At 42.2% G+C, this 144,179-nt stretch overlaps 1 protein-coding gene across 4 annotated transcripts; it reads right to left on the bottom strand.

Moving 5' to 3' along the window:
- Positions 1 to 42,389: 42,389 nt before the first annotated feature.
- PIK3R1 (phosphoinositide-3-kinase regulatory subunit 1) lies at positions 42,390 to 123,789 on the bottom strand. 4 transcript variants are annotated; one of them, XM_081090009.1, is made up of 16 exons: positions 123,574 to 123,787; positions 113,300 to 114,005; positions 68,125 to 68,217; positions 67,624 to 67,698; positions 62,287 to 62,418; positions 61,243 to 61,444; positions 60,974 to 61,053; positions 49,245 to 49,347; positions 48,405 to 48,503; positions 48,121 to 48,301; positions 47,738 to 47,863; positions 46,970 to 47,112; positions 46,557 to 46,733; positions 46,391 to 46,459; positions 45,600 to 45,770; positions 42,390 to 44,519 (listed from the first exon to the last, which is right to left on the bottom strand). In XM_081090009.1, exons 2-16 carry the CDS (start codon positions 113,631 to 113,633, stop codon positions 44,330 to 44,332), a joined length of 2,175 nt encoding a protein of 724 aa, XP_080946135.1. In that variant the 5' UTR covers positions 113,634 to 114,005; positions 123,574 to 123,787; the 3' UTR covers positions 42,390 to 44,329. The 4 variants fall into 4 exon arrangements, with proteins under 4 accessions (XP_080946135.1, XP_080946136.1, XP_080946138.1 ...); XM_081090010.1 differs by lacking the exon at positions 113,300 to 114,005 and having other exon boundaries at positions 123,574 to 123,789; XM_081090012.1 differs by lacking the exons at positions 60,974 to 61,053; positions 61,243 to 61,444; positions 62,287 to 62,418; ... (2 more) ...; positions 113,300 to 114,005; positions 123,574 to 123,787 and adding an exon at positions 52,850 to 53,568.
- Between the last annotated feature and the right edge of the window lie 20,390 nt (positions 123,790 to 144,179).

The following is a 144,179-nucleotide window of genomic DNA, read 5'->3' as shown; positions in this document are numbered from 1 at the left end:
AAACTTGGGAATTCAGCAAGATCTGTAGGAGGGATAGCATTTCACTGTGCCTAGGAGGTCAGGTTCAAGTTTCCAAAAAGCCCATTAATATATTTTATTTAGCAAGAGAACATATATGCACATTCCTGTGTGAATATGTATTACTGACCTGCAAATTATTATTAGAAGATTGGGACTCTCACTTCTTAGCCAAGATGGCTCCTGGTGGAGAATGTTCAGGCAGTTTTCCCCATCCTACTCACCAAAGCCACATTAACACATATTTTGGAAGGATTTATTTCTCCATTGTAAGTGTTACTATTTTGGGGTCATGGCTAAATAGTTCCTAACTTGGATGAAAAGGGGTTGGACGCTATTTACAGTATTTCCTTAAATTACACTTCCATTACTCTTGATAATTATAATGTTAATAGCATAACAAACTTACTGATTGCAAAAGTGTGAAAGCCCCTATGAAGTTTTACTTAGAGAATCATAGACTTTCGTATGTGAAGGGGTTACCTAACATACATTCTCAAACCTTCTCTGCAAATTCTCTACAAAGAGTCTTTCCTGCTTGAATGCCACCGCTTCTAGGGGAAGTCTGTGGTAAATATCGCTGGAGCCCTGCCACATCACCCACCAACCTCCGATTTTAGCCACAGCCCCGACCAGACTTACCTTGAGCTGATGGAGTCTCGCCTCCAATAGGTGCTCCACATATTTCAACATCTGCTCATGACCTTATCCCAGGCCACTTACTGTGCAAATGCAGCTCGAAAGCTGGGTGGTGCTGAAGCCATGGGGGAAACCCTCAGTCAGTGGGGGGGACCTTGGGTCAGAGTTGCAGCTGACCCTCCTTTAGGGGGGTGACTGGGAAGGCTTTCTGCAAGACTCTCAGAGGTTTCTGGATCATGCTCACTTACAGCAGCTCTTATTCCTTCCCTCTCTCATTATCCCCACCCCTTCTGTCTTTTCTGTTACCTGGGATCATCTCCCAAGTCAATGGCTTACATTCAAGCCCTTGCCCCAGGCTCTAATTTTGAGGGAAACTAACTAGAATGTGGCCTATTCTACTGCAGTGGGTAAGAATATGAACTTTAGAAATATACTGCCTGACACTACCTATGTGAGCAGGTATCTCCACCTTCTGTGCCTTAGTTTTTTTCATCTGTAAAGTGGAAACGATACTATTACCTACACCCTGGGATTATTATCGGGATTAAATATTTTGAAAGCTCTTAAGAGTGTCGGGCCCATCGTGAGTGCTACATGAGCATTGTTGGTATGTACAGGTTCCCGTACGTGAAACAGCTGTCATTGTTTAAGAGCTTTTTCCTACGGTGAGCAGAATCTCTCACCCTGTACATTTCATCCTTTAGACAAAAAGGGCCAAGAGTTTCAGGTCCCAGTAGCTCAGATTTACAAATGAGAAGGCAGGCAAGTGAGTTCAGTTTACGGGGATTCCTAAATCCCCTGGCAAGTCGTTTCTCTGGCTTTGTCCTAGGCACTAAAGCCATTAACAACAACAAATTCTATAGTGATAAGGCAAACATATTATTTTAATAGATCTGTAAATGGATAGCTGTTCATTGTTACAAAAATACTAATGAAAACGCTATTAAATGCAGTAATTTTCACCTCCTCGATGTTTTTCATTTTAGAAGCAGGGTCATAAATAGTAGAATGCAATATCTAGCCTCCTGACAGCCTGAGTTTATTACCGTAAATGTTCTTCTGCTGATAACGCCCGCCTCCCTTTGATACAGAGCCTCACACTATGTTTGGATTTAATTTGCAAGTATAAAAAGTACATTTCAAGGAAGTGATAAAAATCAGAGATTGTGAAACCACAATGGGTATTTGCTGGGGTCACCGAGTGGCAGACTGTGTGTGTGACCAGGAATACAGGCAAAAAATACTGAATTGTAATTGCAGGCTCCAATGAGCCCTTTCCACTCCCACTCCTTTGCAAACCTATCTGCTCAGTTTCCACGGCCTCTTTGCTCAAAGTCTGGTGCATGGACCAGCAGCATCAACACCACCGGGGAGCTCAGTAGACCCACAGAATCTCAGGTCCCGCCCAGACCTCCTGAACCAGAATCTGCATTTCAGCAAGATCCCAAGTGCTCCCAATGTGCATGAAAGCCTCAGAGGCTCTAAGGAAGGAGGGTCATTTGCTTGCTTAGCCAGTTACCACGTCCCAATTTTTTCTGATATTTGCTCACATCTTCCCAGAATCATTGCCCTAGAATGATTGATGGCAGATGGAGAGTAGAGCAGACTGCTTTCTCATGGGGGGAGTGGGACAAGGACTGGCTCAATGAAGGGCAGTAGGACTGAGTGACAGGCAGGGCGATGAGCAGTGGGACTTGGGGAGAGAGGTGTGTAAGGTGAATCTTAGGAAGTTGGGGCTATGATTTGTTTCATTCCTACTTTTCAGCTTCCTAAAGAGACTTTCAATGAAACCTTTTTTTTTTTTTTAACCTAGAAAAAAATAATAGAAAACTGTGAAGGATAATACTGTCAATATTTATGCACTCCCCACCTACAATCTATAAAGGTTAATAATCTTGCATGTTTATCCTAGATTTTTTTTAAATTAAAGCGTTGTTGATAAAATTTAAGACCCCTATGTCTTCCCTGGTCCCATTCCCCAATCTACCTACAGGCAACCACTATCATGATTTATATACTTTTACCACATGCACATTTCTGAAGAATATAAGGCATTGTTTTGTGGTTTTAAAATTTGCGTAATTGTTATATTGCACAAACTATAACATTTTAAGAGTTATAATTTTGAAATATATCAAAAAATATAGATCTAGCTCATTCCTTTTTCGAATTTTACTTCTTATTGTGGTAAAGTATACATGGTACAATTTACCGCTTTTAAGGGTACATCAGTGGCATTAAGTATATCCACAAATCGTGTGACCATCACCACTACCCATTTCCAGAACTTTTTCATCATTCCAGACAGAAACTCTGGAGCCGTTAAACAATAACTGCCTATTACCCCCTTCCCTAGCCCCTGGTGACCCTATTTTACTTTTTATCTTAGCCCATTTGCTTTTTAAAAAAAAAACAAAAACAAAAACATTACTCATTTTCTTTTAGTAGCTACACCACATTTCCTCAATACATGCACATTATGTATTCCTCTTTGGGCTAAATCACTGTATTAGTTTTCCATTGCTGCTCTAACAAAATCACCACTTTAGTGGCTTAGAACAACACAACTTTCTTATCTTACAGTCTCAATAGTTCTGAAGTCTGACACAGGTCTCCCTGGGCTAAAATTGAGGTGTTGATGGGCTGCAATATTTTCTGGAGGCTCTAGGAAAAAACTGTTTTCTTGTCTTTTCCCATTTCTGGAGGCTGTTCTCATTCCTTGCCTTGTGGTTCCTTTCTCCACCTTCGAAGCCAACAACCCAGCATCGCTCTGACTCTGCTGCCATTGTCACATCTTCTTCTATGACTCACCTCTTTCGCTTCCCTTTTTTACTCTTCAGGACCCTTGTGACTACATTGAGCCCACCCAGAGAATCCAGAATACTCTTCCTGTGTTAAAGTTATTTGACTAGTCACCTTAATTCCATCTGTAAGCATGTTTCTCCTTTGCCAAGTGACCTAGCATACCCACAGCAGATTAGGACATGGACATCTTTTGCTAGGGGCGTTATTGTGCTGGCCACAATGACTACAACAAACAATGTTGCACTGTGCTCACTTGTGAGAGTTCTCAGAGCAGTACATTTACAGTAAAATTTCCTCTTCCTCCTTCATTCTTTAAGGTCATTGTAGAATCAGACTTGGCTTTATTTTGGATACAATCTTTGCTGAGACTGACCCCAAGGGGCCAGCTTTACTCAGGCTGCCCATGAGTGGAGGAGTTGACCTTCACCTCTCAGATCTGGTCTTGTGCTTACTCCCTTATAAGGTCCTACTCTGGAAGCTTTAAGGTCAGAGTGGTAACTGAGGGAAGCTAGCAAGTACCACAGAAGTCTGCGGAGGAGTCTGTGGCAGAAGGGTCTGGGACATGTGCTGCCAAATAGAGCTGTCGCTGAGATAAGGGAAATTGGAACCAAGAAGAAGAGTTGGCGGGGGCAAGGCAAGGAGACGGTCCTGGCGGCTGGCTCACAGTAAGACTGGGCTCCCCCGCACCAGGTGGAAGTGCATCAGATGCATAGTAGGCACGTGCGTCCAGAGGGCTTTCCCCTTCGGACTCAGCAAATGCATCACTCATATTACAGAGATGCTGCTGTTGATCGAAATGCTTTTAGAATTTCATTAAAACCGAAAGCACATTCTTCTGACCATCATCGAAGAAGGGAAGTCGTCATTCTTTCCAGAAAAGGCTTATTTCCGTTGATAACAAAAGCTCATCACAAGTTGTCTTGTGGAAAAGGAAGCTCTCAGCTGAGTAAGAACAGTTTTGGTCAAACAATGACTAACATTGATTTTCTGACGTGGCTCTAGAGCAGCGGTTCTCAACCTGTGGGTCGCGACCCCTTTGGGGGTCGAACGACCCTTTCACAGGGGTCGCCTAAGACCATCGCAAAACACATATATAATTACATATTGTTTTTGTGATTAATCACTATGCTTTAATTATGTTCAATTTGTAACAATGAAAATACATCCTGCATATCAGATATTTACATTACGATTCATAACAGCAGCAAAATTACAGCTATGAAGTAGCAATGAAAATAATTTTATGGTTGGGGGTCACCACAACATGAGGAACTGTATTCAAGGGTCGCGGCATTAGGAAGGTTGAGAACCACTGCTCTAGAGCCAAGTGATCACCCATCTTAGTTGCCCAAGACTGGGATTTTGCCCATTATCCCAACTTGATTATTAAGAGTACCCACGGTCCCTCCAGTGTGTGTGATAAATTATGACATCCTGCCTTGAATGCAATTTCAAAAAAGGAAGTGAATGTGTAAGCCATGGCAGGCTTGGGGATTGAGGGCCCTAATTTCCCAGTGTGACTGCTTTTAAGGACACATTGACATAAATGTATAAGTTCTGATAGGTTTGCTTGAAAAACGAACACACAAACAAGCCACCCTCTACATTTTTCTTGACTTTTTAATAAAATCCTGCGCATCCAGTTCGCAGGCAAATAAGTTGTGGTGTGGCAGTGATTGGCAGCAAACCTCTGTCCTCCCCTTTCACACAGCATCAAGAACTTATATGACTTCTCTGCTTGCAGATTACCTTTGGTATTATTTACTGAAACTAGACTTCCCCTCAGTCATAACGTTGGGAGAAAATGAAGGCGCTCATGTAGTATCCTGCAGTCCCACAGGAATGTCCTTGGAGACATGGTCTTCTCTGGAGGCCAAGATAAAACCAGGAGTGGCTGACCCATGTCACTGTAAGGGGGTTGTGAGAACTGTTGCTAATGAGGGCAGCTTATCCCCGTTGCATTGACAACAACCTAATTCCATACACACTTTATCTTCCTTCTCATACTGGGGAAAGATATACTTCCCCAATCACTTCATAAACATGACCTTACTCATTATCATAATACACTTTCCCAAAAGCTGGAGAGGGCCAAAATACCTCCTGGTGGCTTGTGACTATTGATGTAACATCATCAAGTTCTATTAGAAACATGAAGACATAATACTGACACTTCAGACTATTTTGGGCTAAGGAATGTAAATAGACAATGTTTCAAATAGAAACATCCCCAACCTTCTGATATCAAAAATAACAACTTTGCAACAGGCTATATATCTGGAGTCTGGCAACAAAGAATTTCAGAGTGGGATCACAAAACCATAGTGATGAAATACAGAATCAAAATAACACAGTGTGCACTATTTTTGGAACTCTTTTCTCCCAAAGAAGTCAACATAATGAAGATGCTTGATCATTTTCCCGAGTGAGGCTCCCCCCCGAGAAGGCAGGACTGGTTCAGAGGAGGGACGGGAAAATCAACAGTTAATTGATGAGCAAATATTTATTGAGTGACTATTGTGTGCAGGGCATAGCACAGTGGTTAAGTACATAGGCATTAAATCTACCTGCTCCACCACTTCCTAACCTCAGATGACTTACTTTACCTCCTCTGTCCCAGTTCTCTAGTGTGGGGCTAAGAACAGGATCTGCCTCCTAGATTTATTGTGAAAATTAACAATTCATTTTAGGCATTTATAAATTATAATTAGGCGTTTATTAACTAAGTGGCATAGAGCAAGCACTGAAACATTATAGTTAGGGGAAACTATATCTGCAGATACAAATACAACTGCCAAGAAATGGGCAGCATAGAATAAATATGGAAGGGTAGATCTCTGTGAATTAGAGTGGAGGAATTCTAAACGGAGGAAGTGGGGTTCTACCCAAGTCTTGACATGTAGGTGGGAGGGGAGGTGGTCCTGGGCACATCTCAGCAAGGCCAGGATACAGGTGTACCATGTGCAGATGAGAAGGAGATCACATACATAGGCCTTTCTAGCCGGAGCAGAGGGTTGATGCAGGGGACAAGTGGAAGGAAAGGTAGTAGAGATAATTCAGGCTTAGTTTGGAAGAAACTTAGATTTTAGCTAATTAAGGTTTTTATGGACAAGCTCATGCCCTGGTGCATGTGGCGATGTTGGGAGCATCATGGGCAGAGCTGGCTGGCCAGCCTGGAGGAAAGACGACCTGTAGCATGGGGATCAATGGCCTGAGGCTTTGGTGGTACAATAGGGGTCAAGTGTAAGGGCCTGGACTGGGGTAAGGCAGCACAAGAGCAACACTCCTGTGGATTCAGACAGGAGGGGCCTCTGCTTCACTTACACTAACTGACCCCAAGGGCCTTCTGGTGCCCAGGGGAGGTCAAAGGACAAGGTCCAGCCTGGGTTGCTAGAAAGGTGAGGTCTTCATAAAATAACTGGTGCCTGAATTTTCTTTTTTTGTGTTGGACAAGAATGTCCAGCAAGAATGAGCAATTCTTATTAATCATAAAACAATATTGGGGACCTACTTGTGCTAGAGACATTAAGAAGAAATACAAATCCAGTTCTCTGAGGTCCCTCAGGGTCTCACAGCCAGGACAGGGGAAGGGAGAAGAGGTGTTTGGGGAGAGGCATTTGTCAGAAAGGCCAGATATGTGGCCGCCAGTTGTTCAATAAATATTGTGAGTAATGTGGGTAACATGTGCTTCTGAAGGTCAAAAGAGATTCCCACAGGCCACCGTAGTTAGAGAAGGCCGATCCAATGATTTATTTTATTATGAATCAAGATATTTCTAATTTTAGAGAGGGGAAAAAACAATCTTGTTTTGGTAAAGTGGAGACCAAATTAGAAAAATAAAATGAAATTTGATAATATTATTTATCTTTTTGCTCTCATGTAAAATTCCAGCTGGGCCATAGACTTGAATGCTCAAAGATATTTAATAATAATAGCTAACAAGTATAGAACACTTACTTTATGTCAGGTACTATGTTACACCACTTACATATGAGCTCATTTAATCCTCACGAACTTTATTATTATGTTCATTTTACAAATGCGGAAAGGGAGGCTTAGAAAATGTTGAATTGGTTCCCCCAAAAGTTATGCTTGGCTGAAAGTATAATTATCCCCATGATTAGACTCTGGCCTGTCATTTCTTTTGTTTTAGGGGTTTTCTTTGTCACCGTTTCCACCACTCTTCTGAGACTAATAACTTTATATTTAGGTAGTGTCCCCTGCAGACACCCTTCAGTTCTGGCTGAGGCAGAGTCATGGCTGTAGGATTGGTGGTGGTTACCCCATAACACCTGCCCCAGATTCAAGTCTACAGACGTTGTATGAGCATGTGTAACAGCCACTGCTGCTAGCACCTCCCTGCATTGCCTCCAGTCTGTTGACCTGCTCTGCCTGGTTAGGAAGCCAAGGGGTAGAAGTTGGTGAGGCACTTGGGGTCTGCTTGGGTCTTCTGCCTTCCTTGGACCCTTGACCGTTGTTGAATGGGCTGGCAGCTCATCATATTTCAGTCATGTCCAGCTCCTCAGCTTAGCTGTGTGATCTGGGTAAGTTCAATACTCTAACCATCAGTTTCCCTACCTATCACATCAGGACCATCATAGTACCTACCTCTTAGGGTTGGTGTTTAAATAAGTAACTGTAAAACACTTATAATAATGCTCTGCATAGTAAGAGCTCAGTCAATGTTTATTTTTGTTTCTGGATCCTCTAAGACAGTGGTTCTGAACCTTCCTAATGCCACAACCCTTGAATACAGTTCCTCATGTTGTGGTGACCCCCAACCATAAAATTATTTTCATTGCTACTTCATAACTGTAATTTTGCCACTGTTATGAATCGTAATGTAAATATCTGATATGCAGGATGTATTTTCATTGTTACAAATTGAACATAATTAAAGCATAGTGATTAATCACAAAAACAATATGTAATTATATATGTGTTTTGTGATGGTCTTAGGCGACCCCTGTGAAAGGGTCGTTTGACCCCCAAAGGGGTCGCAACCCACAGGTTGAGAACTGCTGCTCTAAGAGTTCATTGAGGATATTGGGTGGGTTCAGGCGCTAGAATCAAATCACAACTTAGGAATTGTAGATCATTGTATACGAGAACAAGTTGTAACATGATTACAGAACAAGACTGACAAGGAACTACTTTACAAGTAAAGTACATTAGGCTGTAACTTAAGTTTCTTTATCAATTGGGGAGCAAAGGGAGGGGGGCCGCGTTGCCAGAAGAGAGCCCAGCACCCTTGGTTTGCACGCGCCAAGGGCTGTCCTATGTGCTGATCAGAGTGAAGTCTGAGGGCCTCTTGCCCGGTAATCTCATGGATCCTGCTGATTCAGAAGCCCTGGAATGTCTGTTTTTCCTTCTCTCTTTCTCTCTCTTTTTAAAAACAAGTATCCTAGGTGATTGTGGGCCACTTGAACATTTGGTTACCATTCACCGAAGGACCGAGTGTTCTGCCAGGATCAAGGTGGACTTGCAGCTGGATAGAAGCAAGTCTGAGCCATGAGGTTTGACAAAATGATCCCAATTCCTAGGCCTTCGGGACATCAATTGACCAGAGAGATAATTACCACCTGGCCTTGTGGGGCACTTGTTGAGTAAAGAGCACTGATCACACTCTTGCCTGATGCCAGCTCCGTAGGACACCCGGGATCAAGGACATGGGGCTTAGCAACAGCAGAGTGACAAAGCCCCCCACTCCCCTCTCAGAACTCATCCCCTTACTTACAAGAATTACAGGAATCAGCAACACTGCCCTCCGTGGGGCTAGAAGCCAACTAAAGCCCTAAAACATAAGCTACGAAGACAAAAAGCAGATGGAAGATTGGTAAGTGACTTAGCAAAAGAGTACAAGGCCAGAACTGAAGGTTTACAGAGAAAAAAAGTAAATTAAGCCACTTTGCCTACAAACCTCTGGAAAGACATCAAAACTGGAACACCAAAAAGTGTAAAATATGAGAAGAGATTGGGTGAAGGTGCCTGAAAAACTGAGTGGGGTGATTGATTAAAAGCTACCTTAAAGTTATCTGGACCCCCGGATTCAAATAACCACCCTACCCACTTTTTAAGGAAACTTTTGAAGGGTGTACTGACCAAAACAGGGTACAAACTAAGGAAGAAGACAGGGATGTTAGGAAACAAGAGATCCACACAGGAAGGAAGGGAAGGGAATTCCCAGGAAGATGACAAAGGGAACTCCCGGAACAGCTGTGCAGCAGGAATAGAGGCCACCCAGCCCGAAGGGGAGCGGGGGCAGGGGACTCTGGGGGGAATGTCTCCAGAGAGAGAAATGGGAGTTTTCAGTTATTTGATGGGTTTAAAATGGGAAACATTGTATTGAAAGCCGTGATTCAAGCTATAGAAAGATATGGGAAGATTTTGCCATTGATTTAAAGCACCCTAAGTAAATAAAAAATTAGGAAATAATTGCAAGAAAAACAAAACGTTATACAATATAGGAATGTAAATAATGTGTACATTACTTGGCGTAAAAGTGAGTAGTAGTCAACAATAATGAAAATATCAAATATAAATTAAACCAAAAATTATGATTACAATTATATTAAAGGCATATAATTAAAGGCTAAAATGCTCATCTACCATAAAAATTAAGTAGATTATGCAAAAATTACAAACCAAGAGATACAAGTATATGAATATTATTTAGCACCACAGTGATAAATACACAAAAACACAGGAGTGGGACAGTGAGGAGAGGGAGGGAGAGAGAGAATATGTGTGTGTTTAGGAATCTGCTACCTTTTAATTTTAAAACTCTAAATTCATCTTGTACTACAAACTTTTTGTAGCAGGATAATGTAATATTGAATGTGTTGGTTCTGGAGGAAAGCTGTCGGGGTTCAAATTCTAGTGTCACTACTTAGTCACATTGTGACCTTGGGAAAGTTACGGGTGGTTCATGTGCCTCGGTTTTAACATCAGTACAATGGGGATGACTCATGAGTTGTGTTGAGAATTAAGTGAGATAATTCTAACAAAACACCTACGATGGCAGTGGTTCTCAACCTTCTGGCCCTTTAAATACAGTTCCTCATGTTGTGACCCAACCATAACATTATTTTCGTTGCTACTTCATAACTGTCATGTTGCTACTGTTATGAATCGTAATGTAAGTATCTGATATGCAGGATGGTCTAAGGCGACCCCTGTGAAAGGGTCGGTCGAACACCAAAGGGGTCGAAACCCACAGGTTGAGAACCGCTGTATGGTGTCTGGCACATAGGAAGCATTCAATAAATCCTTTTTCACTTTTAAACGTATATTCATGTGTGACTTCGAAAGAACAAAATGATACGTTTTTTAGAAAGCAGATGGGACAATCAGAAATCCCTATGAAGGGAGCTTTTGAGAGGTTTTCTGTCCACACCCACCCGAAACTGCATCCTGGTTTAGCAGGCCCCGAAAAGGAAACTGAGAGAGAGAGAATGAAGCTATTGATTAATGTGTATATTTAAAAACAAGTTTGTGTCACTAACATTTTATCGTTAGCCTTCCTCTCTAAGTCTTCACATCTGTAGACAAAGTTCCCTTTCTAGGCCTGGTTTTAGAAAGTAGGCAGGAGGGAAGTCTGGGTATTTCTCCTGCTGAGTTAGCTCAGGTGCTGGCATAGCCTGCTATCGCCTCGCCTCGTGGGCCGAGCACATAATTCACAGGTGGGGTCAGTGGGCTTCATGCAGCCCTGTCTCTCCACCTGTCTTGCTGGGGGAACTGACAAGTTAAGATTGGAAACAGCTGAGCTGGGCTGCTTTTCCTGACTGCTGGTAAATCAAAGCAGCTAATCGGTACCTTTTCCAGCTCACTCTTCAGTGGTTCTCAACCCTCTGGCCCTTTAAATACAGTTCCTCATGTTGTGACCCAACCATAAAATTATTTTCGTTGCTACTTCATAACTGTCATGTTGCTACTGTTATGAATTATAATGTAAATATCTGATATGAAGGATGGTCTTAGGTGACCCCTGTGAAAGGGTCGTTCGACCCCCAAAGGGGTCGCGACCCACAGTTTGAGAACCGCTGGTCTAGGTGCATTTGGCTGACAATCAACCATAGCAGCTGATACAAATGGAACTTGATTTTGTTTCTCCTGGAGATGTTTGTCTGCAGGGCTCCTATGAGGAGCAAATAGCGTCTGCTGATTCACTCTACTCAGGCTTTCAGGGCAGCGTCCGCCACAAGCCCTACTCCTGGGGACCCACTGCAGGTGTCAGAGCGCAGCTTCTCTTACTACCCCCTGCCAGGAGGTCCACTGATGGCCCTGCCCCTTTGGAAAGCTTTTCCCAGCACTGGCCACTGGAACTGACTTCTCACTCCTTCCTGCCTGGACTTGGAAACTGTGAGTCATTCCTCCCCAACTCCCCACCCCAGTTAACCAGCCATCTACCCTTTATGCACTTACCCTTGCCCTTAATGGGTCAATTCTTTCTTGTCTATTCACTGTCTATGTTTAGGTTAGCTTGTCTGCTTCTCCCTCTCTCTCCCTCCCTCCCTCCCTCCCTTTCTCACCTTCTTTCCTTCCTTCCTTCCTTCCTTCCTTCCTTCCTTCCTTCCTTCCATCAGAGTCCTAGATGAATCAGGATGGCTTGCGGTTAACTGAGTCCTGTTGTCCTGAGGAAGTTTCTTTGAACAATTCACTGATCCATACCCTTCTCTGGAGTAAGGCAGGGATGAGTCTCATTCACTCTATTTTATGGATGTGGCATCTAAGGCTGAGTTCAAGTGCCCAGAGTTACTTGGCAAGTTGGTGTTAAGACTTGGTCACTACCCACAAATGCCTCTAGGGCTTTTCAACATAAGCCATTCATTCGGGCTTGCTTGCTCCACTCTCCTCCCGGCAGGACATGCTGCTGAGGTGGGTGGAAGTGTTCAAGCCTGGAGTGTGAGTCACAGAAGTGGGCAGGGAAGAATGGGTCTCTGCATTCTTCCAGGCCAGAGCCCACAGTGCACCTGGGGGCCATCCAGCAGTCCTGCGGAGGAGGGTGTGGGGAATGCTGAGGCCAGAGGCAGGGCGTGGGGAAACCCCAGGGTCCGCGGGTGGGCCAGCCCTGTGCCGCTTTACAGAGAGCCCGGTATTGGTGGGCAGCCCAAGGATTCCACTGCCATCAGTCTTGTGTGTTTCCTTCTTCCCTTCCTTGCTCCTCAGAACGCTGACCTAGGGCCACCTTCTCAGGGTGGTTAGGACGATAAGGGCTTTTCAGCGGCACAGGGAGTCAAATGCCACATGGTGGCCGGTTCTCCTTTTCTTTTCCTCGTGTTCATTTTGTCTACCGCCCTCCTCCCACCTGCTGGCTGCTTCCTTGGAAGCCTGCCATGGCCCCTCTTCTCCCCGTGGCCTGACCTGGCGCTCTCGGAATGTGGCCAGAGGAGCTTGTGATAACCGCTCCACTCTGAGCAGCAGACCCTTCTCCATCACGAGTCTTTACTGCCCGGCAGACATGCTTTTGCGTGTGTTTCCTCTCAATGGCTGACATTTACTGGGCATTCTTTGCCTGCCAGGCACTGAGCTAAGTCCTTTATACCAGCGGTCGCCAACCGGTTGTCCTCAGACCACTGGTGGTCCATGAGGTCCGAAAGGTGGCGACTGCTGCTTTATACAGTTTTTGCTCCTCGTTTAATCTTCCTCACACCCTATGAAACAGGTAGTATTATTGTACCCGTTGTCTAGATAAAGAAACTGAGTCACAGACAGGCTAAGAGAGAGTCTGTAGTAAATATGTTACGTTTCAGAATGCTCTAGCTGATTCCCATGGAGGGGGCCCAAGGGGAGGTTACTCTCAAACCCCCAAACTGAACTTCAGGTACAGGGATGGCAGGAGAGGAACTGTTCTGAGTGATCTGTTAGCAGGTGAGCAGGTTATGTGATGTGTGGGGAAAGAGCACATGTCACGGAACTACAGCCTGGCTGTCCTCGGGCTGCAGGGTCCTTCTCGCTATCCCTAGTGCTTGGTCTCTTCATCTGTAAACTGCAGTGGTTGAGCTATATTACCGCCAAGAATGTTTTTAACTGTGAACACCTGGAAGTACACAAAGTAATGTTTTAGAAAAGCAGAAGTCCCGTTTGACCCTTGACACCTGCTCCCCTTCTGTGCTTGTGGACGTGGAGCAAGGCTTCGTGTTGGACAAGTGGCCCAAACAGGGGCTGTGACCTGAGGGGGCCCAGAGGCTTGGGCTGGACAGTGCCTGCCATGATGGGAGAATTCAACTGCGGGGGGCAGAGTGGGGAAGGGGGGCTGAAGTGGTTTGCTAGCATCCATGTTCCAAATAAATTCCTGTTTCATTGTCCTGCTTATAGGGGCCACTTCAAGCTCTTCTCTCTGCTTCTCCTCTCCTTGCTGTGGTCTGTGTAGGGATTTATAATGGGTGGGCCTGATCCAGCGGCTAGAGGGAATTTCCTCTCTCCTGAAACCAAAGATCTTCTGGAAAAGGAGGTGGTATTAGAAAGAAGTTATGATGAGAATGTGGAAAGAGAAGTCATGGGAAACATGGGGGTTTCTTCTCTACCCAAAACTGTACTCTAAATAGCTGGGAAGCTCTTGGGCCATGTGAGAATGGCATGCCACTAATGTCATTGTGAGCTAGAACCAAGATCTGGGGTCATCATCTTCCCATTGTGACTTCAAAACCCTCTTTGGAGAGAAACAAAGATGGCCAGAGGGAGAATGAGCTTGAAGTGGGGGAAGGAAAAGACATTCAGTTTAGGAAGATCACGTGCATCTCCCTCACCCAGCTCAGACTGCATAGCTCCGGACAGAGGTTGCCCACGGCAATATGGTGATTACCTTTGATCCCAGTGAGAGGCCGGATATCCAAGCTGGTGTCCACTTGAATATAACGCGGCCTTGTGGGGCCAGGAAGGAAATGAGGACTCTGGGGTCACTTTCCTTAAGCTATATCCCCTGGTAGAGCAGAGAGCCAAGATAAAAACATGCCAAACTAGACATCAGATGAGCAGGGTCCTTGGTCAGACCCTCCATGTATGAGCAATGAGACCCTGGCCCTGCTGCCTAACCTCTCCGAGCCTGTGTGCTCTCATCTAAAAATCATAGATTGTTATACCTGTTCTTCCTACCTCAGACTGAGCGGTTGTGAGGAGCATCTGAGATAAGAAATATGAGACAATGAGTATATCAGTGTATTAAAATTAATGGCTTCCAAAAACAATAAAATGCGCTATCTCACACGGTTGCAGTCGGGCAGGCTTTTGGGGCCAGTTAGCTGAGTGGCTCAGATGTGAGGACGCTCAGGAGGTTGCAGTCAAGACAGCTGCCGGGGCTGTGTCATCGAAGGAGCTTGAGAACCTGCCCCTCAGACAGTGCACTCACATGCTGGTGAGGCGATGCTGGCGTCGGGCAGGAGGTCTGAGGTCTTCAGCGCGCAGACTCCTCGGTAGGGCTGCCTCCGTGTTCTTGTGACATCAGCAGGCTCCCCCCCGAGGGGACCTTCCCCGGCTACATAGGTCTGCCCTGGCCAGCGTGGAAGGACCTCATAGGAGCATGCCTGACAGGGCCAGGAAGGAACCATCTCAGAGGCCATTTGTAAGCTGGCTACTGCAGGTATCATCGGATTTATTGTTCTACCTGAGGACACTGCTGTAACTTGGAACTACTCTTAGCTTAAGGGGACTTTGGCCACAATTCAGTCTCTCAGACCAGCAGCTCTTCTGTTCTCTGAGCTTGTGACGCCAAAAGGCAATTTTTTTTCCAAAGGACATTTGGGAGAGGAGGGTGGGTAGGAAGGTAGTGCCGATGATAGGAAAGAGGAGGCAAGTGTCATGGATATTTAAAAAGAGCAGTGAGTGCCCAGCTAGTGTTGCTCAGTGGTTGAGTGTCGACCTATGAACCAGAAGGTCATGGTTTGATTCCGGTCCGGGCAGATGCCCAGGTTGTGGGCTCGAATCCCAACGTGGGGTGTGCAGGAGGCAAATGATCAATGATTTCCTCTCATCCTTGGTGTTTTGATCCTTCTCTCCCTCTTCCTCTCTGAAATCAATAAAAATACATTTTTTTAGAAAAAAGGAGCAGAGAGTAAGGATCGGTGAGGCAGCTCAGAAGAGGGTGGGAAACACGGAGCGATGCGTGCCTCGGCCCTCATGGTGCCGGCACAAGACAGAAGCAGGGACAGAGTCAAAGCTAACCAGTCGTTTCAAATTTCCACCAAAAGCAAATGTGAGCTTGACTTCCTGTGCTGTTTCCTGCTCAGCCTGTGAGGGGTCAGCCGGCACGGAAATGTCAGGAAGGTGGCCAAACAGAGAGCGGGAAGCTCAGCAACCCCCCTGTGCTCTGAGCGTGGCATCCCCCCACAGCAGAGGATACACTCAAATCGTGGCAAAACTTCCCCAAGGTTTTCTTTCGCTTTTTTGGTCGCAGGGAAACGTAAGAGTTTATGAAACAAAATGTCAAAAAGAACGTTCCTTTTATTTCTAGGTAGTTTATCCCTAATAAATTCAATCGTACAGGCATGTATACACTACCAACAATGGGCACGTTATCTTTGCAAGACAATGGTGAGAGTGGGGAGGGGCACAGTGTCGAGAACCATGTGGTCTTTGCCTGTGACTAAGGACTTTTCTTTAAAGAGCCACAGGGCAGACGCTATTGCCTGGCAGCCCCAGCAGCCTTCTCAGTACCTTCTCCTGTCCACCTCCCACCACAGGTGCAGAAGTGAGGCACTCGCTTTCTTGGCCTCACTGGAAACTAGGGTGGCCCCATAACCTAGGCTTGGCCACAGCAGTGTGAAGTCTGCTGCAGGCATTTGGGAATGTTTTCTTTCCTTAGAAAAGGGACAGTTGTGAGAAGAGAGTGCGTTGGCACTGCCCCTTCCTCTCCTTCCTCCCTTGGATGTGAATGTGATGGCTGGAGTAGGGCAGTTTTCCTGTGACCATGAAGCAACAAACACGAGGCCAAAAACCCATATGCAGAGCACAGCATGCAAGGAAGCTTAGTCATAGATGGTATAGTTGCCTTACCAAACCAATTCCAGCAGCTGCCTGCCTGCAGACTTCCAGTAACATTCATTCTGTCATTTCCAGGTGGTTTTCCTTTTATTTGCAGATTAGTCCTGACATGAAAGATACAACTTAGGGCCAAAAGAGAGTGTTAGAGAGTAAATGGCCTGAAAGATCAGTGAGAGGTGGATTCAGTGAGAATGGAGAGGTAAGGGAGGGCTGGTTAGAGAAACCAGGGACCATGGCTAGGTGGAAATGTCGCAGATGGGATGAAGAATGACATTATAGAGTGGATGCACCAAGAATCTCTGTTCACTGCTGCTGCGGAAGCTGTATTTCTAAAGATAAGGTTGTGGGTCCTGTTCCCTGAGATGTAGCACATGGCTGAAGACATCTGGTGTGACTGGAGGCGGTACAGGGTAGTGTGTGTGAGCTGGGGCTCTGGCGTTAGATGGATCTGGGCCAGGGTCCCAGCTCTGCTACAAATTAGCTGCATGACTTGGAGCACTTTGCATAGCCTTATTAAAGCTCCAGCTTCCTCATCTGTAAACTGGGGGCAAAAACAATTTTTTAGTAAGATAATGTGTAAAGCATGGTTCCCACGCTTTTTAGGGGGACAATTGAGAATGAGTTATTAAAAGTAAATCTTTCTTATGCTTCTAGGGGCCTCATATCTATAATAATAAAAGCGTAATATGTAATTAGGCCAGACAGCCGAACAACCTTCCAGACAAAGCTGGGGCTGCGAGGGCCAAGCCCCTTGCACGAATTTCGTGCAGTGGGCTTCTAGTACAGTATATAAATATATATTGTAACATATCTATGCATTTCAGTTCTCGATTATATGTTTTGAAACTTTATTTGCTATTTTTTCATATCACTTCATATTTTTTTTTAACAATTTCTTAGTGATTTCTTCCTCAGTACTTCAACTGTCCTTTTGTTCTTTTATTTTTCTCTGTCATGGATGCCATGTTTTTTGGAAGTTTGTTTAGACCAAGTTAATGGCCTTTTAGGCTTCCTTCATGTGAATAGGAGTTCATTTTTTTGAATAATAAGAATTATATGTCACGGGGGTGGGGGGGCATCAGGATTTTAGAGATGCTTAGGTGGGGCATAGCCAAAAACATTGGGAACCTCTGGTGTAAAGCATGAAAACAGTTCTCAATACATAACATTCAATCACATGAGTGACAGCTATTATCATTATTATTGTGACCAGGTATTAATTATTTTGTCCATGTTTGCTTGCCACCATAAGGATGCTTTCTTAACCTTCTAGAATCCAATTGTCTCACCTATCAAATGGGAATGTCATCTCTCAAATGTGTATTAAATGTTAATGAGGGTCCTTGTGAAATTGTTTTTCTTTGAAGCAAATTTGCCTGGAATGTGTAAATAGCATTTTGTCATTTTTAAGCCCTTAATACTTTTGAGCTATAAATCACTATGTGACTTTTTCCCAGCAGAAAATACAAGAATTATGTAAGGCAGGAATATAAAAACTCTAAACAATGACCTTTAAACCCAGTGAAGCTTTCAGAGTTGCCATAGTATAAACTGGCTTATATTTTGACAATTTTTAAAGAAGTTTGGACCTCAAGGCATGCCCTGGAAAATTCAAGGTCATTCTCTTTTAGTAAGACTTTCTTGTTAAACAGTCTTCATTGGTCAACAAAGGAAGGGAGATAGATGGGAAGATTGAGAGAAGGACAAGATGAAGTGTCATAAACCTGGAAACTGCCATCTGCATGGTGCTTTAAAATTCTAGAAAATTCCCTACAGTTATCCAGGTGGTGGTTCTTCAAGTAAGTGGACCATATGAGCATGCACATGAACATACACATATTCATTCATTCTCATTCTCTCTCTCTCTCTCTCTCTCTCTCTCACACACACACACACACTTATATGCATTTCTTCAGTTTGGATGCCTTTCAAAACTTTTCCCTCCCTATTCACGATATCTCTTAAATGCCTTTCTAACACTCCCAATCAAAACTTACCACTCCTGTATTCCCTTAGATATCTACTTTTAACTTTTAAAATTTTTGTAGGTATTTCATGCTCACTGAGGAAGAGAGAGAGAGAGAGAGAGAGAGAGAGAGAGAGAGAGAGAGAGAGAGAGAGAACGAACACCAAGGGCATGACCCATGAAGGAAAGGGTAGACTTCTGCTCTGCAAAAGACAGCATCAAGGGAATAAAAAGACAGGCCACAGACTGGAAGAAAATATTTGTTGAAGACACATTTGATAGATGACTGTTATCTAAAATATACAAGAACTCCTAAAACTCAACAGCAAGAAAAAGACAACCTGATTAAAAATTAAGCCAAAAACCTTAACAGACACTCACCCAGAAGATATACAGATGACAAATAAGCATATGAAAAGATGTCACTAGAGAAATGCAAATTAGAACCACAATGAGATACCACTACACACCTCTTAGAACAGCCAAAATCTACAACACCATCAACACCAAATGCTGGCCAGAGATTTGGAGCAACAGAAACTCATTCATTGCTGGTGGGAATGCAAAATGGTACAGCCACTTTGGAAGACACTTGGGCTGTTTCTTACAAAATTAAACATGCTCTTCCCATATCATTCAGCAAATGCACTCCTTGGTATTTACATAACGTTGTTGAAAACTGATGTTCACACAAAAACCTTCACTCAGATGTTTATAGCAGCCAAACCGGTTTGGCTCTGTGGATAGAGCGTCGGCCTGCGGACTGAAAGGTCCCAGGTTCGATTCCGGTCAAGGGCATGTACCTTGGTTGCGGGCACATCCCCAGTAGGAGGTGTGCAGGAGGCAGCTGGTTGATGTTTCTCTCTCATCGAAGTTTCTAGCTCTCTATCCCTCTCCCTTCCTCTCTGTAAAAAATCAATAAAATATATTTTTTAAAAAAAGATGTTTATAGCAATTTTATTCTTAATTGCAAAACTGGATGCAACCAAGATGTGCTTGAGTAGGTGAATAGCTAAATACCTGTGACACATCTGACAATGGAATTTACTCGGTGGGAAAAGGAAATGAGCTACAAGCCGTGAAAAGACATGGAGGAATCTTCAATGCATATTACTTAGTGAACGAAACCAATCTGAAAAGGCTTTTGCATATTATGTGATTCCAACTATATGATACAGTGTTCTGGAAAAGGCAAAATTATGGAGGCAGGGAAAAGATCAGTGGTGGCCAGGGGTTAGTAGGGAGGGAGGAATCAATAAAAAGAACATGGAACAATTATGCTGTTATTTATTCAGCAAATTGTTCACTTAGATTAACTCCAACATTTATTATTAAAAGAAATCTATCAATATGCATGTTTGCTTATACTCATACACACACCTGTTCAATTGTCCATTACCTCCCCAATCCTCAGGATTATTGGAACAACTTCACCTTTTTGATCCAAACAACTGTTCTTTCAAATCTCAATTTTTTTTACATTATACATATTCTCATTCAATAGTTTTTTGTCATTTTCATATATTTTAACAACAACTGTTTGAATATTAACTGTTTTTACTGCTGTCACTATTCTCCGCCATTAAAAAAAATTTCCCATATTTATGTTCTTTCTCTTGATTTACTTTTCATTTGGCTGGAGGATTTTTTGAGTAACTTGTTCAGAAAAGGTAAATAGTATCATTTTTAGACGTTACATGTCTTAAATTTCTCTTGCCTTAGAACATGATCAATTATTTGGCGGTCAGATAGCTGTTTTGTCACGATTGATTTTCCTCAGACACTGTACATGTTCTTCCGCTATCTTCTGCCACTGAGTGCTGTGAAGGAAAGGCATTATCAACTTTATTTTCAAAAACTATTTTATTAATAACATTTTGTTTTTGTTTGGTTATTTGTAAAAAAAAATTTTTTTCTCATATGCTAAGAGGAGTTACCTTCAATTTGAGGCTCTTAATTATTTTTCATGCTACACCAGGGTTCCTTTATATACATAGGCTCAATCCTTACTCATCTCGAGGAAATCTTTTCTACCCATTCTTTCATGAGTACTTTTCTGCCTACTTTGCTCTCCCGCAGTCCCTAGTGTATGTATTAAATCTCCCCAATCTACTGGCTAGGTCTTCAATTTTCACTTATTAGGTCATCTCTTTTCTCTGTATTCTGAGAGGATACCTTGAATTGTTCTACTAATTCACTAGTTTAAGTTTCTGTAGTACCCAATGTGGGGTTTTTTACCAACAAAATTTCATTTTACACTTTGCTAATAGTGTTTTTCATCTGCTAGCCATTAGACCTGAGCTCAAATTGTTTCCTTTTCGTTATAATGCAAGGTTCTCTCAAATTTTATTGAGCAAATTGATTCTGTTTGTTTGTTTGTTTGTTTCCTGGAGTTAGTTGGTTATACGTAGGAGACATTTTCCCTAACCTTCCAGGCATGTCCCCTTTGGTTTAAATACTAAAGTTTTCCACAGGCCCAGTGGTTGACTGTGAAATTTCTGCAGCATGGAGACTATGTGGCTTAGTGCTAAGAGCACATAGAAATTCTACCTGAAATCAACAGGGGGTGGGAGGAGTTAAGTAAATGTTTTTGATAATTTAAGGTTTTAATTAATAAATAATTATTAACATTTTAATCTAAAAAGTTCAATTTTTCTAGATGAGGGGATCACTGTTCTGCAACAAAATAAGTCAGAACTGTTGACTAGTCATTGTCCCAAGTGGCTTTCTGTCTTTCCGTGTTATTGTGATAGCCCTAAATTAGACAAGAAACCATCTGCTTTTTCTAATTGAAATTATTAGGAACCTGGTATGGGGCTACTTCTGCTCTTCTTAGCAGTCATTCTTCCATCCCAAAGTTGGTTGTGAGGTCCACATGTTTGTATGTCAAGACCCATGCATCTCCCAGAGTTGTTAAAGTTAAGATTCAGCCCTTTGCGACTGCCAACTTAGAAATCAACTTGCTACATTTTCATGTATTTTGTGAGATGGTTGTTATACACAGCTATTCTTGAAAATTAAATGACACAAACTTAAAATCAAATAAATTATCACAGGTCTCAGTAAGAATTAAATCATATACACTTACAATCAAACAAATTTCAAAACTCATCATTTCTTAATTATTGTATTACTAGAGGCCCGGTGCATGAAATTCATGCATGGGGGTAGAGGGTTTCCTCACCTCAGCCTGCTCTCTCTCCAATCGGGGACCCCTTGGGGATGTCTGACTGCCGGTTTAGGCCTAATTCCAGCAGTTGGACATCCCTCTCACAATCTGGGACCGCTGGCTCCTAAGCGCTCACATACCTGCCTGCCTGATTGCCCCTAACCACTCTGCCTGCCTGCCTGATTGTCCCTAACTGCCCTCCCCTACAGGCCTGATCTCACCCCCAACTGCCCTCCCTTGTAGGCCTGATCTTGCCCCCAACTGCCCTCCCCTGCAGGTCTGATCTCGCCCCCAACTGCCTTCCCCTGCTGACCTGATCTCGCCCCCAACTGCCTTTCCCTGCCGGCCTGATTGCCCCTAACCCCCTGCCGGCCTGATCTCGCCCCTAACTGCCCTCCCCTGCTGGCCTGATTGCCCCTAACTGCCTCTGCATTGGCCCCCACCACCATGGCTTTGTCCGGAAGGAAGTTAGATGTCTGGAAGATGGCTGGCCGACCTGGTCTAATTAGCATATTACACTTTTATTAGTATAGATAGATTATATAGGATAGAATTTTTTAAATGGGCGGGGGGGAGAGGAGTCTTTTTCAGCAGGAGGAGATGCTGTTAGCAGACAAAAATACATAATCCCTATATCTGCACTGATAGCCAGCCATATGCACCATACTGCCAAACCAGTCATTAAAACATTTAACCACTTTTTTACACCTTACACAAAACAGCTGTTGCCCTTAAAACCCCTCCTCAGCCCCTGCCTTCGCAGTTCACCCAGATTAGGTTCTGATTGGTTGGTTTCTATGCCAGTCAACATCAAAAGCTCTGCCTCCTAGGTAGCCATTGGCTCCTTGCAGTTCACCCAGATTTGGTTCTGGTTGGTTGGTTTCTATGCCAGTCAGTGTCTCCGGACCTATCTCCGGACCTGATCTGCAGCCTCCATGGCAGCTGCTGATCAGGCCTTGCCTCTCTCTCTCCGGGCCTCACCAGTAACCGTGGCAGCTGCTAATCAGGCCCCTCCTCTTTTTCTCTCTGGGCCTGGCCAGCAGCCATGGTGGCTGCTGATCAGACGCCGCCTCGCTCTCTCTCTGGCCTCTCCAACAGCTGTGGCAGCTGCAGATCAGGCTCTGCCTCTCTCTCCAGGCCTCTCTCTCCAGGCCTCTCTCTGGGCCTGATCTGCAGCCGCCCACCTCGCCCTGCTGCCCCACCTGCCCACTAGCCGCCAGCCTTACTGTGATAGGAGCCTATAGGCCCTGGGAAAGGGACCGAGAGGTGCTCCATGCACTTCCTGGTGACCGGTCGTCCGTCTGGTTGTTTAGGTCATGACTGCTCCTGGCCTTTTATAATGTAGATTATATGTGCTCTTGAGGGTATTTCATCCATCCCATCTGCATCAGTGACATGTGGGAGAGCGACTGGTTGAACATTTCCCAGCACACCCCTGATGACCCATCCTAACTCCAGTGTCAATGTTTCTGAACTTGGGGAAGGAGAAGGTTATGCCATGGAGTTCTGCTGAGGAGTTAGAGCCACTTACACCCAGGGACACCTTCCCTTCTAATGCCTTTAATCCTAGACTGGTCAGAATCTTCTTCCATCCTATCCTATGCTCCCACATTTTTGCAGAAATTTCTGTGTATCGATGGCAACTCTCCCCTCAAGAAAAGACCAGGAAACTTGTACTTCCAAAGATTGACAGATGTTATTTAGCTAAAATGTATCTTTGAGAGATGAACTTTAAAAAGGGCAACCAGTAAAAATGAACTGGAACTAGCATGTCCCGTGGAAGAGTGATGGACAGAATGTAGTACCTCGTAAAGTTGGGCTCCAGACCTGACCAAACTCATGTCTGGAAAAGAGCACAGTGTCCAATTCTCCATAGCTTGAGATTTGGCACCCCCAGAGATGTCCCAGGACTTCTTGAAATGTTACATTCATTTATATCTTGCATTAACTTTTATTATGCACATGCCAAAACTACCATTCAGTAGCAAAAGAGATTTACCACTGAGCTTCTGGCCTGGAACTGTTTAGCATGTGAACTGTGGTCTGTGATTGTCTTTCTGAGGAACTTGCAGCTTTGTCAGGTCTGTTGAAGTGCAGCCCGAAGCATGCTAGGAAATGGACACGTTGCACCATGAACAGGGTTTTAGAGCCAAGCCACACAATCTCCTTTCTAGAACAATATCCAGCTTCTGACATAGGTTGAGTAAGAAAGCACAATGGGGGGAGTATTTCTAAAATAATTTTTAAAAATCAAGAACATTGTATGAGAGGCACCATCATTTACAAAGACCCCTTTGACAGATTCCACTCAAGTATGAGGGCGAGGGAAACGTTTTTCTCACAATGAACTAACAAGTTCCTCCTATTGGAGCATTAGGACTATGGAACTATTGTGTGGTCCTTTTCTTGCCTGGCTGGTAGGAAGCTCTGTTTTCCTTCAATTATTGGAACTTTCCTTAGACATGATTTGGTTTTATTTTCAATAATTTTTCCCTTCCCCTCCTCTACTACTTGTTTTGCACTTATGTTGATCTTTAAAAAAAAAACAAAAAAAAACAAAAAAACAAAAAAAAAACATCTTATACTTGTGTTTAACAAAATATCATACAATTTTTTTTCAGAAGAACTACATAAATAGAACAGCCAAATATTCAGGAATCAGTGATTTTAGTGTGTTGGATTATGAGAAATCCAATTTTGTGTACCTAAGTTCCAATAAAAGTAAAATAATAAAATATTTTGTTGGTAAAGGTATAAATAAATATTTTAGAAGTAGGTACATTTTGAGTGGGTCTACCATATGTCCAGCCCTATGCTAAGAACTACAATAAATCAAATGTTGTAGTTTCTTGAGAAACTAATTGTACTGGATAGGAAAGCCTTACCATCAGCCATAAATATTGGCTTCCATTCATTCCTTGCCAGCCATGTTCCAGGGCCAGGCTACACATTATCTTATTTAATCCTCACCCCCAAGATTCCACATGCGATAGGTCAGTTTTGCTATTAAATTGCTACCCAGGTGACTCTAATGTACATCCAGGGTGGAGAATTTCCAATCCAGTTCTAAGATAAATATGCATTAGGGATGTAAAGTACAACATGATGAGTGTAGTTAACACTGTGTAGCATATTCGAAAGTTCAGAAAGTAAATCCTAAGAATCCTCATCACAAGGAAACAAAAATGTTCTTCTTGTGTCTACATGAGATGATGAATGTTAACTAAACTTATTGTGGTCATCCTTTCACAATATATGCGAGTCACATCATTACGCTGTACATCTTAAACGTATACAGTGCTGTATGGCAATTACATCTCAGTACAACTTAAAAAAAATTAAAGAATCCTGTAGTGATATCTTGTGTGAATAGATTAAATGATTGTTGGCTACACAAATTTCCGATAATATTTTCAAAAGATAGCACTTGGTTATCTCCAGCTTGGTATTGATGTCATAAATCAGCTCAACAGAAACTGCCGAGATGCTTTTGGAGAGAAAAAAAAAAAAAAAAAAAAAAGATAGATGACTAACCACCAACATGCTTATCTGCTTTTGCTTTCCAGAAGGAAATTCAGAAATTCCCCACTCTCTATAGCACTCAATCACAAGTGTCTGAAGCATGACCTCGGGCTTAACTTGTTGTTAAATAAAAAATCCTAATGCTTTACCTCTCTTCACACATGTAAAGTTTTGGCCTGTAATACAAGAACAGGACAGTCGACTTCCAGCCATCACCACTCATCACATTAACAGCGGAGTTCCAGGGAAGTGCCATTCATCACCAGGACTGCTCATTAGAATTGTGGTTTTGACTGGAAAGCATGCCACACGTTCTATGCCTAACCTACTGGAACCAATTTATTTATGGAGCTCTCATTTCAGAGCCCAATGATTTATAGCCCAAACCTTCGCAAACCAAGAAAATACGGATAACTTCATCGCCATGGAGAAAACGTGCTGGTCACTTGCTATCACAGTTACTGTCATCTTAAGAGAGGCCCTGTGGCACATGGTCTAACAATCAGACAGGTAGCTGCCTTCAGAGACCTCAGCCTGGCGGTGAAGGCAAGCTCTGAACCACCTCCCGTCATGAGAGATACAGTAGAGAGGAATGGACAGTAAGCCTCAGAAGGCTAGAGGGAGGGGAAGTTAGGCTGAGCTTCAGAAAGGAGCCAGATCAAACTGTTACTTAGTTTAGAAAAACCGGCCCTATGCCTGGTTGCTCCTTCTTAGTCAGCTCCAGCTGCCATCACAAAATACCGTAGGCCTGGCAGCTTATAAACACCAGAAAAACAGAAATGTATCTTTCTCACCATTCTGGAGGCTGGGAAGTTCAAGATCACAGTGCTGGCAAGGTAGGCTTCTCCCTGAAGTTTCTTCTCTGGGCGTGTAGGCGGTACTTTCTGCTGAACACTCTGTGCCCTCTTCTGCGTGCCTACATGGGTGCATGGAGGGGACAGCACTCGGGTGTCTCTTCTTCCAAGGGCACTAACCCCACCCGGACTCCCACCTTGTTACTTTATCGAGCCCTAATTACCTCTCAAAGGCTCCTTCCCAAGTACCATCACATTGAGGGGTAGGGCTTTAGCTTATGAACTGCCATGGGGAGGGAGAAAGTGGGGGGCAAATATTTAGCCCATAACACTCCTCCCACCTCTGGTAACCACAAATCTGATATCTTTTTCTATGAGTTTTGGGTTTTTGATTTTTTTTTTATTTTTTTTTTTTTAGATTCCTCATATGAGATCATACAGGGTTTGTCTTTCTCTGTCTGACTTATTTCACTTAGCATAATACCCTCAAGTTTCATTCATGTTGTTGCAAATTACAGGATTTCCTTCTTTGTATGGCTGAGTAATATTTCATTGCATTGTGTGTGTGTGTGTGTGTGTGTGTGTGTATACATATATATGTGTGTGTATATATCTCTATATATACTATTTTCTTTATCCATTAACCCTTCAATGGACACTTAGGTTGTTTCCATGTTTGGGCCATTGTAGATAATGCTGCTATGAACATGGAAGTGTAAATATGTCTTTGACATAAAGTTTTGTTTCCTTTGGATATATTTACAGAAGTAGATTTCTAGGATCATATGGTAGTTCTATTTCTACTTTTTTGAGGAGCTCTCCACACTGTTTTCCATAGTGGTTGTACCAATTTACATTCCCACAAACAATGCATCAGAGTTCTCTTTTCCACACATCCTCCCAGCATGTGTTTCCGCTTGTCTTTTTTATAATAGCCATTCTTTCCCCCACAGTTTTATTGAGATATAATTGACATACATCACTATATAAGTTTAAGGTGTAGAGCATAATGGTTTGACTCATATATATTGTGAAATTACTACATTTAGCTCATAAGACTCCCCACACCTCTGGTAACCACAAATCTGGTATCTTTTTCTATGAGTTTTTATTTGTTTTTTATTCCTCATATGAGATCCTACAGAACTAAATCATAAGTTTAGTTAGTATCCATCCTTTCATGCAGATACAATAAAAGAATATGCAAAAATGATTTTCCTTGTGATGAGAACTCTTAGGATTTACTCAGTAACTTTCATACCTATCATACCGTAATGTTTACTGTAGTCATCATGTTCTATATTACATCCCTAATACTTGCTCACCTTATAACTGGAAATTTGTACCTTTGACACCTTCCCAATTCCCCCTTCCTTGACTCCCCACGTCTAGTCTGATCTTTTCTATGAGTTTGGTGTTTGTTTGTTCTTTAAATTCTACATATAAGTGAGGTTATATAATATTTGTCTTTTACTTCACTCAGCATAATGCCCTCACAGTCCATCCATGTTGTTACAAATGGCAGGATTTCCTTCTATATTGCTAAATAATAGCCTACCTAATAAAATGGTAATATGCAAATTAACTCACTCCGTCACAAAGATGGCGGTGCCCATAGCCACAAGATGGCGGCACCCAGTCCCCTCAGCCCTGCTGCTGGAATATCTGGTCCTATCAGCCCTGCCAGGGGGAGCGGCGGCTGAGCAGAGGGAAGGAGGGAGGAAGGGAGGGAGGGTGGGAGGGTGGGAGGGAGGGAGGGAGGGTGGGCGGGCGGGTGGGCCTCTGGCCAGAGGCCGGCCAGGACACATGGGACACTGGGGAAGCGTCACCCTGGCAACGGGCCCCAGCATCCTGCACACTCCAGCCCATGGAGGGAGGGAGGGCGGGCCTCTGGCCAGAGATGGGCCAGGGCACGGAATGCTGGCATCATTGCAGGCTGGGCTGAGGGACACACTCCCGCCCCCCTTCCCCCCCCCCCCGGCCCCACTGCATGAATTTCATGCACCGGCCCTCTAGTTTTTATATATATAAACCATCAGAAAGGGAAATTAAGAAAACAATATATATATGCTAAAGGCCTGGTGCATGAAATTTGTGCACTCTTCGGGGGGGAGGGTCTTCCAACCTGGCCTGTGCCCTCTCACAGTATAGAAGCCCCGCGATCGATCACCCCAAAGAGGTAGGCCCTGCCCACCCATCCAGGGTTCCTTGATGGATTTCCCCAAAGAGGTAAGCTGGAGCCGTGGGCCCTGCCTCCACACCGCATGGAGCCGCGGGACCCCCAGACCTCACCGCGCGGAGCCATGGGACCTGCCTCCTCACCGTGCATGCAGCATCAAGCCCTGCCCACCAGCGTGCGCCTGCTGTGCACCTGGTGATGGTTGTTGCAGCATGAGGGCATCACAGCATGAGGGTGTGATGACCACATAGGCTTTTATTAATAGGATGTATATATATGGATATATATATATATATGCCACAACTTTTTTATCCATTCATCTGTCAGTGAACACAAGTTATTTCCATGTCTTGGCTATTGTAAATTATGCTACTATGAATATGAGGGTGAAATCAATGGACACTTAGGTTGCTTCCATATTTAAGCTATTGTAAATAATGCTGCAATAGGCATATGGATGCATATGTCATTTTGATTGAGTCTGCAACCCAGGCATATGCCCAGACTGGAATCGAACTGTGACCTTATGGTTCATAGGTCGATGTTCAACCTCTGAGACACGATGGCTGGGCATAGCACTTTTTTTTTTTTTCACAATTGTAAATGGGATTGTTTTCTTAATTTCCCTTTCTGATTGTTTATTATTAGTGTACTAGAGGCCTGGTGCATGAAAATTCATGCACTGGAGGAGTGGTCCTTCAGCCCGGCCTGCCCCCTCTCACAGTCCGGGAGCCCTCAGGGGTATACCCGGAGGTGACTCAGCGATCAGGGGAAGGCGACACTCCATCACACCTCTGCCGGCAGTGCAAGCCTTGGCCGGCTGTGGTTACCTGAGCCTTGGGCAGCCCTTGGTGTCTGGGCAGCCCTGGGCGGCTGGGAAGCTGCCATCCGAGGCTTGCCTGAGCCTTGGAATGGCCCTGGGCAGCTGTGGGGCTGAGGAGACTGGGGGACTCTGGAGGCAGGCGCGCGGAGTGGCCGGGCCTGCCTGGGGGGCAGGCCCAGCCTTTCTGCATGCCTGCCGCCTGGCAGGCTGAGGGAACTGGGCGTTGCCATCTTGTGGCTGTGGGTGCTGCCATCTTTGAGAGAGTGGCAGTCAATTGCATATTCCCTCTTTATTGGCTGTGGGTGCCGCCATTTTTGAGGACAGGACAGTCAATTAGCATGTTCCCTCCTTATTGGCTGTGGGCGTCGCCATCTTTGCAACAGCATGAGGGCAAATTAGCATATTCCTTCTTTATTAGATAGGATAGAAATGAGCAAGTTTTTGTGTATTGATTTTGTATCCTACAAATCTGGGTATTAGTTCTAACAGTCTTTAGGGTTTTCTGTTTATAATATTACTTCTTCCTCTCTAACTTAGATGCCTTTTATTTCTTTTCCTTGCCTAATTGCTCTGACTCAAAAACTAACTATATATATAAAAGCCTAAGCGACCGAATGACCAAACAACTGAACAACTGGTTGACCAGTTGCTATGACATGCCCTGACCACCAGGGGGCAGACACACAATTCAGGAGCTGCCCCCTGGTGCTCAGTGTTCTCCCATAGCCAACCTCCCTGGCCAGCCAACCTCCTGCAGTCCCTCCTCCAGGCTGACCAACCTCCCACGGTCTCTACCCTTGGCTGGCCGGCCCCAATTACCCCTGATTGGGACTGGGAGAGATGGCCCTGATCGGCCCTGATCGCCAGTCAGGCCGAGGGACTCCACCCATGTACAAATTTGTGCACCGGGCCTCTAGTCCTATATAATAAAAGCCTAATATCAAATCGACTGAATGGCAGAATTACCAGTCACTGGGGGACAGGGCCAATTAGCGGGTAGCATCAGGCCAGCCAAGGCAGGTGCCAGTGGCAGAGGGAGGGGACAGCAATCGGGGGGTGGTGGTGGGGGGTGATTGGGGGACGGGACCAGCCACTCATTGGCTGGTGCAGTCCCCCAATCAGCCAGCCAGTTGCCTCATGCAGAGGGAGGCCGCCACCACTTTCCTCCCGCAGAAGGGGACCAGAGAGGAGCGGGCCTAAGCCATCAGTTGGAAATCCCCCAAGGGCTCCCAGACTGCGAGAGGATGCAGGCTGGGCTGAGGGACCCCCTGAGTACACGGAATTTCATGCACCAGGCCTTTAGTGTTGAATAAAGGTGCTGATAGTGCACATCCTTGCCTTGTTCCTGACCTTCAAGGAAAAGCTTTCTATTTTTCACCACTGAGTATGATGTCAGCTGTGGGCTTGTCATATGCAGCCTTTACTATGTTGAGATACATTTCGTCTATACCCTCTTTGTTGAGAGCTTTATTATAAATGGAATTTGAATTTTATAAAATGCTTTTTATGCATCTATTGAAATGATTATGTGATTTTTATCATTATTTTGTTATTGTGGTGTATGACACCGATTTGTGGATGTTGAACTATCCTCGGCTCCCTGGAATAAATCCCATTTTATTGTGGTATATAACTATTTTAATATATTGTTGAGGTCAGTGTACTGGTATTTTGTTGAGGATTTTTTGCTTCTATGTTTATCAGGAATATTGGCCTATAATTTTCTTGTGGCATCTTTGTCTGGTTTCAGTATTAGTATAATGCTAATCTTGTAAAATGAGTGAAATATTTCCATCCTCTTTTGCTTTTTGAAAGAGTTTTGGAAGGGTTGATATTAAATTTTTTGAATGTCTGGTAGAAGTCACCAATGATATTTTCTTGTCTTGTCTGGACTTTGGTTTGTTGGGAAGGTTTTTATTACTGATTAAATCTTTTTACTAGTCATCGGTCTGTTCAGCTTTTCCTATTTCATCATGATTCAGTCTTGGTAAGTTGTATGTTTCTAGGAATCTCCATTTAATCTAGGTTGTCCAATCTGTTACCATATCATTTTTTTATAGTAGTCTCTTATTATCCTTTATATTTCTGAAGTATCAGTTATATATCTTTCATTTCTGATTTTATTTATTTGAGTACTCTATTATTCATGGTGAGTAGCTAAAGTTTGTCTATTTTGTTCATTTTTTTAAAGGACTAGATCTTAGTTTCTTTGAATTTTTTCTATAGTCTTTTTTGTTTCTGTTTTTTTTTTCTACTTTATTTTATTTTATTTTTTTGGCATGAGAATTCTTTTTTTTTTATTAGTTAAGGTATTACAAATGTGTCCTCATCCCCCCCCCCATTAACCCCCAACCTTCCCCCATTCCCCCCCCCCCCGCCCCCCCCCCCCACCCCGGCCCCGCACACTCATACTCCCATCCCCCTGTTGTCCATGTCCATTGGTTTGGCTTATATACATGTATACAAGTCCTTCTGTTGATCTCTTCCCCTTACCCCCGCCCTCCCCTACTTTCCTTCTGGGGATTGATAGCCTGATTGCTGTTTTTTGTTTCTGTTTTGCATATTTCTGCTCTGAGCTGTTATTTCCTCCTTTTTACTAATTTGGGGCTTCATTTGTAATCTTGCCAGTTCTTTGAGATAAAAAGTTAAGTTTTCTGAGACTTTTCTTGTTTCTTGAGGTAGTAATTTGTCATTATGAACTTACCTCTTATAACTGCTTTTGCTGCTTCCCATTAATTTTGGTATACTACATTTCAATTTATCTCAAGATATTTTTGAATTTCTCCATAAATCCACTGATTTGTTTGGTAGCATGTTGGTTAATCTGCACACATTAGTAGAATTTTCAGTTTTCATGTAATTAATGTCTAGTTTCATGCCATTGTGGTCAGAAAAGATGCTTGATATCATTTCAATACTCTTAAATTTATTAAGGTGTTTTTGTGGCCTTACATGATCTATCTTAGAAAATGTTCCATTTGCACTTGGGAAGAATGTGTAATTTTTTTACTATTTAATGGAATGGAATGTTTTGTAAATATTTTAAGTTTATCTAGTATAACTGATGTTTCTTTATTGATTTTTCTTTCTGGATGATTTATCCATTGATATATGTTTATCAAGGATATTAAGGTTTATATAGGATATTAAGGTTTCCTACTATTATTATTGTATTGTATTATTGTATTGCTGTCTATTTCTACTTTTATATCTATTAATATTGCTTCATATATTTATGTGCTTCTATGTTGGGTGCACATTTACAAATGTTATATCTTCTTATTGGATTGATTTCTTTATCATTATGTAATGGCCTCCTTTGTCTCTTACCACTGTCTTTGTTTTAAAGTCTATATTATTTGATGTAAGCTTTCTTTTGGTTTCCATGTATATGGAATGTCTTTTTATATCCCTTTTCAGTTCTTATATCTAATTTTATTAACCAATGCCACACCAATAAATTCAATAAAAAATTAAAGTGAGTTCTATATAATAAAACCTAGGTGGTGCAACGCCCTCGTGCAACGTCATCACAAGATGGCCACCACAAGATGGCCAGCAGGGGAGGGCAGTTGGGGGTGATCAGGCCGGCAGGGAGGGCAGTTGGGGGTGATCGGGCTGGCAGTTGGGGGGCAGTTGGGGGCAATTGGGTTGGCAGGGGAGCAGTTAGGTGTCAATAAGGCTGGCTGGGGAGCAGTTAGGGGGTGATTAGGCGGGCAGGCAGAAACAGTTAGGGGCAATCAGGCAGACAGGCAGGTGAACTGTTAGGAGCCAGCAGTTCCGGATTATGAGAGGGATGTCTGACTGCCTGTGGGATCAGGCCTAAATCAGCAGTCGGACATCCCCCAAGGGGTCCCAGATTGGAGAGGGTACAGGTCAGGCTGAGGGACACCCCACTCCTGTGCATGAATTTCGTGCCCCAGGACTTTAGTAGATGCATATTTACTTTTAAAAAGTTATTCAGCTACTTTGTGTCTTTTGATTGAAAATTTTAGTCTATTTAAAGTAATTATTGATAGGTATGTGCTTATTGCCATCTTGTTAGTAATTTTCTGGTTATTTTTATATGTCCTTTGCTCTTGCTCTGTTTCTTTGTGGTTTGATGACTTTCTTTAGTTATATGCTTACTAGTGACCCAGTGCACGAAATTTGTGCACATTAAGAGGGAATTAATTAGAGAAAATATTTTAATACTAGAGGCCCAGCATGTGATTGAAATTGCGCGAGGAGGCGCCCCGCCTCCCACTGTGTGAGGAGGCACCCCGTGGGGGGCTGGGACCCGTGCCTGACCTGCATAGTGCCGGCTGGCCACAGTGTTGTGTCTGTTGGGGTGGGGGAATGCTCCGAGCTGTGCAGTGGCTGCTCTGAGCACTTGCCCAGCCACCGCATTGTGTCCGCTGGGGTGGGAGTGCAGGCAGTCCCCTCCACCCATCTGCGCACGCAGCTTCTCCTGAGTGGTCGTGATGCAGCTACTCCTGAGCAGTCATGATGCTTGGCTAATTAGCAATATTCCCTTTTTATATATATAGATTGCTATTTGCCCTTTCTCTGTAATAGAAGTGTCAGAGATGAAAGAAAATTAGTAAAATGTATATGAAAATCTTCCTCCTGTCAGAGTCTAGAGCAGGGGTGGGCAAACTTTTTGACTCAAGGGCCACAATGGGTTCTTAAACTGGACTGGAGGGCCGGAACAAAAGCATGAATGGAGTGCTTGTGTGAACTAATATAAGATCAAAGTAAACATCATTACATAAAAGGGTACGGTCTTTTTTTTTTTTTTTTAGTTTTATTCATTTCAAACGGGCCGTAGTTTGCCCACGGCTGGTCTAGAGCGTGCCATGGGAACCAGAGTCAAGTCCCTGCCCACCCACATGCACCTTGAAATCGCATGAGACCCAGACCCAGCTGACCCCACTCCTGCCAAGCCCCGCCAGATGGGGGGCGTGGCCTCAGGTCTCCTGGTGCTGGGGCAAGGGGCATGGCCTGAGGTCCCCCAGCCTAGGGCAGATAGGGGACACACCTTGAGGTTCCCTGTCAAGCTCTGTGGAGGGGGGGCACAACCTGAGGTCCCCCATCAAGCCCCGTGGGCAGGGGACATGGCCTGAGGTCCCCAGTCAAGCCCCTTATTGCGGGGGGCTCAGCCTCAGGTCCCCCGGCCTGTTGCCAGGGCATGGGGCGTGGCCTCAGATTCCCTGGCTTGGTGCTGGGGTGGGGGGCGTGGCCTGAGGTCCCCCTTCAAGCCCTGCCGGGTGGGGGGCAGTAGCCTGAGGTCCCCTGTCAAGCCCCACCAGGTGGGAGGCATGGCCTCAGGTCCCACAGCCTGGTGCTGGGGCTTGGGGCGCGGCCTCAGATTCCCTGGCCCAGTGCCAGGACGGGGGGCACAGCCTGAGGTCCCCTGTCAAGCCCCACCAGGTGGGGGGTGCAGCCTCAGGTCCCCTGCCCCGGCCCAGTGCTATGCAGCCTCAGGTCCCTGCTGATTGCTCGTTAAGGCTCGTTACAGGAACTCAGCCTCTGCTGTGGGTGCAGCCATCTTGACCATTACAGCCTGATGGTCAATTTGCATATCCCCTCTTTATTAGATAAGATATTTCTTTCTCTTTCTCTTTTAAGTACTGACTATAGGATTTTGCTTTGTGGTTACCATGAGGCTTACATATAACAACTTATATCTATAGCAGTCTATTTTACATTGACTGCAGTTTAAGTGTTCTTTGCTCTTGCTGCTTTTAAAATTCTTTGTCTTTGACTTTTGACAATTTACTTATAGTGTGACCTGGTGTTATCCTCTTTGGGTTTAACCTATTTGGTGTTCTTTGGTCCTCTTGAATCTGGATGTCTACTTCCCTCTCCAAGTTTGGGAAGTTTTCAGCCATTTATTGCTTTAAATATACTTTTTTTTTTTAATATATTTTATTGATTTTTTACAGAGAGGAAGGGAGAGAGATAGTTAGAAACATCGATGAGAGAGAAACATCGATCAGCTGCCTCCTGCACATCTCCTACTGGGGATGTGCCCGCAACCAAGGTACATACCCTTGACCGGAATCGAACCTGGGACCCTTCAGTCCGCAAGCCGACGCTCTATCCGCTGAGCCAAACCAGTTTCGGCTAAATATACTTTTTTATCCTTTCCCTCTTCTCCTTCTGGAGTTACCATACTATGACTGCTGCTTCTTTTCATTGTGTCCTCTTTTCATTCTTTTCCTTTTTTTTTTTTTTTTTTTGTTCTCTGACTGGTCATTTTCAAATGTCTCATCTACCAGCTATCTTATTCTTTCTTCTGCATGGCTGAGTCTGCTTTTGAAGCTGTCTGTTGACTTCTTCATTTCAGTTATTACATTTTTCAGCTCTAGGCTTTCTGGGTTATTTTTATAGTTTCTATTGCTTTGTGGAGCTTCTCATTTTGTTCATGCATTGTTTTCCTAATTTAATTTAGTTGTCTGTGTGTTTTTGTAGTCTACTAAATTTCTTTAAGATAATTGTTTTGAATTCTCTGATATTTCTTAGCTCTCCATGTTTTCAGTGTCAGTTATTAAAGCGTTATCAGTTTCCTTTGGTGGGTGTCATATTTACCTGATTTTTTCATGATCTTTGGTTCCTGTGTTAATATCTGTGTATTTGAGTAAGTGGTCTCCTCTTCCAGACTTTGCAGCTCCCTTTCGGCAGATAAAGTTCTTCTCTAATCACTTCAGTTTGGGTTTCTGGACTTATCTGTTGGTAAGGTCGTTGGGTGGGTGGGGCCGTCTGTAAGGGCGTATTTTGGGTGAGGCAACTGTTTGAGCTCTGAGGTTGGTGGTAGCGGGTGTGTGCCACTGTCTCAGAATAGCTGGATAGGACTGCTGGCTTGGTTCCCTGTCCAAGTGAGGCTGTAGAATGGGCTTCACAGTTGCCTGAATTCTCTTGTCAGGCTTACTAGACAGCCAGGACTGGTTCCTATACTCAGCAGTAGGTGGGGCTATGAAGTAGCTTCCCTGCCCTGGTTGGAGTCCAGGGACTGCAAGTCTCATTGTTTGAGGGCCTGATTAGGCAAGAGTGTGTACTGAACGTCCTGGTCAGGTGAGGCCACCAGTTTTGCTCTGAAGACAGGAAAAGCCGTGCTCTCTGTCCAAGTTCCACTGTAAGCAGGGCTGTTGGATGCCCTACACAGCTTCCCATCTCTCTGGTAAGGTTCCTAGTCGGGCAGGCTGTATTCTGCAATAAGAGGGCCATGAGTTAGTTTCCCTGCCCAGGCACGGTGGGAGAAGCAGCTCCAAGGCCGCTCAGGTTCTTTGTTTGTAGTTTTAACTCAAGCTGACCTGTGCCCCAAATTCCCGGGCTGTACAGGGCCACTGGCTTTGCTCTGAGAGCAGTCAGCTTTGCCTGCCTGCCTCTTGGCTCGAGCATTGCTTGGTTGCAAAGCTTCCAGGTGTTTTCACCAGCCCTTCCTGTCAGCTGGGGTTGGGGGCCACACACCACACCACAGTGGGTGGAGCTGTGGCTCAGCTCTTCTGCCTGGGTGTGGCAGACCTAGCTCTAGGGCCAGCAAAACTCCTCAATTAGGACTCAAATCAGACAGGCCTGTACCCTGCCAAGGACCCTGGTCAGAATGCACCACTGACTTAGTTTTGCAGATTAGCAAAGCTGCTGGTTGGGCTCTGCGGGTAGGAGGGTAGTCTGCCAAGATCTGGGTGCTGGTTGTTGGAAGGCCCTCTCCTCTTCCCTGTCACAATCAGAGTCCCAGTAGTTGAGCCCTGCAGAGTCCCCTGTGGGGCAAGACCAGAGTAGGGGTTCCCAAGAAGTGCTCCACAAGGCTGGGGGTAGGGGCTAGAGGTCACCCCTGAGTTCTCTTTTCCCACTGAGGTGACATAGGCCCAGGGAAGGGTCCGCATGTAGCTGTCCCTCTTACCCTGGTAGTGTAGTTTCTCTTGGTCTCTGTGGTGCAGGGGATGCTTCAGCCTCACTCCTGAGTTCTAGGATTCTCTGAGTGATGTCTTGTCCATGAGTAGTTGCTAGTCGTTCTTCTGTGAGGGAGAGCTGTCAGGAATGACCTACGACACTATCTTGGTGACGCTCTTGTCAATGATAGCCTGATAGCCATTCTAGCAGGTGTGAGGTGATACCTCATTGTGGTTTTGATTTGCATTTCCCTGATGATTAGTGATATTGATCACCCTTTCATGTATCTATTGGCCATTTGTATATCTTCTTTGGAAAAATGTCTATTTATGTCCTCTGCCCATTTTTTTTTTCCAACCCTGTCTTCTAATTCACTGATCTGATCCTCCGCTTCCCCTAATCTGCTGTTTGGGACTAGGTTTGGCTTTTTGCGAATGGGCACAGCTGTTTGAGACTAGGTTCAGCTCTTAAGGGCTAGGCTCCATCTTTCGGGACAGGCCTTGGTTCTTTGGGACCAGGTTCGGCTTTTTAGGAATGGGCACAGCTGTGTGGGACTAGGTTCAGCTCTTAGGGACTAGCTCCAACCTTCGGGATGGTCCTTGGTTCTTTGGGACCAGGTTCGGCTTTTCAGGAATGGGCACAGCTGTGTGGGACTAGGTTCAGCTCTTAGGGACCAGCTCCAACCTTCGGGATGGGCCTCAGCTGTTCGACTTCTGCTCCTTTTTAAGTTGGGTTATTTGTGGGGTTTTGTTTTGGTTTTGCTATTGAGTTGTATGAGTTCTTTATATATTTTGGATATTAATTTCTTATCAGATACATGGTTTGCAAATATCTTTTCCTAGTCTCTAAGTTGCCTTTTCATTCCACTGGTTGGTTATTTATTTATTGATTGATTGATTGATTGATTGCTGTGCAGGAGTTTTCTAGTTTGACATAGTCCCACTCATTTAGTTTTTATTTTGTGTGCTTTAGGTGTCATGTCCCAAAAAATCTGTTCGAAGACCCATATCATGGCCATTTCATGGCCTTCCCACTTTACAAAAGTGAGGTGGTAGAATGAAAGGGGGTGGGAGGGAGACTATAGAGACAGCAACTTTCATTAACCAAAAGAGCAAGAGAGTGGTTTCAGAAATATTTCTTAGGCAATAATTGAAATTTCAAACCATCACATACGTTTCAAAACAACCTTTATTCTGTTTGAGGCCCTAATACAATGCATTACAGCAACTTAAAACAACAAGACATAGCTCCATTAAATCTATAGCTTGAACCAAGTGTCAAGGAGGCACACTCCCCCCGCCCCCCACCCAGGTTGCCTTGTAAAGGCAAAATTACATAGCTTTTTCCCTATGTTTTCTTCTAGTAGTTTCATGGTTTCAGATCTTACAGTTAAGTCTTTATAGAAATCTTACTTTTAGACTTTTTGAAGGACAACTTCAGGAAACAGTTTTTTAATGGGCTGACACAGGATCAGATCTTAACATAGTACACTTACATGCCACTCGCTGTGTCCTAGAGGATTTGCAGGCCACGTTCTCTGACCCAGTGCCCTGTGCTTTAGTTAGATGGGCAAGGTGTCATTTCCAAGCATATGCCCCTCCACATTATCAAGAACTTGGCTGCCCATTATGATACAGCTGAAGTGTAGCTTTAAGGCATCTGCACGATAAGTGGGCCCTCATCCTGCTAATGCTTTCTTGGGCATCATCACTGACAACACAAAGGGCCAATACTCAATCAACAGCAGTGGTCTGCAGTCACCAGTCATCAGTCACATTGTGGGTTGTAACTGTGATCAAATTGCAAATGGAGAACTTGGGGGAGGGGAGCACTCTCATTCAGTGTGCTCTGTTACAACGTACACTCTAGAAGCAGTCCTGGAGACTGACTGTCTAGAGCAGTGATGGCGAACCTTTTGAGCTCGGCATCAGCATTTTGAAAAACCCTAACTTAACTCTGGTGCCGTGTCACATCTAGAAATTTTTTGATATTTGCAACCATAGTAAAACAAAGACTTATATTTTTGATATTTATTTTATATATTTAAATGCCATTTAACAAAGAAAAATCAACCAAAAAAATGAGTTCGCGTGTCACCTCTGACACGCGTGTTATAGGTTCGCCATCACTGCTCTAGACTCATAACCTTATTTCATAGATATGGAGGCCCAGACAAGTAAACTGAGTTCATCACGTTTCCACAGCTGGTTAAAGACAGAACTAAGACCAGCTTGAGCCTCCTAAGGTGTAAACCAGTCTATTTCCTTCCTGTGGAGAGCCTACACTATGAGCATAAATTGTATAAAGCATTCTTATATCACTCATTGATGTACTAGTTCAACAATCAGGTGACCTTAAGTAGTCAGTCTCAAACTTGAGTGTGCGTTAAAATCACCTGGAGAGCTTGTTGAAACAGATTTGCTTGGTCCTGATTGGAGAGTTAGTAGGCCAGGGGTGGGGCCCTGGAATTTGCACTTCTACCAGGCAAATCATCAATGAAGGATATAAATACGCTTTATATAATATATGCTCACAGTGTAGACTCTCTACAGGAGAGAAACAGACTGGTTTACAGCTTAGGAGGCTCAGCAGCCAGAGGCTTAGACTGAGAGCCCTAGGGTGAGGTTGCTTAGACCCCAGAGAGGGTCTGCCTGAGGAGCAGGAGCCACACAGGAGACTCACTTCCTGGCAGCCAGAGGGCAAAAGACCCTGGGAATACGGTTCTCTGGGAGTACAGAACAGAGCAGGGGAAAACTGCTTCTGAGTTACTGCCATACACAGAGAATCCGGACTCATTACTTATGTGCCCCTCATCTCCATTACCAGACCATGTCTTCATGTCCAGGGCTCTCTCTATGCCCACAGGTAAAGTCAGCACCACATATATATATAGGATGTTCCCCCAAAATGTATAATAATTTGAATAATTATTAAGGCAGTGCTTATTAAGATACATTTCCTTGTCAAAATGGAGTTATCAGCTGTTAAAGTGTGTATACTGTACAAGCAAAGTGGCATTCATTGTCATAAATTCACTCAGCAAGGAAAGTGACATAGGAGTTATTTCAGAATCAGAATACTTTTTATCTGTATTGACTAGATGCCACAATGCGAAACCTGAATCTGTTGTGTGGTTGGCTCTGTCTGCAACTCCATGTCACACTCTGCATGCTGCTCAGTGCCTCATGCTGCCCCTGTGGGACAGACACACCAACTCAACAAACCATAGTTTGTAGAGAGCAATTCTGAAGGTTTGGAAGTGGATGGTGGCGGGATTGAGGGACGATGGGTATTCTATTTTCTTATAGCAAGAACATGCCTTGAAATGACATCACCTAGAGATTATGTCATCATTAAGGACATGGTGTAATTATGTAAACAACACTAAGCAATCATTCATGTGACCGCTTTTCATGGCCTTCCCACTTTACAAAAGTGAGGTGGTAGAATGAAAGGGGGTGGGAGGGAGACTATAGAGACAGCAACTTTCATTAACCAAAAGAGCAAGAGAGTGGTTTCAGAAATATTTCTTAGGCAATAATTGAAATTTCAAACCATCACATACGTTTCAAAACAACCTTTATTCTGTTTGAGGCCCTAATACAATGCATTACAGCAACTTAAAACAACAAGACATAGCTCCATTAAATCTATAGCTTGAACCAAGTGTCAAGGAGGCACACTCCCCCCGCCCCCCACCCAGGTTGCCTTGTAAAGGCAAAATTACAACAGACCATCACATCCTCCCTCTCGTCAAAAGACCAACGTTATTTTAACAATGTCATATAAACAGATTTGTAAAAACATCGAACAGACCGTAGCTTTAAAAAATACACACATATAAATGATTTTTTGTTTTTGTTTTTTTTAATAGCAGCATCCTGGGTAGCTAATGCTATCTCATGGTGACAAGTTTAATGTTAAGTTAGATAGTGTTTCCAATTTTGTTCCCTCCCTACTCACACTAGTATTTTATATAACTAGATGTTTAAAAAATAAGAATTTGGCATTTTGGAACTTTGTCTCATGTGAGGCATTGTGCTTTTAAACTGCCCCTTTCTTAAGTGACCCTGAACTCAGATTTCAGGGTCTGCTTTCCAGCTGACTTGGATACCATGCATAGCAAAAGCACAGTTGTTAAAACCAGCAGAACTTTTCTCCCAGTAAGGAACATCAGTAGGACTTCCCAAACACATTACTAGTTCATAACCAGCTACATGACAAAGCAATAGGTTCCCTATAGTGACAGCTCACATACACACATTTTGACTTGACACATTGAAAACAAGGATTTCCAAATTAAGCGAGGCCAGCTTCCCAAAAGGAGTTAACTTTTAAACACAGGGGGGGAAAAAACGCCAAAAAATTATGAACTTCTCACTTCACTTGCAAACAATTTTCACCTTTGTAAGACAAAACAAAGCAAATTCACAGGAAAAAAACCACCCATACACATATACAAGAACTGTACTAGACATTTGCTTGTTTGCACTTGAACTCAACTGTGGATCTGTTTTGGCTGAAAGGTGTACTGAAAACACAGTCCATGCACATATACATATATACATATATCAAGGGCCACGAAGTTTTCAGATGTTGCAAACACATGCTTTTTGCTTTTTCTCACGGTTATTTCTCTTGTGTCTAATGTCAGGTCCCAGTGCTCCCACCTTATAGCCCCGTCATAGCCTCTCTGAAGCCTAGTTCTGGCTTTATTTTTAGGATGCCAGCTTGGGTAGGGGAGATCAATGCATGGCTAAGAAAACGTCTCAGAGCACCTCTGCTGTATCCATTCATACTTGTGAGCCACTGAGACGATGTTGCTGGATGACTGTCTGAGGAACCCAGAGAGCCCTGCTGGTCAAACATCTGGAAGGACATAGGTGGTGGGCACGCTACACACAGTCAAGAAGGCACCTGGCAGAGGGGTGACATCACAGGTGTGTAACTCACTGTGATATGGAGTGAGGAATCCTGCCTTTGCAGTGCAAAGAAAATCTATTGTTTGTGCTTGTGAGATGCAAAACTAAGGCAGATGCCTACTACCATGTCATCTTGCAAAATGTTGAAGCAAAAACACTAACAAAACTATGAAATGTATTGTTAATGAAACATTCCATTTCAGATCTTATATTTTGGAAATTAAATGAAAATTATTTATACTTAATAGCATACATGGATGTGCTACCAAAAAACAAAACAAAACAAAAAAAAACAAGAACAAAACCACTCTTGTTTACAAGCTACTATTAACTAATTGTTAAACTTCTGTGAGACATGGAAGGATAGTTTTAAACTAGACACCCAGACTCAAACCAGGAGAATCGTCAGTTGTCTGGAGATGAGAGAGAGGTGGTCAGATCAGTACAGTCAAGTCTCAGGCTGACAGTCTGGCTGTCATGCTGACTATTGCTCTTGATATGAGTAGCTTCATGAAAAAAGGACCAAAAAAAAAAAAAATACATTTTACAGTTAAGTCAGCTGCTAGACACATTCTTTCAAAAGAATTTTTAAAGGAACAACGTTAAGAAAACCAAGTTCCCTCACCCCAATATTTGAAGGAAAGAGAAATAAAGGTATGAAATTGTAAGATTCCATCTTAATCCACCAGCGTAGTTGACTATGGTTATAATTATCCTTTATTCCTCCCAATACATGCACAATTTCCACGGAACAGAAAGGCTTTTTGCGTATGTGAATCAGGGAGGCCTCTCACTCATGCCCCGAATTGCAGAGATGACTCTAACACCCCTTCCTTTTCCCCACAGTGAAGTATAACACATGCAATTATTTGGATGAATGAGAAGGACTGTTATTACGATTCCTGAAATGGCCATGACTTTAACGAGTTCTACACAGCCCAGAGCAGTAGCAGTTACCATCATGCCTCTTTGCTTTATGGTCTAAGGTGAATGGGAAGCTAGGAAAATAACAAACAGCCGGATAAAAATCTTTTCTCAAATCATGTTTTCTCAAAAACGAATGTTTGTTGGTTGTAACAGTAGTCTAATGTTAAAAAGAGACATTTTCTAAGTGTAGCAATTTAACCTTGAAATCAGTGTTCCCAACGAGGGTCAGCACTGGAACATCCGACCAGCCGAGCCGCACGGGTCAGAGCCGTAGCAGATGTGTAATTGTCACAATCGGTAATAACTAGCAGATGAGAGTGGGAAAGACTGAAGTATACGCAACTTCCCTCTGCAGTTACCTACTTTTTCTCTAATCATGAGAAAGAGAAAGTGCATTCCACCACCACCCCCCACCTGTACAACCTTTCGCTATATCCCTCCTCCCCAGATTCAGGAAGTTCACAATTCTTTATGAAACAAACATTGCCAGGTACCGTATTTTAAGAGTTTTGAAACAACATTGTCGAACTCCGCGACACTTTTGTCATATTCATATATCTTTATCTTTTTTATTGAATAAAGCAGCTTTGAAGCTTATCAGGCACTGCCCAACAAAACATTTAGTCCAAAAAATCTGTTAGGAACTTTTTAACCTTGGACTAATAGCCAAGTACTCTGTACAAGAAAAACTGTAAAATATTTCATAGTTTTAATTCTGAAGCCTTTTTAAAAAACTGGCATCCTGTACATTTCTTCTTAAAAAAAAAAAAAAAGTAAAAGAATAAACAAAATGAATATTAACACAAAAATCAGGAACAACAGTATTTTCAAGCAACAAAAATTGGGGCAGGGGAAGCTTATTCTGAACGTACATCTAAAACTGAGATAACAACTTAATGAAAATTAGGAATTGCATAGCGCTGTGAATTTAGCCTTCAGCAAAACAAAACAGAAGCTATTTGGTATTGATACAAATCCATCTATTTGATAGTTAGTCATCCAATATTATGTACATATTTTATATACTAAATGTCACTTGAAGTCCTGTTTTCCAAGTTCCGTTTTTCCAATGATAGGTTTTGTTTTTTGTTGAAAAGTTTAAACAAAACGCTTTCTGGCACTTGGCTGCAACAGAATTTCCTCCGAACACATGTGAGCTGACGTTCGCCCCAAAGTGTCCCTTGTGAGTGGAAGTGCCTTTCTGCTACATATCGTTCATTTGTTAGGAAAGGAAATAATCCACAGTGCGAAGTGTCTGGGTCCACCGTGCACAGCAACACCAGGCTAAACCAGGCTGGACCGAGCGCTCCCGGGCCAGGGCTCCACAGCCCCGTGCATCCTCGGTCTCCAAGGTCCCAACTTTGAGCTGGTAAAGCTTCAGAAAGCATTAACGAGCACCATGGTGAAGGCCTCTTTGTCCCTGCACGCAGAGATTTTTGCATTTATTTTTCTCTGTGTTGTGGTGGCTTTAAATTAAACCAAAAAAAAAAAAAAAGGAAAGGAAGGTTAAGCACTCCAGATAGGCAACGTCTGGTCATCGCACAGCGCTGGCTGCATGTCTTCCCCTACTGCTTTCTTTTTGTCGAAAGCTGCAGGCCCATCTGAAGACGTGGTCTCCGCAGCTCAATTCACAGGCCAGGCTGGAGAGGAGCCCCGTGCTTTCCGGAGGCCTCGGGCGGTTGAACATCAGGAGGAGGACCGGAGGGCACGCTTCATCGCCTCTGCTGTGCATATACCGGGTAGGCTAGTGTGACGTTGAGGGAGTCGTTGTGCTGCACGAGGGAGGTGTGTTGGTAATGTAGCACCAGTTCTTTGAGGGAGCTGTACAGGTTATAGGGCTCGGCAAAGCCATAGCCAGTTGCGGTTTTGTTTATGACACAGTGCTTTACCTCGCCGTCCACCCTAGAGAGGAGAGAGAACAAATGCATTGTGACCTTGACCGGGACAAACCGTGACGCGGCTAGGCGTTTTTAACAAAATCATCATCAAAAAGTACACTTGACACAGGCCGGGGCCCACGTGGGCAACTGTCCCAGGTGAACTGCCAGACTCGTGGCTTTGCCGCCTACTTACTGGCTGAGTGACTTGGGTACGGAACCCAGCTTCACTGAGCCGCTGTATTTTCATCTTTAAAATGGTGTAAGAGGAGCATGATAGTAATGTGTGTCACCAGGTGGCTTTGAGAAATGAGATGATGTGCACGATGTGCTTGGTAGAATGCCTGGAATGCAGCGAGCACGCAACAAGCGGGAGCCGCCGGCCATCAGCGCCGCGGTGTGACCAGAGGTGTGACTAGTTATTAATAGGATCCCTTCTCTCAGGCTGGCTTTCAAGTGTCTACATGTCTCTCCATCTTGGCACTTACGCAGAGCTCTGCTCACACCTCCTTCCTATAGGAGGTCTCCGTAAATGAGAGAGCTTGCAGGGTAGGATGTGTTTTTAGAGCAAGCAAACTCTAACATGGGCCAAATAAACGAGCCATGCAGCCTGCGGGCCCCGAGTTCGACATGCTTGTTTTAGAGCCTCACACTCTGAAATGACGCCAGTGACCCAAAAACTCACTGTCCACTCAAGGTGCTCCCTGGACTATTAAGAAATCAACAGAAAGAAAATATGCCAGGGGACAAACATGTCTTCTGGGTGTAATTACCTCAAGGACAGTTCCTGATGGGGACTTTTCACCTGTGTGTGGTGCTCTTATGTGAGTTACCTCAGATTCTATACTAGCCTCGAGGCAAACATTGCCATTTACATTTTTAAAAAAGACTTAAAGTAGTTCCTGAATTGGTACCCAAACAAAGCAGGTTTCTTTCTACTAGACTCTACTGACAGGCAGACTTTAAATATCATGCCTGTTTTATTCCCTCTTCTACACTGTGTGCCATAAGATTCTTCCAGGTTAGAACTTTTCACCTCCCTCCCCATGGCTGGCGGAATGAACCCCCCTCCAGGAGACAGGAGATGTGGGCGGGAGATACATACACTACAGAGCAGGCGTAGCAGCCCTGTTTACTGCTTTCCCGGACCAGGAAAGTGCCGTCTCGCTTCCCTCGTAGTAGGTTCTCAGCCTTGTTTCGGTTGCTGCTTCCGACATTCCAGGTCTTCTCGTCATGGTGGGGCAGATCCTCATCATCCTCCACCAGTGAATATTGGCTGAGGAGGGAAGGGAGGAGGTTCCTAAGTGAAATGCATGGAGCCACAAGCCTACCCTCACCTCTTCTACCTCGGTTCTGCCCCTCCTACAAGCAGGCCGGACCAGCGATCACCGGTCTGACCCAACCAGCCCTCCCTCTCATCTAGGGAGGGGAGCCTTCTAGGTAACTTCCCTGGACAAAGAAAGAGTCAGTATTAAGCTCAGGTACCTGGGCAGAGAGGAAGGTATTAAACAATCCTGTTTGTCCAGTTTAGATCAGGAAATTGATGTTCTAGGAGGATTGCCAGCTTTCAAATAATTCAAACAAAACATATGCTTAAGCTTCAAAAACATACTAAGCCTAATTCTGTCCTTTTTTTAAATTGTTCCAAAAATATGTTGGGACATCATTGTGGGCACAGTGTTGGAATAGGGGGGTGGGGGAGGGGAGTCTGTATCTTCCCTCCCTAAACTCTCCCTTTAAAATATTCTGGATAATGAGACTGAGTTTATACATTTTCTCCTACAAGATGTTCCAAACTCAGTAAAATTCCTCACTTGTTCTCTAAATAAGGCAAGTCATGCATTTTCCTAAAATGAAAAAAAAACCCTGCTGCCTCCATCTGTGGTAACGACTTACTCTTCAGTGTTTTCATTGCCCAACCACTCGTTCAACTTCTTCTGCCGAACACCTTTCTGCGTCAACCACCTGAAAAAGAGTTTCAGAGAGAAAACGCATTCAGAACTTAGCCTTAATTTTAGCCACTGGCAGTCATACCCTTGCGGGTTCCGTGCCCACCACTTACATCAAGTACTGGTCTCTTGTCTTTCTCAGTTGGATGAGGTCGGGCTTAATGCTGTTCATGCGCTTGTCAATCTCCCGATACTCAGCTGCCTGTTTCTTCAAGTCTTCCTCCAGTCTTCTTCTGCTGTCCACAATTTCACTGATCCGAGACTTCAACTTTTCATAATTATGCATAATCCTGCAGGCAAGAGAAACGCACCTGTGATCACCCGAGTTCATCATGAAGGTATCCCCCAGTTTATATGAAAAGGCTCCCTGTGGAGCCCCAGCCATTTTCCTAAGGCAAGGGATGCTTTGCTTTCCCTTCCCGTTGTTTTCTAAATATGCACAGCACAGAAAGCAAGATCATTTTTAAGCAGTTTAAGAATATCCTGGTTATCTCTAGGAGAACAAAGGAACACTCCTCTGACCAACCTTTGTATTTCTTTCTCATTGCCTTCACGTTTAAACTTTTCTATGTACTCTTTACTGTAGCGCTCCTGTGTTTGGCACTGTTCTTCAAATATTTTTATGGTTTCATTAAATGCTTCAATAGCTGTTCTTTTCATTTGGATTTCCTGCAACACAATATTAGTAAGACCATGTCACACCTTTCGTAGAACAGGTGATTTCTTATTGTGAGAGACTCCCATTATGATTATCTAGAATGTTAAGTACTTTGTTAGCAAGGTGGAACTCTAATTCATAGCATCACTAAAACACTATCACAAAAGCACACGCTTCCTTTGGGAATTATTCCAGTCTATGGAAAATGACTACCTGACAGTTTCCTAAGTTTTCATCTTGGTTAAAATCATGCCACTTTATCAGCAATTCATGACATCCGTCTTGCCCTTTACTCCCCCTGCCGGTCCCGATGGTTAAATCCCTATTTCTGATATTAGCCAAGTCCCACAAGTCTGTGGACCTTCCAATCTAAAAATAATTCTTCAATCAAGAATTATGTCAAAGCAACTTAAAACTCACAGTAACCTCTTCCTTTCTCTTGTAAACTTACTATTCTGATACTTATAGGCTTCATTTACAAATAGAGATATAATGAATAAATTACTAGAATAATCCACAATGATTCACAAATGAGCTCTCAACCTTTTTATTCTGTTTTTGAAGCTGACTAATATGCGTTAGGTTTTAATAACTAACACTTCTAAAATTATAATGTGATTTTCACAGAAAACTCACCTGGGAAGTACGGGTATAGTCCTCATATAATCTATCATATTCCCGACTTTTTTCTTGAAATTGAGTGTTATATTCATGTAATTTTTTTCCTACAGCTTCAATATTATCTTCTTTGACAACTTGATCCTAGAAGGATTAGAGAGAGCAGAAGAAAAAGCAATTCAATGGATAAGGTATGTAATCAATTAAGAACTATTTAACCAAATATCTGACGTGGAAAAATCCTTAGAGTATTTTATTGAACTACTCTGAAATTGTAATTTTGTGATTACAAGTACAAAGCTTTTCAAATTTCATTTCATGCAATTTATCTGCTTCTAAGTGTTTCTAAGCACTGAAAGTACCTTATTTAAATGACATTAACAATGTGAGCATTTGATTACCTGTTGGTATTTGGATACTGGATAAAGTAACTTCACATCCAGCTTGGGATTGTACTGAGCTAGAGATTCATTCCGGTAGTGGTTTATTAATTCAACCACAGAGTTGAAGGTTAATGGGTCCGAGAAGCCGTATTTCCCATCTCGGTGAAATATTTTGATTAATTTGTTATTTCCTCCTTTCCTGTAAATACAATATGAATGTAATGGCATACAATTTCCTTTAAAGAAATGTGTTTTAATGTCAACTTGAACCACCCCGGCTTTGCCTCCATTCTCTGACTCACCTTAGTGTAAGAGTATAATCTCCGTGCATTTTAGTAGATGCATCTCGTACCAAAAAGGTTCCGTCAGCTGTATCTCGGAGTTTTTCATTCACTTCCTCCCTGATGTGAAAAGAATACAAGACAGGGCTTACCTCAAGGATTTAGTGATTATCTAAACAGACTTAATTTTTAGAGCAATTTTATGTCCACAGCAAAACTGAGCATAAAGTACAGAAAAACCCTCTAACACCCTTCCCCTATAGATTTATACTTATTAATTACATTTTCAAAGCTCAACAATTTATTCTTATATAAAAAATGTTACAAACTCCATCTCATTATAAACAGGTGCATGGGAGTTAAAAAAAAAAACCAACCACCTACTTTCACTGTCCATATAACTGTGGTACACGTTTTTATTTTTTAACCAAAGATGCTAACAAATCAGCAAATCATGATTCCAGAAAGGTTTCCTGCCCATCCCTCCCCGCTTAAAAACAAAAAGCTAAGAATAAAAATGCCACTTTATTTTACTGTGTGTGAGATAATCGTATGAATTCTTAGAGTTCTGCGTGACAGGAGTGCCTGCACGCTGCCTTGGGCAGGGCCACTCGTCCCGGTGCCTCCCTGACATCTGTCAATAATCGAACTTCTCAGTGTGTAATTTCCGGTGGCACCAGCACCCACAGCTCTCCAGCGTCTCAGTGACTTCTCTGGTAGCCTTTGGAAGGGAATCCAGTATGCTTCAATGCTTATATTGGATGATATCCTAAAAATGGAACTTAGCAAGCTGGTGCTTTTCTTTCTCTTAACCTAAAGCTCTCTATCGCTAGTGAAAACGAAGCGTTTCTGTGGGCTTACCTCGAGATATCTCCCCAGTACCACTCGGCATCTTGTAAGGACATATTGTTATTCATACCGTTGTTGGCCACAGTAGTAGGTTTTGGTGGTTTAGGAGGCAGTGCTGTAGATTAAGGAGAAAGGAAAAAGTTGTTTGCGACCCCAAACTAACATTTTAAAACAGACCTAATTTCTTTGGATGAAAGTAGAGTGTGACATACAGCAATAATTCAGAATTCCATGAAACATGCAAGATTGTTTTCTTCTAAAAAAAAAAAATCAGAAATCTTTCAGAGTATAGCTCAAAGAGAAAAGAAACTGAAGAAAACAGCTTGGAGATTAATGTGAATTTCAGAGTAAATCCAGAGTTGTGCCATTTTCTACTTCTAGGTTCTAGTTATATTAAAGTTGCATGCCTGGTCAAATCCAGCTGAAGTCAGAAACCATGCATGCACAGTGAGCAGGAGGAATCACATGGGTTGGCTTTAATTTCCTCCTGTTTAATTAGGAGAGACAAATTTGGCTTCTGCCCTCCACAAATGCTGGTGTGGCAGAGGCTCACCTACAGCAATATGTTTTCAGAGGAGAGTTAGTATTTCTCATCTTAGTATTTCAGGCACTGTTCTGCCAAAAGCCACTCTAAGAAACTCATCCTTGACCTAAATCTCTTTAGTGTTAATTTTTTATTGGAGAAATTGTGCTCTATATGTCAACTGATTAAAAACTATATTCCTCTTTCTCAATGTCAAATCAGTATTCATATACCAATTGGTGACAAATGAAAGGCTGTGGTATTTCTGAAATTTCTTCATTGGGAAATGGGCTAATAACATAGGGATAAAATAAGTTAGAAAGCACAATAAACCCAGGATTTTTTAGCTAAATTCTAAGTCATAAGTTTTAAAGCACAGTTACGATTTTAATTTATGTGAAATTATTTCAGAAGTCTGTCAAAAGACTATGTGATAAAGACTAGGACTAAGGAATGGACAGCCAACTTCTCTTCTCTTTATAGTATCCTAAGATAGTATCTTAAGACAGGAGGCAAAATCTCAAAGTTTGATTTAGAACAGTTTCCGGTCACCTAGAACTGAGTTGCAATCATTGCTACATTTTACATGCTTTCTAAAGTACCAAGTGCTATCCCCACAAAGTATCACACTGTTCTCCTCCATTGGCAACAGAGAAAAGCAGCACAAAGGAGACATCAATTCAATTACAGGAACGCTATACAACAATATAACCCAAATAGCAAAAGATCTTAACAAAAGACACCAGTGAAAAACGGGCATTCCATTCATATCCATTCAAGTAAGAATAAGCATTTACCACATACAATCTGATCTGCCTGCTTCCACAGGCTATGATCAAATGAATTATTATTAAATTAGAACAAATTAATAAAAATAGAAATCTAAAGAGGCTCTATTACAGAGTTGTCAAAAAAAAAAAAAAAAGCCACAAAATTAACTAGCTTTCTACAAGAATACTGCAGTATTACCTGGTGGATCCATTTCTATATAAAACATCAAGTCTGTGCCACAATTTATATCTGTCTTAGCATATTCTAAATCCAGGTCTTCCATATTCCAAACAGTGTTGTACATTTGTGCGAGAGTTTCCTTGGCTGAGCTCAGTTATAAGAAAAGAGTCCGGCTTTCTTTGTAATGGTGTCTTGGAATTCATTTTAAAACCTATAAGGGGCTGCACTGTAACCTATTACATCACACAGCCCAGCCAATCAAGTCAGAAAAATGTCACCAGACCACTCCTGCTTCATTATTTCTCTTCTGTATCAGCCTTAGCACAACCCCAACCTCACTAAGCTACATTTAATAGAACTGCAACATATACATGCTCATCGTTTCCAAAAGCTGTTTAATTTGACTGTTCTCCTCCAGCAGTGAGTTTTCTAATTCCCTTTTTATTACTCCTTGCAGCTTGGTACGCTCCGCTCTTGGCAGGGTGACAAAAGCTGATATGCTGCAGCACGTAGCTTTTTTCCCCTAGTGCATCTGGGTTTTTAGATAGCCCGATCATTCCTTGGTTTAAAAATCTTACAAATGCATGAAAACGGTGTACTTAAGGTATATTTTACAGTCCTTAAATACCTCCCATATGTATTAAAAGCAGAAAGGACTCAGGATATTTAATCTCAGTCCTACGTAAAAACTCAAACACTGTCACAAGCGTACCACATTAGAAAGCTCAAGTACAAGGAAATACATAGGCAAGCTCTCCTCCTCGACCAAACACTGCAAAGTCAAAACTACACTTTATGGACTAACACTGGAAATTCTTAACAGGAATGAAGAGGTCTGTTAGCAGAAATAATCAACAGAACTGTCAACATCATTAATGAGAATTTTAATGTTACTGCCTAACAAGACTGGTCAAGGTAAGCTGTCTTCCAAATAGAAAGAGGCCATACATATCAGAATGCAGAGGGGGAGAGCTGTCTCGGCAAAGTATTCTCACCGGTGAACCCATCCTGGGATTTATTGTGTTAATGCTGCTTGGGTGGGCGTGGGGATGATGTAATCACTTTTTGGGGAGTTGGGGGTGGAAAGGGGGCTTTTATCTCCTCTACCTCAAATGCCTCGCACTGGGGAGGACTATTACTATTCCTTCTTAGCAGTACTTAATGTAAAGACATCAATTCCCCTATAAGCCTAATTATTAATCTTTTTTTCTTCCAAGCTGTTCTCTATATAATCCGGCTGCTCTTACTGGAGCCTAAGGTACATTCCCCTTAAGAAATGGTCCCTCTTTGCAATAGGATGAGAGGGAAGGAAGAAGGGGGGTGGGGGAAGCCCTCACCCCATGTAAATGTGGCTGATTTAAAAAACTATAGTGGGCTCTGTGATCTACATAGTATTTGTGTGATTAAAGAGCACAGAAGCCCTAAAAATTTACTCTTAGACGTTCTATCCGCGTTGGCATCATAAACTATATAAAAGAGCAGAGCAAAGGCAGGCCATTCTCTGAGCACTATTCACTTGAATCCCCTCTCTAGTTTATAATTCATCTTCTCATTAACCATGAAGGCAGGCTCAGCCTAAAAACCCTCCCACTCACTTTTCTATTTGCCTAAGAGCTTAAGTAAACCTAAACTCAAGTAAAAGTGGCGGTGGTGGTGGCCTCAAATAAGATTCAGAAAGAAATCTCTCGGTTTAATAAAAACAGTGATACCCCCCACCCCACCCCCACCCCCAAGGAAGGGAGACAAGTTCTAGCCTCCAACAGAGGGCCACATGCCCTGGAAGCACTCGGTGCAAACCAGGGCTGGAAAGGGAGCCCATGTGGCACAGGGAGCAGGGAGACAGGTGATTTTCCACGTCTCTCCCAGGCCTGGCCAGGCACCAACTTCCAGCCCGGCACTGTGTAATTACCTCCTTCCCGCTTCCACCCTAACCCCATCCTTCCCCCACACTGTGCCCCTCCAGGAAAGGAGTATCGCCCTCATCTGCCATCTGCCCTCCCCAGGGAGTGCTTAATCAATCTCTCTCTCTCTCTCTCACAGAACTACAAAAAAAAAAAAAATACACCACAAAAAAACCAAACAACAAAAAACCCTAATGCAACAGCGAAGGGGCAGAGAAGTGCACAAATTAAAAGCAACTTACTTTGCAGGTTATGCATTTCAACGGTTTCTCTTTGAAAGCCTGTATCCGACAATGAAAAAAAAAATCCCAAAAGCTATTCTTCCAGCCAGCAGGACCAGCCCCCGAGGCTCCCCCCGCGGCTCTCAGGCGGGCGGTGCTGGCTGCCAGCGCGCAGGACCCCTGGGACCGAAGGAGGATCGCGCCGCTGCACCCTCACCGGCTCCCCGCGGAGACAGCCGCTGGACGTGGGTCCAGTACCCGGGAGGGAAAAGGCACCGGCGCTCGCAGGGCTCTCTCAGATAAAGATCGCGGCTTCATGATTAACTTGGGCAGGTTCAAATATTTGCTGAGCCAGGGATTTCGGGGAGGGGAGGAGAGCCCAAGTCAAAGTCAAAGTTGTCATCTGCTAACAAGTGGCCAATGCCAGCCCAACTCGCTCATTTTCACCGAGGAAATGAGAAGGCCATTGTGCGGGGACCTAAAATAGTCTCTCTAACTGGCTGCGGCAGCGCGCTCGCTGGCTCGCCGGGCTCAAGTGGCCACAGTGAAGCGAGGCACTATGCGCAGCCAAACACAGGAAGTGGCTGAGCTAGTTCAGCAAAAAATAGAATCAAAGCCCTGCTTGTAAAGGCCTGAACCCTCGGAATGGCCCAGAACACCATGCCTTGCTCAGTCCACCGCCTCCCACACCCAAGCACAGGCAGCCCGCAGGTGTAACAGGAAAGCCCTACCAGCAACTGGGCAGGAAACAGGTCTAAAAAAATGTTTCAAGTCCTAGGGAAGATGACTCTAACTCTGCATCGATACCATGCTCCACGACCACATGAAGACTGAGAGAGAAAACCCCAGCTGCAGCTACTTCTATAGTCAATTGCAACGTGGGCTTCAATAGCCAGAGGGTTTTGTAATAATTAGGAGGGGTGTCTGCATCGGGTTCATGCGATGGCCACATGGAGCAAAGGATGGGAGAAGGGCAAGCAGAGGGAATACCTTTCGGGAGGATGTTTGTCCTCTATTTGAGAAAGGTGCAATGAACCAGACTTAATTAAAATTTGACCTCAGAAACTTTTCACTCGTATCAGCTTGACTATTACTCCAAGAACCAAAACATAATAATCATACCTTTAAAACCAGACAGCAATTTAGAGATGACTTCAAGCAATTCCCTCATACTACACACACACACACACACACACACACACACACACGATTCTGATCAGAGGGGTAAAGTGGTTTGCACAAGATTATAGCAGGAGGACCAGAACTCCTTTTCCTCCACCCACTGGCCCTGCTCTTCACTTCCCTCTGCCAGAGAACGTAAAAATTAACAAGTGAAACTGAAGCTAATGTCTTCTAAGCCACATACCAGAAATTTCACACTTGCAACAAAACTGACTTTTTATTTTCTATTTGTAGCTTATCTAAATTTTTAAAAAGCTACCTTCAAATTCTCTTTGAAGAAATATGGGTGTGGTCTCTAACATCCTCAGATTCTGTATAGGAAGGTGACCCAATGGTCACATGCAGGGATAAAGATTGAGGTGCTGATATAATGTCTACTACACCGGCAGGAACCGGGGAGCCGGTTTCAGGATTACTTGCAACATCTGGGAAGCGCTGCTGCACTCACAGTGAAAGTGACTTTACAAACTTTTCGTTGGTGTAACTGGGGAAAGATCTCCATTTCTAATGAAAACAAAAACTGTGTGTAAGTGCATCTTCCGGCTCCTGCCCAGTGATTACAGGGACCCGTGGTTAGTTCAGAGGCTACCCTTGCATCGTGAGCAGCATAATCTTGCTCTATTTTTAAAAGTCTTTCTAAAGCTAGAAACTTCGGAAACACGAGTCTCTTAAGCATACCTGTCTGGAGGCACATGATGATTCATGCCAAAACCTTCTAAGATTAAAATGCTTTCTAGTCCAACAATATATTTTCTGTTTCAGAAGAAAATTATCCACTGGAAAGCAGTACACCCTCTACTTACAGAAAATTCTTAAAATAGATTTGTAAACTTTGCTTAGAATTTCTCACAATATGTATCGTCATCTACCATAGAGGTTCAATTATATTACTGAAAGTGTGAGCTGGGTCTTTCCCTCTTCAGTTTTAGTGGTGGAAAAGTGATCTGCAGACACATGCTCTTTATTAGCTTAAAAAGGGAGCCCTCTGCTGGTAGAACAGAGTCAGTGACTTCTGCTTGGGAAAAACCAGGCAAGTTTCAGTACTTTTCATTCATCTCATATTACATCCAAAATTTCACACAAAATAGATGTCCAAATGTCACTTAATCTATATGATTCACTAACAAATAACTAATAAATCAAATGCACAGATGTCATAACAACGTAGGAAATATTTTTCATGTGGCTGCTAAGCTCTTGGATGAAAACTTATTTCAGCATTTATCTGAGACTCAAAGACAGCCACCCTGGCGAACTTACACACATAATTAAAAATAAACTTTAGCCCTCCAAATTCTTCAAGACAATATGTCTTACTAATTTTCCTTTTCCCAAAGTTTGGTAAAACTCATTTCTGAGGCAAACATAGTTCATATTTCACTTCTCATCAGGTCCCTTAACCACTAAAAATACCTTTGAAAGTTATAGACTGAACATTATATTCATATGTGCAAATCACCATCAAATCACGATTGTTTAACGACCACCATTCATCCTGCACAACTTCTTACCTGTTTTGGTGGGCTATCATTTCTGAACAAAAGGCCACTTAAAAAACAAACAAAAACATGAACCCAAATCATCCTTTAAGGGTTAAATGAATGCCTCCCTTTATAATTTAACTTAAAACAACTTAGGACAAAGGGGCTTTTCAGGATGATGCAAACTCATCACTCCATATCTGGCTCTTCTAATCACCCTGCATGGAGAAGACTGTCCATTTGAATTTCTAAATAAACTCAGGTTTGCATATGCGCAAAAATGACATCCTACCAAATATCTGAAAAGGTGCATCCACTGCTTAGTGGAGTGAAGAACTCCTGCCCTGTCATTTCCCCCCCAGCCACTGTCTCTGGACATAGAAGGCTGCACTGTGAAATCAGAAGTAAAACTGAGCTGGATGCCAACATACGCACCCTGAAATGTTTCTTTTTCAGAATACAAGTAAAATTTCCTATTTTTCAATACATAACCCTGATGGCTTGCCTCTGTTTACTCCAACCCATCTAAATGTATGCATGCATTTTTTTTCAAGGTTTCATTTCTTAACTTTAAAACAACCTCTAATGTCAGACCACATTTTAAATTCAAAAAAAAACACAAATCAGAGAAAAGTAAAATTCTTTGAATGTCATTTCACTCTACCTTAGTGCTTTAGTCCTGGTTGAAAGGCAAGCCCAGAGAATTTAAAACAAGATTTATGAATCAGGCTCTTTAGGATGAATGTTTTGCAATCCCCCAGTGGTTAAAAATTAACTCTGACAGGTGTAAAAGGGCAGGGGGAGAAAGAGTCATTTATTTTCCTCTCTGGACTTGAGGTGCCATATCAGACTTCAATTATGCTACATTAATATTTCTGAATGTATCCATGAAATCTGAAATATGTAAATATACTTAGAATGGGTTTCATTCAAAGGCAGCCCATGTTAACTGGTCCTGTTTTTACTTTAGTTGCCCTGCAGTGATCTGCTTTAGCTACCTAAGCATTAGCAGGGTAAACATCACACCACGATTCAAGAAAACCTGCTGTTTGAACTTTAAATGTGTTGAAGACCTTTAGTCACAAAGGGCACAGCACTTACGCTATGCTTAACCCCTCAAACCTTCGTTTCCCTCCATGAGGGGAGAAGCCTTGCATTGCAGGTTTGCTGGGTACATTAACAGAGGTGGTATGTGAAAGTGCTTTGAAAGCTGGGATGTGTACCAGAGGTTAAAAGACAGTTCACTGGATGATTATCATTCTGTGCGGTTCTATGCAAGGAAGAGCTCCAAAGGAGAAGCGGCCTTTGTCCCTGGGAAATGTGCTTGAGCAGATGAGAACACTTACGTGTAAGAGGACAAGGGGCTTCGTGCAGATGCAGTGGATGGCAGTGTCTGTGGCTGCTGTGCACAGCTGTACATTGTGTGCACTGTGTGAAGGCACCTGGGCAGTGGCAGGAGGAACTGGCACTAAAATCCAGGCCCTTCCACTCGCCATGCCACGCAGAGGAAAGGGCATCCTACAAGGGCACCTTCCTCCCTCTCAGCATGCACCCACTCCTGAGGCAGCAGTTGCCCAGAGAGGGTCCCTCTCACATTTGCAGGCTCCCTGGCCTGGGGCCTATCCCTGCTGGCTAGGAACGGGGGTGGGGGGTGGGGTCAGAGGGGAAAACGGCCTCACAGGGAGACCATGAGACAGTGCTCACCAGGAATGGGGAACAAGGGGGATCGGAGCTGAGAGTGAGGCAAGCTCTCGCAGGGCCTTAAAAACCAGAGCTGGCACAACACACAGCAGAGACCACCTCACAGTTCTCACAACCACCCCAGGAGAGAAGCATTATTCCAATGCCAAAGGCCGGAAAACAGTTTGGAAAGGCTGAGTTACTTGATAACGAACTTGGCAAGTAGGTAGCAGGAGCTGAAATTCAGACCCAGTTCTACTTGACTCCCATGGTTCTTTCCACCGCGTAGCCGACAGAGGGAGTGATTAGGAGCCTTATGGCAACAGTTATGGAAACTGCATGTGGCTCTTTACTGTCTGTGACCCAGAGGAGCAAACTGCACGTACTTTTAGTTGATTACTGGCTGGAGACTGAGAGGACTTCTGACTGGCCACTGAGGGCAGCACTGCTCACGCAGGTTCCACAGACCCGGGCAGCAGGGCAGGGGAGCAGAACCCTCCACAGACGCGAGAGTCGGCGCCCATGGGTCGGGTGCTACCCCATGAAACCCTTAACCTCTGCTGGCTTCCCTTTTGTTGTGTGCACACAAAGAGCTGGGCAATACTTTCAAACTAAGTGACGCCTTTATGATACTGTCACTGAAATATCTCCTGCTCTTTACAATCTGATAAAAATATCAAGCCTCCATTTCTTTTTTAACCCAAACTCAAACCATCTTCTGTCACCATATATTAGGCCCCCTTTACACACACCCCACACCCACTTCCCTCTGGTAATCACCATCCTGTTGTCTGTGTCTATGAGTTTCAGTTTTATATTCCACCTATGAGTGAAACCATATGGTTGTTAGCTTTTTTCTGATTAATTTTGTCAAGCCATTTCATTATTTCTGTACTTGGCAATTTATCTTGAATAAATCTTTGAAACTCCTTGAACTGAAATGTTATTTCTCCTTCCCCTATTCAAACTGTTCCTTTTATTCAAAACCCAATTTAAGTCTTATTTTTCCAATGAGCTTTTTCTGTCGACTCAATTACCCTAACAAGGTACCAATCACATCCCTAAAATTATTTTTGTACTTAGAATACAAGCCCTTCGGTCTAGTGCTTAATTAGACACGATGTGCTAATGGGTCCTATTCGAATTGACACACTGCCTCAAACATCATCAGTGTTGCCTGTCCGTTCAAGTTCTATCTGGTAAAAACTATCAAAGATGTCTTTGTCCCATAATAGTCTTGCTACCCCTTCCCACAAATATCATTCATGTGCTCATTTCTATCCACAGTAATAAAGTTACTGCAAGTGAATGATTTGTAACCGTTTATGGAAATGCATGGGTACTGTGCTTCCAAAGCCCTCTGGTAAAACCACGTGCTGGGGCAATGAGGGGACTGGAAATGTCACATTCCTACCAGGCCTAAGAAATCATTTCTCTGACCCAGGGCCTCCTGCCAATCACCTGCACTGGAGCCATTCCTGAGCAAAGGTGTCCGGGATGGAGCGTTTTTCCTGGGATGTGTCATATGTTTTCACAGGTGAGAGACGCTAAAGCATCCCTTTAATTCCAAAGGGCCTATACAATTTCCAGACAGCTAGGAGATATCACACCGAAGTAAAAATGGCTCACCATGGTTTAAAATGACTTGGGTTCATTTTTTGAAGAGGCTGTATGAATTCTGGGATGGTCTAGCAAATGTTCAAGGCTTCATTTGTCTTTATTCAACAGAGCTGGTGGAAGTAATCCACCTTTGGAACTGCCGCACCAACTTCCTTATAAAAAAAATGTAGGTAGGGTCTACGATATATCGAGCAGTTTTGTTTTTGTTTTTAATCCTTACCCGAGGGTATTTTTAAATTGATTCCTAGGGAGGGGGGGGGGGGCATTCAAACATCTATGTGAGAAATATCAATTGTCTGCCTCCCGTATGCGCCCCAATCAAGCATCAAGCCTGCAATCTAGGTACACGCCATGCCCCTAACTGGGAATCGAACCTGCAACCTTTTTGGTGTGTGGGATAATGCTCCAACCAACTGAGCCACCCAGCTGGGGCTATCAAGCACTTTTAAGTGTGTATTATGAAAATGGTTGCAGATGAATCTTTTCTTTGGCAGAATTCAGCAGAAACTGATAAAGATGTTTGATCAGTTTATACTAGTCACTCATTAAACTCCACCACTGATCCTACTACACCCATGTGATAAATTCTCAAAAACTCCATGTGATAAATTCATTTGTGGGTGTCTGTCACACCCTGGCTGGTGTTTAGCTTCCATACCTCCCCTCTCCAGAGGAGGAGCCACTGAGAAGACCAGGACGGTGGTACCACCTAGCCCTTCCCTGCAGCAGGCCCCGTTGCTCCCCTAGGGTCTGAGACAGACCGCCACACTAATCAGGAGGAAGTGAAAGATCATAGCCCAACCTTTGGCCCAGCGATCTGCTTTCTTCCTCACTCGTGTGTGATTAGTTTAGAGAAGGCCATCAATGAATGACTAAAGCACCATGTTCCAAACCTGTGCCGACCTCTTCTCACAGGGTCCTTCCAACACATCCCGGCATTCTTTCCTGCTGAGCCCAAAGGCAACCTCTGAACATCGACACAGAGCTCCAAGACCCACTAACAAATGACCCACGCATCACAGGAGATGAAATCTGTGGACCACCACCTGGGCTTTAGTCCGTGGCCATCCTTGTCGACAGCCGTCTCTGAAGTTTACCTATAATGCGAGGCCCCCCTGTGGAACATCCTGCTTGCTGTGATCTGGAACACACCACACCTGCCTTAAGTACCACTTCTGCTGCCTCTTCTCACCTCTGGAGACCATATTTTGGGCCTGTCCACAGGAGCCCTGCCCAATACCCACCTGGCTTTACCCCACCCCTACAGGCGGGCTGTAAGCACAGGCCCTCGCCTCTCTCAGTCTGCTCCACCCAAGTGGAAATAACCAACCCTGGCCATGGAACACCTAGAGGGGCACAGCTTCAATCTACACTGCCTGACAGTGACCCTGGGTTCCCACAGCTGCCCACACAGAGGTAAATCTGGGAACTCTCAGGAGCTACCTCTGAGGTTTTATTTAAATTCTAAGCATAAATTAAGAATATAAGCAACACCTTTTACTGGTCCTGAAACTTCACTTATAAGACCTTACTCACTATTTTAAATGGCCAGCTTTTAACCAGCATATACAGCAAAGTAAGGTTGCTTAGACTTTCCACAGTAGAAGAAAAATACATCAGTTTAAATTAAACCCACTGCTAACAACGTCTACATTTCCTGCTTTGTTAAATGGCTAATTGAACGCCAGCCTGCTTTCAAAGAAGGGCCTGGCTTGCTCTAACGTGCTGCAGTGAACTCCCTGGGTTCATGCTGCTTGCGTTCCTGAAAATGTTTATTTTGACAGACATTTCTCAGCATACCTGCTTCCAAGAAACACATTCCCAAATACTTTAAATTATATAGTAATTATAAATCCCCTACTTTCTCAATATTAGAAAGACAAACTAAAATGTCAACAACTAAAATGAGCTCCATAATTTACGCAAAACTAGAAGCACAGAAGTTGAGGGGAACAGAGAGCTCTCCCAAGAAGCTCATCGGAAACCAAGATCATTTCAAATCCACACACACTGAAATACGGATGACACTGACCATACACACTACCATTCACCTGTGGTTCTTTAATCACAAGAACATGTTATTACAGAAACTTAGGCTATTTCAGATGAAGTCTAAAGCCACCATTTATCAGGCTCTAAAAACCAAACAGTGAATGAAATTGGAAAGTTCAAAGGGCACTACCTGGTGCTGGCTGTCGCTCGCTCCATTCCGTTGAGATTAAAATTTCTATAACTTTTCGGAGGGGTTCAGCATTCTCAGAGCTACAGAAAAAATGAGAGTTCCATTAGAAACCTTCTCCCTACACAACAGACTCATCTTCATTTATACACATTCCAATGTAAGTGTGCACATGGGTCTGGGAACTAATATCTTTAGAGTAAGTGTGAAGGCGAATCAACCTAGGACTACCCTCATTATCCCCAAACGCATGTTTCTCTTCTTTCACTCACCTGGCTGCAGGGAATCTGAAAAGCAGAGGGCTGAAAAGTTCCGAGAGCACTCCTGCAGTCAAGAGGTTCTTGCTGGAGCTTTGGGAGAGCTTGAAGAAATGTTTGAGCAAATACTGAAGCGTAAGCCAATACTGATGAGGTATGTTAGGTGACCTAATGAGCTTCTTCAACAGCTGGATATAGTCTTCGGAGCTTTGTACTTCTACAGGTTAAAAACAACAAGAAAGGAAATGAGAAAAGAATAAAAGATATTTCTAGGTACCAGTGAATAAGCACCTAAAAAATTCCTGTCCTTCTGGCTATGGAAGAAGGAGCCATTTAAAACGAAGTCATCAGAAGCAGCAGACAGTCCATTTGTCCTTCTCACTAGAAAAGACATTGTGAGAAAGTAGAAATCTCAAGTCAAATGGAAATGTAAGAAGTTTTTGGTGTAAAGAAAAAACCACAAAAGGTTCAGGGTGTGCTGGCAGAAATCTGCCCTCTATTGAGCAGCTCCAAGTGTGATTGGCTAATTTGGAGGAGCATCAGATAAGTATCACAGGTTTTAACTTTGAAGGTTACAAACCACAATTTCCTGTCCCCAAAGCACTTTAACTGAGCATTAGCTCCTAAAACTGAGTCCTCTTCCCTCGACACTTTTTTAATGGCCACTTGAAGACAATGGTAAGAACATCCCTAGCCAGTGGGGCCTAGTCCCGGTTCCCTGGACCCAGTGATGGTACCTGAAACATGGTGGCCTTCACTGATGTGATGAACTCTGTTAATACTGATAAAGGTAAACCATTAGCCACTTCAACATGTGGATAGTTTTCCTAAGCAAACGAGGAGCTGGGTCTTCTATTGGATGTTAATGGAGGGAAGTGGTACTAATGGGAGTTGGGGGTAGGGTGGTGATGTAGGGTCAAGGGTGGGGGGAAGGGGGAGGAGGAGGAAAGATTCCTACTAATATTTTCTTTAAAAAAAATCATCTCTTCATATGCAGACTATACAAGCATATCCACATCTCAATACATGTTCAATGACGTTCTCCAAGAGAAAACAAACCTTGGGCTAAAGAAATCATTTCATTGTAAACAGCTACTGGAATGACAGGATTCGGTAGGTCCGAGAGATAGCGTTTGAAAGCGTCTGCTAAAACTTGAACATCAACTGTTTCCAAGTCCACGGAGGCAGCATCTATGATAAAAACATTAAAAATAAAATTCAGACATTTTATACAATGGTTAGGCCAATTTTCTGAATGTCTGACTTAAATGTGACATATGAAAGGAAGCAGTAAGGACTAATGTGAGTTTCTCACAGGGGTTGCCCCTGGCATTTTAAACAATTTTTCTTTGTGTCAGTCTATCTCCAACACAGTAAGCACTTAGCATGAAGGCCCTTGGCCATGATGCCAGGAGCACACTCCCAGACTTCGGGGCAATAAAAAATTGTTGTGTCCCTTCATTCATATGCTGAAGCGCTAACTCCCATATCTCAGAATGTGACTATATCTGGAGATAAGGCCTTCAAAGAGGTTTTAAGTTAAAATGAGGCCATTAGGGTAGGCCCTAATCCAATCTAACTGGTGTCCTTACAGGAAGAGGAACTGTAGACACACACAAAGACACCAGGGGTGCACACATAGAGGAAGCGCCCCGTGAGGACACAGCAAGAAGGTGGCCATCTGCAAACCAGAGAAGGGTCTCAGAAAAACCAAATCTGCCTTCACCTGGGACTTCCAGCCTCAAGAACTGTGAAGAAACAGGCTTCTATTTTTTAAGTAATCCGGTCTGTGGAATTTTGCTTATGGCAGCAAAACTAATGTAGTCCCCAAAACATTTCCAGAGGGGGGTTTTGCCTAGGGATGGCTAATCATATAGTAACTGCTTCCTAAAACCTCAACAGGAAAATGTAGAATTCTTAGACTTCCTAAAATTTGAGTTGCTAAGTCCTGCACCTTAGAATTCATATAAGTGTAACCCAACAGAGTGACTGATTGAGACAGCAAGATATTACAGAATTTTAGCAATCTCAAGAATACCCATAAAAATAACCTGAGCACCTTTAACACACGTCCCCCTAATTCTGACAGGGTATTGTGATCAGGGGATTACTAATCTAACCAGTGGGCTCTGAACTATCTCAGAAGAACAGTAAGACAAGCATATCTGTCCAGCAAATCCTGCAGCGGGAAAAGAGGTCAGGTGATTCAAGAACGGGATGATATGAATCAAAGCCACTCTGAGTGCTTGAGAGAGAAACCGGCACAGTGCTCAGGAGAAAGAAGGGGCTCTGGGGCAGGAATGGCCATCCAGAAACAAGGGGCGTTTGGCTGCTGGTGAAAGATGCACTTGTGACATGAAGGGTAACTTGAAGAAAATTATCTGGAGACTCAATGGAGAAAAGGTGAGCCGATGAGCAAATTGCTACACTACATCTTTAAACTGCTTTATTAATTGTGGTGTTAAAAATAAGTTGGAAAGCAGAGCTGCCGGAAAAAATAATACTTTTGGTCATTTGAATTCTACTACAGCTAGAAATGTGTGAGACATTATCTAGAACTAAGGTAATGTGGGACTGACTGGATGAGGCTGGAGCCTGAAGAGGATGAGCAAGAAGATGTTTGAGCACGAGTGGAGGGTGGTATTCTGGATTCCGTGAACCAAGTGTAATGATATAAATCACTCCAGGTTGAGCCTGAAGCTACAACAGTTCCCTGGACACATCCTTATCATAATCCAAACTTGCCCAACTAAGTAGGCAGATTTTACGAAAGATAATCACATACCATAAAGCTTGAAAAGTTCATCTCATGGAAAACGTTGGCAGGTTAGTTTGACTAAAAGAATTATTGAACTTAAAAGGCAGAGTCAAAGCGTTAAATCACTTAAATGTCCTACAAAGAACTAACGAGAGACATCACATTAGATATGTCCCAAGCGTGGGAAAGGCGATACTAGGTCTTTGGATAAAGGATCCACCCACCTCGAAAGTACTGCAACGACTTACTAGTGGACTGTCAAGAAAAATTGTGTGTGAATCACTATGGGAACATTCCGTAGCCACTGACTATTGGGCAAGCTGCTGCCTACCCTCTCACACTCCGCCCCATATGCTTCATTTACTAAGTCTCTTTGCCAGCAAATTAATTATTACTTAATTCGTTCATCCTAAAAAATGTGAGAAACCATTGGGTGATGTGGTATAAACATTTAGACACTAAATATTCCGCATGTCCCTCCATCAGGCAGGGTTCCTGCTGTCTTCTCTGCCAGAGCAATGCTGATGAGCCACATCTCCATCATGACACGTCCCAGACAGGATGCTAATGCCTGTCTCCCTGCTGGACTGAGAGTACAAGGGCACGGGCTATGGCTCTTACCTGCTCCTCTAGCCTCTCCCAGTGCCCAGATCAGCACACAGAATGTGCCTGTTCAGTGTTTGTGGGCTAAACTAAATAAAAGGTTCTTAGAGTAAGGCTTTGGTAAATGAACATTACGCTAACACCTGAGGTGTATCCCAAAGAGCCTTAACCGTCTTTGAATGAAATAGCCTTATTTTAAGTCTCTGGCAAATCCTTGCATCAGCTCACCTTACGTCAAATTCCACTAAAATTCATGACATCGTATGTTCCATTTATTTTTTTAATGTAACTTCTAAAGTTTCTTGGAGTTTCTGACCTCTGTCCTATGTCTCCTTTTTTTCATTAAAGCTCTTCCAAGAGCCATCCTTGACTTTCGAAGCTAGCTAGGTAAGAGCTGTACAATCTTTAGATCTGGGTTGGAGGAGTTCACACTCTCTCCCACCTCGCTTTTCACTGAGTTCTATTCAAGACAGACAACCAGTAAACTCGCCACCGCTTCAGCCCTCCTCCAACTGGAATGGCATCCCCTCCTCAACTGACCTCGCTGTTAGCAGCTCCCAGTTTTGCTGCCCCACTGCAACCCCCACCAGGGATCTGGCAATGTCTGGAGACATTTTTTTGTCACAACTGGAGGATGAGGGGATCTAGTGGGTAGAGGCCAGGGACCATTCTATCTTGCATAGGACATCATACAACTGTTTATCCTAAAATACCAATTACAGTACTGAGGTTTAAAAGGCCTGACTTTTAAAATATTGAGATATTATATTAGTTTTAGGTGCACAACAAAATGATTTGTATTTGTATATATTGTGAAATGATGATCACAGTAAGCCTAGTTAACAAAAACTGTTTTGATGAGAACTTTTAAAGAAAAAGCCTGATTCAGGTTAAGGAAAACCAAAATAGTCAGGAAAAAGTTCACATAAGACAAGAACAAAATAATTCATTTTAGGGCAATATAGTAGGAACACAAGTATAAGGACTTTTAGAGTCAGAACAATTTGGGTGCAAGTTAGAACTTTCCATCAGGAATAACTGATGCTTAAATCGCAAGGTTAAAACGTGGGTGAACTAAGAGAACTTAGTAGTTGGTAATAAAAGTGAGCTGTAGTCTTCCAGTCTGTCCTTTTCATCGTAAAAGGACACTGGCAATTCACAGCGTTGGTTAAAAGGTATGTTTTTGTTCAGTGTAAGTGACTTATCCCTGAGCTTCTTCCAGAATACAATATTTTTATGAATTGAAAAATCCTCAAGCTGGAAATAGCCCTGAAGGACCAACTCCTAAATTTAGATATTGCTTATCTTTTTTTTTTTTGCTACAAAATTCACTTTTATAGCACAGGATCCAAATGCCAAATGGAACCAGTGTTCTATGTGTGTGTTTTGATCTCAAAAGGGGAAGGAAATCTGTCAAAATATATTGTTGACGTGCATTTTGGTTATTTATTCCACCTCACAAAGTGGTGTGAGGATTTTGTTTTTTTTAACTAAACTACATCATTTGTGTTTGGTTACATTTAAAAACTCAACCACTATTTCTCAAATAACTCCCATTGCATTGGTCTCTGATGTCTAAACATTTCCTGTGACTTTTAACATGTTCAACTTGACCGATTTTCTGACCAAAACATGTATCACTATTTCAACTGGCTCAGGACAAAATTCAGAGTTTCCTTAACACCCTAGTAAAGCTGTTAAAAATAAAGAAAAGCAGGTCTCTCACCTAGAGTTTTATGCTTTTCAACTTCTAATGACCTACTCTGTGGGCAAGACAGGAGACACAGCAGTAAAGAGAACATGCACTGCACAGTGTAAGACTGATTTCCGTGTCCAAAGACAAAAAAAAAGTTAAGAAAAAATTTTTTTTTAAGTTTCAAACATTCAGGTGGTGCATTTCAAGTGAAACTATTTACTGATAAAGATCTAATCTCCTTTTCCCCCTGAAACATCTTTTCTAAATATTTTGAAGCTGCCTCACACTTCAAATTTTCATTTGCTAACTATCATGTGGGCATTCTTTGCACATGTCTGAGACAGCTTCTTCTAAAACAGGTTCACTCTTTTTTTGTTCAAATATCCATCAATTAAATAATGTGAAGAGGAAAATTATTTTTCTAAAAGAGTGTTGGAAAGAAATGAAGGATCTGAGAGTTGATATAGAAGTTGACATAAAAGTGATGGAAAATAAATTTATTCACATTTGTACAGTTTTATTCTGTCTGGCAAAAGAAGGAAGGGGCAAATAACAGAACCACGACTTGGTTGAATTAACTGATGTCATTAATTGGTGTGCAGGGGCTGGGTTGTACCCACTCACAAGGGCCACTGTAACTGTGCTCAGCTCTACCCAAGCCGGAGTTCAGTGATAACAGGAGAGTTGGAAATTGAGCATGGTAAGAATATTTACACCACAGAAATGGGCAAGTGCAACCAACCAGGGCTTTTTGCCTCTTTCAGAGTTGGTTTACTAGTACACCATGGAATATAACAATATCATGATGTTACTTAATGTAAGCACGGCATGAAAAAGCAAGCAAACAAGAAAGGAAGGAAGGAAGCAAGCAAGGCAGAAAGAAAGGAAAGGGAATAGGAAAGAAAAGGAAAGGAAAAAGAGATGGAAAAGGAAAAGGTCAGAAGAGACATCTGTTAAATGACACAGACAGATAAGTATTTTTTAAACTGATCCAGATGAGTTAGATGTAGCCAACTGCAGGGTCAGAGAAAGATGGTAGATATGCAGAGCCAGAGAAATCCCAAGAGGCTGTTTCTCTCCTCTGCAACTCCAGAGGCCCGTGGCTGTGATGATGGCCCACATGTCTACCGGCAGGCGTGCACACACACCCCAACACAGGAGACAAACATCAAAGGTCTGCACTGTTACCATAATAGGGCAGAGGGAGCTATGCTTGATTTCTGGGCTCCCTTCAAACTTTGAAGGGAGCATGGCTAAGTTCAAATGCTTTGTGCTTTGCCCAAAACAGAAAGGTAAGCACTGTCTTTGCCACCTGTGTCCGTAGCTCCATGCCACTCACCACAGTCAAGAAGCTGCCGCAATTCTGCCGGGTTGCTGGAGCTCTGCGCTCTGTATAGAGCTGAACATTCCAGACCTAGGGCACAAAACAGAGTGAGCATGCGGAACACAGCTCCCTGGAGAACCTGTGAGCCTGCTGCCAGGAAGACATTCCAGTTTCCCTCCAATATCTATTCTAGATGTGTACCAAATATTCTTGGAAGTCAACTCCTACTATTAATCCTATCTGGCATGTCAATAACTTTGGCAAATTTTTCTGTCCACCAAGGAGCAAATTAATTATATTTTTTAAATTATGGAGAATTTAATAGTTTCCATAGAGTAACTACATGTTAATATGGGGCAAGAAATCGGACCAAGATTATGTCCCCAGTACACAGCAACACATCCCTTGGGTGTCTAGCACAGGATTTGATGAATGCCCAAGAGTCAAACGTAAGTTGTAACACCCATGAAACAAGGATATAACAAGTTAGCTGATTCCCTCTACCCGTCAGATTACCTTTCTTTTCAATGGCTTCTACTAGCTTGATAAGAAGAGGTGGAGCGATGTCAGGAGGGGCAAACTGTTCTGCAAGATCCGGAAGGGTCAAAGCTGCAAATAAACAAAATCCTATGATTATATTTAATTTGGGGGCAATAAAATACATCAAGCAACAATGAAGAAAATTTAATTACAAAATAATTTAGTTCTATTTGACAGTAGTAAACTCAAGCCTGAGTGAGAGAGAGCCCTGTGCTGGGCCTCTTCCAGCTATGCCTCTTCCCACATTGTTGTGAGTTTGGGGGCCAAGACACATGGCCTTCTCTCCTAGGACACACTCAGAATCCTCATCTGGAATCCCCAAATTCCTTGCCCTGGAGGCTTCTCCTGGCCTCTTCCCGGGTAGGCTTCCCTACCCTGGGGCTCAGAGGGAATGGAGTTTGGATGTGCAAGGCCCCTGAAATGTGGCCTCCTGGTCATTATGAATAAATAACTGTACAGGCAGGAGGACAGAACAGATTTTATACGTTTCTTAATGTAATTCACAACTTTAAAATATTCAGACACAGGGGTACATGGGTTTCCTTTTGTATTCTTGTCTAAAGCCCCAAAAATGTCAGGGGTAGGCCAGTATCAGATTTGGAAGCCAATAGACACAATCACTGGCCACTTGGCACTCAGGTTAAGACCCCCTGTTCCTGCTTTGAAGCCTTTATCTGCTTACACTGTTTTGGTCACTTAATATCTTAAGAAATGTGACACTTTCATGAACCCACTTTTCCATGCTCTATTTACATGTTTTACTGATTACAATGATTCAAAAGAAAAAAATCGAATTGGATGACACAAATGTCCTTCAACATTACATTGATAACTGTATTCTCACTCCACAATCATATGAAACATTTTAAATAAATTTTTTTCTCATAATAAACCAGAAGAGGGAGCTAAATTTCTCAAATTGCAAAATATAGGTAAAATAATAGTCTTTATGAAAGCATCTATATGTGCAACCTGCTTATTGGCTATCGATTAATAACTTTTTAGACACTTAAGGTTCATCACTGTGTACTTCAATCTAGGAATAGTTTATATAATATAAGATAGACTAAATATTTACAATTTTGTTTCAGTGAAATCTTAGGTGTGTAATTATTATAAGCCACATATCATGTTAAGCAAATTTCTAATGAGCCGTCCTCTTTCTAATGCTATGAGTCTATATAAGGCAACAACAGATTTACAATACAAAAATAAATAAAATTGTGTTAACAAATTTTGACCTCAGAGAATTATGTCTAAGGTCCTTTTAGATTGCAGCATGTCCTGTGATAGACAACACCTGATCTTGCTACGCATCTCTATTAGCCATTGCAATCACCTAGGACAGTGGTCGGCAAACTCATTAGTCAACAGAGCCAAATATCAACAGTACAACAATTGAAATTTCTTTTGAGAGCCAAATTTTTTAAACTTAACTATATAGGTAGGTACACTGTTAACTTAATTAGGGTACTCCTAAGGCTTAGGAAGAGCCACACTCAAGGGGCCAAAGAGCCACATGTGGCTCGCGAGTCGCAGTTTGCCGACCACGGACTTAGGACAAAAGAAGAGCTAAATTATGGGAGAAAATCCTCAGCAGCACTGTCTAGCGCAGCGGTCGTCAACCTTTCGGACCTCAATGGACCACCAGTTGGTGACCGCTGGTCTAGTGGAACTTTCTATGATGATGAAAATGTCCTAATAGCTGTGCTATTCAATAAAGCGGTGACTAGCCACATGTAGCTACTGAGCACTTGAAACGCCACTGATGGGGCTGAGAAACTGAAATTTTCATTTGTACTGACTTAAATTAAAATAGCTGTATGTGGCTAGTGACCCCAGTATTGGAAAGCACAATCCTAGCAGATGACAGATTCCAGAGTTGGCTTTGTGCTATAGGGACCCCCATTATTAAGTCATCCCTGAGGACAGGGCGCCTGGACATAGGGCTGATGCACATCTGAACAATGGACATGCAAAGGTGATCGCTGGGTGACTGTGTGCTACTGTAACATCACTGGAACCCCTTTTTGACTTCCTGAAGGTAGGACAGATATGCCACTGACTTTCCAGACAGTCACTATGCAGACAGTTGAGTGGGAACTTTACCTCTCCTGTATTTCCTTTACCTGCCTGGGCCTATGGGCCACTTGAGACTTTGCTAGGAAATCAGAGTACCACCACAGGGGTCTGGAATTGGAATATCCAGGATGGAGTTAGTGATCTTTTTGGATTAGTAATAAGTTTTAGGATGTGCTATTATGATAAGCAAGGTCATGTGGGTGACTCCCTGAAAAAATCCAGCAATACCATCCCCAAGTCTCTAAATCAGCGGTTCTCAACCTGTGGGTCGCGACCCCTTTGGTGGTCGAACAACCCTTTCACAGGGGTCACCTAAGACCATCCTGCATATCGATTCACAACAGTAGCAACATTACAGTTATGAAGTAGCAACAAAAATAATTTTATGGTTGGGTCACAGCATGAGGAACTGTATTTAAAGGGACAGAAGGTTGAGAACCACTGCTCTAAATGTTAAAATGTGAGCATACCTAAAAAGCACTTAAAATACAAATGCCTTGAAAGTCTCAAATAGACTTTTTTAACTTAAAACTTTATAAAAAGAAATACTATAAAATGAAAGAGCACACCGTTTAATTTCTTCAAATTAACTATATAAAAACTATTTCCCCTTGCCTTTCAAAGATTATCAGCTCACAAAAATATGCCTTCACTGAACAAAATGAAATATCATCTTATTAGCAAGGAAAACATAAAGGTAGAGAAATGATGTGCAGAAATGTTATTAATTAGGACTCACTGTCGTTCTCTTCTTAGCCCTCTCAAACTTACAGGTCTTAGCTCATGCCAAGATGCAGAAAGCTAACAGTTAAATCGTAAATCCACGAACCCACATATCCATCCAACACTCATCCAATTAACATGCCCAATTCCACCTTCTCTTCTCTCATAAATTACACAAGCATTATGTTTTTTAAATTAAAAAGCAAATCTTTGAAGTTGGCAACTGAAAATGGAATTACTTTTTATCTCCTTTCAGAATCTTATCAAAACAATCATTTCTGCAGGCAAATATGAAAGTTAAATTAAATGTTAAAGATTTCACCTAATTGTGAATTGAAATATATACCTAAAAGCTGTTATATTACTGAGTTGGCTATCTTTCTATTTCTTCACTTCAGCTTGAAGGAGGAAATAAAAAAAGGCAAATCCTTCTTTCCCCCATTCTTTCAATGTTTCCTTGGCCAAAAAAAAAAAAACACCAAAAAACAAAACACCAAAAACGGTAGTTTAGTTTCAGTATCCTGAGTTATAAAACATCATTTGTTTCACTCCCACAAGTGTTATATGAAGTTTCTAAAATGCGTTGTGATAACTATCAGGTATCTGAAACTTTTCTCAGAGTACACACCGGAATACTGCAAAAAGAAATGAATTAGATGTATGTGGTAGGAAGTACAGAAAATATACTGAATTTCCTACTGAATTTTTAATATTGAAAACAGCTTTATTACCTAAATGTATGAATCATCACAGCTGATCAAGGTTTTACAACGGGAGTTTCAAAAGGTAAACTTACAAGGAATCGATTTTTAAAAGTAACAATGCAAGGACTTCCTATTCTCTAGTACAATACCTGTGATTCAATCCATTTCCCCTTTAAAATATTTAAACAGGGGATACGGAAGTCCTACCCAGAAACATTTAAAGTTCACATATTTTACTTCAGGCAAAAGGATCCACTAACATCAAAAGTCTAAAAAGCATTCTAAAGCAAAAATATTCATTATTTCAACAATCCTAAAATCAATGATTCCTTTAATTATATTAAATACCCAAGGTCGACATCGACTTTTCCATGAGATCGCATTTTAAAAAACTCCAACAGGAAATGACAACAGATAGGAATTACCAAATTTGGTAAGTTGTTCTTTCAAAAGTCGTTGATAAGCCCTACATCATACAGTTCAATAAACCAAAATGTAATGTACCTAAAAAAATACATAGATCATCTATGGTGGCTATCAAACAAAACAGAAATTAGCATGTTCCTCATAAAGTTTGCACATAAATTCTCATTAGATTTCATCTTCCAGACAGATTTTTATACCTGAATGAGGAATGCTTTTTAGCTGTGAATCCTGTGGTAGCCAGTATAATAAGTCTGGGGAGGCAAGTCTGGCAAACACAGATTCTTAGCTGAATCGTTTTTTTCATCAGAAGAAATCAGTATTATGTAAGGGGAAAGAAGTAAAAAAAAAAAACGAATAGCAGTAGGGTCTAAAAGAGGAGAAGCCAAGATGTACTGTTTCCTAAGAAAAGTGGAATCGGTCTTCAGCACTGAACTAGGTGCCCCAAACTACAGAAAGAATTTTTGATGACACATCAGGTTCTGCATTTTCCACTAGCTCTATTTTCCCCCCTTTGCCCTGGTGACAACCAATCACGTAGACAGAAGAGAGCCTTCTCTCCAAACTCACGCCCGTCCCAAACCACTAACATGGACAGGCCTGAACAGTCCTTGGGCACTGGCGGTGTGTGGGAGACAGTGGCATTCCTCGCACTGCATGGTGCCAACACCGCTACAAAGTGCAAGATGAAACCAGCACACAGCCGCACCTTTTGGAGGCGGTCTCCATAAAAAAAGATATTTTAGACTTAGTGCCTGGCAGGGACGAATGGAAAGTTTAAGCTGAAATTCTGGGACTCCAGAGACTGCCCAAGCCAAGTATTTCATTACTGATGAAAGCAGCTTGGAAGTACATGAAAAACTGCCCCTTACCTTTTAAAATCTAATACAAATACGTGGAAGAGAGTGTGTATATGCAAAGTGTGGATCAATATTAAGTCAAGATGTTTGTCTAATCTCTGTTGCTGAATCAAAACCTGATTTTTGTCTGAAACAACCTCATTACTTCAAATAAAAAATGTACATTCTGGTGAGCAAGAATCTAACAAATCCCAATACTTTTCTTAAATAAACCTTATAAGCACACTCATACGTTATGCCTATAATGGTTAATACCCTGAACGTTTAAACGTCTAAAGCTCTATGGGCAAAGCCATAACAAATGCTGGCTAAGACACTGCAGCTAAAAAAATTAAGCGAAGCATAAAAACATTTATGGGTTCCTTAATGTGGAGCATGCCTGTTTCATGAGTAGTAGAGAAATTATTAAAAGCACAGGTTTAAAGCCAGAGAGACCTTGGTTTTAGTCCTGGTTTTGTCACTTATTGGGTGTAATCTTGGGCATGTTAATTAATTTGAACCCCAGTTTCTTAATCTGTAAAATGGGAATAATTATTAGTATAATAGTGATTCAATGAATAATATAAATCAACATGGTGGGCATACTGCCCAGTATGTAGAAAGCACAAACTAATGGATAGCTATGATTAATTTAGAATTATTCATGTAATCTTTTTCATTATTATTGTTAATAGATTTTTTTAAAATACTCAATTGCAATGGCACATTTTAAAATCAGAAAATATTATTATTAAGACAGAAAGAATTCTTGATACTTTTTAAAGGTGGCAAACAGAAAGCATATGAGAAGGTAGACACTTGCATTTTTATTTTTATTTTATGTATAAACATATTCAATATTTTTATAGAAGTCATATTTAAAATATCACATTATTTTTACTGTATTTCACTTTTTCCCTATAAGGACCATTATACTAAATCTATTTGAGTTATTATTCTTCAGTTTTCCAAATATCAAAAAAAAATGAAGTTGGAATGATACTCAACTTGGTGGAAAGGAATTTTTTCGGGGAGAGGAGGGAATATGGGCAACTAAAAATAGAAGTAAAAAGAGTAGATGTGAAAATAAATCTTCAGTCATAATTATATCATGTTCAGAGATAACTAGTTGAAAGAAATTAAAAGAATTGTCAACAGATTTAAAACGAAGTTTGCAAATCTTTTCAGATACCCTAAACTGATTAATTAGTCTTCAATATCTTTGTTTCATCTTCTCCTACTTATCTCTTCTGCTCCACAGTTTAAAAACAAATGAAGGGAATCTGAACTCCTCTACCCATTTAGTTTTATTTCTAGACAGCAAACTAGTATAGGAAACAAATAGCAGGCAAAGACCTTATTAAACATAAACAGACATTACAGCTTTGCTTCTGACGGCCTCCGATAAAACCTCAGAGTTAAGGTAACTGAAACGCAAGATTACTGAATCTCTGACAGGCTATTAATTGTGATTCTTATCACCTAAATTGGAGTCTGATTTAAAGATTACCATTTACAGTGCATAGCAAATTAAAATGCTGAGCAGGAGATAAATGGGGAAGAAAGGGACTCACCTCTCTCTCCATCAGGAAAATAATTTATAGTTGAGTCTGTGGGATTTAGGTTAAAGATTTATAAGAAAAGTTGGTCTGTTGGCTTAGAAAGATTCCAGAGAAAGTAGGACTAAGAGCACCCATCCCCCCATCCCCCCCCCCCCACCCCCGGCACAGAGAAAGAGAGAAGGAAAAAAAAGGTGACACAAACAATGGGTGCTGGACCATTTGTAGAATAAATGACTATTACTGAACATCAATTAGGAGCCACACCCCAGTAACATTCTACAGACATGCTTTCATTTATAATCTATAGCAGTTCAAAGGCGTCCTTATTATCCCCAATTTCAAGCTTAGGAAACTAAGGCTTAGAGAAATTAAGTCATTTGGTCAAGGTAGCAAAGCTCATAAGTAATCACTCTAAGTTCAGCTTGGACCTCTCTCTCTCCACCAGAGTCTACAAACCCCATTCAGGAAAGACACCTATAATGAGTTTCCCCAAACTGCCTGCTGTCTCCCTAATTTAAAGGGTAGCCAGGTATTTGATGCTTGATCCCATGAGCAGCCATAGTACTTTCCAGTGTGTGAAGTAAAGCTTCGCAGCTTTACTCCCACAAAATGAGCAAGTTGGTACAATTTGTATAATTCTCCCTCATTATAAAAACATTCTGAAATGCAAGTAATTAACACCATAAAGAGAAAGCAATGGGATCGCCTTTAATAACAAGAGGGAGTTGGGGCTCGGGTGAGCCTTGCTGTCTCCCTCGTGGTTCAGGGTGACCCTGTGGAAGCACCCACTTCTCTCCCACTTAGATCTGGTAGTAGATTTCACATCGAAGATATAAAATGTAAAGCTAGAAATGCTTACAAATAATTAAGCCAGGTCTTCCAGTGTAACCTGAGAAGCCCAAATCCCGTAAGAATTAAAGTTCCTTGGATCAGGAAAGGGCAGAGAGGAACTGGATAGAAAGATATTACTGGTGAAACTGAAGACCAGAAAGGAGTGTTCTGATCTAGGTAGGAACCTCACTAACTGCACGGAAGCAAGCGCTGGCTGACCAAGGAGTGAGAGCAAAAGGAGGGGGGACTGCTAAAGTGGAAAATCTGTCCAGCCAGGCGGTACAGGCAGTTTGAATAAAGTCTGGAGAGAAATCAGAGAAACGAACCACTAGAATCCATTCTAATAACTACAGCGAGAACAGGCTTTTCTCTCTGATGTATTAACATATGATACCAAAAAGTACAGAGAACTGTAGTGAATCCCCCATATATCCTCATCCTAGACTCCAAACATAACATCTTACTGTTTTATTATATATCCATCCAGCAACCTCTTACCTTTTTTATACATTTCAAAGTAAGTTACAGAAATCAATTACTATGGACTGAACTGTACCCTCCTCCCCCACCAAATCCATATGTTGAAGCCTCAACTCCCAATATGACAGTATTTCGAGATGGAACCTTTGGGAAGTAATTAAGTTTAGTTGAGCTCATGAGGGTGGGGCCATCATTATGGGATTAGTGCCCTTAGAAGAAAAGATGCCAGAGACCTTCCTCTTTCCCTCTTTGCTATGTGAGGACACAGAGAAAAGACAACTGTTTGCAAGCTAGAGAAGAGCCCTCCCTAGAACCCAACCATACAGGCACCTGGACTTCCAGTCGCCTGAACAGTGAGAAGCAAATTTCTGTTGTTGAAGCTACCCAGTCTCTGGGATTTCATCATAGCAGCCCAGGCTGCCTAATACATCAGTATACTACGCCCACAGAGAGGAAAGAAACCTTTAGTCTAAGGGGGAAAAAGTCAAATACCAATTCTGTATTTAGGTATTTAGCAAACATTCCCAAGGCAGTGCTTCCTAAACCCAATGTGCGTAGTAAAAACCTGCTTCGGTAGGTTAGGGCGGGGTTTAGGGTTCTGCATTTTCAACGAGCTTCCAGGTGATGCCCAGACTGCTGGTCCGTGGACCACACTTTGAGTAGCAAGGACTGAGCCTAGGAAAAGTTAAGCACATTGCCCAGAGCCATGCCAGCAGTAAGTGGTAAAAGTAGGATTTAAAAGAATTGGTCAACTTCAAAGCCAGCCATAGCCACTCTGAATCTCAGTTCCCTCACTGTGCAGACACACCACATGACAACATTCTGGTGGTTACAACGCCAGGAAGAGCTTGAAAAATCTTTGCAGGATGTGGATGGAGGAGCACTTGGCAACAGGACACATGCACAATTACAACCTTTAGTGACCAGAGGTGTGTTTGTTCAACTTGAGCTTGGACTGGTGGGCCATTTTCTCGCCAGCACCTCAGCTTTATCAGGATTGAATCCTTGCCAGCCCACTCAGCTAGGCTAAATATTTTCAGGACAGCATTTATTAAATATTTTCTCATAAGGCTAAACTAAGCACATTCTTCCCCAAGGACGTAATGGGTTTTATTCAGCTAAATATGGCTGGCTAACATCACTTTCGGCAAGGTACAAATGGACTATTCTGGTTAATCGTTCGGTGGAGAAAGAATCCAGCAAATAACCTACAAGTACATATATTTTGTAACTTACATTTCAAAGGATTCCAAATGAAATCTTACTAAGATATGCTTAGTAAGTATATGAAGGGAGTTAAAGTGCTCATGATGAAAGAGGGAGAGAAAACTATCTGTGGGATTGGGAAGGAAAAAAAAAAAAAGGCAAAAAAGACAAGAGGCCAGGAAATATTGAATAGAAAATTCCCTACCAGCTAATACATAAACATTACATAGGAAAATAAGATATAGTATTTAGTCAGGGTTTGTTTTTTTTAATTTAAAGCTTTTTTAAAAATCACTGATACAAAACTAAGCTATCCATGTATAATAAAGGGCACGATTTTGAGATAAAAGTAAACACAACCCCAAACAATTGTGTGAGGAATCAGAGTTGTGGTGTGTGTTTTTTCTAAATGAGCAATATACTTTCATTACCTCAGACAAATGTGATTAGTTCTGGTGTGCTAATAAATTCTCATATATCTCATGTACTGTGATCTTCTCAGTTAAAAAAAATCCATGGCTTATTCTGTTTATGATTTTCTTTATAAGTATAATGATTTTAGATGCGCCAATCTGGGCAGCAGTTGAATCATATCATTAAACTAGAGGCCCGATGCACGAAATTCGTGCAAGGGGCTCAGCCCTCGTAGCCTCAGCTGCCTCGGCCCTCACAGCCCTGGCTTCGTCCAGAAGGTCGTCCGGATGATTGTTCTGCTGTTCAGCTGTTCGGTTGATTTGCATATTAGCTTTTATTATTATAGATTCTCAAGTTTAGGATAAGAAAGCATACAATGCTAGACACTTATTTGTGCCAGACCAATCTACCCTTTTCTAAAAAACAACAACACAACAATACTGATATACAGGAGGCCCTACAGATAGAACAGAAGCAACACATAAAACATATGCCGATTACAGAAAGAAGATTGCCTGTGCACCCCAAGAGTCTCAGAAATAAGCAAAAAAATTATATATATATATATACATATATATATATATATATATATAATATAGATATAGATAGGTGATCACTGAGAACTGGGTATATTTTTATAATTGCTTAAAAGTCAGCAGAAAAAAATGTGGCTACGTCAAATAAACAAGAGCTAGCTGGTGAAAGGGAAGGAGTGAAGTAAAAAAGTAACTGGACCCAGATTAAACTACTCAAACAGTAATTTTAATCAACACGAGTTTCTTGCTAGAAAATATACTGGTAACAATTTGTAGACAGCACATGACTACAACTTCCCAGTGAAAAATGGAAATGGTAAGGAAAAACACACACCACAACTTCCCAGTGAAAAATGGGAATGGTAAGGAAAACGTTGATTTGCTATAATGAAAATACCTGTAATTAAAAGTACCTGGTGACCGAGGCTGGGGGGGGGGCGCGCGCGACCCAGAGGTGGCAGCAATCACTGATCACTGCAGGGTGTTCCTTTCTGCATTCTCATCTCAGAGCCGCCTCTTTCTTAACCACCTATGCTCCACTTCTCCATTGCACCACTTGCTCTTCAGTTGAAAGGGAAGTGATAAGGCCTGAGCCATGGGAGGGAGTTTTGTACATTTTGTTCTATCAGATTAGGCCTCAGTAACTTTATGAATTATGAGCTGTCAACTTCTTTTTCATCTGCTATAGAATATGCTTCTTAGAAATTGTGGCTATAAATAAAACAACAGATGTTTTTTGCTGGCTTCAATGGGAGCTTGGGTAATTTTTTAAAAGGGGCTAGAAGTTAAGCAAATTAATTTAAAAGGCTATATTAGGTTTCCCCCTGTTGGTTACTTTTTGCATTATCTATTTCAAGGCACTAATTCATTTTAGGCCAGAAAATACTTTTGGGGGCCATTTAATGTAACCTCTTGGAGAAAACAGAAAGGGATTTATAACACATTGCATCCTTTCTGTGACTTTTATGTAAAAAAGAAAATACTCCTTACCTATGCATGGTTACTATAGCATATGAAAACAGTTGAAAAGCCATTGTGAGGTAATAGAAAAAAAAATTAGACAATAGATGAAGAGTTCCAGATATGTCAATCAAAGGGGGAAAACAACTGAATAGCTCTCCTCCTTCACTTCCACATCAGGGAAGTGGGAAGGTTTAGCTAAGAAGTTGTAACATAATTCCTAGTCCTTCAATTCCATGATTGGAAGATAAAACCAAAGAGATCACATGACCAACATATAATTACTAAATTACATTTAATCATGAGCTACTCTCAAAACAACTCTATTTTCTCTTTAGGCACTTCATTGTTGCAAATCTGGCAAAAAGTCACCTGGGGGATGAATGAAGTTGGTACCAAGTAAAAAATTACTTCAAATATGGGGGGTAGGGGAGGATAAATTAAATGACATTAAATAAATTAAAAATGACACAATTTAATCATATTTCATTGGGCTACTATATATCATGAATTAGGGGGTGGGGGATGGAGATTATGAAATATGAAGGTCAGGCTGAGGGAGGTGAGGAGGAAAGCAAACAGTCACTGGCCTAGATGCTGCTCTAGTCACTTAGGTCATTTTCTTGAGTCATGATAACAGCCTTGTGAAGGACATCAGTCTCACTTTGTAGATGGGAAAGATAGAGGTTAGGTGACTACAGCAAGGTCACTTGACTAGTATCTGACAAAGCAGACACCACAGCCCACGTCTGTCTGAAATTCTCTCATCATGAGGAAAATTCTATCATCATCCCCATTTTACAGAGGGGAACACTGAGATTCAGAGAGGTTAAGTGATTTGTCTGGGCTCACACAGCTGTACCAGTCAGAGCCAAGATTTAAGTGACAGAGCTTATCTGGTTTAGAAGACATAAAGTCATCTTCCTTCCAAGGACACTGACTTCCTAATCAGTGTCATCCCATGAGTTCCTTCAGGGCATACAGTTTCTGTAGAGACTGCACCTTTTCTTGGTAGAGCCCCGTGCACTTCTCTGGAAACTGGACTGCCAAGAGCCAGACCACAAAGTCAGAAAGATAAGAGTTCTCTGGTTAAAGAACAGACCCAGAAAGTAGGGAGCTCAAGAAGAGCCACTCCCTGATCGGCCCATTTTCTACATTCTGTATTTTAAAAATTCTATGAGATTCCACCAGATGTTGAGTATATCTGATCTACATCCACTGTCTGAGAGAACTTCCCATTCATGATGACAACCAACCCTCTTCATCCTTGAAAATCACAGTATGAGGCCAACCATTTCCATGGCCCTATCTCTACCAAGTGATCACTTTGGAAGATAAGACATAGGTATACATGAAAATAAGTCCAGAAGATCAGTATCATAAAACCGTACATTTGAATCCCACATAATTAACCAATGTCACCCTAATAAATTTAAAAAGTTAGAAACTGAATTAGTTTTTTTTTTTAAAGAAAGAAATCCAACAGAATATAAAAATCAGCACCAAGCAGAATTTATACCAGAAATTCAGAGGAAAAAATGGCTTTTAGTAATCTGTAATGATGAGGTCCAATTATGAGCTCTATATGTGATTTAAAATTTTCTGGTAGCCACATTACAGTGAAAATAAACAGGTTAAATCTTTTATTTAACCCTAGATAGCCAAGATATTATCATTTCAGCATGCAGGGGTGGGCAAAAATAGGTTTACAGTTGTATTACAAAGAAATAATATAAGAATAAACTGTTTCACCTACTCACAACTGTAAACCTGCTTTTGCCCATGCCTGTATAATCAATATAAAAGCTGTCAATGGGATATATTACGTTCTTCTTTTGTTCTTCTACACTCTTCGCTCATCTCAGCTTGACCCCGCCACACTCCATGGCTCAGTGTGACTGTGACCCGTGGTGGTGGACCCTGCGCAGGGCAGCATGGCTCGAGAAGACAGTCTTCGGTTTTCTCAGTGTGAATCTGGTTCTCTGTAGAAAGTGTGAGCTTTGAAATAAAACTAAAAAGTTATGCAAAGAACCAACTTCCTTATATCCTGAGAGGATCAAATAAGAGTTCTGCGTTCTTTGCTCTCGGCGCGTAAGGTATCTTAATGCTGCTGTGGAGACATTTAGCCTGGGTGGATGGGAGGGAGCAAGGGCACCTGCAGTGTTCATTCAACACTAAGAACACCAGGAAGCAGGTGTCCTGCTGTCCATCACAATGCCCAGTGCAGGGTGGGGACATTAGGAGACCTGTAAGTTGATTCTTCAGATATGCCGTGATCAGTAAAGCTGTTTCATCTGATGGTTCTCTGTCTGCTACTGCCTACCCTTAGAATGAGTATTAAGTGTGTCTGGTACCTCCTGCTAGGCACAGTAAGCTGACTGCAGCTGACATAGGTCCCATTTTCAGGGCAAGGCCTGTCACAGTCTAGCTATTAAGTCAGAAAGTATAGTCTGCTGAGGTTCACATCTTGACAGCTGTGAACCTTCATCATTTCATTTATGAAATTAGTGATCATTAATATGTCTGATATTGGCTACAAATGAACAAAAGTTAATGCTAAAGGGGGAGGAGGCAGAAATGAGTACCTAGTATTGGAGACAGAAGCAGGTGCCTTAGGGAGCTGTTTTCCCTCCTGATAAGATGGTCCACTGGCCTGTATTTTTATAGCCCGGAACCTTCGAATTCAAAGTCTCTGCTTAACACACCCTCTATCCAGAAGAAGCAGCGTTAATAAATCAATTCTTACACAATCTCAACTGTGTTGGTCACAATACTAAGTGCATCCTGGGCATCAAACTCCTGCTAAAAAGGCAGCATGACATGGGACCGTGGACAAGGACCGAGGAACTTAAGTGACAGCTTGTACTGCCAAAGGCTGTCTCCCTTGCAGCAGGTGCCCATGTGGTTTGCTCTCAGGCCTAAAGCCTTACTTTTTCCAAGTACATGGGACATGAAGCTTAAGCCCAGCTCCTAACCGACACTTCTAAGAAAAAAAATGAGTTGCACAGCTCAAATATCTGCTTCCAGTTTAGACCCAGAAGAGCAACTCTTCCTTTAAAAAGTCAAGCAGCTATTTTCTCCAAATGCAAAGTATTGTCTGGGTGTCAGAAACCGGAAGTGGCAAGCAACTCCCATCTCAGATTATATGACAACATTATAAATTGCTAAAAGGTCCCGAATCAAAAATTATTATTCAGGAAAGGCAACAAGAACAGAACAGAATGGCAGTGCGTGTGCTCCTCCTCGGGGCTGAGTCGGAAGGCAGTGAATGGATGCCTGTGCCTGAATCTAAGGAGGGATTTGAGGAGCCCACCTTAAGAGACAGTTGACATAGGGATTTATCAAGTCAGCAAGGCTTTCAAGGTGTGAGTTTATGGTTTTAGGGCTTGGCCATGCAGGTCAAACCCTAGTAGCATGTGCTCCCCAGGAAGCGCACTCTCAGGAAGAAGTGTGCGGTCTGTAACGTTGTGTCCATACCACCGGCACCAAACAGCTTGAAAAGATTAATTTCAGATCTAAATCAACATTTAAAGAAGGCGGTTCAAGATCACCAAGAGAATGTAAACTCTGGGAAGTCACTTATGGAATCTGTCCCAAACTCATTGGACCAGGACACAGAGGATGTGACCAAAGAGTGTCTGTCTGTTCATACTCATCTATAAGGAGGTCCATTTTCCCCAAAATGTTCAAGAACTCTTGTTCAAAGAGGACAATTTGAAGATGAAACTTATGGTTGACTAGGGTCCATCTGAGATTCTTAACTAAGAAGCCTTGGGTAATTTACTTAATGTAAATGAGAGAACAATCACTTTAGAATTTGTTTGACCTGGGTTTAAATGACCCCTCTGCTCCTTTTGCTCTTGGTGGTAGTGTCTCCAGAGCAGGAACAGCGAGCAGGGACGTTAATCCTGTACCCTGCGCTGTGTCGGGGGCCTGACACATGCAAGTTTTTAGTGAACACTGGTTCGACTCCTCTATGTAGAATCTTTCTGGACCTCAGTTTCCTCAGACGTAAGTTATATGGATCGGGTTATCATTTCTAAGTTCCTTTCAAGTGCTCTATGAATAGTATTATGAATTGAACTTGATTCTGGAAAAGAATTGAACAATTATGTTATGTATTTCTGCTACCAATACTGAACATGAACCCTGAAATAATGTAGCATCGAGATTTTAACACCCATCAGTATTAGTCCTTTCCTCACCCAGTACTTGAAGATAGTATATGAATAATTCAGAAATTATAGATGAACAATAAAAAAAATGGTATTGTGTTAGAAAAAACAAAAACCAACCAACCAAACAAACAAACAAGCAAACAAAAAACCCCAGATATTTGCCATATATAGTGACTATTTGAAAATGTTAATCAATCTGTTCTGGAAAAGTCTGAACAAAGGAAAGGGAAGGCCATTTTGCAGAACACAAGAAAAAGCAGGAGCGGAACATTTTAACTTCACAGTGTAGTATGTCCATTTTCCTAACCCTCACTGACTGTCATGCCTGTATTACTCCCCTTTGGGGTCTTTTTACAGACAGCAAGCCAAAGGCATAAATGGGAATCAACATTAAATTACTAAAGGTTGGGCCTATGTTAACAGAGGTCTCTCCTCCAGGGTTACATTTGCATTTCAGCAGGATCTGTGGTAAACAAGAGGGGGTGAAATTTGTGGGTCGAGGAAACTTCATAGCTCTTCGTAACAAAGAGGCAACTTCTACTGTCCATCTGTCCACATTTCATTGAGTTATGAATCCCTTTCCTTGCTGAACTGGGGAAACAACCGGATGTGAAGGTAAGCTGGGCCTGGCTGAGCCACGCAGCTCTCACCTGTCTGTTGCTCCCACCGCAGACTGTGGGCCATGCATCCTACATCCCTGGTGGTACCCATCACAGTGGTAGCCTGACTGCCTTTCCCTGGTGGCCATGCCCTGAGGAGGACACTCTTTCTCACAGGACAAGTACTAGTCCCTCACTGCCCCCTCCCCCCCCATCACACACACACACACAGAGCTGACAGGTCATGGAGCCACAATAGGCTGGTGAATACACTGACCTTCTTCAATAGGGAAAAGCCTACAAAACTGAAAAACAGGAGACCATCCTCAGCATCTCTGTCTTCCTTTCCCAAACTGGCAATATTTTTCTGCCTCCATTATTTCATTCTCTTGCCAACCCTCCTTTTCAATCCATGAACTGTTCAGCGCCTTGTGGGCCCTCTGTCTCCCCTGTTCAAAAACCAGCCTCCCTGTCAGGGTCTGATCAACAGCCGCCCTGCAATGGGAATGACCAACTAAGCTTCTCGTGTTACCACATCAGACGGACCTGGTGGATGTTAATAGGGTCTCCAGCCAAATTTCCTAATTGGAGAATTCCAGGCATAATCTTCTCTGAAAACACACATGCACATGTATGACTCCTCAGTGCTTTGCTATGAATGAGTCATTGAAATGTGTCTAAATAAGATCATTAAAACACTCCGGTCAATGGGTTCAGCAGAGCTGAGACCAGGTGAGCATATAGGACACCCACCCCTGCTCACTGTCAGTGCTTCAACAACCATCAGCTTCAGACCACAATGGCAAAATTAAGTAGTATAACAATAACACCTTAAATTTCTGTAGTATTTAAAAGATTACAAAATGCTTTTATACCTTTTTTAACCCTCAAAACAGAGAGAGGAAGAGAGAGAGGGAATGGGAGAGGGAGAGGGAGAAGGAAGAAAGGAATGAAGAAAGAGAGAAAGAAAGAGAGAGAAAGGAAGGAAAACAAGTTAAAAAGAAAAGCAGGGATTGGAGGTCAAAGTAGAGAAAGGCAATAGATTAGTAAGTAAGTAGTAAGTTCAGGCTACTTTCATTAAAGAACAGAAAAACACCTACTTGGGGTAATCCAAGTTGCTTTGAATCAGGTGCTGTTTTATTTTTATTTTTAAAAAATATATTTTATTGATTTTTTACAGAGAAGAAGGGAGAGGGATAGAGAGTTAGAAACATTGATGAGAGAGAAACACCGATCAGCTGCCTCCTGCATACCTCCCACTGGGGATGTGCCTGCAATCAAGTTACATGCCCTTGACCGGAATCGAACCCCGGACCTTTCAGTCCACAGGCTGATGCTCTCTCTATCCACTGAGCCAAACCAGTTAGGGCTCAGGTGCTGTTTTAAATAAACAGATACTTACCTGGTTTTAAAGATTTCTGTGAATACGCCCCTATGAATTCAGCATCCATACTTGCAACTGGGTGCTTCAGAGAAAAGAATAAAACCACAAAGGCACTCCTTCACCAGGCCTGCAAAGCCCACGTCTCTGCGGTTTTTTGAAGATGTTATCAGCATTTTAATGTGAAACATCTTACAGACCAAAGTCCTAAGCCATCATCACTTCCCGGGAATTTTGCAAAAGTATAAATAATGTTCCAAACAACGTAAGAACATTCATGAATGTGCATATTATAATCTCTCCATTACAGGGGTGGGTAATGACAACAGTTACTAATACTAGAGGAAGTAGCTGCTTCACACTGACAATGTGCTTCACTTTTGCCCTCCGAATCCCTCCCAAGTTATAAGAAGAGCAGTGGGAACAGTCAGGGTGGGGTCCTGAAAGAATCCAGTACCATGAGAGTACTCCAAATGAAGATACAGCTCATTATAAATTCACGGGCCCATTTCCCCCAAGGACTATTTCACGGAGCCTGGCTTCAAATTAATGCTTGGTCCATAAGGGTCACGAATAAGTAGCTGACAAGTGACATTTGTTTAACCCACTGCTGAAGGAGACGATGAGGCTGAGCCAGAGGCTGACCCAGATAAAGATGCCATTCGCATGCAGCTTGGTGGGAAATGAATACCTCCAAAGACTGGGGAGAAGCCCTGAATTCACCATTTGTTCCGGCGCAACACTAACCTCCCTTCACCAGTGCGAGTGGGCTGCCCTTTCACATCCGTGGGATGGAAAAACCTGTATCTGACAAAAACTGGAGAGGACTACAAAGTGAATACCTCGAAAATCAGGGGCTGAGACAATCCTCCTTCGGAAATTTTTAGAAAATTAGACGCTGTTAAATTTCATCATCCATTTAGAAACCTTACACGTGAAGCTCTAAAAAGCTCCTGGAGCCGCCCAGTGACGAATGTTCCAGGCCACCACAGATTTATTTCCCTCGAAGGATGGTTCTCCCTCCCAGCAAGGGCAGTTCAGAGCAGCACTGCATCCACTCATGGTACAAAATGTGGCCTGACTCATGTCAACCGGGGACAAATGCAAGAGAAGGATCTGGAGGTTGCCCAGTGGAAAATTTAGGAATAAGATTCCGGAACCTCAGGAAACCCTGACTTAATTTAAGATATTGCTTCATTTGCCTCATTTAAAAAAAAAACAAAACAGAAGGGGGCTGTACTTATGCAATCTATTCTCCTATATTATATGAAGTGTTAAGACCTAAAAGAAACATGATGATGGTTATGAGCCAGAGCTAAGCACTTCCCAGGGTGTCTTCCCTTAAATCGCATCCAAGTTGTAAAAAGTAAGTTACACATGGTAACTAACTCAACACTTAGTCCATTCGGGCCAGCTCCAATGTAAAGTTAACCTAAATATTATATTAAACCAGTGTTCCAGAAACGTACCATAATCCTATCCTTAGAATTCCTGACACAGAGTCATTTTTTAAAGTTAAAAAAAAAAAAAATGTTCCCCCTCAACTGAGGATATATTAATTGATTTGAGAGAGAGAAACACTGACCCTATGGGCCCCAATCCACAAACTTTTGGTTTATGGGATGCCGCTCTAACCAACTGAGCCACCAGGCCAGAGCCGGGGTCATCTTTTTAACTGAATACTTCACTAAAACAATGCTTTTTTAAAGATGTCCTTTTGAATAGAAGTTTTAGATGAAAATACCTTAAGATGACTTCTGCTTTATAAAGAGATTCCAGTGTCCCAAGACTACATCATTTATACTCTATTTCTTTCTTTTTTTGGCAAGTTGGACTGAATAATCCCTCTGCTCCTTTTCAAATCTAAAATCCCACTCAAAATTATTTTCAGCAAACTTTCAATTTTCCATCCTAATTGAAGAGGGGGAGGATAAGAGAAGGGACTTGACCATACAAAACAACAACACCTCTGCACAGCTATGCTTAGATTTAGAATGCAGAATCACTCTGTCAGGAACAGCTCTCTCCTGGTCTGGCCTTATATTTGCTGACAGTCCCAGAAGAATAGGAAGTTCAAAGAGCGATCACCAGAAGTTTGCTCAAACGAAAAGTTTGGTCAGCTGACTTATATAACGTTTACGTGCCGCATTTATGACCAAATGGCAAACATTTAAAAATCACTCAAGACTTGGGAAAGATTATAAAAATACAAAAACAAAACAAAAAATGGGATTCATGGGAAAATAAAAGGAAGACATTTAATAGCTCTTTCTTGGAATTGATACAGATCGGTTTATAGTCCATTGTTTGCAAGCATTCCTTCAACTAAATAAACTTGCCACCTGCTTAGTCAAGTGCTGAGAGAAATGACTACACCGAAATGAAGCAAGCATTTCATTTACCGTAAAGAACTCTAATAAGGCAAATGTGTGCAGCTGGAACTAACTTGTACCACATTTCGCCAATCCCCCAGCTCATGGTGGGTATTTGCAAACACCTCTACACGTTCCAGCTGTTTTCAGTTGATAGCTGATGCTGGGAGCATCTTGCCTAACTTACTGGACTATTATTCAGTTTACTTAAAATAGGACTCTGAACCCTTTCTTTTATGAGGACTAGATCCATTTATTTTTCAAGTCAAATAAATGACCCAGAGATAAATTTAAGTTGAGCTCTTTTGAAAACAGTGATATTTCACATTGAATGTGCTCCTGAGGCCAGAGGAAATGTTCTTTCCTTTCCTAAAATTCCTAGCCAAGTACGAACAAACCCGGTTTCTTCCCAAGAATATTTGTTTTCTATTTCTCCGAGTCTCGTTTAAAAGGGCTGGAACCTTTCACAAGAAAGAGTTATTCCATTTGCTAGTTGCTCTCTCTCCAAGTGCAGTTCGAGTCCTATGGGACACATAAGCCCTTGTCCGAAATGTAGGATAAGTGTCATAAAACAGCCTTGGACGCTGGGAAGCCACAGCTCAATGCATAAAAGCAAAGATGTGAGCGAAGACCCACTTTAAATCGAAACCGTGGCAATCAGGAATACCACCGACCATTAATTCGTTAATGGAAACAAAGAAGCCAAGGAAGCAAAAACATTCAAGGAAAAAAGTATGCATATCAGTACTAATTCGGGGAGAAAAACAGCAATGCAGATATAATTAGCATTGCTAGGAAAAAGAGACAAGGTAAAAATAAACTCACACTCATCCTGAATTACTTAATTACAATTTTCCCCCCACCAACTACTGTGTCGGGTATTATGTGAAAAACAAAAACAGACAAACAAAACAACCGAACTAGGAAGCTCAGGGAGAGAAGCACAACAAGGTTGGTTTTATAACCACTACGCTGCATAAGCAGCTGCCGCTGAAAGGTAGTGGGGGCCGTCACATAGGTGAGTTGCTTAGAGAGTTAGGATGGGTCATTCAACACTCCCCACAAACTCTGCCCAAGGACACAAAAAAGCCTTAGGAAATAAGAAGTCCACAAAAAGGCCTGGGGCCTTTGGCTTAGGAATTATAAACCTCTGCTCTGGTCACCAGTAAGTCCCTTAAAAAATACTAATTTACTACCGGAATATGATTTGGGGATAAAACAAGTTAAAACTTCTAAATAACTTCTAAATAACTTCTAGGATTTTGAAATTCAGAAAACACACACATCCTATAGTTTACTATTAAAACAATATCATCCCAAACCCAATACAACAAATGAAAACCACATTTAATTCTAATTTCTCTCGTTAACATGACGGCTTCCCCATACTTTTAAATCTTACACACTCCCTTCCCTATCTCCCTTGGCATTTAATTCTCTCTTTTCTCTCTCTCTCTCTCTCTCTCTCTCTCTCTCTCTCTCTCTCTCTCTCTCTCTTTTTGGGGTGAAATCAGTAATCTCACCAGTGACAAGCTTTGCTTTCAATAAGTCTATCTGCCAACTTAAACAGCATCTCCTAAGGCAACCGAATAATGAAAGACACATGTAGGTACTTGCCCGTCATCAGTCACAAACTCCTCAAGTCCGCCTGCAATCGAGCCTGTAATTCCACTGATCCTCGGTTTGGGACAGTGTGCCAAGAGGGGTTTAGGGTGGTTTAGGTCTTCGTCTGAACAGCAGGAGAGAGAGGCAAGGGGCTGACCTTTTTTTTTTAATCTCTGCTGGACTTACTGTGAAACAAGTCATAAGCCCTTCAGTTCAATGGGATGTGAGGGATTGCTCAAACATTTGGCAAACATTAAAGTCTTAAGACACCAAATCGTGAATTCTGCCTCATTCCTGCTGGTGAACTGGAGGCAGTGCTTTCCAAGCTCAAACTCATGATCCAACCAGAACATCTCCAAGATCAGCCAGCCATTCCTGTGCACAGAGCCAAGGTTCCACCAACCCCCCACGGGGCGGAACCCTGTACAACTCCTGATCCAGTCCCTCCCTGGACGATAAGCAGTTTGCTCTTTCCCCTCTCACAGTGCTGTCAACCGTGTGCTTTCCTCTGTGGGTACAGAAAGACTTTAAAAAATTGCAAAGTCTGAAAACTGGACTCAGGAAAAGGCTGGAAGGTTTGAAAGAAAGAATAGGATCTGTAATCCTGGCCCATTAGAAAAGCTTCCTACTGTTTGCAGCTGGGTTGACCATCAGAAATCAGTGGCTGATTAATCCAGGTCTACAGGAACCAAGCTCTCCACACGCGCAGCCCCGACCTGGAGGCTGACTTACCCATCCTTTCATGCATTTCCTGTGTTTGTCAACGGCTCACAAATGTCCAGCCCCCTCATTTCTGCCAAATAAGTGAAACCCTTGAGGACCATTAGGGCTCAAACAAACTCATTTTAAAAACTACTTTTTTTTTTCCTTAACATAACAAATTACATTGAAAAACCAACTTAGCAAACACCTTTATACCTTTCATCTTCTGAACCAAGGCCTTGAGTGACCTCATGCACAGTGAGACTACCAGAGATGTGCTGCAAAGGTTTTACCAAGAGTACACACTTCCAGCGCGCTTATTAAATCTAGATTTTACAATATTTTAAAATCAAATCAAGAATTCAGGAAGTTTTACTTCCACAATGACAAAGGCAACCTTGGCCAACAGATCCACTGTATCACCTATCTTAAGGAATCAAGGTAGGTGGCCAAAATAACAAGATCCCAGGACAGTTAAAAAGTGATCCTTATCTGAAAGGAATAGCAGTAACCCACTGTATGCTGATGGTTTTCAAGGCAAATCTTTAGTATCTAAAAGTTGGTTATTGTGTCAGAAAATGAATCATATCTCTTACTTCCCCTCTCAGGGCAATAAGCTGTTGGGAGTATCAAGTTAATTTCAGCACATGCGTAACAGGTCAACACACACAGCCTTGACTTAAAAGGACCTTTTAGGACATGACTTAGGTTTCCCTTAGCTCAGTAGCACTGATAAGTATGTTTTGAAATCACCCAACGAACCTTAAGAGCTTCAAGAGTTGATTCAAAATCCGCCAGCAGCACTGCCTTTAGAACGAACAGTAGGCCGGCGGGCGGGGACACACAAAGCTGGGCTCTCCTAGGATGGCTACACAGAAAGTCTCAAACTTACACATGGATTGTGTTTCCAAAGCTTATTTGTAAACTGGTTGTGCAAATCCAGGAAGAGTTTTCTCTCAGAAATGTTACAGAGTTTGGTGGTCCCCACATTAGACCACCGAAGTCTATTCCACTCAAGTTTATTTAAAATAACTACACTGGTGATGACTGTAAATGGGCATACGTATTTGAGTGACACTATGGGTGATATAAATGTTAGTAAATAAATATGGAAACTTAACTCACTTTTGATAATCTCTACATCTAAATATGTCAAGACCAATGGGGATAATCCAATCCTCCTCCCTCTGCAAATGATCTCTAAGGCAGGGGTGATGACAAGGCAGGGGAATTACAAGAGGGGGGGGAGGGGGGTTGGGGGATACAGGGGTCAAAGGAGGTCTGGCAACACCAGAGAGCAACACATGGGTTCCCACTGCCTTGCTTTCTCTTGGCCTTGCCTGCTGGGCCTGTCACTGAGTTCCCAGGCCCTATGGGATCTAGAACTCAGAGAGAAGCAAGGGCATTGACATGAGAGCAGCACAGTGGTAAGGATGAAGGTTGGTGCCTCCTCCTGTTTCCAAGGTACTCTGTTCACACAGCTGGGTGGCACGCATGCTCTCTGCTTCCCTCCACTAGGTTAGGAGCTTCAGTGAGGCAGCGAAGGTGCCTTGTTCATTATGGTGACCCCAGCATCCAGCCCAGTACTTGGCACACAGTGAGCACATAATAAATGACTGTGTACAGGGGGACCCAGGGAACCAGCTCCACTTCTCCAGAGGTACAACGGAAGGTCACTGGCATGCGACAGATTTCAACCATCCATTTATTTACTCACCAAAAGTCTATCAACTGCCTTCTTTGTGGAATGTGCAAATGATGGCCAGACTGAGAAAGTGTGCTAACTTTTTCCCCAGTAGTTTCATTCAAAGAACACTTGAAATGCTTGGTAAGTGATGCCTATAAACACCTACTAAAAATGCAGCTTTATGGGAAGTTAAATCATTAGTGTAGTAACAGGAGTTCCTGGGATAACAGAATTCCTAGAATGGCCTGTTGAATAACCTATGACACTGGGAGAAAGAAACTAGTTACAAAGTCCAAATGCCCAAAACAATGTTCTTTAAAAATGAATTTGATTTTGCATGGCTCAGTCACGTGTGTTTAAGTACTAGATTTTGTGACAGGACCACCTAGTGCCAAGGCATCACTGAAAAAGCCCTGTAAATCTATCTGCTTTTATGGAAATGCACTACAAAAAGGCCAAGGGGGGGGGGGGGGATAACCTCTATTTAGACTTGACAGTTGAAAGAGTAAAATTTTAAAAGGGATAAAAGTTGGATAGTTGGAAAAAGCCGAAATTTAAAAGGGATAAAAGTTTCATGTGCACCAAAATCTATTCTTCTTTTAATGGTAGGAACATAACCAACTGGAACAGGAAAATGACTCTGAATTTTAAATAATGAGTAAGCATACATTCCTTTTCCTAAAGGAAGGGACAAAAATAGAAGCAAAAGAAGGTATCATTACTGGTAAATGGGCAGGCCTTTACAGAAGGAAATTACACAGACTGATTATAACAATGCATTTTAACTTTCCTACATAAAATGCTCAAGTCTTAAATTCCTTCACAATGTTCAGTCACCTCCTGTCTCAGCATTTCAAATGATATAACAACACCAGGGATAAGCCTACTGCTGACGTCCATAGGGATCTGCTAGCATACAGAAAAGTTTTACCTGCCTCAGGAAGCATTCCTTGATTTATTATGACCTCACCTCCAACAACTCTTCTATTTGGTTTTTGTTTTTGTTGTGCCTGCTCATTTAAATTCATCAATATGTTGCTTTATAACAGTTTACATATGTTTCCACACATATATAGGTGCACTATGTAAAAATTAAAGCAAATAACATATGTTTCTCCCAATTTCCCTTGTGTCACTTTCTTTAGCTATTAAGTGTACTTAGTTCCCAAACTGTGTGTGTGCGTGCGTGTGTGTGTGCATGTGTGTGTGTGTGTGTGGGGGGGGGCTATAAATAAACTTTGCCAAATTAATTAACCAAATATGTAACGCCAACAAAAGTTATCAAATGGTTATTTGGGAAGTGCCTTACATAACAAAAGCTTAAAATAGGAACAATGGTTGTTTTATTCCTATTTGTTAGTACACGTACCAACACATATACATACACAATCATAGATAAAACTCTATGTAAATTTCCATTTTCTCAAGATTTGAAGGGTGTTTAGATATAGGGGACACAGAGGGGACATGGATTTAAGATGATGCAGTATTATCAATGAAAAATTGCTACACTGGTGTTTTATATTTAAGTATCTATATAATAAAAGCCTAAGCAACCATTACAACAGAACGACTAGAAAGACTGGTCATTATGATGTGCACTGACCACCAGGGGGCAGACGGTCAACACAGGAGCTGCTCCCTGGTGGTCAGTGCACTCCCAGAGGGGGAGCGCTGCTCAGCTAGAAACCGGGCTCACGGCTGGAGAGCGTTCCGCGGCAGCGCTAAGAAGCAGCAAGCCTAGTGGTAAGGAGCAGCGAGCAGGCAGTGATAAGGAGCAAGGGGTCCTGGACTGCGAGAGGGATATCCGACTGCTGGCTTAGGCCTGCTCCCTGTCCCAGACTACAAGAAGGAGCAGGCCAGGCTGAGGGAGAAACCACCACCCCCCCCCCCCAGTGCACAAATTTTGTGCACTGGGCCTCTAGTTCTTAATTGAATTTATGTATCCATCCAAATATTGGGGGAAGAATTATTTAAAAAGAAAAATTTCCCAGTTTGTAACCACTTCAGACTTTTCAACAACAAAAAACAAACTATTTTTTTTTTAACCGAATGCTCCTTAAGGGTGGATGTCCCCATGACTCTGGGGAGATTCACTCGGGGCAGTGTTCTCTACATAGTGCTCATGACCAGGAAAAGCAAATCCTGTTATCAAGTGGCACAAAAAGCTAATGTCGCCAAGCTTGTTCCATTTCAGTTGGACAGGAAATTCTGGGTTTTGAAGCTTATATTGAAGGAAAGCCCAAACTAACAAGAGTTAAAAAATTGTTTTCAAAATAAAGCCTCCAACATTCGTCTGCTTAAAAATGCATTTATCCACCTAACATTACATTCAAATAAAATCCTTTTTAAATATGCTTTTAAAGGGGGGACTATGAGAGCTGTACACTTCCTCTCCCTAAATATCTGCTATGATTTAATGAGATTGGCTAAGAAATTCAAAACACAACGACTCCTCATTAAATCGTGCACTTTCATATACCTCAACCAAGAGCACCTTCAAAATAACTTGTCAGACCGGCAAGTGTTTCTGAGTTTTAGTTCTTCTTTTAACCAGTAGGTGGCAATCTTTATTGCTAAGACAATTTAGGCAAAAGATTCAATTCAGATAGTTTTCCTCCCTCCTACTATAAAAGTGAAGTAGTTGTAATTTTGGCCTTGTGAGAGAAAAAGAAGAGCTGAGAATATAAAATATAAAATCTCTAAATGAATGCCAAATAAAGAGAAGAAAAAGGGACCTCCCTCTCCCCACCTCCCAGCATGGTTTTGACAGCATTATTACCAAGTAGGCATAAATTAAGTATAGAATATATCCACATGGCATATTAAAGACTCTGCAGTGGCTCCCAACCATCAGTACACGTAATGAAGACCTACAATGTAAAAAGAATACAGGAATTGACTAGACAACATGTTCCAGGGGACAATATTTATAACCATTGATGTCTAATTTATGCAGTTCTGCTGTAATGTAACCCCATTTACTCTGTGGATAGCCTTAAAGAAGCTGAAAAAGAGTTCATTACTACTCTCCATAGTACACCGCTTCATGTAATTTTTACCTGTTTAAAATCAGCCCTACATCTTTATGCTAACCAATTTCAATTCCTTTTCATTTCCTTCAGATCTAAACATATCACTTAAGTATACAAAACTATTTGTATGTGTGTGCACATACTAGTATATGCCAAACATGTTTAAAACTCTTAAATGGTATCAACAAATATTTGGTTTGCACTAAACGATCTGGTTTTTAATACTCTAGTTTTTTTTTTAAGGACTTGGCTGTGATCATAATTCCTCACGGAAATCCTTGGCTTGGAAGAGTGTCACCAATTCTATTTGACACAGGGGAACACCAATGTTAAGTATGTGAACATCTTTAGGTCACACAACAAATTAGAGCCAACAAATTAGAGCCAGCAATTAGGACTAACGGTTGACCAAGAGCATTGTTCAAATCCCTGAGATGCCCAGCCTGTGCACGTAAGCAAGAACAATGAAAAAAGACACGATGCTGAACAGAAGTGCAGTGGTTGCTTTGGTGTTCTTCTAACATCAGCCAGAAATTCATTCACCTATGTACTAGTATCTTCCCCACGCCCGCAAGGACCCAAATTTAACATATTCAAAACTCAACTCACTGAAAATGATAAAGAAAGCACATTAATCAGAATTCCAAATTTTCCAAGAGGGACAACCACACCATTGTTAAATACAGTTATTCACAATGTAATGAATAATTATGAAATGCAATAAGGATTTGCTGATGTACTAAAGTAGTTCAAAATTTCCCTCCAACCAGGACTTCTGATTAGAAAATAGCTGATAGTTAATAAGACCCATTACATATTGCATGCTATGTTCTTTTCGGAACTGAAATGATTTCTTCCTTTTGAGGACAGCAGCTGAGTCTCAGAGCATCGACCCGAAGCAGAGGGACTTGGATGCCTGATTTAACCCGGCAATTAACTATGAGTCACTTCACCCCTGTTTTGTCCCCTCAATAACAAAAACAATTCCTTGTGCCACAGGGATGCAAAGAGGTCAATAAAACTGAATGCTACTTTGGATATCTTAAAAATTGGCTATAAAACCCATGGGATGTGTTGTGCAATAAAATTATTATAGAATTTTCAATGATGTTCAGGAAAAGCTATTATTTCTTCCCTCTAGTCCCACTCATCTCCACATTAGATCTAAGAAGTTCAAGCAAGTGCATTTTTCCAAAACATACACTGTATTAAAAGTATTATTAGAAAACAAAGGAGGAAAACTTAAAATCAACAATGGATCTGACTAGTCGATTATTCAATGAACAGTAACAAATATATTCAGCATTAGCTAGAGTCACAAACTCTTCATTGTACCACAGAAATTTATTATTACTAGATATAAAACATGCAGTTAGAAGAAATGTTTTCACAAGGACTATTGAATGAGCTTAATGTTCTAATTAAAAGAAATAAACCTTATTTCTTTAATTATGACCTATTTAGGTAAGAAACTTTTAACACACGCTTTCTGCTAAGTCCCACTGAATGAAAGAACAGAATCCCAAATACACTCCTCACAACTGTGCTTCATGCTGATTCCTTTATGTTCTACCTCACTAGAAGAAGAGAAAAATCAAGTCAAATAATTTCAATTATAAAAGCTTCTCATGCATAAATAAAAGATCAACAAGGATCAGTGGTTAACAGAAGTTTGGTTTGCCCTGGATAAGCCATACCGTTGCTTATTGCATCTGTCAAATCCACAGGAATGTAATCTTAGTAAAGATATAATTAATGCAGCCACAGAACACTCTAAATTAATGCTACAATTTAAACTACAGCTGTTTAATCTTCTCATTGTAAGAGGCCAGAATACCTAATGCTTGATTCTAGAAGAGCAGGAAGTAAACAAGAGTAAAGAGAGGAAACTGAAGTTACTCAATTGTCCATGAAGCTTAAGGAACCATTTTATGTAGTTTCAATTAAGTACCCTGTCACTCCGGTCCATGTGACTGTTCAAGGACAAACTATTCAGAATCTGGATCCCCAGGCACCAAAGTTAATTGAGCACTTGCTTTACGCTGGAGACCTGGGCTGTGAGCTAATCTTGACAATGCTTCTTTTTGGTTAGCAAACTAAACTGCCTCTAAAGCAAAAAAAAGGCTGCAACATGGGACACGTGTGTTTATCACAGCTGGTTTACATGTATGTTCTCCGGGAGGAAGAAAAGGTACAACTATTAGTACAAATTCCTCATGGGGCTGCAGGTTACCTCTCTCCTCCACTATGAACTGATATTGGTGACTTCTGTAAACATATTTGCTACAAATTATGGAACTGTTCAGGTGAAATGATTTATTCGGCTACAGTAGAACAGAACTTTCAGCTTCCTAACTCCGCCCCTCTTTTAATTCACTGAAATTTCCCTTCAAAAATGTTCCAGGTTATGACCTCCACAGATGGTTCTTCCCAGAGCTAACTTTCTCTGAGGAAAATCCTTTCATCTAGTCAGAATTCATTAAGAAAGGACACATTAAACACACACACACACACACACACACACACACACACACACACACACAGGAAACAACATCAAAACCTTTCAAAGTTTTGTGTGTCTAGCAGAAGAAATCTTTTCTTAATCAAAAGTATTACTTTAACAGTTACAGAGCTTAGTAGGTTTTACATGCCTACCAGAGCGGCTCCGGAATAATTCTTCTGATATCAAGAACAGAAATACAAGTAATGCTTCATATAACACAGAGGCAAAGACCTCAGAATGGGCCTTCCTCTTTCGTGTGGCCTTTTGTAAAAATTGCGACAGTGGACCGGTGGGAATTCTGGCAGGAAAACGTCCCACCAGAGACTGGCTTTTTTTTTTTTTAAAGAAAGAAAAAGCCCTGCTTATGCAGAAAATTCTTGCTTTTTCCATTATGTGGTGTCTAGGGGAGGGTGGGAAGAGGAAGGCTTCTTTCTATATCGGTAGAGCACTGTAATTTAAAATGACTCATGTAAAACATAAATGAAAATGTAACCTCTAGACCGGGGTCAGCAATTTTTACCCCTGCTTAGATCCAGTTTTCTCTGGCAACTTGACTAAACCCAAACCAGGGGCTTTCCCTACAAATACACTCCAACTTACCCAGAAACGGGTTTAAATTTGCAAGAAAGGAAACTCAAGAAGGAGGCTTCCCAAATTGAGAAATCATTGGCTCCAGCTCAGCCTTGGGCCATCGATGGGCCATCGACCCAGCATAACTCACATTTCACAGGAATGATTTCCCCCATCCTAGCTACAGAGGGGACCCTAACTTCTGAGAGGGGAGAGTTATCTGCCTTAGGGTGAAACCAGACCACAGTAGTTGAGACGAGAAAAGCACACGAGGGCCCATCTTCCCATGCGAGACCTTGCTTTTTGGGCTCCCTTGCCTTGGCTCACTAAAATCATTAAACCCGTCTTAATGATTTAAGACAACCTTCTAGCACCTAAGACTTTTCTTTTGGCTTCATACCTCATGACAGTGGCCAGAACCAAAGTTTGACTGCTGTGTTCTCTGAGCAAGACTCAACCTGAGGGCACAGGGACAAGTACAGACCCCTGATCTGTGTTCCATTGTAAAATGCTCTCCTCTCAGTGCAGATTAAATTTTACTTCACCAATTAAAACATTCTTCTCCCTGCTATAAAGGAGTCCAACCTAGGTTCAAACCCTGATACTGTTCTAAGAGCACGATACTGCGCCTGATAGAATGAGGCCTTGGCTTTAACTTATATTTTATACTCTTCTCTATCAAAACGTTTAAAGAAGTTGATAATTACACACAAATGTCTAGTATGATGTATGTTCAAGTTCATGACCTTTAACAGAAACAAAATATTGGTCAATCAAATAGTTTTAATCTGTCTCTCTCTTCAAGACTTTTAAACGAGTTCGAGGGTAACTGAAATAAGGGCAGAGATTACCGATATGGGAGACTGTATGTAAAAGTCTGTAATTTATAGGCCACTGCTTCCTAATATTCATTGAATACTGGCTTTCAGAATCTGTGATGGCTTTAGCACGACATGACCTCTGGAAAAGTTAACCCTGCCAGAGTCTCCTCGCACCCTCCACTGTGCTCTGAGATGATACAGTGTGGTCTGCGTGCAGGTCCCAGCTGTCCGCCCGCCACTAGCGTTTGCCTCAGGGCAGGTTTCTTTTTCTCTCTCTCCGCCTCAACCTGTAAATAGGACAAAATGAGGTAATGCAGGTAGAGCATGCAGCACGGTGTCCGGCACAAAGCAAATGCTCAAAGCACGCCAGCAAACATATTACTAAAGAATCCTGTTGCAGAAATGTCAAACTTTTCATCTCAGAGGCAAATCATTTCATCTTATATGTATTTAAGAACAGAAAAAGCATCCAGAAGCAATGAACTAAAAACACTAATATAAAGACGCTGCAAATACAACCATTTAGCAAATTAAAAATTCATGTAATCACCCAGCCGGGTGCCCATAACTGAGAGCTCCAGAGTAAGATAACAAAATTCATCAAAACCTGTCCTGCCTTTGCCTAAAGCAGGGGTTCTCAACCTGTGGTTCGGGAACAATGAAAATACATCCTGCATATCAGACATTTACATTATGTTTCGTAACAGTAGCAAAATTACAGTTATGAAGTAACAACAAAAGTAATTTTATGGTTGGGGGTCACCAAAACATGAGGAACTGTATTAAAGGGTCGCGGCATTAGGAAGGTTGAGAACCACTGCGCCCAAAGCATTAAATATCAACTCTGTGAGTTGGATTTCTGGGAAATGGCTAAAACCAATCAGTAGCGGTTTCTTCTTTTCAACTCCTATACACAAAAGACTTTCCCCCTTCATTTTAAGAAGCTTTAATGACTACAACTATTAACCCCACCCTCTCCATTTCCTTCTTTTGGAAATTATACATTAATGTGAGACAATATGATCTGAAGATTACTGACTACCTTTGCTGGGATATAAGATTTAAAACATTTCAAAAGGTGCACTAAACAGAGCATATTGACACTGGCAAAACATGGTCCCAAGGGACCCACTGAATCAAGAGACTCACAGGCAAATGCCTCAGCAATATTTTAAATGTGTTCTAGAAAATGGATTGAGTGGGAGTTGCCCGAGAGGTGGGAGGACATGATTTTATATTTTGGGAAAATATCATTGTGAAACTGACCCCATGCTTCCCTTCTTGAGTATATGAAAGGCAGCTAGTCTCAAAACTAGACTAAAACTAACCCTCCCCCCTCCAACAAAACCAAAACAAATATTTTCACCCTTAGAGTTAACACGTTAAGCACCAAGCCTGTTTTGTCTTCCTTTCCACTTAGCCCACGATATCCGATTTCACCGATATGCTGGTGGCACCAGTGACTGTCCGGTCCAGACGGAAAGTATAGTGTCAGTCACCGGTGACTGACATGGCGCTTAACGTGCTAAAGAATATAAATTACTCACAATATTAAAAGGATGTAACAACTAGGCTGCGATTCACCAAAAGCAGTCAGGGAAATAACACTGGTTAGCTGGGATGATTCACTTACTGGAATTCACTTATTGGATCACACTGCCACTAGACAGGCAGAGGCCTGGAGCCTGCTACATAGGCTCCGGAACCTGGCAAAGGAAACAAGACAAACACTGTGCGCCTCATGAAAGCTTTCCTGCATGGGGCCCGAGTTAGATGATTCCAGTCGCAGAAGACCTGGAGGGATATGGTCTGACAAGAAACTGGAGTTTTAACCTAAACAACTGTGAATATTTTCTCCAGTGTGTTTAAACTTCCTCTAAATGTTCAAGTTGACCAGGTTTCTCAAGTTTCCCTTAAAGGGAAGATTAGACCACAAATGACAGTTACAATATAACTGTACATGTAACTACAAACAACAATGGCTACTAATGTAGTGAGTTAGAATTAGCTTTCAATCCTTTAAAACTGATCTTAGTGCAATAGCACATTCAATGATAAAGGTTCAGTTGGATAATTAACTCAACAATGACTTTTCTATATTTCTTTATATACTGGACTATCAGATATGTTTATATATAACATTAGAAATGAGAGAGAGAGAGAGAGAGAGAGAGAGAGAGAGAGAGAGAGAGAGAGAGAGGCACTAGACAAATAAGGGCGAACTTGAACCATTTAAGCCCCCTAGGTTCCAACATGCCTTTAAAGTAATTATCTCTCCCCAGCCTGTTGCTCCGATAAGGTTCTTTTGCTGGAAAGAAGAGTAACTTGGTTCATTTTCCTTAGTTATTTCTGGGGTCTATTTCCTGAGGGTGGATAAATCTTACTGTTTAACTCATTTTCAAATATCAGGCCGCATTATAAGTCCCTGGCAAACCAGGGATCATTTGCCTTTGGCTTAGGGATGCCCTCCTGGCTGACCGGCTATCCAGGAACAAAGCCGTGTCACACAGCACGAACACCACCGCCAAGGGCCCTTTTGCACACAGTACGGTACTGTTGCTTAAGGACACTGTGTCAAGAGTCAGGTGGTTTGGGGACAAATCCCAACTCCTCCACCAGCTGGGTGAGCTTAGGCCATTATTTAATTAAGCTTTAATTCTTTATCTTTACAACAGGTATAAGAATGAGGCCAATGTCACAGAATTCTTATGAAAAGTAACAAGTTAGTGCAGTAAAATGTTACTACGGAACCTGACACAGAACTAACATTTGCTGAACACACGATTATAGGTAGGTAAAAATCCAGTTCTATATTTATGTATGTATACGTATATGTAATATATATATATTCACATATTTATATTTCTTTAAAGTTTTCATGTGCAGTATGCATATTCCCCGTGTCAATACTACTTTTACACTTTCTCTTGCCTTTTTTTGGGTGTGTGTGTGGGGGGATATGCAGTGTATTTCTAAGTACTTGCACAAATATATGCCTTACATAGTTTTATTCTTTTGCTAATCATCCTTTAAGTTATTCAAAATAAATTATTTTTTAACCTATGCTTTTCTAATCTAATTAGAAAGTTTAGGCATGAAAAGACAACTTTAAAATCTTCCCAGGTGACACGAGAAGACGAACATGCCTTTCTGGGGGCTTGCTTATCAGGGAATGTCTCGCAATGGCCTTTCCACAGGAAATACAAGGAAGCAGCACAGTAAGTTCTTGAGTCACCACTTTTTTCCATAAAACTCTACTAAAGCAATCTACTACTTCTGCATTTACTACAAAGGAGAAGGGAGCCTGAATTTTGTTCCTTGGTAGTTAATCAGATATTTTGACTGGATGTTTTAATAGTATTCTTATAATTTTTTTTTAATTGTCAAAACATATCTAGAGGTGGCCTCTCACTGACTTCAATCAAACAACGTGGAGAACACTTTCAAATCTGTACACATGCATGCAAGCTAACTTTTATGTTGGTGTTTTCCACTTGATATGACTTCCTGTTTATCCACGTTTTAAAAGCACGTTAGAACTTCTATATAGCTACCATTTTTTCCCTTGTTTTTATCTCTTTTTCTTTGGATTCTGGAAGAGCTTTATCTGCATTTCTACTTTACAACACTGATTTTATCTTCAGTTGTGTTAATTCTACCCTTGACTGCCTCTCATATGGGTTTTAATGTGCTATTACATTTTCAATTTCTTTACAATCATTCTATGGTTTCATCCCATCCTATTGTCTTTTCAGCTCATAATCATCTATTTGCTTCCTGCCCCTCTTTAGTTAGGGCCACATCTTTTTTAGTAATGGATCACTGTTGGAGATCTGCTCTTCCTTCAAATCTTCCATATGGTCTCTCGTTTCCTTTCTAGAACAACAATTTACAGTAGGCTGGGCTTTAGTCCTCCTGTTTATTGATCACTAAACTAGGAGAGATCTACCCAGACCCAGTGCTTGCTCTGAACTACTCTCGATCTACTTGGCTCACCTACAATACTACTTCTGTAGAGTAAGGTCCTCAGGATGTGATAGTAACAACCCCTATCCCACCCTCCCAGCTCTGCCTGGCTATTCTGAGTTACAACATTTAACTAAATAAAAAGGCACTACTGAGAGGGATGACAAAGAGGAAGGAAAGAGCTTTCCGAGGACAGCTGCCTGGGTTTTCTGAGTTAAAGGCAGAGAGCTGAGGAGCAGATGGCTTTGCCTAACTGTTTTCAGGTGATCGAAACTTATTCTACGTTTTTAAACAGGGCTCCTGGAGTTCACGGTAACTGTTTAGAGCAGTGGTCGCCAACCTTTTGGACCTCGCAGACCACTGGTTGGCGACCGCTAGTTTAGAGTAAGTGCTTTCCTCTCCCTTCTAGTGAGAAGTCGCAAGAGATCCTGTCAGGACTACAGGTTAGAGACACTTTACAATCAGGAAATATTTAAATAAGTTTCTTTTTCAACTGAAAAAAACATAAGCAAACATAAAAGCATCCAAGAAGTTTTGCCTTTGAAAGACCATCTCTGTGCAATGTCACACTGTCCCTTTAAACACCTAGAAATAAAATTCACTTGTGCCTTCCACTTGCCATCATCCACCCTCTTGTCCTCGGAAGTCAGGTAACAGAAACACAATGTTTATGTTATAAACTTGGCAGTGACTGACTGTACTGAAAAACGAAGTTTGACATTCAAAGGAATTTAGCCATTTCGCTAGTCTTTTAAAATGGTGTTTACAGCTAACTTTGACAGAACTCAGGTATAAGCCTTCCCATTCATTTGAGCCAACTTGAGATTTCTTGTACTTACGGATGTCAAGCAACCGCTATCCACATGCCAAAATACATAATTCTTATGCTGGATACCTTCAGCTTTTGGGCTTTTAAGCAGGAAATAACCATCCTGTGTTCCATTTTAATCAAAATGATATGATTATGTGTCAGAAATAAGAAAATCTGAAACTCAGAGAAACATTTGAAGCAGATATTTAACTTCTTCAAAAATAACAGAAATGGAAGAAAAATCATTTATCAATGGTATGTAATTTTGGAATATCTAAACAAGGTATATTTCTTCCCAAGAAAAGCTGCATATACACACATACACCCAAACTCTGTCTTAAGTTTCATGGCCTTTATCAGTCTCTTTGTAACTCAACCTTTTAATATATTTAGCAGACATAAGAAAATGTAAGTCATACGTAAAGCAAAAGTAATGTGTTGTGTGTTTGTATGAATACAACAGCCAAAGAAACTCAGAAACAACAGACATAATTAAAGACCACCCAAACAGCAGAAACTATCTGGTTTCTGCAGTTACTGATATCTTCAGAAAGGACAGCTTAACAAGACCTACGCAACAGGCTGCTGGAGGGTTCCTGAACCCTCTGAATGCACCCCCTTCTTTTTAAATATTTACATAATCATTTGAGCTTACTTGTCTTAATCTGGAAAATTTTTATAATAATGCCACCTTTGCAGGGTGGCTGAGGATCAAAAGAAAAATATCTAGAATGTCTAGCAGAATGCTTGGAAAACATTAAGCCTGCAAATTTTTAAGGTGCATTTTGAAAAAGGCCTTTTCAACATTTAAGCAGACCCATGGGGAACTGCAGGACAATGACTATAACATATACTTTGGTATGTTCTAACCAAATGCATTAAATCTCATTCCTTGGTACTTAGTACGTATTCAGTATTATTTAGCAATAAAGTCATTCTACCCTCTTTGAATCTCTCTCCTTCAAAATGGAATATTTCCCTTTTGCTACCTGGAAAAAAACAGGGTAAGCCTTAAGTTAACAATGCTGTGAAATATTACAAAATTATAGATATTCAACTATGTTTCTATAGCTAGGACACAGAGATAGAAAAATATATTTCAAGTAACATGTTTACCGGTAAAGAAACAACATTCATTCTTAAACATTAAAAATTATTTTAAAAAATAGGATAAAATGTTTAATGCAGTTTCCCAGTAGATTATCTTATTAACAACCTTAAGCAATTCTGAAAACTGCATTTTCCAAAACCTAGTCAAAAAGTGGAAACAATGCTGACTTTTCTTACTATCACATGGTACCATGTGCTGAGTCTGAGGGCACTATGGTAGCTTGCCTCCTTAGGGTAAAGCTTTCAAGATGACAATGACCACCTCACAGTCCTACGGACTTTACAATGTAACCTTGCCTAATGCCTATACTAATGTGTTATTTGAATACTTCTATCACATGTACTTGAAGAGGTGTGAAAAAAACAAAACTACAACCTGAGTAGACACATGTTACAATCATCACCCTCTACCTGCCTTGGAAAATTTAACAACAAAAAAACAAACCCCACTAGATAAATACTTAGGAACTCTGAGAGCATATTATGCCAACAAATTTAGTTATACCACACAGGTGTAGTACAAAGAAGACATTCCATGACTATCTTTAATTCGCTCAAGGACTGCAATGCAATGTGTGAAACTGGAAGAGTCTCAAACCAATTTAGATGTCAGAAGCTGCTGAGAGCCCACCAACAAAGGTAGAGCATAAATTCTCACAGTGGTAAAATATATCATAAAATCATACAGTGTGTATATCTGCAAATACTTGGTACCGATTTGGCACTTTCATTAGCAATAATCCCATGGATCAATCTCCAATCAGATCTTGCAATGAAGTCACGTGAGAGCATCTGCCCAACCATCCCAGCTTGTTTCTCTCTATAAAATCCCTCCCCCTCTGGCTTCAGGGTTGCATTACTGGGAAAACACTACTAGTGAGAACGTAAATTTTCTGGGGTTTGTTTCTCTAAGAATTCTATCAGTAGAAATGGAGAAACTTTTGTTGATCATGTGTAAGAGGCTAAAGCAAAGATATAGCCAAAATTCAAGAGGCAGTAGCTACTTATTTTACAATTAGAGGACATTGGGATTAGAAGGGTTAAGGAATTTAAAGGAGGCAAAGCAGAATGAAATTTCTGACTCAAATAATATATCCCAGAGATTTATATTTCACAAATGCCAACATCTTTACTATCTTGGATATCAGATTTGATTATCAAATTACAAAGAGTCTCCTACAATACAGTAAAATAAACTCACACTTGGAACTTCAATATGCCTCAAACTATGACAGGACAGAAGAACCTACAGGCATTGCATAATACATGCTGACAACTGAGAATCGATTAATAAGTGAGCACACACACCTCCAAGCAAGAAAGAGTCCAGAGAAGGTATTCCTGAAAACGATAGCCATACTTTAGGTGGCATAAAACCACTGGGGGAAAGTTCTGCATGAATAGTGAAACAAAGATCTGCTGCTTGTTTGTTGTAAACTGTTGTGATATTGAATGCTATAAACTCAATCAAGACATCAAAACATCCTATAAATAAAAGGCTAATATGCAAATCGACCAAACAGCAGAACGACTGGTCGCTGTGATGTGCACTGACCACCAGGGGGCAGATGCTCAATGCAGGAGCTGCCCCCTGGTGGTCAGTGTGCTCTCACAGGGGGAGTGCCACTAAGCCAGCAGCTGGGCTCACAGCTGGCAAGTGCAGCGGAGGTGGCGGGAGCCTCTCCCACCTCCGCGGCAGCGCCAAGGATGTCCGACTGCCACCTTAGGCCCACTCTCAACTGATGTACCATCAGTTGGAAATCCCCTGAGGGCTCCCAGATTGTGAGAGGGTGCGGGCTGGGCTGAGGGTCTCCCCCCCAACAAGTGCACGGTTTTTGTGCATCAGGCTTCTAGTTTAGATATAATCCATCATGCAATTATGCTTCTCATTTCTAGCTATCACACGAAGTTATTTTCTCCTATTTCGGCCTTCAAACCAACTTTATGTCTTTCCTCATGGAAATTTGTTAGCAACAAAGACACACATAAGGGACAGCCAGCTGTACTGCTGACATCTGTTTTCTTTTACTAAGAAAAACATGGATATGTAAATGGCATCATATTTATTCTTACTTGACAGAGGTACAAAATTCTCCCCTTTTGGATGTTACTTAGCAGATGTAAGCACCATTTGTTGTTGAATTTCAGAATTTCAAATGTTTATTTTCTTAAACTCAGACTTACTGGGAAAGTGCTTATTAATCAGAATTTCTCCTGTTTTAGACAAAGATGCATTCACTTAGAAATCAGAAAAGACTGACATCAAAGTTATCAAAGAATTTATTGAAACTAAGCTAAAAAGGAAACACTTTTAGCATATAGAGTTCTACTTTTACAACAAAGACAATTTTATTAGAGTATCAACACTAGCTTGGTTGTAGGTAAACAAAATAGACTCACACCACTTACACAGCTCCTGTTGGAATCAGAGGTGTGAGGGCTCTACTTAGATTGTACAAATGTGGATATTGGACCCTGTACTCATTTTGGAAAGAGAACAGAGAATAAAATCCTAAAGCCAGCAGCCTTCATGGAAGTGTCTGAAGATATGTCTCACTTAAATAAGAAAATACATAACTGTCGTACCACAAGCTGTGATTCTAAATGATATAGGTCATGGTGGGCTGGCAGAAAGTTTTTCAGCAAAAAAATGTCTCATCTATAACCCTGCACTTAATTGCTCCCACGAACCCAGGAAAGAGAAAGCCAGGCCCTTCCCTGGAGGACCGAGGAAGGACGGAGGGGAGCTCCCTACCCATTTGGGACGGCTTGCTAGTTTCTAAGTGCTCAGGGAGGAACCTTCCTGCTACAAAGCAGCCAAAGTGAGACTTTCTCTTCTTGTCAATTTCTGTTTCAAATAACCCACCTGGACATGCAAATTGTTCATCAAGGTTATGTCCCTGTCTCTTTCACACTTCTGTGAAAACACAATAACTAAACCTAAAATTAACAGGAAAATGTCTTAAAAGCCAAGACTTTAGTAAAATAAATAGATAGATAAATAAAAGCTGGTTCTCATGAGAAGACCTGTGTAAGAACTGTATATTCCTCATGTAACTGGTCATCAGAGAAGAGGCTAGGCTCCTCTGATTTTATCAAAACTAATTATTACCTTTGCTTTCTCCAGATGGATTTACTCTCTAATCAATTACATTGTTACATCTTTTGGAAAGGTATTTCATTTTGTGCTGAAACAGAGGGAAAACACCTTTTTATACCTGGGTGGAAGAACCCTGCGTTCTGATTCTGTTTTCTGGAGGCAGGGCTCAAAGGCCCCCATCTTCAAGTACCTGCCAGCAGCCGCACTTTCTCACAGAAGCACAGTGGTCAGTCCAGAGGGGGCAGCCGGCACCAGTCAGCTGTCTTACCCCATCACTGGGGGCTTTAACAACACAGTCCCCCAACTTCTCAGCAGAGTCCCACGTAAATAGGAGAAAAGGTGAAGAAAGCTATGACAAGGCATATTCTGAACTAAACAGAACGCATAAAGGCAGGAGTTTGTGAGGCAAAGCAAATTACTTTCACAGAGACTATTTCTGTGAGGGACAGTGACACGTTATGACCGCGGGGCCCAGCAAAGGTGTGTAATTTGGGATCAGGTCGCTATCTTCCGTGACCTCTGTGCAGTGTCTTCAATTTATGTGATTTATTTCAGCCTTGCTTTCTAGATGGGGAATGACAACCATGGAGGGTCACTCAGATGCTGAGTGTGAAAAGGTGAAAATAGCATGGCGGGGGAAGCCATGAAAAGCAAACACAAACTGGAGGCTCTTTTCTTTTACTGGTTAGGAAGAATGTTGATCAAAATTTAAGCTTTATATTTTATGTGTGAAACCTGGGACCCACCGTCAGAGTCAGAAGTGGGAGCTTGGGAGGATGGGGGATAGAAATGGGTAATGAACTCAGATTCGTAAGTGACCTCTCAAGTTAGCTGATTTCAATGTTCTATACCAGTGGTCGGCAAACTGCGGCTCGCGAGCCACATGCGGCTCTTTGGCCCCTTGAGTGTGGCTCTTCCTAAGCCATAGGAGTACCCTAGTTAAGTTAATAACAATGTACCTACCTATATAGTTTAAGTTTAAAAAATTTGGCTCTGAAAAGAAATTTCAATCGTTGTGCTGTTGATATTTGGCTCTGTTGACTAATGAGTTTGCCGACCACTGTTCTATACAAACTAACCTGGCCGCAGAATCTCACCAGTCTAAATATTCTGCCTTCGCATGGCTTTAGTTAAAGGATCTCAAAATGCCGTCTTAAGGAGTACCCGACTGGACAGCTTACTTATGAAAGGAAGAAATACATTTTCTTTCCCCCATCTCTGAATCCCCACCTCCTTTAACTCACTTCCTTGTGTGTGAGAGGAAATAGGGAACCAGGGTTGAATGGGGTTGTGTGCACAGGAATAAAATGCCAGTGTCTGAGCAGCCTGATGTAGAAAGGGCTGGAGTATTTATTTGAATAGGATGTCTCTCCTAAGGGGCAGGAAACACCCATCAACATCCTTCACCTGCACAAAACATGGAAGAGGTTCTCTCCAAAGGCAGCAAAATGGGGCTTTTACTGGGTTGTGGGAAAATGAAATGTGACCCTCGTGCAAAGGGAAGGAGATAAAAGGAGGGGAGAGAGCGCAAAAAACCTGTGCCTGGGGACACTCGCCGACCTTGACACGTGTTCTACCCACTTTAAGTGGCAGGCAGTAAGCACCATTGCTTAACACACTTTCCCATCAACAGAACTACCTGTCCTAACCATGAGACAGAAAAATAACAGTTCTGGGCCTAGCTGGTTCAGCCCAGTGAATAGAGCGTCGGCCTGTAGACCAAAGGTCCCAGGTTGGATTCCACCAGTCAAGGGCATGTACCTTGGTTGCAGGCTCCTCCCCAGCCCGGGCCCTGGTCAGGGCTTGTGCAGGAGGCAACCAATCGATGTGTTTCTCTCTGTCTTTCCCTCTCTTCCACTCTCGCTAAAAAAATCAATGAAAAAATATCCTCGGGTGAGGAGGGGAAAAAAAGGAAAAGGAAAAGGAAAAGATCTGGAGACACAGCAGGCAATGGTCAAAGCCAAGGCTGCAAGATACCTCAGATGTGAATGATGCAAAGAACAAATAAACTGTGATTTCAAAAACAGGAATGGGCTGTCATAGGCCCATGTGCCTGCACATGACATACAACATATGTGGCTAATTTTAAGTCACATGGTCATGAAATAGTTAAATGCTAAGCTTACTAACAAGCATTTTATCCACTTGCAGAGAACCTACTGTATTGTCCTAGATACTTGGGATGATGGACAGGCAACTGAGGTCCCTGCCCTCATGGAGCTTATAATCTACCACAGGGAACAGACAAGACACAATCAACATGTAAGTAAATTAAGAGTTTAGATAATAAATGCTTTGCAAAAGCAGAGGACCCTTTGGTCCGCAGGCTGACTCAGAAGGGCAGGCTGCTATGTGAATAAGGTGAGCAGAGCCAGCCACCATGAGAAGGATTTGAGCAAGGTGGGAGAGTAGATTGGGCAAAGGGATGCTTGAGGAAGAGTGTCCAAGCCCTGAGGTGGGAGGGGGCAGAAGAGGGCATCAGAGGGCAAACTGCCTCTCTTGAGTCTTGATTTCACCTTTCATCCATGCTTCATAGTATAAAATAGGGATGCAGTTCATGTTTATTTAATTATTTAAATTCCAATAAATATAAGATTACCCAATACACACAAGTTTAATCCAAACTACAGGCTAGGGCTTTGTAAGAAAACTGTACACAAAATGTATTGGTGGAACATACATTTTCCTGAGAGGAGTTGAATATCAGATTTTCAAAAGGGCTTTTTTTAACTCTTTTCCCCCCTAAAAGTTACATATCACAGCTTTGTTTCCAGGAACATATAAGGAAAGTGGAAAAGCTGGTTCTATTACAATAGGAGGAATCCTTCACAAAGAGTCTACTTTTGGCCACAGTCTAATGACAACTTTCTTTTAAACACAGCAGGTGGCAAGCACAGGGTACAGGAGCATGTGATCGGCAGGCAGGCAGGTCAGAGCACCCTATTTCCCCCTTTGCCCATCATGGGAGTGTGCAAAACTGCCCACAGGACACTATCTCAACAAGAAGGACCTGCATGAGACCTGAGACCTTAGGGGTCAATTCTAATAAAATAAAGGCAGTCAAACACGAAAAACAGGCTAAGTCACGGGGCGGGGGGGGGGGGGGGGGAGGACAAAGAAGACTCAAGAATTCAGTTACAATAAGAACTATCCTTTCCACCTTCACAGAACATTGTCACTGCAAAAGTTTTTCAAGCAAATATACGCTTAGGCAAAACAAATCAGAGTCCCATAGCTTTCAACATCTAACTTTGTCTTACAACTACTTTCCATATCCATTGGACATGCAACTAGTAGGAGTTACTGAATTCTCATTTTATAGAAACTGCATTTATTTATTTAAATTTTTTTATGTACTGATTTTTAGAGAGAAAGAGAAGAGAGAGGGAGAGAGGGGAGACAGGAGGAGAGAGAGAGTGAGAAACCAATTAGTTCCACTTATTTATGCATTCATTGGTTGATTCTTGTATGTGCCCTGATGGGGGAATCTAACCCACCACCTTGGAATATCCAGACTAAGCTCTGACCAATGGAGTATTCAGCCAGAGCAGGAATCATAATTAACTGAGAATACAAGATTAACAGTCCAGAAATTCGAATGTTTAGTACTGCATTCCATGCCCAACCCCCAAAACACTGCCTTTTCAATCTCTCCATTATTCCCAATTTCTCATTTATATTCACACCTGTTCTTTCTAATACTTAAATGCATATTATTATGGGTCTCTTTCTTAAATTCTGCTAAAAATTTTCACTTTACATTTTTATGATTTAAAAAAATAAAAAAGCTGTTAAAATTTTCAATTGTCACCATATTACATGAGAAAGCATTATAAAAGAGCTTAGGACCTAAAAAGAGAAAAACATTTTTCTTAAAAGACTTGCTTTTTTGTAGACTATATCCAGATAAAGTTACACCTGAAACAAATATCAAGTGCAATTTTGTTTAGAAATTACTCTTACAAAATCTTTTTGTCATTAATATTGACAAAATACCCCTTTCCACCTTTTAAATATTCTTTTCTAATCCAGCTCAGTTATTTTTATGGTTCTGTAATCTTTCTTTAAAAATATATTTTTATTGATTTAAGAAAGAAAGGAAGAGGAGAGGAGAGAGAGAGAGAGAAACATCAGTGATGAAAGAGAATCATTGATCAGCTGCCTCCTGCACACCCCCCTCAAGAGGGATCAGGCTGCAACCTCGGCATGTGCCCTGACCCGAATCAAACTGTGACCTCCTGGTTCATAGGTCAATGCTCAACCACTGAGCCTGGTACAGCAGCTGGGCAGTCCAGTAATCTTTTGTATTCAGGGATAAATTAAATCGTTTTCTCTCTTGAATTAGCCTACTTATAAGGACCTGTTTCTAACTTATAAAACAAAAATTCAAATTAAAAATATGTAAATTGGTGGAAAAAACCAACTATTTATGGCTTTTGCCATACATAGTCTCAGAGAGAGAAAAAAGATTACACAGTAGGAAAAAAAAAGGCTTGAAATTGACAAAGCAGATAACAGCAAAGCTGAGTAAAAGGCTTGCCTCTGTGTGAAACTGAAACAATCAAACAAATAAACAAATAAAACCCCTTAAATGAACAGCTGTGCACAGAGCTCCAATGCGGACCATCTCCAATAATCAATGAGAGGTTTCTGAATCAAGGTGGTTCAATACCTTTTATCAACACCATGGTTGACAAAATTTGTGTGTCTAGATTTTGATTCACCTGAAAAATTAAGTCTTGGCTTTTGAAATGTATAGTAAAACATATTTAAACATATTTTACAATAAATATGGTGTAATGTTCATGAAACCAGTACCTCTTTTGGGTCAGGTGGGAGAGGGAAAAGGCATCCTTAGTAACTTCTTTGACTTTTACAAAATATTCCCATCCTATTATTACTGTACACTAAAAGGCAGCTATTTACCCTTACATCCTGCTTCTTTATTCTCATTACCTCATTCATTTTTTGCTAAAACAAGCCACACCAAAGAAAGCATAACAGTATCAGAATCTCTTCCAGAAATACATTGCGATGCTGCAGCCAGTTCTATTGTAACCGCTGCCACCGAGTCCATCCATTCTAAGCATACCTTTCCATACCTCTCCCAGTCTTGGGAAGGGAAAGAAAGATTACACAGCAGGAAAAAAATGCTTGAAATTTACCAATGAGGAAATGAATTGACAAAACTGATAATAGCAAAGCTGAGTCAAAGGCCTGTTTCTGTGTGAAACTGAACAGAAACAAACAAACAAAGCTCATACAAGGACCACCTCCAATAAACAATGAGTGGCTTTTGAATCAAAGTGGTTTCCATTTAGGAAAAGCATTCAGTGATCTTTTTTTCTCATGAAGGCCAAGTGCACTATAGGCACTCATGCTATATACACATTGCCCACAGAGGAAGAGAACTCCCTCCACATCGAGGCTAACGACAGGATTGGGTTTCAGCTGCAGGCACAGTGTTCCTGGAGAGGAAACCAGGAGGTAGACACAGGGTTATGAAAACAATGGTTTCTTCTCCCATGAGTTCTGTGGTCATTTTATTACTCTCTACATTTTTTCCACACAAATCACATTAATGTTAAATATACTTACATTAGACTTACCCTCTATTTTCCTAAAATGATTTAGATATATAATAGCAATTATAAGAATAAGAAAGCAAAAAGTATTTAATTCAATGACAACTACAAAAGTAGTTCTTAAAAACACTCACTAAACAGGTTCTCAGATACCATCTCCCTATTTTATAACTAAACCCTCCATCCCACAAGCACAAACGTCTAGTCATGTGGTGACTGACCAAGCTTTCACACACCATATATAATAAATTCAGGTAAAGTTGCCGAAACAAATTCTGCCCAGAGCATTTCAACTCAACCCAAATGTAAAACTTCCCTTTCTAAAAAATAAAAAGAGTCATTTAAAAATCACTCATTAATACTGACCTTGCTGCTCAGTTTCTGCTTCAGTTTTCGAAGAACCTGGTGCAACAGGAAGGGGTCGAGGTGGCCGGGGCTTTGGGGTGGGAGGTGAGATTTTTTTCCTCCCAATATATTCTACGTAAGTTCCTGGAAAGTCCCCTCTCTCCCCCGTGGTTTCATTATAGCCATTTAACCAGCCAATTTCTTCAGGCCTGGCTTCCTGTCCATCACTAAATCCAAGAGCTACTAAGGACCCTTTATTCACAGTCAATATGTCACCCAAGTGCAAGTCAATATCTTCTTCTCGTTCCTTTTTATAATCATAGAGTGCTCTGTACTGGTACCCCTCAGCACTCATGTTTGCAAATCTGTGACCATGCAACAGACGAATCTGGTTACACTGCAGTCTAATTTTATGTTTCTAAGGAAGGTGAGCTCAGAGAGTGTGTTAAGATTCCGAATATGTGTCCAGCAGAGGACAAAGGGCAACTCTCCAAAGGTTTAAGAGGAGAGGTGACTGTCCATCTGTCCTCCATCAACGGTGTGACTGAAGACAGGGCTCCACTTCCTCTGCAGGCCACAGTTCTCCCACTGGCTTCCTTTTCAGCAACTTGTCAACACTTGGACTCCAGGCTGACTCTCACAGCGAGGCCCAATCCTTTCTGACACTCTTGTCACACTGTCCATCTGTCGTCTGATTTTACTGCTGTGCTCCACACGCAAGCTTCACCTAGCAAAAGAAAAACAAGACTTAAGAATGAACATCACACTTGGCCATCTGTGTGAATTTGAATTTCTACTTCCATTCAACAAGTACTTAACCAATTTGGCAGATGTACATGGGCAGCGTGCTATTGCTGGACATGATATCCACAACAAAGATTAGTGAGACACTCCCTGCCTTCTAAGAGCACCAGGCAGGGCTGGAAGGGGTGTTGGCATGTGGCAATGTCTCAGAGATAAGACTGGTACACAAGGAACTGGTACACAATAACATGAGGTAAATGCCAAAAGACAGCAGCGACTAAACACTAGAGTTCAAACGAGGGAGAGATAACATCTAACTGTAGGGATCTGAAGGCAGAATGAAATGTGTGGCATGGCCTAAGGTACAAATGTGACTAAGCAAGTATCATATTCTGGAAAGAGCCAGAACAGGGAGCCCAATCCGTCTGGAGGTAAAGAGGGAGCATCGTTGACTTTTGAGAAAGCAGACTGCAGTCTAGTAGTATTGAGGATAGCAAGTAGAATTTAAGGCGTTAAGGAACTGAAGAGGAAGTAGAGACAGCTCCTGCAAATTATTCTATGAAGATAGCTTAGTGGAAGGAGAAATGGGAAATGAAAGCCTTCTTTTTTTTTTTTAACATAGTGGAGACAGAGAAATTAGAGAGCCAACGATTCTCTAAGTTAGTAAGTTAGCGTTGGATTGCCAATAGAATAGTGCACGCATGTGCACACTTAGCACTCAATCAATCATTTCTCATCGTTACCTTTATTATAAAGTCAAAGCAACCTAAAGGTTTCCGTTAAGCTGGCTGAACAATAAAGCAATAAAAACAATAGTCACACAATTTCGGTGTGCTATATCAAAGAGAGCTTGTACAAACTTTATACAGTGTGGAACACTTCAGAAGTTTAATATTATAGGCACTCTTCAGTGTAAGCATCTTAAGAAGACAAATCTGATTACAGAGTAATTGTTATGCTGGCGTTCAGAAGTGTAAAGTATTCAACTTTACATGGCTAAAGCCTCTTAGCTGTAATATAATAACACTCTTAGGAGAGTTACATATTAAAAGAAGCAAAAACAAACACTGGAAATGTTTGTGTAGCAAGAATATGAATTTTGGTTAGTATCATTCTGCTTTGTATTTCAGTTGTCAGAGAAAAAAATGAAAGCAACCAGCAGAGAGGATGAAAAAATAAACTATATTATGTTTGAAGACAGCCTCTCCTTTTGCTAGATCTGGAAACAAATTAAATACTCACTGCATAAATTCACGCAAAAATGTAGAACTAGCACATCTCATTTTTAGTACTAATGCACTCTGTACAAATGAGACACAGAACTCTAAAGAACATGAAAAAATTTACATGTCCCTAAATGCCTGGAAACCAGGCAATATGCCTAAGAATAATGTAATCCCTCCAAATCTGCCTTGCAATTTTTGTTAGCTTTTCCAGGCAATGTATGTCTTTTTTGGGGGGAAAAAAATTCCTCAACCAGTAGGCTGGTAGATCTTTCCTCCAGCTGCTGCTTATGGCTTCCTCTATTTCAACAACTCAGTGGGCCAGTTTGGTGAGATTCTTCACAGAATGGGAGCACAGTCCTCAGCAACCACCAGGCCCCTGCTCACCACATACCTATGTAGCTATCTATGCAAGTTCCTCGCCAGGGCACACTGTAGTAAGAAAGGCTCCATGAATACTCAAGGTATTACAAACCCGAAGAACTTGCTGGCTTTACTGAGGCCAGACTCTAGAGTAGCAATCTCTGACATGTGTGCCAGAAACCTGTGTTTCTATTAATTCTTTGTCCCTCACCATTTGCAAAAAGAAGCTTACTGACTGTGTAAGATAAATCCTGTACAGCATGCTGGGCCCTCGTCTGAAAAAATGAACCCCAGATCTCCTACGACTATAGGATTGAAAGTACACCGTTGTATTAGAATACACCATTCCTATCTTCTGAGACCCCATCATCAAGGCCAGGAAGATCAATCAAAACAATTCGAGATCAGCCATGATTCGGTGTCAATTAAGTGGCCAGAGAACAATGTTGTAAAAGAAAAGGGAGACCTGACTAGTCATTTGGGTGACGAATGTCTCGTGTCCTAGTGTGAGGTACACAGCATCCTTGGCTAAGAAGATGCAGGCTATTCTTTCCCCTCCAGGGCTTAATACATTAGAAGTTCATTTGTTGCTAATGAAACAACCTTGGCCATTATTCAAGTGTGCAGTCGCCAGGCCCATTTTAATAATTGTCACTGTTGTCCTGGTCAGCACGGTCATCACCTGACACGTACTGGAGGCTACGTGTGTTCTAACCGATTCAATCGTCTTCCTCCTCCTCCTGACCTAACGCTTACGGGAGCTGTTCTGTCAACACCTAATATTTGTTGGGAGTTATATGTATACTAACACATTCAATACAGACAATTAGCACATTCAAAGCAAGATAATCATAAGGCAGGTACTATCAATCATTCTCACTTTACATGGGAGAAACTGAGGTGCAAAAAGTTCAGTATCTTGGCCATGGTAACACCGAGCCATTGGAAGGTGGAAGCAGGATTCAGATCGAGGCAGTCTGCCAGAGCCACCACTTTTTACACCACTAGAACCTACTGCCCAAACTCAACTTGCTTCGATGCCTGAGTTACGTCCATGGGGTGACCGATGCAGATTCCTGCCCACCCGCTCTGACCTCCGCTTTGTACTCTCTGTAACAGCAGCCTTACCGAGTGTTTGTGGCTCTTTCACAAACGCACCTGCACAAAGAGAAGCCATTCTAACTCAGAGCAGTTCGGTCAAGTCCAAGACCAGGCATCTAGGACCATGCAAATTTCCTTCCAAAGAGACTTCACTGAAATGAATCCTTGCCAAAGAAGTCCACAAACTAGTGAATAAAAGAATACTGGACACATCACTTCTGGAAGGCTGCCCACTTCTGCTCTATGAGCTTAAGCTTCTGCCACCTGTATCCCTCTTGGCATCTATGTCCCCTGCCCCCCAACCCCTTCCATAGCTATCCAGGCTCCTTATTGCACAATTTGTAAAAACTCAGCTCCTCCTTAGGGAGAAGTGAAGTATTAACCCACAGTCACAAGGGCTATCACATCTAGAGGACTGACAAGTTCTCTTTTCTCTCAGCAAGAATGCAGAAAACTCAGAAGCCTGAGGCACTGGCAGTGTCTATCTGAACCTCCTGAGATCAATGGAGCCCAAACTATTCAGATCCACAGGCTATATGTTGCCCAGATTCACAAGATTTTGCTTCCAGTGTCTGGCTACATACATCTGTCCATTGAGCTATTTCTACCCAGCACGGTGTAAAGATTTTTATATGTGGATAATATCGACCATCCATTAAGTTAATGTTTTCAAATAACCAAGAGTGTTATGATATCTAGTCTCCAAGTTAGTTACTATTGTTGCTGGAACAAAAGGTACAAAGGAATCCTATGAACAAATAACAAATTAACTCACTTATATAACATCATATGAACAGTTCAAAATTTCCTTAAAGGGAAGGATTTCGCTTCATTCTTTCAACCATTTTAAAGACGACTCAAAATACTGTTAATTGGAAGTATATTTCCTCTCTCGGCTAAGATACTGAGCAATTCTCATTCTCTTCCTCAAAATAAATGTTGTTTCTGATGCCTGACAAGCACCCATGACTTCTTAATGTACAACTGCTTGGAAGTAAAATTTTAATTTAACCCTCTAACCTGCAGGCATTTTGGCAAAGAACTTTTCTTTGAAAAGTCCTCTGACTTTGTTGACTTACTCCCCCCCTTTTACAAAGGGCAAGGATTTAGCAAACTTGGTGAGAGGTAAAGGATATTTTTAAGTCACTTTAAATAAATCAAGACTATATCCTCATCATATGATTCTACCCTGTGATAAAATTAGCAACCTTGCACTGGGTCCCAGCACAAAATTGGTTCTGCGATCCAGATGCAAGGGCTATAAAGGGGTTCCTGGGCCCCAGTCCTTACCTCCCTACATCCTCAGTGTGCTCGCTCTGAGTCTAGGGCAAGCTCTCCACCTAAATTCAGTCTTTAAAAAAAAAAAAAATCATTATTTAAAAATATTTTCACTTTTCAGGTATGTTCTGGAAATCATGAAAATCGAACTGAACAAAAGTTAAAATGTCCTAGTAAACACAATGCAGTTCAACTTAAAATGATGCACTCAGGATAAATTTTATATCAACTAAAACAAAATAAAAATGATGAGATCAAATTAATCTGGGAGTCGCAGTCATCAAATATCTCCATTCATTTTCAAACCAACCAGAATGTACTGCCTGCTGCCAGGCTCAGGGCTGAGCTTGTCCTGTGGGAAAGCAGAGTGTCTAGGGCAGGACTCCCTGACTGCAAGCCCTTGGGGGGTGGGGGGGTTGGGGGGGGACGTGCAGAACAAGCCCAGGTGAAACTACAAGGAAGGACAAGGAGGCAGGATTCTCCAGAAAGCACAGTGATGCCTGGTGCCACAGTACTGCAGGAGGGCAGAGGAGAGCGTGACCAGGCCCAGCTGGAGACAATTCCAGGCTCAGAGGTCATCACCTGGGGTCAAGGAGAAAGGATGATGACGGCACCACCCCAAGGCTTCCTTGGGCCTGAGAAACACCCTGTTACCCAGAAATGGGCATAGGGCTGAAGTTCTGCTTCTCTGCATCATCACTGAAGAGAGGCCCTGAGGAGGCGCCCTGGGATGAGAGGGCTGAAGTAGACAATCCAAAGCCCCTCCTCTTGTTAAAATACAATGCTGTTTTGTAAAACTCTTAACAAGAAGGTTAGTATAAGCACTAAGCTTCAGACTCAGCAGCTGTCCCTATCAGTGCCTAGATTTTAAACTTGGGCAAGTTAATTAAACCTCTGGGTGTCTGTCACAAGTTTAGCATCTGTGAGAAAAATACAAAAAAGCAAATCTACAGTTCATAGGGTTATTATGCGGATTAGATTATATGGCACATATAAAGCACTGAGCTCCATGATTGATAATTAGAGCGTAACTATTAACACCAACACAGTGCTTACGATGGGTCAGGCTCAGTTCTCAGTTCTGCATATATCAACCCATTTAATCCTTATAGCCACCCTAGGTACAATGATTATCCCCATTTCACAGATGAGAAAAGCGGAGAGATTAATTTGCCAGAAGCGACATGGCTAGCAAATTGCAACTATGGTTTTGTTAATATTGTTACTACTATTAGTATTGAATGACACTGCCATTTATGCAATTCACATTTAAAAAAGGAATTTTCTTTTGTATTGCCTCTAAATACTGAAAACTGTTCTAAATGAATTGTGAAGCCAGCCAAAATAAAACTCTCTGCTGTCCCCTTAACTCCTTTCCAGAGTAAAGAGACAGATAAAGGCTGCAGGCAGACTTTGCCCATCTCTCCCTATCTGAGGTAGAGGGTGGCTTTGCAGAGGTCAGGGCAAAGGAGACTCAGGAGGCAGCAAGGGTGTGTGAGAGTGTATGTCAGGTAGGACAATACTAGGCTCCCTAGGTGCTCTCAAAAAGAAAGGATGAAAGCACAAATGCAATCCTACAGAACTGACAGTTCAAATGTTACAGCCCCAGCTCTTCAGGCTGAGCTTTGAGTCTAGACCACTGGGGGTCCAGTGAGGAGGGCAAGGGCATGGCACAATGGCCCAGGTGCCTCGCTTTATTAAAGTACCCCACCCACTGGTGGACTCTCCTTCCATTTTGGCCAGACTCGTGACCTGAAGGGGGTGGGGGAGGGGTGTTCATTAACCTGAAAACTATTTTGACTACAGGTGCCTGTAGATATGCATTTGATTTACTTTAAGAAAAACAATGGTGGGAAGATAAACTATCCAGAGATGTTTTCATAATAGAATTTTTTGGTTTTTTTTTTTTTTTTTAGCAAAATCTATACTCATTCTATCCTTTACAAAAAAATAAAATAAAAAATAACATAAGCCAAACAGACAAGTTTATAGATGATGACACAGTCAACTTTTCAGCTCTTTTGGCATAATATACATAAAATAACTTTTAGCCGAAACCGGTTTGGCTCAGTGGATAGAGCGTCAGCCTGCGGACTGAAGGGTCCCAGGTTCGATTCCGGTCAAGGGCATGTACCTGGGTTGCGGGCACTTCCCCAGTGGGGGATGTGCAGGAGGCAGCTGATCGATGTTTCTCTCTCATCGATGTTTCTAACTCTCTATCTCTCTCCCTTCTCTCTGTAAAAAATCAATAAAATATATTTTAAAAAAAAAATTTAATCACCACTCTTTTGGCAAGTAATTTCAATAAAAGTGTTGGCAGAATCATAGCAAGTAATCGCATTAGGGGGCATAGGTGAAAGAGATGGGGGAAAAAACAATAAATATAATCAGAATATTTTAAATATTGATTACAACCTAAGTTTTTGTTTTAAAAATGTCATATAATTACATTATGCCTTCTAAGGTAAAAACTAATTGGCAATCCCTTCCTTCCATTGATGAGTAACTTGCTCACCTTCTCAAGCTTCCCCGAGATGCTCCATTCTCCTGCCTTTACTGGCAAAATCCCTGTGCCTTCCAGAGGGGGACCTGCGGGGAGCCTGTCCAAAGTGTGTAATATACTGAACAAGCACTTCCCATTTTCTCTGCATTGTGCATGCCTCAGATGTGAGTATTGGAAGTAAAACCCCAAATGCAGACATTATCTCAGCTTTCTATAGTCTATCTGACCATAACATTTTTTTTTTCAATTTGTTCATGTACCATCTCTTTAGTCAATAAGACACATTTGGAAAATTACCAACTGCAAGCATAAAAAAAGCTGAACTAGCCGAAACCGGTTTGGCTCAGTGGATAGAGCGTCGGCCTGCGGACTGAAGGGTCCCGGGTTCGATTCCGGTCAAGGGCATGTACCAGGGTTGCGGGCACATCCCCAGTAGGAGATGCGCAGGAGGCAGCTGATCGATGTTTCTCTCTCATCGATGTTTCTAACTCTCTATCTCTCTCCCTTCCTCTCTGTGAAAAATCAATAAAATATATTTAAAAAAAAAAAAAAAAAGCTGAACTAGAATTGTTCCTGTTGTAATGAACAATCTCTCAGAGTATGTCTTTTTAGAACAGTCCTCTAAACGACCTAAGAAAAAAAAAATTCAACCAACATACTAATCTAAAAGTTACATGGCATTCATGGAAAAATTTAATTAAAGTTTTGGCCAACACTTTTAACACCACAAACTTTGGATAAGTGCAGTAGGCTTGCCATTTGAGATACAAAACTCTTCTGCACAGTCCCAGGAGTAAATGCATACTCCTCCACCACCACGGTCAATAACCGAAGTATGCATTACCTGTAACTCACTGCATCACTTGTTTCCCCAAACCAACCTTATACTGTGGGGATTTCCTGATCTTAATACATTTCAATTTCAAGAAATAACTAAAGACGACAATATAATCAATGGCAAGTGAAATGCTTTTTCACATTGGCTATCAGCATCACAGATGTAAAAAAAACAGTGATATCGTTTTACAAAAGCAGATATAACAGCAGATAATAGTGTGTACATTGCAGTGTTCTGTGAGGCAACTGGCAAGAACAGGCCCATATCAAGATGAAAGTTAAAGAAAGCAAATGCACATTAACACTTTGAAAGCCAATTATCAGACACATAAAACTTTCTTCCAATCATAAAAATCTACACATTTCTACAGGAAAAAGTATGACTCTACTACCTACCTGCAACTGGCGCAGAAAAGCTGAGGAGGCCAGCAGTGGCAGAGCCCAACACTTCCGCAAGGCAGGCAGCCTCCTCCACTGCCCTTTCCAGTTTCAACCTTGGTTCCCAACCAAACACACCTTCCCAAACTTTAGCGGGACACTTCCACTCCCCACGCCCTTCCCCCTCAAAAAAAAAAAAATCAATGGAAGGGGTTATTTTTTTTGTAGTGATCAAAACCCGTTTCCAGAAGTTTAAGCAACTTTTGTTCCTAAAAAAACACCATACTCTACTGCTTTTAAACCGTTTATTTCAAGAACAGTGTAATCAGTCAAAAAAGTAGACATGGGAAAGGGGAGTGTGCTTTTTATTTTCTTTTTCAACCATAAAAGATGGTTGTGGCCTTCTGCGCAGAAGTCACCAAATTCCCAATGATTTACTCCTGAAGGTGCATTACGCTGATAGCCTGCCTCAGAAATGAACCTGCTTACCTACTCGAATCTTTCCTAGCTAATACCTCACCATCTTTAGAGTTGCCAAAACGCAACACTAGCTAATGAAGTCTTAAGATACAATTCCACGTGAAGCTTGGGTCAATCAGCTTTGGGAATGTCCTGCCTAACAACTAAAACTTGAACCTCATCCCACTGAAATGACAATCTCATGCTGCATTCAAAACCCGGAACTACTTTATCCATTCCTACTTCGCACCGACAAAGAGGAAAGGGACAGAAAAAAAAAAAAAAAAGAAGAGAAAGAAATCCTATGACTTCTAAAGTCCTAACTTCCCCCCACCCCACCCCCACCCCCACCCCAAAGGAGAGTGAACTCATACTTCAGCTGCCAACAGCGCTGCAGCAGCCACCAGGGTTCCCGGTATTAACAGCGCCCAGAGAAGCATAAGAATTTCCCCCAAACAGTTCACACACATGCTGCATTCAACATGCAACGGCCATTCCGTTCACACCCTCAAATTCTGGTTCCCCCAACGTACTTTTCTGGACTGGAGTGGCTGGTCTGGGCTTTTTGTTCTCTTTGTCTGGTGATCTGCGGGGCAGTTTCTGCCCTTGGGAAGGGAGTGTTAGAGCGCGGTTTCCAGACAATTCCCCAAGCTACTTTACCTCGGGCTTGCACGCTGTCTTGCCCTCCCTAACCGGCTCCATATTGCTGGGCAAGTCCCTCCAGTCTCAACCCGCCTTGCAAAAAGATGGATTTCCGGGCTGTTCCAAGACCCCATTAAGCGTGTCTCCAACAACCTGCCCAGGCCCGGCCGGCACTAGACATCGAGTTGGGGCCCCGGCGACCGGCTGCCCCGAGGCGCACTTCCTCCACCCCGGAAGAGGAGGGAGACAAACTTCGGGGAGGTGGGGGGAGGGCTGGCAGTGGGCTCCGGGGACCACCGCCGCCCCGCCCGCCAGGATGGCCCAGGCCACGACCCCGGTTGCAGCTGGAGGGCACGGAGGAAGGCATCGCTCCTTCCCGCTAACGCAACGGCAGCGGCGAGGGCGCTCTCCTCCGGTGAAGGACTCCAGAAAACTGCAGCCAGGCAACAGTGGAGACCCTCCGAAGTGGTCGGAGGGGCGAGGGAAAGCCGGGGGGTCGCCTGCAGCTCGGGGACGGCAGCGCCCGGCGGCGTGCAGTACCGGCTCGCCGGAGGCCGGAAGCGGGAGCCAGGACGCTGGCTGCGAGCGGGGCCCCGGACGGGCGCAAGATGCCGGCGGCGAGGACGACCGGCGGCCGACCGCTCACCCCAGGCTGGGCTCCGCTGAAGAAGCCGCCGCCGGTGACAGGAAGAGAGCGGCGACAGCCGCGCGCACGCACCGCCTCCCCCTCCCGAGCACACACACCCCGACCCGCTGCCACCGCCTACCTCCCCCGCGGGCCGGCTTCCTTCCTCTCCCGAGCCCGGGCTGCAGCGGCGGCCTCCAGCGCGCACAGCTCCGACGCGCCTCTGCCCCGGCTCCGACCCGCCGGCGTTCTCAATCCGAGCTCGCCGTCGCCCAGCCGCTCGCCCGCCAGCCTCGCCGCAGCAGCCGCTTCCTCCAACTCCACTCCAGCTGCTCGCGACTCCTCGCCGCGCGCTCGCAGCTCCAGCGCCCGGCGCCGGCTCCGCCCCCGGCCCCGCCCCGTGCGCCCCGCCCCCGAGCCCGCGCCAACCGGCGCCCGCGTCCCCGCCCCTCTCCGCTGGCGCCGCGCCCTCCGCCGCTGGCCCTCTCCGCGCCCGCCTCCCGGCCAGCCGGCCAGTGGGGCGGAGCTCTGACCTGAGGACCCTTCCCGTCGCCGGTTCGCCAGTCGCCCGGCTCGCCTTCCGCTCCCGCCGCGGGGATGGCCGGGGCGCGCGCTGCCTCCGCTGTGGAGCGCTCTGGGTCTGCGTCCTCCGAGCCCGCCAGGCTGCTGCCCGCCCGCTGCAGAGCCGGCTGCTGGGCGTCTCCCAGACGGGAGGCAGCTGGGCTGGGGGAGGTCGGGGACAAGTTGAGACTGACTTGGAGGCTGCATCTCTAATCCGAGCGTCTGGAAACCAACCCCAGCCTTTTGGGAGCCCTCAGCCCCCAGCAGAGTGGCTGGGCGGGAAGGACTCGGATTCAGGGGCTCGCCAAAGCCGGGAGGCCCTGCAATTCCCGGCCTCGCCAGCACAGCCTCGGGAGTGGGCGGAAAACCACGCCACTCCGCGTGGGCCCCGGGGTGAAGGAAGGGTGAAAGGGTGAACCGGAGGGACGAGCGCCCGCAGCCTGCCGCGAACTCCAAGAGCCTGGCACCGCCGCCACCGGGAGCCAGGCGGGTCCGCGAGAAGGGCAGAGTTTTATGAGGGCGCAACGGGCTGATCCCTTGCAGTACTGAGATGACGGAGCAAATGTAGGTCGCTCAGGCAGACTACGGCCCTCCCTCTCCTTGTTCGTGCGCGGGGTCAGTGGAGGGAGCTCACCTGAATTATACTGGCCCATAAATATGTTCGCTTTCAAAGGCAGATTCTTCACATAATAACCATGACTTAAGTTGCCACCCCCAAACCTGATGTTGGGTAAGATGGCATGCCAGCACCTGGTGTTCCGCTGTTTTCCATGAAAACACCTAAGGATCGCTTTTTATAAAGCTCCCAGATGCCTCCTCTTCACCGCCCAGCCTGCTTGCCCCAAAAAGCCTCTTTACTGCTCTTTCCCAATTTCCTTGCAAGAATATTACTTTTTTTTTTCACCAAGCACTTATTTGTCAAACTTTGAATTTGGTGGTTTATTCCAGTGGGTGTTGGAAGTAGAGGAAAGAGCATTCTGAAATTTATTGACTGTCCTTAGAAAATACTATTTTTAAAAAGATATATTTTTATTGAATTCAGAGAGTAAGGGAGGAGAGAGAGAGAGAAACATCAATGATGAGAGAGAATCATTGATTGGCTGCCTCCTGCACGCCCCCCACTGGGGATCCAGCCACAACTCCAGCATGTGCTCTTGACGGGGATCAAACCCAGGACCCTTCAGTCCCCATGCCGCTCTATCCACTGAGCCAAACCAGCTAGGGCGAAAATACCATTTTTAAGGTGACTCACATTCTAACGGAAAAGTTCTACTTTGGGTTAATCAGGAACTAGCATTTCTATTATTCTAATATGTCTCTTGAAGTGGAAATGCAGAAGCAGACAGCTACCTAGCTGTTTTAAGAATCCACTCTATTTAAAAGTAAATAGGAAGTTTACCAAGCTACATCCTTCCCACCTACTATGTAAAATGAAGGCCCTCCTGTGTTGTCTGAGCTTTGTAAATAAAGTGAGGTGCCTCACCCTGTGGTAGAATTGCTTTGATCCAATGCAGTAAGCTGAGATGTAACTGCTGTGATGTTTACAGTGTTTCCTTTAGGCTTGGTTGGGTCTGAAGAAAGCTTACCAGCAATCTCCTCCTTTTGTACACGAGGAGTTCCTGGAAAGAGACTGCACGGGAGAGAACCCCAGTTCAAACTTAAAAATAGCAGGAAAGCCTTAATTGAGCTTCCTTTTTAAGATAGTCTTCAGTAATTTATTTCCAGTACATATTGTACTTAAAAAAAATTTTTTTTACCATCATATTGGAACACTTAACATAAGTCCAAAGACTGTCCATGGAAGGACGGTAGATCTCTTTTTTCATGAACTGAATAATTTCAGTCTTTGTGTCATCTGTATTAAATTGATACCTTTGCCATATTACTAATATTAACATTTTTATTTACATCATTTCCATTGGTTTCTATGAAATAATAAAACAAAGGCAACAAAACAGCTGTATTCAAACTTAAATTAAAGAAAATAAAATCTTATCTGGACTCTCCAAATGGAACTGAGGCCAAAAGAGCTGATAGGCCTTTGGAGCAGCCACATTTTATCTCCTGGGAATTCATTGGAAATGAAAATTCTCTGTCCTCACTGAATCAGAAATACGGGGGTGGGAGGAGGGGGCCTGGCAATCTGTTTAAATAAGCCTTCCAAATGGTCTGGTGCCTGCTGGCGTTTGAGAACCATTGCTCTAGGCCTAGGGTATCTGGGAATGCAGACTAAAAACGACTGTAATAAAACGCTCAAATCAGCGCACCAACACCACAGTTCAATCAGTAAAGACCAAACTGTTGGCTGACAAGTGGTGCCACCATCAAGAAGCTCAAAATGTCAGAGGACTTGCAATTTACCAAAAGGAGACTGTCACGTGAAACTGGTGACAGTGAAGGCATTTTGGGAGTCAGACCTAAGGGAGTCAAGGCCTCCCCCGCCCCCACACCTTGAAAGGCTGTCATTGGCCACAGCAAGCAGATCAGTGTCCTTAATAAGGACCAGGGGGATACTCCCATTTGCCATCATCACTCCAGCTACCTCAATGTCAGTGCTAGACTTGAATCCTAAGTATGTAGTGTAGGGTTCAAAAAACAAAGTTAAACAAATACAAATGCCTTAGAGCCTTACTTCTCAAAGAGAGGACCATAGACCGGCAGCAGTGGCACCATCTAGGAGCATGTTATATATGCAAAATCCCAGGCCCTATTCCAGACCTTCTGAATCATAATCTGCATTTTGACAAGATCCCCAGGTGATTGATATGCAAGTTAAACTTTGAGGTGCTCTGTCTTAGACAGGCATCCTCAATTGTGGCCACATATTTGGAATTGCCTGGTCTGCACCACAGGTGGATTCTATCAAAACCTCTAGGGGTGGGACACAGGCATCAGTAGCTTGTAAGGTCCTCGGGGGATGCCGATGGGAAGCCAGGTTTAAAAGAACTACTGCCTTGGAGGAACCAGGTAGGAAAGGTGCACCAGGAAAGTCAGCAGGGGAGAGACTGGAGCCCAAATGTCTGGTCTTACAGGAAGCAGCTGGTACTAGAGTTTAGCTGGTTGTTGCCACACAGGGATATAAGCCCAGATTTGCCAGACCTTTCAATTTTCAAAGAAAAGTTTTAAAATCTAGATTTTTATGGGCAATTTCTCAATTAATAAAATACTGGCAATTATTTCAACATCCTCTGAAACCTGGGTTAGGTCACATAAGTGTGATGACCACCAATTTATGGTTTTACGGCGCTGTACATCATACAGGTGAGCCTAAAACACATACACAGGGTGTCCCAAACAATGTATACAGACTTTAACAGCTGATCACTCCATTTTGAAAAGGAAGTGTATTTTAATAAACACTGCCTTTATAATTGTTCAAAATGTGTGTATATGTTTTGGGGGACACCCTATATTTCTTAAATATACACACCAAAAGCATGAACTATAAATAGAAAAAAAATCAATGAGTTGGACTTCATCAATATTGAAAAGCTTTAGTCCTCAAAAAAACATTGTTATGGAAGTAGAAAGCCACAGAAAATATTTGCAAAATGTACATTAGGAATTCTCACAACACAGTAATAAAAAAGCAAAGAACACAATTTTTTTAATACACAAAAGATTTAAACATTTCACCAAAGAAGATAAATACATGCCAAATAAGCTCATGTACAGAAGTTCAACATCTTTAGTTATTAGGGAAATGCAAGTTAAAATCACAATGAGAAGGAACTTAAATAAGTACTTACATGCCAATGTTCATAGCAGCGTTACTCACAATAACCAAAAGCTGGAAACAACCCAAATGTTCATCATCACAGATGAATAAACCAAGTATGTTATATACACACAATGGACTATTACTCGGCCTTGAAAAGGAATGGAGTTATCATACATACTACAACATGGATGCGCCCTGAAAACCTTCAGGGTAAATGATGGTGAAGAGGCTGGAGGGATATTTCATTCTGCTTTTGGAAAACCTTGGTGAAATGTCCGAGGCACCAAAGGAGTACATCTTCCTAGTGAGCAGGATGTGTGTATCCCACATCTCAGAAACTTTCTCCCTGGTATGTCTGATAAACATGGAATCACTCCTACCCTATGACATCTCCTTTTGTAGACTCCATGAACTACCTCACTTTGATTAAAAATGTTTTACAAAGCTTTCAGCACACTAGCTAGCTTTCAGCTTCCTGAGCTAACATCACATGCCCATCCTGCTTCAGAGACTAAAACGTAATCAGCTTTTTAGACGGGGTAACACAAGATGTTCTCCATCCCTCTCTACAGATTCTCTCTTAGGTCAGTGGTCGGCAAACTCATTAGTCAACAGAGCCAAATATCAACAGTACAACGATTGAAATTTCTTTTGAGAGCCAAATTTTTAAACTTAAACTATATAGGTAGGTACATTGTTATTAACTTAATTAGGGTACTCCTAAGGCTTAGGAAGAGCCGCATTCAAGGGGCCAAAAAGCCGCATGTGGCTCTCAAGCCACAGTTTGCCGACCACCGTCTTAGGTGATTCATCACATGTTAATTGTTCTATCAATTGCCTTCCCAGAGGTTACCTTTTCCCAAAGTTCTGAAGCCACTTTACTCCAACAAAAGCAACCATAGATCTTTAGGTCCATGAAGATGTGTCATTTGAATTAAAGAAGAATTTCTGAACCATTCTATCTTTTTTTTTCTTTTTTAAAGGAGCTTGCATTTGAAACATGACAAGAACTGTAAATACAATGGAAAGCAAACCAACAAACTACATTCATTAGTGATTCAACTAATTGGAAATTTAGCCCATAATTGATTTTAAACCTCACCCAAGCACAATTGTTAGGGTGCTATTACAGCTGTCTGGGTAAAAGGATTTGGTTAAATATGCCCATGTTGGCACTGCCAGCATAAAAATTAAGGGCAAAGTCACACCAATAGATAATGAGCCCTTTATCAAGGAAACTCTGTTGGACAATCTCACTGTTCAGAAAGAATTTTTCAAAAGAAACACCAGCCTTTGTTCCCGCCACTGGAGGGGATCCAGAAGTGTCAGTGCTCCGATAGAGCCTAGCCCTGAGTGAGTATCCAGCCAGCTTTGCAGAATAAAGGAACACATTACCATCAGCCTCCCCAATCGAGCGCCTATCACACAGCCTTTTCTCTGGGTCCTGCCAAGCTGTGTGCGCAAAGAAAATTGCTTTAGAAAAGGTCAGGCTTTTTCTATTGTGACAGTACCAGTTTTTCTAAAAGTGGTTAGAATCTTTCATTTTAACACTCTAAATCCTTGTTGGGTGGCTGTATCACAATGTTAACAAGGGTTTCCTTTCTCCAGTTCTGAATAAAATGCACTTTGAAGGAATGACTAGTGATAATTTAGGATGTTTGATAGGTTGTTCGTTTCTTTTACCACTAAAATGTTGGAAAAACATTTATTTTGTGTTTTCTGGTTTAAGAAGGGAGCCGTGCTTATGATGGCTTTTCTGTCGAGTTTTAATGTTTAAAGAGGGCCTTTACAGGAATCGTCTTATTTAATGGACCAGCCGTGGGTTGTAGGCAGAACATGTGTCATGATTTCCATTTTATAGATGGAGTCACAGACTCGGGAAGGCTGTGTGATTTGGCCCGAGTCCCATAGATGGTAAGTAACAGAACCAAATCTCTACTTGGGTCTCTGACTCTGGGACTGCAACACATGCTGCCTCACTGCTCAGTGGTGCCTGCCTTCAGGTTAGTGTGCTCTGCATTTTACACCTGTAAAATGCCACTTCTGGGCAACTTTCAGTCTAACCACTATGATTACTAACTGATCTATGACCCCCACAAATCGAGGAGGAACTTTGAAAAGGCCCAAAAGGATGCGGGCTGATCAACACAGAATTTCAGACCTCTGGGATCACCTCCTCTCTCACTTTGGGTAACCCTGAATTACAGAGTTGGCAAGAGCCTCAAGCATCTAGTTTAACTCTCTAGTTTTTCAGATAAGGGAACTTAGTCCCAAAGAACTTACGTGACTGTCTCCATGTTACAAAGTTAGTTGACGCTCCAAGTCACACAGCTAATTGGTATCAGAATCATTAACAAGAATCTAAGTTCCATGAATCCAGGCACAGGACTCCCTGTTCCAGCCTGTGGCCTCACTGCTATCATTCCGGCTTAGCTAGTACCTGGTAAATACTTGCCAAATATAACAGGCACCGTTGACTTATTGAAGAAAAGATTTATGACTCGTCTACACGATTACAGGCCTGTCAACAATGCCCTTGTAAAAGATTAATAATCTTGTACATAATTTAGGCACTGTGCCACATGAAAAACAGGAGGAGCTATGCAGGCTGATGATGCAATCGAAGGCCAAACTTCTTTAAACCTGAAATGCTATAAAATACTCTACCACACCATTCCACGGCAAAGGAGTTGGCAATTCCTGCTATTTTTTTTTTTTTTTTTTTTTTTTTAGTCACTGAATTCGAAGAGGGGAAAAAAATGTATCCATTCCCAAGCCATTTACCTGACCATGAATGTTGGCATACACCCCCAGATCCACGAACACCATCTCCTTTCCACAGTCCATGTTGGACCCTGCTAAAACTGTATCCTAATATTCCCATCATTCAGGGAACCTTCCCGCACCAATCTCTGTGTAATACTAAAAGCCCAGTATTCTCCCTAATGGGAGGTGGAATGGGAGGTGGCTTTGCTAAGCTTTTCCTTATTCATTCTTTCTGGGAAAGGGCTTCAGAAACTTCTCAGCTTACCAACTGGCCACCTTGCAGAAGGCTACGTGACCAGTTGTCTTTAGATTCAAAGTAATGCCAAACAAATGAACACTAGAGCCATTAGGTTGAGGCAGTCCCAGGGAATGTGCTTTTGCTCTAGAATGCAGCTTTGAATGTATTGAAGACGGCTCCCAAGTAAGAAGCTGACCTTACAGAGGGAGGTGTTTTCCCACCTGGCAGGCTCTTACCCTAGTATTCCCCTAGGAAAAAAAACACAAAAGGAAGCTGAAAAAAGGGAGAATAATAACAGTACTTAATAACACATATTAACTACTGGCCCAAGGGCTTTATACACATAAATTCATTTAGTCCCCCACAGCTACCCTACGAGGTGGGCAGAGTACAGTTACCAATATTTTACAGATAAGAAAACTGGGGCACAAATTGGTTAGGGAGCTGGTAGAGCTCAGCTTTGAACCCAAACAACTTGGCTCCACACAGCATATTCTAAACCAGGGGTCTACGAACTATACCCTACAGGCCCACTCTGGCCCACCGCCTATATTCATAAATAACTTGTTGTCTGTGGCTGTTTTTATGCTTCCTCAGCAGAGTTAGTAGCTGCAACAGGGACTGATGGCCCGCAAGGCCTAAAATACTATCTGGCTTTTTTTTTTTTTTTTTTTTTTTTAAAGTTGCTGAGCCTTGCTGTAAATTATACTGGGGAAGAACAGGGACGGTCTGTCTCACAGCTTTAAAAAAAATACAAACACTGAAAGCTGTTGTTATATAGACTAATGATTTAAAATCTGGAAGACAATTTAACATCTACCTAATTCATTCCCAATAATTTTAAATATGAGAAAACTAAAGTCTGATGACAAGAAGAATTGCCCCTATGTGATACTGAGTAATAACAGCAGAGCCAAGTCTATAACCCAAATTTCTAAACCCACAGTTCTGCTGGGTTTGAAATAACACTGCAATTTTCAACTAGCACCCTAGCAAGGATTAGTTGAAATGGGTTGAGAGCAAGGCTGGAAAAATTGCAGGTACCAGCCAGCACATGGAAAAGAGAGGTAAAGGTAAGTACAGAGAATCCAAAGGGGAGAAGACACAGTCTGTGCTGGACAAGGGTTCAAGGCCCCCAAGACAAACTGCACTACTTCGTAGCTTTGTCGAGGGCCAGTCCTGGCCCAGCCACTCAAGCCTGCTTGGACTCCCAGCCTCTCACTTCTCCTTATACTACTGTAGGCTGTCTACTGGACTCTCAAGAATAGATTATTTTATAAACATCATTAATCGTGTGTTTGTTTAATCCTAACTGGATTGTTCATTCCTTGAGGGAAATTCCAAAGGTCATGAGCACGTGAGGTGTAGAGTCTGCAAAGAGGGCCACTCCCTGGGAAGTCAGAATAGAAGTACTGACCTGGTTCTTTCTTAGTATTTCCATGAGGAAGTTCATAAGAGATCTTTATTTATGATCGTTTTCATCACCAGTAATTTGCAAAGCCCTCATTTTATCTTAGAGTTTCAAAAGAATACACTGTCAAAACCAACTTCTTCATGACTTGTCATCTAGAAGTGTGTTTCTACGGAACAAAGTACATATTTTCCTAAATGCAACTGAAATCTCAACTCCTGCTACTTCTTTTAGGGTTTTGGGGAGTCTTACTGTTAATCAAATGCTAATGAGACTCAAAAGAGTAGACTTTATTATATAGTTTTCCATCTATACAAATGCAAATGATATTTAGACTTAGAATCATTTCAGAACTAATGCAGCGCTTTGTTGAATCAATTCAAAACGTCACAGTCCAAATCGTATACAAGTGCAAATCTATTTGCATCCCTCACTATCTAAAAATTTAAAAGATTCTGAAAACTTCAGATACCATTATAATACCAGTCCAGAGAAATACAATATTTTGTAAAATTCTCAACCTGCTTGAAATTGTTTTCAGTTAGATCCTGTGGTAATTTACTAATTGGGATGTAAGGGCAAACTTGCACAATTCACCCAGTCCTTGCTTTTCCAGGACTTGCAACCTCAGTCCCAACGCAATCCCGGTAGACTTTCACAGAGGCATCCATTTCAGCCACAGTTCAGTGTATCAATAGGGAATACCACTGCCTTTTCCTCAGGTCTTACTTCCTGCCCACAGTTGATTGGTCCAGAGAAGGACACCTGGCTCAAGTGAGCCGGTGAGTTCCTTCCTCAGGGTTTGGATTTTGCGCTGAGGCAGGGCAGCCTCCCTGATGTCAGGGCTGTAAGACTTAAACCTCAGAAGTGTGAAGGGCCATGTCTTCTTTTATCTGGACAAGGAATGGGAGCTGGGCTGTGAGGAGGAAAGAACAAAGCAGGTGTGCAGAGAGGAAGCACTAGGAGAGATACCATGAAGTCATGAGTTCACGATTTTAGTTTTTCCTGAAACCTAGCTGCAGATTCATCTTCGTATTCCATGAGATACCTTTCTATCTTTACAACAAAATGTTCTTTGTTTACGGTTATTGGAGAGGGTTTCTGCCCTTGGCACTAAACAGCTTAAGAAATACACAACATAAACAAGTAATGGAAAAGATGAAACAGAAACAATTTTCCTAAGAAAATATGTGTTTGTACTAGAAAAGTTTATTTACTCATCAGTAAGCTTCCACAAATTATACTCAAAGATTAATTAGGCCAATGTCTTGAATTTAGCAAGTGCTTAATAGTTTGTGGTCATTTGTTTGTTTGTTTTAGTGAATAACAAATAGCAAGGCTTGGTGAGGGACATATAGATGTTCTAGAGAAAACAGAAGTAAAAAGCAACATGATGGAATGAAAGCATACTCCACATGTCAAAATTAAAGTCTCAACCCCACTCTAACCCTGTCTGGGTCTAATCTTTGTCCTCATCTCAACAAATAGCACAACTATACAGCCTGTTGTGTAAACAGAACCTGGTAATCATCCTCTCTCTTCTCCCCTACACTGAGTCTATCATTTCAACATCCCACCAGTCCCAGTGGTTTAACCACCCAGAAATATTTCATATTTATCCTTTTTTTCATCTCCATGGCTACTACACCATCCATCCTTGCATCATTCAGTAGTCAATTATTTTGGTCTTCTTTCTGAAACATCTTAATTCCGAACTCCAAAGTATGCTTTTTGAAATGTAAACTGAATATGGCATCCATTTCTCCCTAAACACATGCAGCGACATACTCTCTTTTAAACATTTATGGTTTCCCATTGGTGTATGGCAATGATTCTCACCCAGGTTTCACAATAAAATCACCTGGAAGAATAAAAAACAAACAAACAGAACAGAACAAAACTATGCATGGGGTCTCATTTCCAGAAATGTGGATTTAATTGTTCTAGAGTAAGATCCTCTTATAAGTATTTTTCAAATGTTCCCCAGGTGATTCTGATGGGCAGCCAGAATTGAAGGAACTGCTGTAGGCAGATAGACCCGAATCTTTAACACTGGCTGTACAGTCCTGCCCCTGCTTCCGTCTCTTCCCTCATCATAGACCGCATCCCCATCTTCTGTTCTCCAGCCACTGGCCTTCTCTCAGTTCCTCAAAAATCACCACACTCCTTCCTGCCTGGGTACAGGGCTCTGAGCAGGTTCTTCCTGTGAAAACACTCTCCTTTGTCCCCAGATCTGCACTTTGTACCACCTCCTTGGGGAAGACTTCCTTGACCTCCCTGAGTAGGTCAAATGTCCATTCTGGCTCACCCAACTCTGCACCCTTCCTTTACAGCACTTGTCACTAGATAGCTTTACATTTATGTGTAAGTCTTTGAACATGTTTATCTTCCCCATTAGACTACAAACTCTGTGTGGGCAGGGAGGGATTCTGCTTGCTTTGCTCTCCAGCCCATCTCCAGTCCCCAGCCTGTGTCTGAAAGAGGAGGCCCTCCTTATACGGTATATGATGAGAACCAATGAGAAGAAAGGTGATATTTACTGAGAGCATCACTATTGGCTGTGCAAACTAAAATTTTGTTATAAAAGAAACAAAAACTTTAAAGAGGACCCAAGTCTTGATTGGAATGGACAGTATAGTTCTTTAAGAGGTATATGATTGATGGTGGGATGGAGGATGGAGGGAGTCAGGTGTAAAAAAGCTTAGGGTAGGGAAAGGTCTGCAGGAGAGATCTCTGACCTCAGCAGGTCTGGCCTTTCATTTCATCCCCATAAACCTCTACCTGTGGTTTAGCAGCACAGCTTGAAAGTAGAAAAAGAGAACCTTTGCTCAGTAATCCCCATGGGACTTGGCAATGCAAGGCAGCAGCCCTGTGAGTCACTGGGACAGACTGTGGCTTTGTTGGGTCACAGAGAGAGGGCTCACCCAACTAAGAGGTATCTAGTTTGGTGGTTAGACTTGAAGCCAGGCTCTCTAGTTTCAGATGGCCACAGGGAGCTTGCTGCTTATCTGCTCTGTGACCTTAGGACAAGTTTCTTATGTTTCCTGACTGCAGCATGGGACAACAGTACCGACCTCATAGCAGGTCTATAAAATTATACAGATACTAGAGGCCTGGTGCACAAAATTCATGCACTGGAGGGGTGTCCCTCAGCCCAGCCTGCACCCTCTCCAATCTGGGACCCCACAGAGATTGGGCCTAAAATGGCAGTCGGACATCCCTCTCACAATCCGGGACTGCTGGCTCCCAACCGCTCACCTGCCTGCCTGTCTGATTGCCCCTAACCACTTCTGCCTACCAGCCTGATCAACACCTAACCACTCCCCTGCCAGCCTGATCAATGCCTAACTGCTCTCCTGCCAGCTCGATTGCCCCCAACTGCCCTCCCCTGCCGGCCATCTTGTGTGAGGGTGTGACAGTCAATTTGCATATTACTGCTTTATTATCTTATATAATAAAGAGGTAATATGCAAATTGATCATCACTCCAACACACAAGATGGCCACCCCCATGTGGTCAAAGATGGCCACCCCCATGTGGACACAAGATGAGTCTCCAGCTTGTTGCTTGCACATCTTGGGACTTGGCAGGCCCAGGATCATGTGAGCAATGCCTTATAATAAATCTCTCCACATATATGTATTCTGGTGGGTCTCTGGAGAGCTCTAATACAGGGGACTTAGGAGAATGATCTGCCTTAGTACATTCAGGAGACCAAATGTTATGGACTTTTTCCTTATAACAAAGACTCAGAGGATTTTAGAGAAATACTGAACATGAACGGACATGATTCACTCACTACACAGTGCTGTGGACAACAAAAGGAGAAGGAACATACACTGAGTGCTCTCTTTAAGCCAGTCACTTTCACAAACATCAGCTTAATGAGTTTAAGGAAAATTGACTAACCTAAGGAATTAGTTTAAGAGCAAGTCCCAGACACTAGTTCTATCATTTTCCTTAACCAATAAATACATAATTTACTGAGTTGAAAAAGCCTCCAACTTAGCCATGACACAGGCTAAGGCAAGAGCCTCCTCTTGCTAAGGGATGCTATAGAAACTTCAAAGGAGAAGGTGTGGTTACTTTCCTTACATTAATTAACTGGGTGGTCACTTTAAACTTACTAATCTTCCTGACAAAACTGCATCATTGTGATGCAAAATAGGTGGCCTGACATTCTGCCTTCCTGACCCACAACAGGGAGGACTATGTCTCAAGCCAGATGTGTGTGTGCGCGGTCACCACCCGGAGGTACCATAGGTCACTGCTGCAGGTTTAGGCTGGCTCGGGGACATCTCCATTTCCTCACAGGCTTTTTGTAAATCGCAGGAAGCCTTCCAGACTCAGTACTGCCCCAGATGTAGAAACTTAAGGTTTAATTGCAAGAGGTGAGGAAAGGGTCAGGAAGTTTGTATTTCTGACCTGTATCCTAACAGGGCAACTTAGAGTCCTGCGGCCTCCTGGTGAGATCTTTCTGGGACTTTTCTTTATCTGCCTGATGCAAGGTGTAGGGAGTCCTGGAGGAAGAGGACTCCAGCTGAGATCAACAGGTTGGCAGGAGTCTCACTCTAAATACTCAACATCCCTGGACCCTGTGGTTTTTAATAAAGTACAAACCCCAAACAGTGACTGACACAACAATGAAATGGAAAAGAATTTACGGTTAGAGACTACCTCCATTACTTAGTTATGTCACTCAACTTCTCTGGCAAAGCTGGGGTGGGGTGAGGAGAGCTGGGAAGAGGAGGATGGGACCACAGGATTTTTGTGACACGGTTACCTTTAAAAACCCAAGCTTTCTTGTTATCTCTCTACAGAGTGGTTTTATCAGCATGATAAGCCTCTCAACCTATCAAGGGTAAAAATTTGGCAGCTACAAAGTTTGAAGAAACTTCATTTGGATGGCAAGGTTCTTAGCTTGTCAGTCCTCTGTTTCGTTTAACAAACATTTTGGAGCATTTTCTACAACCTGGAGCCTACTCGGTGCTGGGATCTCTAAGGACAAAGTAAACTCACAGTCTTGTGGGGTCTTTAGGAGGATCCTGGTTGCTAGTTTAAGATAATACAAAGGGAGGGAGGGAGAGAGAGAGAGAGAGAGAGAGAGAGAGAGAGAGAGAGAGAGAGAGAGGGAGAAAGAAAGGGAAATATAAGCTGGGCTTTTTAAAGAAAAAAACAAACAAACCCTTGCGTGGCATTTTTAAAACATGTCTTTGATATGCCTCCCAACAAAAGGGGGCCAATCTTAGTGACTGGGTTATAACCAACTGAGTCTGTTGACAGTGATGCTGTGTGTGTGTGATGTGTGCCTTGTTCTCTTGGGGGCATTCACCAGCCACCACGCAGGAAGTCTGACTACCCTGAGACCTCCAAGCTGGTGCAGGCTTGTTAACGGCCCCTGCTGAGCTCCCAGGGGACCCCCTCAACTGTGGGCCTGTGAGAGAGCACAGGGGACCTTTGATGAGGGGAGCCCCAGCCAGCATCTGACTGGAAGGGCAGGAGGAACTCAAGTGTGATGTGCCCAGGCTGAGCTCTTCCTGAATTCCCAACTCACAAAACTGAACAAAAGAAAATGGTGGTTTTGAAGCTACTAGTTCGGGCGTGATTTGTTATACAGCAATAGTAACCAGAACAATATCTTCACCAAAACTATTCTTAAACTAATCCAGAATCAAAATCATGAAAATATTACTATTACTACAATTTTTTTTCAATGGGTGTGCTCTCCGTGTTCAAGGAGAGAAAGATGTATAGGCGACCTAAAAGCTTCATACAATTTCCTCAGATGTCTTATATTTTTAAAGTATAGCCTTGAAAAGTAGTTTGCTTCCTCAAACTAGAAACATATCCATGGAACACTATATTCTGAAAAACAAAAATTCAATGTAAGGGAAATGAAACCACCATGACCCTTTAAATAACAGCTACAGTTGTTCTATTTCACATTATCAGTGTTCTTCAGAACAACTGAATTTTTTGTTTCTGTTTGGGGGGAGAGGTCATCCTGAGCCTTTATTTATTCTAACCACAGTGAAAACCATTCTGGCTTAGCGATCAGAGGAAAAATACAGGAAGGCAAGAACAAGCTCCTGCCCCCCACCCCTCCAGCTGACCTGTGTGGCATGTGATCCTCCCCACCATAAATTCATAGATATTTTCGACATCATCAAGCGCTCTAATTCACCCGGAGAGTGGAGCATGACCCGTTCCTTAAGAATGATGGCGTTCAGACTCGAGGGACCAAGAGCTTGTGTGAGGATGCAGCCTCCGGTCACTGCAGACAATATTTCCATTTTATTAACAGGTGACAATTCAAGGCCTACCTGGGGGAGCAGCTAGCCTTGCCTCTTCTTTTAGGTTTCTCTATTGGCAAAGTTGAAATTATAGTCCTGACCTACCTTAATAGTCACTGTGTCTGTTGGGGGAGGCTGAAAACTGGTTTGAAAAAAAGATAACCCGAGAAAATACTAAATCAGCTTTGCGAATATGGTAGTTTGCAAAATCAACTGAATTAAAAATAAATATGGTTAATCTTTAAAATTTACCCTGGCCACATCTACCTGTGCTGTTGCCTGTCTTTTGTCATCTGAATGTTAATACTCACTAAATAAGCAGAGTAGTGAATGTGTGTGAGTGTGTGTGTGTGTATGGGGGGGGGGGCGGGGAGGGGTGGAGGCGGTGGACAGGGGGGATGTGGGGAGGGTGTCAGCAAATAAACATAAAACTCACTAAAGGTCTTTTTGTGTTTGGAACTAATGAATGGAACAAGTAGAAAGACATCTGTTTTCATGATTGCACTAACTACAGATGATGTACAAAGTCCCATATGGGAAAAAAAAAAAAAAAAGAGACAAAGAAGGGGTTATTTAGATAAATTCATGGTAGGGTTTCTTTAAATGGCAAGTTCCCTTATTTATTTGGAATATGACTCAAAAATATCAAAGTTTGTCCTGTGCGAAACTCTTCAGGAATACTTCTATTACAGAAAAAAAGGGCAAAGTGTCTATCAAATAACATAAGGTCCCAAGGCCATGATAAAAATACCTTTTAAAATATAGTTGTTTTTCTTTGCTAACCCAAGTGTGACATGTTCTCTGATTATTTCTTCTTTCCCCTACATTTGTGAGTCTCATTCTTCTAACCGTGGCTCCAGGGGTGCTTCTTCTCGGAGAACTTCTGATCTTTTGTGAATCCTGGTCCCTCTTGTGCTGGGCTCTATTCATTTCTCTGTACATGCACTTCCAACGAGGAACTGAGATAACCTGTTTATATCATGTCTCCTCCATTAGACTCTGAGGGCCCCTGGGCCAAGGACTGTGGTTTTTTCATTCACCTTCATGATCCCACGAACAGCTAATGTGCAGAGGTGCTCGGTCAGCCCTGGATGCCTGCTTGGGATCTGCTGGCATCGCTTTGTTTCTTTTGCACTTTAATTGGTAATATGTTTTTTCCTCTTAATCTTTGTGATTTCCACTGCATCCTTTTGAGTTTTGATTCTAAAGTTCTTAAGATCATGTCAGCTAATGCCAGGCCTGCAGAAGTAGGTGTGTGTGCCTGCTGAGTCACTGTCGCCCACCCCTGGCTTTGTTTCTTACATCCACACCCACCCTTATGCTCTATTTTCATTCCTCCTCATTTTCCCTCTTGGAGCATATCAGAAGCTGAGAAAACTTCACCTTACTACTGTACCTGTATTTGCCAACTACTATGCTGAGTCCAATCACAGTTCTTAAATTATTCTGAAGTGGTACATATCTAGTGCAAAATAAACTTCCTTTTAATCTCTATAAACATCCTTTTTTTAAAAGTATGGCATGGTGTAAGTAAAACTCTGTTCTGAACTTTTTCTGGCACTGAGAAACACAGGGCGAAAATATTCCAAGTCCTTATAAATCATTGTTTTAAGAATATCTAATGGCAGGGGTATGGTCACCAGAGGTGAAGTAAAAGCATGGTAAGCATGGTGTAACAGCTAGATAGAACTGGGTTCCATTTAGGTATGTTACACCTCCCCCCCCCCCCTTTTTCTTCCTCTCTCTGTGTGTGTATAAACATTCAAAGGAAAGATATAAAATACTAACAAGTGCTAATTCAAAGACACGAGACTTACATTTTCTCCATTATACTTCTCTCCTGCATCTCTCAATTTACCATGATGATAACGTACTTTTTTTTTTTTTTTATAACTAGAAAAAACAGAATCCTGGCATGTTATTTAGAGAAAAAAAACACCTGAAAAAGCTAAAAAGACAGAAGAGACGGAGATATTTATTAGAAAATCGATGTTTTGTATTGTTCCCTCAGAAAAGGGGAGAACAAAGTGGGTTTTTTTATGGTAGTATTTTTTTTTTTTTATGAATACAACTTTTAAATTCTCAAGAGAAGAGACTAGTAGGTAAGGCCCCAGGGACCTGTCACTCACCTTAGCCCATTAACCGCACTGCCATCATTCTTTCAGCTAGTTTCCCTCCCCACTTCTTCTTCAAAGCAGTAATTTTTTATTTTTATTTTTAACGGACCCGAGTTATCCTTTAATTTGTCTGGATATATTTTATTTTACATAGCTCTGGCTTTCTCTTGTTGGATCGCTTACAAAGCCTCAAAGCTTCTGAACGCCCACTAATGTGGGGCAGCATCTTGATTCTGCAAGTATGTGCCCTTCAACCCCACCCCCGGACGAATCCTATTGAAGTCTCTGAGAGCAAACATCTATCAAAAGCAAAGCGAGATGGTATTTACTCAACTCTACTCCTGTCTGCTGGGTTAGAGAACAGCCTCCAGCGTCCAGGATAAAGCCAGGCCTGGCCGGGCCTTGGCAGCTCAAGCCGCCCCATTGTGATTCAGGATTCAGGGTGTAAACACATGCAGTGTTTAACCATCGCCAGTTTGCTTTGAATGTTTGATAGCCGTGACTGGGCTTAGGAAGAACACAGTAGTGACTTCTTCACTGGAACTGAAGTTGAGGCTTTATTTAGTATCTGGGCAAGCGGCATGGGCAGCTGCAAGCCCTCAATGGGCGCTTTCTAGTCCCAGAGTGGGCTGCACTGGTTGCTGGGAGCTGAAGGTCTGGAGCTGCCCAGGAGCTGGTGGGGGAAGAGGAGGAAGCAGGACTGCCCCAGCCGGGGCCTTCCCAGCTCAGGGACAGGTGCTGAGGAGACTGAGGAACAAGGAGGAACTCCTCCCCATCCACTCCCCAAGCCCAGCTCAGTGTTAGACACTGACTGCCCTTTTTATTGCGTTTTTGTTTCAGGAATACGGGATGTTGGCAGGCAGAGATGTACCCTTGGGCCAGTGGTGATGAGAACCATAACAAAGACCCTGACTTGGCTGAATGACCAAGACTCCCTTAGATAACCGCCGGCACGGTTGTTGGCAGAGAGGCCTCTAGGTGGCTGATGCAGTGTGACCTGTTAGAGTGGAAGGGCGTTGGAAGGCCAGAGCTCTAAGTTACATTAAGCACTACCAAAGGGCATTATCTGCTCTTGGTGTGGATGGATGGTCCTGTTTATTATTAACTCTCATTTACTGTGAACTTGACTGCGTTAGGTACTGAATTAGGCACTCCATGCTTATTTTCTCATTCATCTCAAACCTGCAAGGTTTTGTTGTTATCTCTCTCTCTCTCTCTCAAAGGATACAATTAGGTTTCAGAAAGGTTAAGTAATTTGTTTAATGTTTATTATGCAGCTTATAAATGGCTCATGACTATAAAATAACTTTTACTCTTTCTTAGGGGAACACATAGCTTATACCTAGTAAATTTTATATTCAAGGTGCCAGTTGGCTATAGCCTAAAGCAGGAGAGCTGGCCATTAGAATAAAGAGTAAGTCAATAACTTATGTACACAACAACATCTACTCTTCATCGCAGAGAATTCCAGGAAAATTCAGGAGAGGCAGAATCATTAGGCAAAATAGCAGAAGGATTCCTTCTCAATACTTTAAGATACCCATCCACACACCCCCAGCCCAGTCTGGGCTTGGTGAACCTGTCAAAAAATTTTAATGCCATTGGCCATTGTTCTTATATAAATAATTGCTCATTAATTTTTTTAAAAATGGACTTCATTGATTAGAACAGTTTAAGATTTACTGAAAAAACTGAGAACATAGTACAGAGTTCCCATATATCCTATACCATGCTTCTCCTATTATCATCATACTAGTGGCCTGTGCACAGTGAAAGAAAATTTATTAACCCTAACCGGTTTGGCTCAGTGGATGGAGTGTTGGCCTGCGGACTGAAGGGTTCCAGGTTCGATTCCGATCAAGGGCATGCACCTTGGTTGTGGGCACATCCCCAGTAGGGGGTGTGCAGGAGGCAGCTGCTCGATGTTTTTCTCTCATCAACGTTTCTAACTCTCTATCCCTCTCCCTTCCTCTCTGTAAAAAATCAATAAAATATATTTTTTTTTAAAAAAGAAAATTTATTAGAAGATTCGTGCAGTAATTATGTTACTGCAAAAGTTACATGTCAAAATAGTATATATAATATAGTATTATAAAATTAAAACATGTGCATGACTAGTACCAGAGAGAGCTTTATATGTGTCGCATATGCACGAGTCAACATTTAATTTTAAATTGCCAGTGTGGGTCATATGTACCAGCCAGCTGGTTGGTCGGTCGGATGGATGTACCGTCGGTCACTTAGCCTTTTATATATATAGAGAGAGATAATAATGCACATTTGTTATAATTGATGAATTAATATAACAGAAGTCCATAGTTTATTCAGGCATTTCTTGGCTGTGATAATTTCTTAATTTTGATGACCTTGACAGTTTTGAGATGTACCAGTTATTTTGTAGGAGGCAAGAGGATGCCCCCACTTTTGAAATTTGTCTCAGGTTTTACTCATGATTAGACTAATGCGTTTTGAGTAGAGGACCTCAGAGGAAAAGTGCCATTTTCATCACATGGTATCAAGGTATACACTATCAACATGATTTATGGCATTGACGTTTATCTTGATCACCTGCTGAAGTAGTGTTTGCCAGGTTTCTCCACTGGAAAGCTACCCACTCCTCCCCCCAGCTTTCCATACTGTGCACTTGGGAAGTCACTGTGCACAGCTCATACCTAAGTGGGGTGCTCGTCACCTTTTATAATAGTCTTATTCATTTCTACCCTTCTTTCAAAGTGATTTCTTCTTATTTAGCCTGATTTGATACCATTTATGTTTATTAATCTCTTCACCTCTACTTCTACTCTATAAATTGTAACTACCAAATCTTAGACTTTCAGAGCTTGAAGGGAGTATAAAGTGCACCTGGACCTTTCAGGATAGGATTATATGATAGCCCGATGAATCAAAAATACATACACATATTGAGAGAATTTAATATTTCCCAGAAGCAAGGAAGTAGTCATCATGGGATAGTCATAAATTTGTTGGGAGTCCTGATATTTACTTTAGGGACTAGTATTATTTTTCTTTTGAATAATATTAAAAGGGGGCATGGTATTTTTAATGTCAAAGCCCTAAACATCCCTCATCCTTTACAGGAGAGTTGGAGAGGTGAAGTGAGTTGTTCCAGTTTATAAATGTACTGTCTCAACTCAATGAAAGAAAGTCTGCTTGCTACAGATAGAAACAGACACCTGCTGTGAACACAGATTTCCCAACAAAACACAAAGGCAGTTGATCCTTTGATGATGAGGAAAACAAAGATGATGGAGGAAGCTAGAAGTTTGAGATGGAGGCAGTACCATTTCTTCAGCGTTATATACAGGAGCATTTTTTGGTCGTCTACAGTATTGATACGAGAAAAGAAATAACAACACTAAACTAATGTCATATGTAAGCACAACTATTACTGCCTAAACACTTCAAATTTTAATCACCTCTATCTATGCACTAACAAGGGTACTTTTTCTTAATACACTTCTATTCTCTTTAAATGTTTTACAATATATTTTTGTAAATTTTAAGATTTTGAAAAAATTAAAAGTTATGTTGGGAATCTAAAATTATCTGACAGTCTAATTTACTTTAGTCGAAAGGAAAGTGAACAAAGTTAGCAGCGAACCTTTGACCTTGAACTGTTA

This window comes from Myotis nattereri (genome assembly GCF_964212035.1).
Source record: "Myotis nattereri genome assembly, chromosome: 4".
Taxonomy (NCBI): domain Eukaryota; kingdom Metazoa; phylum Chordata; class Mammalia; order Chiroptera; family Vespertilionidae; genus Myotis; species Myotis nattereri.
The sequence above is the reverse complement of the archived record's forward strand: the minus strand, read 5'-3'. Positions and strand labels throughout refer to the sequence as shown.

Coding starts and splice junctions, on each gene's coding strand:
- PIK3R1 (XM_081090009.1), bottom strand. CDS start 113,633: ATGAGTGCTGAGGGGTACCAGTACAGAGCACTCTATGATTATAAAAAG. Junction 47,864..48,120: donor CAGTATCCAAATACCAACAG/GTAATCAAATGC, acceptor TAATCCTTCTAG/GATCAAGTTGTCAAAGAAGA. Junction 45,771..46,390: donor GGCAATGAAAACACTGAAGA/GTAAGTCGTTAC, acceptor TTCCCTCCTCAG/CCAATATTCACTGGTGGAGG.